The sequence below is a fragment of the Wolffia australiana genome, chromosome 3 (genome assembly GCF_029677425.1).
Source record: "Wolffia australiana isolate 7733 chromosome 3, ASM2967742v1".
Taxonomy (NCBI): Eukaryota; Viridiplantae; Streptophyta; class Magnoliopsida; order Alismatales; family Araceae; genus Wolffia; species Wolffia australiana.
This window is the reverse complement of record NC_135837.1, coordinates 18,812,628-18,956,042: the sequence shown is the minus strand read 5'-3', so window position 1 is coordinate 18,956,042 and position 143,415 is coordinate 18,812,628. Positions and strand designations below refer to the sequence as shown.

General features: G+C 43.6%; 6 protein-coding genes and 2 long non-coding RNA genes across 14 annotated transcripts; 3 read left to right on the top strand and 5 right to left on the bottom strand.

Annotated features, from left to right (window-relative positions):
• Positions 1-1,059: 1,059 nt before the first annotated feature.
• On the bottom strand, positions 1,060-4,637 carry LOC144701222 (auxin response factor 3-like). 3 transcript variants are annotated; one of them, XM_078572967.1, is made up of 12 exons: positions 4,389-4,637; positions 4,266-4,322; positions 4,044-4,208; positions 3,891-3,975; positions 3,710-3,800; positions 3,485-3,634; positions 3,298-3,417; positions 3,145-3,220; positions 2,943-3,075; positions 2,636-2,842; positions 1,655-2,557; positions 1,060-1,581 (listed from the first exon to the last, which is right to left on the bottom strand). In XM_078572967.1, exons 1-11 carry the CDS (start codon positions 4,635-4,637, stop codon positions 2,424-2,426), a joined length of 1,467 nt encoding a protein of 488 aa, XP_078429093.1. In that variant the 3' UTR covers positions 1,060-1,581; positions 1,655-2,423. The 3 variants fall into 3 exon arrangements, with proteins under 3 accessions (XP_078429093.1, XP_078429094.1, XP_078429095.1); XM_078572968.1 differs by having other exon boundaries at positions 3,145-3,214; XM_078572969.1 differs by lacking the exons at positions 1,060-1,581; positions 1,655-2,557 and having other exon boundaries at positions 2,642-2,853.
• Positions 2,088-6,576, top strand: LOC144701224 (uncharacterized). 3 transcript variants are annotated; one of them, XR_013580950.1, is made up of 3 exons: positions 2,088-2,225; positions 2,931-6,214; positions 6,459-6,576. It is a non-coding gene; the product is annotated as an uncharacterized LOC144701224 (long non-coding RNA). The 3 variants fall into 3 exon arrangements; XR_013580949.1 differs by lacking the exon at positions 6,459-6,576 and having other exon boundaries at positions 2,931-6,382; XR_013580951.1 differs by lacking the exons at positions 2,088-2,225; positions 6,459-6,576 and adding an exon at positions 2,457-2,596 and having other exon boundaries at positions 2,931-6,382.
• Positions 6,577-11,661: 5,085 nt separating this feature from the next.
• LOC144701220 (uncharacterized) lies at positions 11,662-15,826 on the bottom strand. Its single transcript, XM_078572965.1, has 2 exons — positions 13,258-15,826; positions 11,662-12,190 (listed from the first exon to the last, which is right to left on the bottom strand). The coding sequence occupies exons 1-2, from the start codon at positions 15,758-15,760 to the stop codon at positions 11,865-11,867; spliced, it is 2,829 nt and encodes a 942-aa protein (XP_078429091.1). The 5' UTR covers positions 15,761-15,826; the 3' UTR covers positions 11,662-11,864.
• Positions 15,827-16,042: 216 nt separating this feature from the next.
• Positions 16,043-17,832, bottom strand: LOC144701221 (uncharacterized). The gene is made up of 3 exons (XM_078572966.1): positions 17,550-17,832; positions 17,039-17,466; positions 16,043-16,606 (listed from the first exon to the last, which is right to left on the bottom strand). Exons 1-3 carry the CDS (start codon positions 17,712-17,714, stop codon positions 16,165-16,167), a joined length of 1,035 nt encoding a protein of 344 aa, XP_078429092.1. The 5' UTR covers positions 17,715-17,832; the 3' UTR covers positions 16,043-16,164.
• A 34,272-nt stretch (positions 17,833-52,104) lies between these two features.
• Positions 52,105-80,070, bottom strand: CNGC1 (cyclic nucleotide gated channel 1). The gene is made up of 8 exons (XM_078572960.1): positions 79,895-80,070; positions 78,908-78,985; positions 77,051-77,591; positions 76,182-76,394; positions 55,031-55,308; positions 54,454-54,565; positions 54,135-54,371; positions 52,105-52,891 (listed from the first exon to the last, which is right to left on the bottom strand). The coding sequence occupies exons 2-8, from the start codon at positions 78,934-78,936 to the stop codon at positions 52,196-52,198; spliced, it is 2,106 nt and encodes a 701-aa protein (XP_078429086.1). The 5' UTR covers positions 78,937-78,985; positions 79,895-80,070; the 3' UTR covers positions 52,105-52,195.
• Positions 80,071-80,385: 315 nt separating this feature from the next.
• On the top strand, positions 80,386-86,872 carry LOC144701217 (Protein phosphatase 2C family protein). Of its 3 annotated transcripts, none has more exons than XM_078572962.1 (8): positions 80,386-80,816; positions 80,891-81,008; positions 81,559-81,686; positions 81,769-81,867; positions 81,966-82,124; positions 86,093-86,385; positions 86,470-86,544; positions 86,639-86,872. In XM_078572962.1, exons 2-8 carry the CDS (start codon positions 80,911-80,913, stop codon positions 86,795-86,797), a joined length of 1,011 nt encoding a protein of 336 aa, XP_078429088.1. In that variant the 5' UTR covers positions 80,386-80,816; positions 80,891-80,910; the 3' UTR covers positions 86,798-86,872. The 3 variants fall into 3 exon arrangements, with proteins under 3 accessions (XP_078429088.1, XP_078429087.1, XP_078429089.1); XM_078572963.1 differs by having other exon boundaries at positions 80,391-81,008; positions 86,093-86,179; positions 86,294-86,385; XM_078572961.1 differs by having other exon boundaries at positions 80,387-81,008.
• Positions 86,144-86,747, bottom strand: LOC144701219 (uncharacterized). Its single transcript, XR_013580946.1, has 2 exons — positions 86,609-86,747; positions 86,144-86,451 (listed from the first exon to the last, which is right to left on the bottom strand). It is a non-coding gene; the product is annotated as an uncharacterized LOC144701219 (long non-coding RNA).
• Positions 86,873-86,967: 95 nt separating the features above from the next.
• On the top strand, positions 86,968-88,080 carry RCAR3 (regulatory components of ABA receptor 3). The gene is made up of 3 exons (XM_078572964.1): positions 86,968-87,262; positions 87,363-87,578; positions 87,655-88,080. Exons 1-3 carry the CDS (start codon positions 87,104-87,106, stop codon positions 87,883-87,885), a joined length of 606 nt encoding a protein of 201 aa, XP_078429090.1. The 5' UTR covers positions 86,968-87,103; the 3' UTR covers positions 87,886-88,080.
• The last annotated feature ends 55,335 nt before the right edge of the window (positions 88,081-143,415 follow it).

Here is a 143,415-nt window from a genome sequence, read left to right as displayed (position 1 = left end):
TCTCTTTACCTCTCTGTACCTCCGTCCCTCTCTACCTCTCTTTACCTCTCCCTATCTCTAAGTCTCTTTACCTCTCTTTACATCTCTCTCTCTAATTCTCTTTACCTCTCTCTACCTCTCTCCCTCTCTACCTCTCTTTACCTCTCTCTATCTCTATCTCTACCTCTGTTTACCTGTCTCTCTACGTATGTCTCTCTACCTCACTCTCTCTCACTACCTCTCTCTTCCTACTCTCTCTACCTCACTCTCTCTCTCTGCCTCTCTCTTTCTACTTCTCTCTCTTTACTTCACTCTCTCTCACTACCTCTCTCTTTCTACCTCTCTACCTCACTCTCTCTTTCTATCTCTCTCTACCGCACTCTCTCTCACCACCTCTCGTTAACTCTGTCTCTACCTCTCTTTACCTCTGTATCTACATCTATTTACTTCTGCCTCGACCTCTCTTTAAGTTTCTCTTTACCTCTCTCTCTCTATCTCTCTTTACTTCTCTCTCTACCTCTCACTACGTCTGTCTCTCTAACTCTCTTTACTTCTCTCTCTACCTCTCTTACCATTTCTCTCTCAAGTCTCTTTTCTTCTCTTTTTACCTCTCATTACGTCTCTCTCTTCAACTCTCTTTACTTCTCTCTCTACCTCTCTTACCATTTCTTTCTCTAAGTCTCTTTACTTATCTCTCTACCTCTCATTAGATTTCTCTATTTAACTCTCTTTACTTCTCTCTCTAACTCTCTTTACATCTCTCTCTAAGTCTCCTTACTTCTCTCTCCACATCTCTCACTAAGTCTCCTTCTCTCCTTACCTCTCTTCACATCTCTCTCTAAGTCTCCTTACTTGTCTCCCTACCTGTCTTTACATCTCTCTCTAAGTCTCTTTACCTCTCTTCACATCTCTCTCTCTAAGTCTCTTTACTTCTCTCTCTACCTCTCTTTGCTTCTCTCTTCACCTCTCTTTCTACCACTCTCTACCTCTCTCTCTCTCTCTACCTGTCTTTACCTCTCTCTCTCTCTACCTCCACCTTTCTTCCTCCCTAGCCCCTGACGGCTTTCACCCAAGACCTGGTGACATCAAAACAAAACACCCAAGGCCATGTACAGTCTCTGAAGTCCTGCAGACTCCCGCCAAAATACCCTTCTTGCCCCATGTCGGGTCTTCACCCGCCCGAAAACTCGGCCGATCCGGACACCATCCGATGGATCCGCGGGGAATATTCCAGCCGTCGGATCGGTGGACCCCTCTAAAAAAAAGTCAACATTCCTGCCGAAGACTGCAGGCGACGACCTGCGCCCATAGCCGGAGATGGAGCTTCCTGTCCGCAGGCGAGCTTCCCCCGAGCCAGTCCATCGATGGGAGCGACGACGCCCTTTCCTCTTCTCTCCCTCTTCTTCCTCCCTTCAATGGCGAGCACGCCCCCGAATTTCTAGGGTTTACGGCCTCCTTCTCGAACACGAAGCCCAGATCCCTAAATCCCTGCGTCTCCTTGGCTTCGATTTCGCTCGCGCTCGTCCACCCGAAATTCTCCGCCGTGATCGCCTCGTGGTGGCTCCTCACGTACTTGACGATGCTCTCCAGCACCCGATCGCTCTGCCACGGCAGGATTCCTCAGAACGGGGTGAAATTCTCGGCGAATTTGTTGGATTTGTGCGGGAAATTTCACCTGGGGGGAGATTGGAGTCGATCGGAGAACGCTTTCCAGGTTGCTGCGGGTGTGTCGGAGCGGCATCTTCGGCGGCTTCTGGCGTCTCACCACTGTCGACGGCAGCGATGGAGCTTTCCGTAGGCGCACGGCGGTCCGGCGACCTGTCTCCGCCGAGGATTCGATCTGGCGGATGGTAATCGGCGGGGGATTGAAGGGGTTGCGGAAGAACCAGAACTCGTCGAAGAGATCCATGGCCATGGAAGAAGAAGCTTCATCCTCGCTCGCCGCCATCTCTTTGCCAGCCAGCGCCGGAGTGGCGAAGAAGAAGAAGAAGGTCGATGGGCCCGGGGAAGCGCGATTTCGCCACCGGAAAGCGAAAGACATCATCAACGTAAAACCCAATTCTCGCCCTCATCTCTTTGATCTTCGGCAAGGGAGAAGAGACGAGAACGCGGGCCCGTCGACGGCGATCGAAGCAACTTGCTGACCAACTCACATGGGCAATGAGCTTGTCGCTTCTCCCAGGCGTGTTGTTCGCTGACGCTGACGACAGGCAGCGAGAGAAAAAGCCTCGATCGTCTCTTTCCAAGTAAGTAAAAGGCTAAAAACTTCCCTTTTCCGCTTTCCGGAGCCGTAGATTTTATTTGGCATGCGCGATTTCAACATCAGTTGTGGCCCAACGATAACGAGCATCAAAAAACGACGGTGCCCGAGTTGACACGCAGACGGATTGGAGGAAGCGATTAAGAAACTTGGTTTTTTTGCGGATAACAAGAGAAATTAGTCGTCACCAGTTTGATGGGTTTCGGTGGGTCTCGACGGAAGATCGATCGGGTAAGGCGCCGGCGCCGAGAATCAAGGAGCAGCCGAAGATCCGGCAGCCCGCGCCACCGCCAACCGGGCCCTTCTCTGCGCGGAGATCTGCAGCAAATTCCAATCAATGAACGTTTCCTCATCTGGGTAAGGATTAAACTGACAGGAAATCATTCAAGTTCTTACCAAGCTGAGAGGGAGTATCGGAAGACGACCGGCACGGTTGAAACATCAGCACAGAGGAAGGAGACTGAAGCTTTTCTTGACCTTGCAATACTTCATGGTCGCCGGAAAAGGAATATTCCGGCGGAGGAAGACGACCGTAGGCGCCTACGAAACGCGAGACTTCTTGACCTTGCAAGACCCCTTGGAAACCGGCCGAATCCTCGAAGCCTGAGCCTCCTCTTCCAAGATAGCGAAGGAACAATTCATGAGAAACGGAGAAGCTTAACGAAACTTTCATCATTGATCTGCAATGCAGGAGAAGACATACCGGCGGAGAAGGCGAGCTTACTACGCTTCGACGGAGGAACCGCGCCGCCTCCGGGAGATGGCACAGATAGCTCTATTTCCCAAGGCGAGACCCTGCTCCTTCCCCCGTCATCCGTTCCGTCATCCCATCGCACCTTCAAGGAGGAGGAAGAAGGAAGTGAGCAAGAAGCCCAGAGATTGAAATAGAAGCGGCGAAATTTCACCTGAAGGCACTTCCACTGCGAGGCAGGCCATCGAGCAGGGTCCAGACGGCTGATGCCGATGATCAGACCGCTGCGACTAAAAGATTTGATCAATCAGAGAAAGTAAAGCCTCTTTTCTGAATGATTGAATGCAAGTTGAGGCAGAAGTTACACCTCCTCTCGGAGGCCTCTCCGTTGCTCTTCTTCGTCCAGAACTTGGTTCCCACGGAGTAAGAACTACCCAAGCTCTTCAAGAACGCCTGATAAGGTACCACGAACTCCGACGCGATCGCCCTGCGACGAGGGTTCCCAGAAGGTGATTCCCGAAAAACCCATTAAAAAAAACTAAGTCTTTGCAGACCTCGGATTGTAGAGAATGCGGAACGCTCTTCTCGAGGACAAGGCGCTGACCACGTCGGAGAACCCGCCGGAGCTCGTGGCTTGACTGGCGGCGCCGCTCACCACCTGGGCCGCTCTCCTAATCCCCAGCCTGAGTTCCCCGTCTTCTCCTCTGGAGAAGAAAACAATCCAAGGCAGCAGCTCAGTCAGACAAACATCCAGAGAACAAGTACAACAAGAAGCGTGCCTGAGAAAGAGAACGGCGTCGCCGGAGACGAGCTTCTTGCTGTGGATGAACGCGCTCCAGCCCGTGGTCAGAAGATGCCTCCTCGGTTGGCCTGGCAGAAGAAGAGCAGTCCAAACAAAGAGAAACGATAAGAACAACGAGACGAAGAACAGCTGAACGGGTTTAAAGAAAGGAAGAATACCACGGTAGATATGGCGGAACCTCCACTCCGTGCCATGTAAATCCTTGGCCACGACCTCCTGAGAAGGCCTCTGCTGGCTGTAGTCCTGAAACGAAGAAGACGAAACTTGAAAATTGTCTAAGGAGCAGGGCAAACGCTTGATAAGAACCGGACCAGAGGGGGAAAGCAGTCCTCGGCGGCCCTCCGAGGGACGGAGAACCCGCCGTGGGTACTCGTATCGGAGGCGGTCAGCGTCTTGCAGAACATATGGGTCGCCGGCGGGGCCTTGGCGGCGCCGCCGTCTTCCACCTCGCTCTCCAGCGGCAGCCGCAGAGACTCCTGCAAAGGCCGAGATAAGCGAAAACCCTTCAGCTACAAAACAAGGACTGGCCGGACCTCTGTCTCCGAGACGAGAGATAGCTGCGCGTAAACGTCGTCCGTCGTCGCCTCAGCCTGGAAGGAGCGGGTGAGATCTCTGTGAAGCGCACTGTCAAGGAGAAGCGCAGGAAAGGAACGAACTTGGAGATCTACGTCGAGGACGCGGCAGAAGACGTGGGAGGGGAGGCCGAGGAGAGAGGAGCCGTCATCCGACGTCGACTCGAGGTGGCCCTGGGGGAAGTACACGACCAGGCTGCCCTTCTGGGGGAGGGATATGGGGGGGCCGGCGCAGGCCCGCCAGAGCTCGAGGCAGACGGACGACGAGGTAGGCGGCGCCGCAGGGGGCTCGCCGTCGTCGTCCTGGACGGTGTTCAGGTCGAAGCCCGTCATCGCCAAGAAGAAGAAGAAGGGGAGAAGGAGGAGAGAGAGAGTGTGGGTGTTTTGAAGAGGGATGGGCGAGTGATAACTGATAAGACGGAGGGGGGGGGGGGGGGGGGGGGTTCTCTGTGGAGAGGCCGGCGGCGGAGTGGGGGGGGTTTATCTTGCCTCGCTTTCTGCGTCTGGGTTTCATGGGCCTGCGGGCATGGCAGCGGTGGAGCAGGGGAGAAGATATAAGAGGAGGACTGCTGCCATCGCTGCTACGACAGGCTTTTTTTTTCTACTGCTGACCCTCGTCCTTTCCTCCAGCAGCACCTCCTTGTCAGCGCAAATCGCCCGCGCTATCCGCTATGCTCAGTCAGGGGAGAGAGAGAGAGAGAGAGACATGTCGCAGGGCCGAGAGAGGGAGAATCAAAAAGGACGCTAATTTGACGGGCGCTGAAGAATCATGTCCTTGTTTCTTTCTGCTGTGCGGTTCACATCACCGGCTGAGCTCTTTGGCTTCTCCGCTTTCCCGGGCGACCTTCCCGGACAACCTCTTTCTATCCCTCCTTATCTCTGTTTCTCTCTCTGGCTCTCTCTCTCTCACACAACCACAACCTCTCTCTCTCTCTCTCACTCTCACACACACACAACTTCTCTATCTCTCTCTCTCACACACACAACTTCTCTATCTCTCTCTCGCACACACTGACACACAAGACACAACTTCTCTCTCTCTCACACACACAGCCTGTCTCTCACACACAACCTTTCTTTCTCTCTGTCTCTCTCTCACACAACTTCTCTCTCTCTCTCACACACAACTCTCTATCTCTCTGTCTCTCTCTCTCACAACCTCTCTATCTCTCTGTCTCTCTCTCACACAACATCTCTATCTCTCTGTCTCTCTCTCACACAACCTCTCTGTCTCACCCCCCTCTTTCTCTGTCTCCCTCACACAACCCCTCTATCTCTCACACACAAACAAAACCTCTTTCTCTCTCTCTCTCTCTCTCACTCACACACAGTCTCTCTATCTCGCTCTCTCTCTCTCTCTCACTTTCACACAACCTCTCTCTCGCTCTCTCTCTCACACACACAAACAACCTCTCCCTCACACACACACACACCCTCTCTCTCGCTCTCCCACTCTCACATACAACCTCTCTCTCGCTCTCTCCCCCTCTCTCACACACACAACCTCTCTCTCTCTCTCTCTCTCTCTGTCTTTACCTCTCTTTACCTCTATCTCTCTCTCTCTCTTTGTAAAGCTTTCCCCTTGGTGCATGCAGCAGGGGAAGCTTTCCCCTCGCCCGCCGAGTCAGGCCAGGAAATTACAAAGCCCCTTTCCAAGGACGCCGATGACGCAGAAGACAACACGTGAGAAGACTAACCAGTCACCAGTCTCCAGCGCCTTTCATTAGCCGCCGAGTTAGCGCGCTGTGGCATTTACTGCACTCCGCAGCCTGGATCGGGAAAGACAGCCAGTATCGGTGGCCCCCTCGACAGTCCCCGCGCCTGGCCCATCCCCCCTCCCCGCACCGCCGCAAGCCACCGCCCCCTCTCTCCCGCGGCCGCGCCTCGTACCCGACAAGCCCCACTCCCTGGTAGGCCTCCACTGTTCATCGCTTCATCCCCTTCCCGTAAACCCACGATATTCACTGCTTCTCCTGCGACAAATACACCGAGTACGTGCGCCTTTGACTGCCCCCCCCCCCTTTCCCTCCTCTCCCGTACACTGCAGTATCGTAGTTTTTTCCTGTCTGATTACGTTATCGAGCTCTACTGTTACCCTCCTCACGTGGATTATCGTTTGTCCCGCAGTCTTTGAGATGTGTAATTCATTTGCAGGGGAATCTACGTGCAGTCAGCAGGAAACATGATGGTTTGATGATTATTATCCACGTAAATGTCGATCTTCCCTGTAAAATGGACAGTTTGAGTTTGGATTGAATATTATCGAGCTCTACTGATAGTCTCCTCACGTGGATTATCGTTTGTCCCAGAGTCTTTGAGATGTGTAATTCATTTGCAGGGGAATTACCATGCAGTCAGCTGGAAACATGATAGTTTGGTGATTAATATCCTTGTAATGTCGATCTTTCCAGTAAAATGGACAGTTTGGATTGAACATTATCGAGCTCCACTGTTAGTCTCCTCACGTGGATTATCGTTTGTCCCACAGTCTTTGAGATGTGTAATTCATTCGCAGTGGAATTAACGCGCAATCGGCTGGAAACATGATAGTTTGGTAATTAATATCCTTGTAATGTCGATCTTCCTCTAAAATGGATAGTTTGGATTGAACATTATCGAGCTCCACTGTTAGTCTCCTCACGTGGATTATCGTTTGTCCCACAGTCTTTGAGATGTGTAATTCATTCGCAGTGGAATTAACGCGCAATCGGCTGGAAACATGATAGTTTGGTAATTAATATCCTTGTAATGTCGATCTTCCCTATAAAATGGATAGTTTGGATTGAACATTATCGAGCTCCCCTGTTAGTCTCCTCACGTGGATTATCGTTTGTCCAAGAGTCTTTGAGATGTGTGGAACTGTGGTTAGTTACTCATTCGTTTAGCGTTGCAATTTAACAACCAGTCAGTTGGAAACATGATTAATATCCTTTTAATGTCGACCTTTCCTATAAAATGGACAGTTTGGATTGAATATTCTAGGCCGACTTTTCCCATGTATTAGTTGCCAGTATATAATCGCAGTCTGCCTTGGCGTTCGACCGAGATGTTGTTTCCTCGTGCAATATCGCGGAACGTCATGTCACCCGCGTCGGTTTTTATTTTATAGTTTTGTAAACAGTCGCAGTTTGGAAGCTTTTGAATTTATCATTTAGAATTATGGCCTGAAATTCGGCACGCAGATCTTCGGAACATATTTCCAGTAGTACGTTGCTCATGAGGACTACTTTAATTCCCCACTTGAACTTAGAATCGTGCGATATTTTATGCGATGAACTAAATAACGGATGTATTTTGATTAAAATTGTTACGCAATATGTGAATATATATATATATATATATAAATTTATCTTAACAATAATATATTTATAAATTGATGCCATTTTCAATATCTTGATTAAAAATTAGAATGCACCATTTGGTATTAACTCAGATATTATTTTATAGCACTATTAAGCAATATAAATCTAGCTCTACTACTATAATAGGAATATATGTACCCTTCTGGCCTCTGATTGGCTGACAAAAGAGTGAGAGAGCCCCCTCCCTGCCGCCCCGCCCTCCCCCCCCAGCCTCCCGCACCCCCTCCCTGCCGCCGCTCCATCCCTCACCCGGCCGCCCGCTTCCTCCCCGTCGCCCGCGCCCGCACCCCCCCCCCCCTCGCCCCATCCCCGCCGCCGCTTGAGCCGGGCGGAGGTCGAGCCACTTGAGCCGGCGGAGCCGCCCCAGGGAAGCGGGGAGGGGGCAGTCATCAGTGAGAGAGGGCGGCAGAGGGGGGGGCGGGCGGCGCGGGCGGCGGGGAGGAAGCAGGCGGCCGGGGGAGGGCCGGGCCGGCGGCGGGGAGGCACAAAAAATTATCTAAAGCGAGCATTGCAAGCGGGCCCACTAGTACTAGGTGTACCCTTATGGCCTCTAATTGGCTGATAAAATAGTGAGAGAGAAGAGAGAGAGTGAGAGAACCCCCTCCCCGCCGCCGGCCCGTCCCTGCCGCCTGCTTCCTCCCCGCCGCCCGCGCCCCCCACCACCCCCCCCCCCGCCGCCACCGCCCTGCCACCCTCTCTCTTTGACAACCGCCCCCCCTCCCCGCTTCCCTTGGGGCGGCTCCGCCGGCTCGAGCGCCGGCGGGAAGGAAGCGGACGACCGGGGGAGGGGGCAGGGCGGAGGCTGGGAGGGGGCACGGGTGGCCCGGGGAGGGGGCGCAGATGGCGGGAAGGGGGCGCGGGTGGCGGGGGGAGGGGCAGGGCGGCGGCTGGGAGGGGTTGCTGGTGTTCGAGGGAGGTGGCGGGCCGGCGGCTGGGAGGGGGCGCAGGCGGTGGGGGGAGGGGCAGGGCGACGGCGATGAGGGGGTGCGGGCGGCCCGAGGAGGGGCGGGGCTGGGGCATGCGCACATAACAGAACCGCACAGACCCGTGTGTGGTGTGCGGTGCGGTGCGGTGCGGTGCGGTGCGGTGCGGTGCAGTGTGTGTATATTCAGTGCAGTGCGATGTGTAAAATTGGTGTACCCTTCTGGACGGTGATTGGCTGACAACAGAGTGAGAGAGAAGAGAGAGAGTGAGGGATCCCCCTCCCTCCCGTCGCCCCGCCCTCCTCCCCCGGCCTCCCGCGCCTTGCACAAAGGCACGAAATTCGCACCGCACGGTGCACATAGGCATGAAAAATTATCTAAAATGAGCATTGCGAGCGGGCCCCACTAGTACTATTGAATAAAAGTTCATCAACAACACGAAACTAGATTGGTTGGAGAGGGGACGGCTGAACTGGGTAAATTATATGCCAGATCATCTAAGTTTAATACACAATTTGATAATGTCCGAAATATTCTTTGGATATATTATTATATTTTCCTCGTACTAAAAACCAAATCATATGCCTAGTATTTGGAAATTATTTAATAAATTATGGGTAAATTTTTAGAAAAATTTATTGATTTTTTTTAAGATTTTCAAAATTTATAGATTTTTCATAATATTCATTGTGAAGTGTGCATACTATAAGTTAAACACGAAACTAATTTAGAAATTAATGCCTATAGACGTCTTCTTTTGATGAATCTGATTCTTAAATTCCCATTCACATAAAAATATATTATTATATTTTAGGTTCACTGGGCAAGTGAACTTGTGCCAAGAATTCATTTTTTGAGATCAGTTGTAGTTTATTTTACATTATATACAAACGTTTTAGGCTTAGACCATAAAAAAACTTTTAATATGTTCAAAGTTTATGGTATATATAGACCGTTGTGAAGAAGCCTACGGAAGAGACTCTTTGATTCGGCAAACTTTATGTAATGACTTCATCTCCAGATTTTAACATGATAACATCAATGATTTTCTTTCTTTTGTAGCCTGTAAATTTTCATAACATCATGGCGACATGATATATTCGTGAATAATAACATAGTATCTCTCAATGAGATCTAAAAGTATGAAAATTTCATACATATGTGTGATTACTTTGGAAGTGACAATGATAAATTGTATGAAATAATTTATGTCATTACGTTATAATTAGATAGTGAAGTATCCAGCATAAATATGATGTGTCTAATAAAAATATATTTTTGGCCAATCATCTATTATTTACTTCATGGAAGTAAAATAAATTCTGATGAATATTTTCTAGTTTAATATATGCATGATTCAGGTGGGATTGAATATAGAATTATCTTGAAATAGAGATTAAGGCGCCACGAGGATTCACTTGTCAATGGGTTAAGGAGCAAGTGTACAAATAGTCCTCCATTAGAGGAAAGTTATAATTTTGTTGAGATTGCATCTCTCCACATTCGAGCCCTTCAACTTCCTTGAACAAAAACGTATACTTAGAATTCAGCCATTGGGAAAATAATAAGCTATCTCAAATATAGTAAGGAAAAATGATAGAAAAACTTAAGTAATCATGCCTCCGTTCTCTTTATCCACACTTTTAGAGGGTTCCCTATAATTACCTATATTCACAAAAAGGTTCACAAGAAATGTTCCTTCAATTTGAAGTGTTAAAATCACAAATAACATGTTAATATTTATTGTGATTCTACGCATCCTTTGTGTGTATTTTTATTGGAGTTATCGTGAATGAACATCACGAAGGTTTAAATTAATCTTAAGAATGAAATTCAGAATTATTTTTTGGTATTTACACAGTACAGACTAAATATAATGCACAAAGTTTTTTGTAGTTTCTGGAATTTCTGCCATTAATTTATAAAAGAAAATTTTTATAAGTCAGCAAATTTTTATTAGATTTAGTTAAACATTTTTAGGGGTTTTCAAGCAAAAATCTAGTTTCCCTGATTTCTATCATTTTCGTGGAATTTTATTAAATTAAAATATTAAATAAAATAATTTGGAAACAATTTTAATATTTTAAAGGAGTTTTTACCTTTTGCACTCTTCCTGAAATTCCGTGTTGAAATCCACCGCACGGATCGAGACGAGTGTTTGAAGCTAAAAGTTTGAGGGTAGTTCAGTTTTTACCTCCTCTATTCATTCACCATCTCGGACTTGTAAATAGACCCCTCCGAAAAAATACTTGAAAAAAGTCACCCATGGACCATGTTCCCAATTGTAATTGGGCAAGTGTTTTGCTCATTCAAAATCTAATTTTGGTCCATTTTCATGTTTTAAGGGGTGAAAGTGGGCATGTGAAGACGAGGTTAGTGCAATCTTTGTCTTTTTGAACTCACACCTTCTTCTGTTTCCCTAGGTTATCATCATCGATAGCCTGCGTTTTCAATGTCATGCATGCCACAACCCGCTTCCCTAAGTTACAGAAGTGTCCCACGAATTGAAGAACAAAATGAAACTTAATATTTACATAAGGCATGGAAAGGAAACAACTTTAGGAAATAGACAACTTAATTTAAAACATATATATGGGGACTACCCAACTTTTTTTATCATCTTCTTTGCACTCATTAATCTCCTTATTGCACACATCACTTGAAATTTTTTTTTCAGAGTGCCAGCGTGATCTTTGCTAATCATTGCTAAGACCAGTGTGGCCAAACTTTTATGCCACATCTATCAAGTTTTGGGCAATATATATGCAATCAACTAAATGTTTTTTTTTCTGAATTTAAGCGTGGCGTAATAGCAAAAATATTGTGATGAATACATATTTTGGAATAGTTTCTGCTTTAGATAGTTTACGATGATGGGATCTGGTCATACCAGCATTGATCATCCATGTGTTGTGGTCCGTCAATCAAGAAGTTGATCTGTACAGACATTTGGTATGGACCTTGATCATGCCGGTGGAATAATCCAGTATATCTATCTAATTGATTCGTTGGCGATTTGATGAATCAATTATATTTGCCGAGCATATCCTAGGAGAGAGAGATAGATAGATAGATAGATAGATTATCTAGGCCATTTAGAGAAACAAAATTTTACATCATTTATGCATATTATTGATGATGCCATCAACCAATAAGGAAAGGCAGTGTTAATTTTCAGCGGCTGATTGGGATGGATGATGCTGATGAGGTGGGGACTTCTACAATGGACGATGAATTGTCAACATCCATACTAAACTTTGCGTTGGAGTCTTCCTCTATTCAACATCTGGAACACCAAGACTGCCTCGGCATAGCACCTTTGCCACCCTGGTCATGGCAGGGCGGTTGATGGGCAGGTCACTAGTGCAGAGCAGGGCGAGCTCAAGCATCCTCTCTCTCTCCTCTACTAACCCATCATCCAGGTTCGCATCCATGGCTGCCGCTGTCCCCATCTCCTCCACCTTGCCTCGAACCCACTTCACCAAATCCTTCCCTTCCAGCTCCCCTGCCAGAGGCTCCTTCCCCGTCAACAGCTCCAGCAGCACCACCCCGAAGCTGTACACATCGCTCTTCTCATTCACCTTGAGAGTGTAGGCGTACTCTGCGAGCAGCCCTCAAAGAAATTAATAGTTCAGAAATAAATTTTTAAGTCAACATCCTACCTAATTTAAGAAGTAACACAATGCTACTTCTGCTCTATACTTATCATCCAAGGACCAACACAATTCTCAATAACAGTTGTTAGAGGGGAATGCTGAAGTCAACATCCAACCTGTGATAAGGAATGAAGTAGCACCCTTGCTATCACCTATAGCTTTTAATGCAGCAGTGCATGCTTGAATCTTAACAATTAGTGACACAGAGCTACTTCACCTTAATTCTTATCATCTAGAGTGAGATTAAAAATGAAGTAGCACCCTTGCTATCAGCTACAGCTTTTAGCATGGTGGTAGGCTCTTGAATCTTAACAATTAGTGACACAGCACTATTTCACCATAATTCCTAGGACCAATACACTGCTCAACAACAGGTGTTAGAGGGGAATGTTGAAGTCAACATCCATCCCAAGATAAGAAGTGAAGTAGCACCCTTGCTATCAGCTACAGCTTTTAGCGTGGTGGTAGGCTGTTGAATCTTAACAATTAGTGACACAGCACTATTTCACCATAATTCTTATCATCCTAGGACCAATGCACTGCTCAACAGCAGGCGTTGGAGATGAATGTTGAGATCAACATCCATCCCAAGATAAAAAGTGAAGTAGAATCCTTGCTGTCAGCTATAGCTTTCAAATCTTAACAATAAGAGACACAGTGTTACTTCACCTTAATTAGTATCTGTCCTATCATCATCCGAGATAATAAGTGAAGTAGCACCATTGCTATCAGCTATAGCTTTCAACCCAGCGGTTGGCCCTGGAATCTTATCATTAGTGACACTGTGATACTTCACCTTAATACTTATCTGTCTTATCATCATCATCCGAGATAAGAAGTGAAGTAGAACCCTTGCTGTCAGCTATAGATTTTAACGCAGCGGTTCACCCTCAAATCTTAACAATTATGGACCCAATGCTACTTCACCTCAATTATTATCTTTCTTATCATAGCTTTTATCGCACCCTTGCTATCGGCTATAGCTTTTATCGCAGCAGCGGTAGTGACTAACCAGGGGCGATGTATCCCGTCGAACCGGCGACGGCGGTCACGGAATTGGCGGTGTCCGGCGCGGCCTTGGCGGCGCCGAAGTCCCCGATCTTGGCCCGGAACTCGGCGTCCAAGAGGATGTTGCTTGACTTGAGGTCTCTGTGGACGACCGGCGGGGCGATTCCATGGTGGAGATAGGCGAGCCCCTCGGCGACGTCGCCGGCGATCCGCCTTCTCTCCGGCCAGCCCAGGCGGCTCCTCTTGCCCCCATGCAGCGCCTCCCGCAAACTCCCATTGGGTAGATACTCGTAGACGAGTAGCCTGCAGTCCTCCAACACGCAGCAGCACCACAGCCGAACGATGCTCTTGTGGCGGACCCTGCCCAGCGTCGCCACCTCCGCCTCAAAGAACCGGTTCGTCTTCTCCGCGCTGCCCCGCCGGAGCTTCTTCACGGCGACGGCGGTCCCGTCGCTGAGCTTGACCCTGTACACCTCCCCGGACGCCCCTTCGCCGACCAGGTTCTTCTCCTCGAGCCCCTCGGCGATCTCCCGCGCCGGGAACGACACCCTGTGGAACGAAGTCACCTTCCAGGGCGACCTTCTCCTCGCTCTCCTCCTCCTCCTCTCCAGGAACCCGGCGGCTAAGATCAGCAGCAGCAGACCCGCCGCGGCGAGGACGGAGGGTAGAAAGGAACGTCCTTTCCGGCGATCGCCGAGCCCTGGGTTGCCCGTCAAGCTATCTCTGTAGACCGCCGTCTCGAACAGCGCCGGGACCTCCCCGGAGAGACGATTGTAGGAGAGATTGAAGATGTTGAGCTTGAGGTTTTGCAGCTCCGGCGGGATCCCCCCCGAGAGGAGATTGTCCGAGAGATCGAGATAGTTGAGAACGGGGAGGAAGCCGAGCTCCGAAGGGATCGTTCCTGTGAGGAGATTGCTCCCTAGGTCGAGCTCCGTCAGGCGCCGCCATGAGAGCACGTCTCTGGGGAGCTCGCCGGAGATGGCGTTGCCGTGGAGGTTCAGGACTTGGAGCCCGGCCAGTCTACCGATCGCCGGCGGCAGCGGCCCGGCGAGGCGGTTCCCGGCGGCGGAGATCTCGAAGAGGTTCTTCAGAGCGGCTATCTCGCCGGGGACGACGCCGGAGAACTGGTTGCGCGATATGGCGAGGACGGAGAGGTTCCGAGCTCCGGCTATGGCGGGGGAGATCTCGCCGGAGAGAAGGTTCCCTTCGAGGTCCAGCAGGCTGACCCTCGGCAGCGCCCACATCCCCGGCGGGACCTCGCCGGAGAGGGAGTTTCCGCTGAGCCGGACCCGCCGGAGCGTTCTGCAGCTTCCCAGCCCCTCCGGCAGAGTCCCCGAAAGAGAATTGCCGATGAGCATGAGCTCCTCCAAGGAGCTCCCATGGCAGACCCCCCTCGGAATCTCCCCGGAGAACCGGTTCTGGGAGAGATCCACCACGACGAGCGCGGAGGTCTCGCCCAAGTCCGCGGGAAGCCTCCCGCTTAAGTCGTTCCCGTGGAGGCGGAGGTCGGCGAGCCGGCGGGCGCCGGCGAGGCTCGCCGGGAGCCCGCCGGCGAGCCTGTTCTGGTAAAGATGGAAGCTTTCGAGCAGCGGGAGGTGGAAGAAGCCGGGGGGGATCTCTCCTCGGAGGAGATTACCGGAGGCGTCGAAGAAACGAAGAGAGGAGAGGTTGCGGGCCAGTTGGTCGGGGATCGGCCCGGAGAGGCGGTTCCCGTAGAGCTCGATCGCGACGGCGGAGGAGAGCCCGGCGAGGGCGGCGGGGACCGGCCCGCGGAGGTCGTTCTGGGCGAGGTCGAGCCGCTCGAGCCGGCCGAGCCGGCCCAGGGACGCGGGGAGCTCGCCGCGGAGGTTGCAGGAGGTGAGCCAGAGGGTCCGGAGGTCCGAGAGATTCCCGATCTCGGGCGGGATCGGCCCGGGCGAGAACGGGTTGTAAGCCAGGAGGAGGTCTCGGAGCGTGGAGACGTTGCCGAGGGAAGCGGGGATCTCGCCGGAGAGGAGGTTCGCGGCGAGGCTGAGCGTTTGAAGCGCGGCGGCTCCGCCGAAGGCGGCGGGGATCTCGCCGGAGAAGTTGTTCGAGTCGAGAACGAGCCGCCGGAGGCGCGGCAGCGCGGCGAGCTCGGCCGGGATGGGCCCGACCAGCGCGTTCATCGAGAGGTCGAGCTCGGCGAGCGCGGCGCACCGCGAGACCGCCGCGGGCAGGCTGGAGTTAATGTAGTTGTCGGCCAGGGAGATGGAAGACAGAGAGCGGAGGCCGCAGAGAGACGGGCTGAACGGGCCTTGAAGGTCCAGGCTCGGGAGACGGACCGCCGTGACCGCGCCGCCCGCGCCGCAGGTCACGCCGGTCCAGTTGCATGGGCTCGCCGCGGCCCGCGCCCAGTCCGCCAGCGCGCCGCGCGGGTCGTCGAGGCCGTCTCTGAACTGCAAGAGTAAGCGCCCCTCCTCGTTCACGCCGGCGGCCGGCGGCGACAACAGCGCGAGGAAGAAGACGACGACGAGGACGACCATCATCTTCCTTCTCTTCTTCTTCTTCCTCCTCTGCGCTTGCACTCTTGGACTTGAGCAGTCTGACGTTTGACGTCAGGGTCAAGTCCGGACAAAGACTCTACCCCACCTCACGAACTCAATTATTTTGCTCCACCAAGCATAGGATAAGGATCAACTAATAAAAAATATCACACCCCTCACATGTCCTGGTGGCAGCAGATGTCTCCGCCATCAGCTGCCACGTAGCAGGATCTTCTTCTTTCTCTGTCTGGAACAGCGGAATTGAAAAGACGCCCGAAAACAACAAGAGGAAAACAGAAATGTAGATACCAAAAAGTCGCATTAAGGCCAACCCAACATAACATAAAAGAATGGTTAATAGATACTGTACATTAGATCGGACCGTCTCTGTTCTTCTTTGTTCTTCCTCAGGGGGAAGAGAGGAGCTTCTTGACGGAGGCCTTCTGGTCGGGGTTGAGCCGGGTTGGGAACTTGATGGTGAATTTCACGCGGAGATTTCCTCTCTTGGAAGGGTCCTTGGGCAGGGGCATGCCCTCTCTGGGGACGATTTCTTCATAGGCGGGGTGGATGATGTTGGTGATGGGGATGGAGAGCATCCGACCGTCCAAAGTTTTGATCTGGATGGTGCAGCCGGTGAGGGCCTGCGCCAGAGTGATCTTCTGGGTGGCGACCAGATCGTTGCCGTCGCGTTTGAATACTTCATGCGGTTTCTCATCGATGATGAAAACCAAGTCGGAGGGGATAATGTTGGGTTGCTCGTTCCCCTTCTCCGGGAAGGTGATCTTCGTCCCCTTCTTCCATCCGGGCTTCACTTCTATGGCCAATATCTCCTCCACCCGCGCCGTCTTCCTGTACAGAGATTTCTTCATCCATTCATAAGTTCCATCCTATATATATATATGAATAGAACATGATTAAGGTTGACGATGAAGAAGAGACCAGACATGGGCATTAAGAGATGGAAAGCAAGCTAAGACATTGCTCACACTCGTATGAAGATCAGTAATGACGAGATAGGAGACGGGAAATTCAAGGGGAAGAAACCCAGACTTGAAATCAGTACAAGATTAAGGTTGACGAGGATAAGGAAACCAGATTAAAGATAAGAGATGGGAAGCTAGAATTTTTCCATACTGGCGTGAAGATCGGTAAGAGCAGAATAAGGACTATCAGGAGATTGAATAAGATACCAAAATGATGATTTAATCATATGAGATTTGGAGACCAGGAAGAAGAGTAATGATGATTGAATTGAATCCGAAAGAGGGGGAAATTGCTTACCCGCTAGCATCCAAGATATCGCGGGAAATTTTCATCTTCTTCGTGGTGCCCTTGTAGAGATCTTCCAAGCTGCAGGGCAAATTTTTCTCGATAGGGGCGGCTTTTCTGGGTTGTTGACTGGGCATGGGACCTTCGCCGCCACGAAACATAGATCCAAAGACATCATCTCCAAACATGGAAGGCATGCCGCCGAATCTCGAGCCGCCTCTCATTCCAGCAGGACCTCCACCGCCTCCAAAAGGGTTCGAAAAACCGAAGAATTCGGCGAAAATATCCTCCGCGTTACGGGGATTGAAGTGGTACGCCGTCTGCCCATCACCAGAGGAATAGTATGAAGGGCCGCCAGCACCCGGAGGAGGTACCTGCCCTTTCAATCCTTCCTCTCCGTACTGGTCATACACCGCGCGCTTCTGGGGATCGCTTAGAACCTTTCGACCACATCAAAACAACGGATTTCAGATCAATAAATCAACTTCGGATGAAATTATAGCATGGTAAGAGTGTTTCCTACCTCGTATGCTTCAGAGATCTGTTTGAATTTGGCCTCCGCTTCCTTCTTGTTGCTAGGGTTCTTATCGGGATGCCACTTCATGGCGAGCTTCCGATAGGCCTTCTTAAGATCATCATCCTTGGCGCTCCTGTCAACCTGCAAGATCTGGTAGTAATCCAAACCCATTCTTGCTAAGCTTCGTGCTGTTTCGCTTCGAATTTCTCCTTCGCGAGAGAATTTTTCTGCCGCCGCTCAGGCTTCAAAAGGATGAAGCCGAAGAAGAATCTCGAAGGGGACGAAGATTAGAAGGTTCTAGATGGTCCTGCAAATCTCCATCAAGCTGTTCTAGATAATTCCAAAGTCCAGACCTAATCCATTATCTTGACGGCCCAAAATAAGGCCCAGACTCTTAAATTAACTTAACAGACCTTGTTCTTTCATCATAGATCATCGATAACTTACTCCAGGTATTGAGAAAGATGGGGCAGATTAGTAGTTTAGAATTTATTTATCATTATCCAATGCTAATCAGTTTGTTAACCTAACAATGTATATTTTTTATACATCAATGGTGATATGAACCCATAATAAGAAGATTGCCTTTTATAAAACCGGCTAGCTGCCCCCAATATAATATCTGGATATCATGTGTATTACAGTTGCATATTATGATACAAAATGGTTAAGATATGTAAAAATATGCATGGCAATGTTGCATATTATTTAAGTCCTTCAGGATAGGGCAATTGGAAACAATGTAATCAAGACCTGGGGGACACATTGGTGTGAGATGTCTAAATACCTGGCTGTATTTAACAGATTTGTGGATCAAGTCATTAATATTGTCCAGTTCACACTGGACGATGAGAGTTAATGATTAAAAATCTAGATTAAATTCCAAATGTGACATATAATTGATATCACCAAGTGTAAAACAAAATTTCTTAGTTATCCAGTCAATGTCATTTTGAACAAACCAATGAATGTAACCCTATTCATTTATTAGTGAATATTAAAACTCAAAGGACTACATTTTTGTATCAATATGCACATATTTTACATATCAATAAACCAAAAGTCAACATAGCCTATCTTCTATGCGCTTACAAGTTATTATACATTCATCTTGACTGAATCACACATCATTTCTAAAATATTATTTTTTTCGATCAGGAATGTATTTTTTGATGATCTTCAATTGTTATCAATGAGGGTGATCTACAAAGAGGGGGGGAGAGAGAGATACAGATTGTGCTTCTCGCCCTCCTAAAGGAACAATTCTCATTAATAATCATACTTGAAAAACATTTTCATGTAATACAGGTGTTGAGAATCATGGCCTTGATCTCTGCCATTCAAACTCGATAGCACATAAGAATATTCAATCAGAGGTGGATCTAAAAACCAAAAACATCACCCTTGTACAAATTAAATGTGTGATTTCTTGGTTCCTTGAGTGAAAATCTTTGAGATGTTGATACTATGTAGCCGTCAAGCCAATCACACAAACATGTTTTGATTATGTTCATTTAAGGACATATATATTCATTATTATTCGTGTGTGATGTTAATAATGATGTCCATGACTGTGTGCAATGACCTAGTGAAATATGATGAGATTAATACAACGATCACTTTAAACATGTATCACAAATATTCCTACTCAATGGATACTTGTGACGGACATTGAATTATTTGGATCAAATAACACCATATAATAAGTATGGCTGATTCTATGGGCATTAGTGTGGAGACACAAAAGACAAAAATGGGTTCTCTTTGAAGAAATAGTTCACAGAATTGATCCGTAGTGTGGAGACACAAAAGACAAAAATGGGTTCTCTTTGAAGAAATAGTTCACAGAATTGAATCGTATGAATTCCGGAACCGTACTATACTTAAATGTCAATCACATTGATTCATGTCTTTGTTGTTTAAGTGATCCGTTGACCTGAGACAACTTTGAAATATCAGGGATGGATGCTATGTTTTGACTTTGGCTTATGAGTGTCTAACCGTGGGATTCAAATAAGTCTTAACTTAAATATATTAAGAAGTGTATGGAGGTGATTCAATGGTCAAGAGGGGATCGTTTGTCCTCAATATAGGAGAGACTGACTAAAGGAAGATAATTCAGTCAAATCCCTAGCTAGGGCAGTGAGGATATTAGAGAAGTCATTCTCCATTATGCATTAGTAATAAATAAATGATGAATTAGGATATGGGGATAAACCATATCTAAAGTCATTCGGGAGTCTCAAGCGGATGAAAGATTATACATATATGGTAAATGTTACAGGACAGAGTTCATTAAATACTCTGTGTCTTCTATAACACGAGGTGTAGCTTAGTGATAAAATCAAATTAGATCAATAAAATTATACTTTTATACATCTTTTTTACCACATCTTTTTAGATTTGCACTATCATTATTCACCATTTGAGGATAAAATGAGAAATTTATAATTTATTTTACTAAGTTCTATTTTTTATATCTTTTATTGATTTCGAAGAATAACCCCACTTGACTCTGTAGAGTCAAGTGGATTTCTTACATCTTCTTGGAGTTTGATAAGAAAAACAGGACTTAGGTAAATACAATGGTGAATTTGAGGTACAAATGGGGGGACATTAGAAGCTTATGCCATCTATAGATAACAATAAGAGGCCAAATATACAAGAAGTCTGCTCTAGAACAGTGGAACTAACCCACAATTTGAATTTGAAAGGCCTGTTTTCACATCAATAAATCCTATTCCTTTGAATACTTGGAATAAAATCAAATGGTTGTGAGAGTTAGAGCACTTCTATTTATTCTCTTCTCCCCTCTCTTTGTATCTCATCTTGGATTTTTGCTCCTAACTCGTTGTTGGAGGCCTAGTGCATCAGATTACTTTGATCCATTCTTATTCTATGAGATTGTGGGAGAGAGAGTTCAATGATGATAAAGATCTTATTGCGTAAACGATCATGATTTTGTGTTCCTCACATGGTGACGAGAGGGTGATGTGCAACCAACTAGATGGAGCTTAGTGAGCATGAGTCGCGTGGACATCACGACTACACCTAGTGGGCCTTGGGGTTATGTTAAGCAAATTGTGAGGCAACATCGAGGTGGTGAAGTGCACAATGAAGCAATAAATCATGGTTAAACTACAACAAACACACAAACGTGGCGGGGGTGACCGCAATAGTGCAGTAGGATGTGGCAGCATGGTGAAGTGTTGGCAAAGAGATGATCGTGTCCCAGTAAGGAGGTGGGGATCAACGTTGACTGTGTGGCTGCCGCAACAATACACCCGATCATTATAGGCAACAACATGTGGCAATGAGTCTTCATGCAATTGCATTGACTAAAATAAGCAGCACCGTTGATTAAAACTCTCTAGGACGAAGTAGGAGCTTCTTATTTCTAAATTCATCTAATAAGGAAAGAGAAGCTCAATCAGTTCATGTAGAACCATAGAAAGAGTGGACAAAAGAGGGGGCAAAGAATATATTTTGTAAGGGCATATCTCATAAATAAATAAAATCAGTGGCTTTCCACACTGGGCACCATTGGTAGTGAGTTTGTCTTTTATCTGCCAATGAGGAGACTTGGTCCCGCTGAGTCACTTTTGGGGTACATGCTTCCTTGTTGGTCTACTTTTGGGCAATGAGATGGTCCACACAACATTCAATAAGAGTTATCATTCAAGGAGCTCTATTGTTAAATTTATACAAATGTTAGAGGCAAAAAGCTTCAATAAAATTGATTTGAAAATGTACTCTTATCTGATACAAGTGATGTCTTTGGGAAAACAATTATTCCAGAATTAGGGCACATTCCCGCTTCTTTTCATGGGACTAGAATTTGAAATATGCCTTTGCATAGCCACCTGGGATACAATTGTGTTTGTCTTCTAAAGCATATATTTATATGATTTGCAGCTTTTCAAAATGATGATTTATAACATGCGTGGTAGATAACTCTTTTTAACATATATATATGGCTTGCAGTAGGGGAGCTAACCTTTACGGGTTTGGTGCTTACTACCAAGACTCTTTATGCCCTCAAAATAACCTAGAGATGCGAATACGCGACGATAGGAGAAATGCGTTTTTTTATTTCGCGATTGTAAAGTATCGGCAGCTTTTTAAGACCATGATTTATAACATGCATGGTAGACAACTCTTGTTAACATATATTTGTCTGTTCTCGTGAGACTGAAGATCCTATTTCGCTGAAGATGCATTTATGAGATTTATTCTTTTAAATTTGCTTCCTACAGAATCTATGGCATGCACCTCTCTAGTATGAGAGGATCTTTCATAAATCATTTCATAAATTACACTAAAACCTTTTTATATTTCCAACGCCAACTAGTATTTCAAGTTTTATGACCTAAAATTTTAAGTTTTCTCTAACTCTCCACGGTTCATCACACTACTGCTACCTTTTTCACCTTTATTATTTTGATCATAAGATATTCAAATACATCAAAATGTTTAGCCGATAGATCAAAACTCTTCTCGTTATCTTTATATTTGATGCCTTGAAAAAATATAAAATAAAATTACTTTTTTTTGCTTTGTTCACTAGCAAATATTAACATCATCCATCTTGTCATTTGTCATGGTGGCGAAGGTGTGATGGGTGATGTGATGATGATGGATGATGTTTTATAAGTGTCTGATGGTGATGGATGACATGATGTGATGGCCATCACACGCAACGCTTGTGATGGATTTTAAATTATGAAAGAGAGAGATAGTGAGAAGTGAGAAGAGAGAGAATATGGGAGGAGAGAGATTGGAGGGAAGAGGGAGAGAGAGATAGTGAGAAGTGGGAAGAGAGAGAATAGGGGAGGAGAGAGAGAGCGGAGGGAAGGGGGAGAGAGAGATAGTGAGAAGTGGGAAGAGAGAGAACAGGGGAGGAGAGGGAGAGCGGAGGGAAGAGGGAGAGAGAGATAGTGACAAGTGGGAAGAGAGAGAACAGGGAAGCAGAGTGAGAACGGAGGGAAGAGGGAGAATAGGGGAGGAGAGAGAGAGAGAGCGGAGGGAAGAGGGAGAGAGAGATAGTGAGAAGTGCGTAGAGAGAGAACAGGGAAGGAGAGTGAGAGCAGAGGGAAGAGGGAGAATAGGGGAGGAGAGAGAGAGAGCAGAGGGAAGAGGGAGAGAGATAGTGAGAAGTGGGAAGAGAGAGAATAAGGGAGGAGAGAGAGGAGGGGAAGAGGGATAGAGAGATAGTGAGAAGTGTGATGAGAGAGAATAGGGGAGGAGAGAGAGGAGAGGAAGAGGGATAGAGAGATAATGAGAAATGTGATGAGAGAGAATAGGGGAGGAGAGAGAGGAGAGGAAGAGGGATAGAGAGATAGTGAGAAGTGTGATGAGAGAGAGTAGGGGAGGAGAGAGAGGAGGGGAACAGGGATAGAGAGATAGTGAGAAGTGTGATGAGAGAGAATAGGGGAGGAGAGAGAGGAGGGAAAGAGAAAAATACCGCATGCGAGAGAGAATGAGAGAGAGAGAGAATGAGAGACACCCGATTTAAAAAGTTAGAATGACAGGGATGCCTATCGGCGATGGTACAAGGATGAGATGTGTAGGCCTATGATGTGTGATGCAAGTATGACTAGGGAAGGACATGGTTCAGTCTCTGTCTGATTTTTCCAAAAACCTAAACCTAGACCTGAAGTTTCATCTAGTCACGATCTCAATCTGATTAGGTCAACAAGTCAATGTTAGGTTGACTTAATCATCTCATTGCATCTAACTGGACTTCATCTGAATGTCACCTTAGGTGCCAACTATTCATCAATAATGAGAGAATGAGAGAGAAAGAGTGAGAGAGATATCATTAGAGAGTGAAAGAGTGTGAGAATGAGAGAGGGAGAGAATGAAAGAGAGCGAATGAGAGAGCTGGATGGGGAGACAATTAGAGAGTAAGAGGGAGATAATGATTGAAGTGACAGATGGAGAGAATGTGAGTGTGAAAGGGAGAGAGGGAGAGAATGAGAGATTGAAAGAGTGTACGAATGAGACAGTGAGAGAGTATAAGAGGGAGGGAGAATGAGAGAGGGGAGCGAGATAATGAGAGGGGGAGAGTATGAGATGGACAGGGAGAGGTAGAGATGGAGCGAGTGAGAGAAAGGGAGAAGAGTGAGAGGTAGATAACAATGAGAGAGATAGAGTGAAATAGGGATAGAATGAGAGTAAGAAAAAAGAGAGAGTGGGGGAGAGAGAGGGACTGAGACTGAGATAGTGTAAAACAGAGAGAGTACAGGAGTATGTGAGGGAGAGAGAGAGACTGATATAGTGCAAGACAAAGAGAGTAAAAGAGTATGAGAGGGAGAACGGGTAAGTGAGTGAGAGGATGAGAGAGTAAGTGAGAGGGAGGGACTACAAGAGGGGGGAGAGAGAGAGAGGATGAGAGGATGAGTGAGAGGGAAAGAGTGCGAGAGGCGTGAGGGAGAGTGCAAGCATGTGAGAGAGAGAGAGAGTAGTGAGAGAAAGGGATGAAAGTGAGAGGTAGATTAGAGTGAGTGAGAAAGATAGGGTGAAATAGGGAGACAATGAGAGTAAGAAAAGGAGAGATTGGGGAAGAGAGAGACTGAGACTGCGATAGTGCAAGAAAGAGAGAGTACAGGAGTATGAGAGAGAGAGAGACTGAGATAGTGCAAGAAAAATAGTACAAGAGTATGAGAGGCAGAGAGAGTGAGTGAGTTGATGAGAGGGTGAGTGAGATGGGGAGAGTGTGAGAGGGAGGGACTGTGAGAGGAGAGAGGGAGAGAGTGCGCAAGGGAGAGAATGAGTAAAGGAGTGAGGGAGAGAGTGAGGTGAGACTGAGAGGGAGAGGGAGAAAGTGTGAGATGGAGAGGATGAGAGAGTGAGAGAGGAGGAGAGGATATGATGGGGGAGCATCCCGACGACACCGCCGAGGGACGCACTCAACCTCTCCGAGCCGCTCGTGCCGACGCACGCAACCCCAACTTTAAATACTCGTCATAAGTTTTTATCATTTTCTTGTTTTGCTTGTTCGTGATAAACATTCGGACCCGGCCATGTGTTAGGCCTCGTCCCCTCTCTTTTCATGTCCTGTCTCTCTGTTTCGTGTAAAGGGGAGGGCCACGTCTTGCGACGGACCCCCTCCTCTCTTATGACTCCTTGGCTCCATTCCCCCCCCCCCCCTATATAAGGGGAAGGCATGCCCCAAGGGTCAGTTAGTGACTTGTTTGAAAAATCCCTTGTTTGTTCGCTGAATAGTTCTTTTGGTCATTTAGAGTAAATTTAGAAGGGGGTCCTTCTTCCTCCTTCGGTCTACGGTCAGAGCCTGTTCGACTACCTCTGGTGAATCCAGAGCTTGAGTCTGATCCCCGATCATCCGCTTAGCTGGTGGCACCCACGACCTCCCTGCCCTCCGGTCCACCCAAAGAGGAATTTGCAGCTAGGATCTCCCCTCTCCGTTCGGTGGTCGTCGCTCTGTCTCCGCAGCAGAGATTCGTGAGCCCCTCGGGGTTTCCTCGCGGCATTCTGTGGCTCTGGTCCCCTCTCACCGCGCTGGACTGGGAGCCCTCCCACCAAACTCCGCCACCACGGGAGAAGCCGTTCGGGCACGGGTCCCTGTCTCCTGATCCCTCGGTGGGATCCCCGTCGATGCCGACCATTCCTGGTGAAGAACCGTCGGCCTCCCGCCCTTCCCGCTAAAGAAAAATCCGCCGTGGTTGGTGATTCCCACCGGATCCGCCTCACGGCATCAACCGGCTGCTTTGTCGTGTGCTCGTGCCGCTGCATCTCCTTTGCACGGTCGAACGTGCGATCACGGTTGCACTTCCTTCTTCGCGGGCTGTCTTCTCCATTTTCTCACCAGAATATTCCGCCGCGACCGTGCGCGTGTTTGACTGGCCGTGATCAGATCAAATTCCCCCATGCCTGTTGAATCCTCTCGTAGCTCACCGCTCTTGCCGGCTTCCTGCGCCCACGCACGCCTTGCTGCCGCTGTCATCTATAATTCAATTGTGGGTTGTGCCCTTAACGGGGAAACCACCTCAGCCTTTTGTCCGCGGGAAGATCATCCCAGCGACCAAGCCTGCCAGTCATCGTGCCCGCAGGCCCCTCGCCACTTACCCTCCTAACCATCCCTGTCTGCCCGACGCGCGCCCAGCCGAAACCGGGGTCGTAGCCTGACCGTTGGGTTGTGCCCCTGACGTGGATATCACCTCGGCTGCTCGTCTGTGAGAGGGCTTTACCAGGTTCTACTCCTCTCCTTCCCCTTTACTTATCAGTATCATTACTTCTTTCAGTACTGTCTTCCCCTATCGGTTCCGCTGTCGCCTTCCGTCGCCGCCGTCGATAGGATAGCCACTATCGTTGGGTGTTAGGAGCTTCCTTGTGATTGACGGCCAATTCATAGTCGCTGTTGGTGAACTCTCGTGGGTAGTAGCGTGCCCCTCACGTCGAGCTCGATCGTGAGATTCAGCGGGTCATTTGGAGTCGATCCAGAACTGTTCGTTCCCTTTTGGAATCTACTGATCCGCCGTCCCTGTGTCAGCCCGCCCTCGTCGTTCTACGAGGAGATTTGGACGTGCATTCATTTCATAATTAAGACGCATTGAGCATAACTGTGAAGTAACACGAACCGTCGATCCCGACGTTACCGTGTTACATCAGGATAAGATAGAGAGGGAGAGAACGAGAGGGAGAGTGAGAGGACAAGACTGATGGAGAGGGTGAGAGAGAGAATGAGAGAGTGAGAGGGAAAGAGAATGAGAGGGAGAGTGAGAGGACAAAACTGAGGGAGAGAGAATGAGAGGGATAGTGACAGGGCAAAGCTGAGGGAGAGAGTGCAAGAGGGAAGAACTGCAAAAGGGAGAGAGGGAGAGGGAGAGGGCGAGAGAGTGAGTGTTCAGGACGGAGAGAGGGCAATAAAGAGATGGAGAGTGTGTGCAAGGGAGAGTGTGCGAGGAAGAGATTGAGAGAGTGAGAGCAGGAGAGAGGGTGAGAGAGAATGAGAGGGAGAGTGCACGAGGAAGAGTTTGAGAAAGTGAGAGCAGGAGAGAGAGAGGGAGAGTAAGGGAGGAACTGTTAAAAAGAGAGGGAGCAGGTGAGAGGGTGAGAAAGAGATGGTGAGAGCGTGTGAATGAGAGTGCGCGAGCAAGAGATTGAGAGAGGGAGAGGGGAGAGTGAGAGAGGGATTTTAACAGGGAGAGAGTTTTACAAAGGAACGAGAGAGAGAGAAGTGTTGGAGCTTGGGAACGACTCTGATTTCTCACTTGGATATGCAACACATCATCACCACAGAAAATGGAATGTAAAAACCATTTTTTATATTCAAACTAGATACATATATAGGAACTTATGTTCCAACCGACATATAAGTCTTTAGAAAAGTCAATGTTACTAACATATCCTCCTTAATGTTGACTGTTTGACTTCTAGATGATCTCTAAATTTCTCGAATCCTCCTTGAGCCAAAGCCTTGGTAAATCCATCTGCAACTCGATCAAGAGATGAACAATATTTCATAATTAGGTCACCTATCAGTAGAGGTGTAGGACGCCTCCAGACACATCGTGTCCCCCACTTCGTAGACATATTGTTGATCCTATCAGGTCACACTATCCGTGGTATGGCCATGACGGTTCACTCTCGAATGTTTGAACGATCATCATACTAATCAGCTATTGTCGCCCATTTCTCATTGGGTTTTTCTCGACATGTTGCATCAATACATGTTTCTCATTCTGTTACCGTCCATCCTGTGTTGTAACACAAGCCGTCTGATCTCAACGCTTATCATGTTACATCAGATGTTCTGTTTTGAGGCCATAAATAACATGATTCAAAGATGATTCACACTTCAAAAGATGAGACATAATCCTATTGTACCTTTAATACTAATTAAAATACCCGGTGACTGAATCACATTTGTACAAATCAAATCTGTGATTTATTAGTTCATGACATGAATTGTGCTGAGGTGTTCAGGAGTCCAAACATGTCGTCATATTCACACTATCCGTGGTATGTTGAGTATCCTTTTTATCATCTCAAAGAATCCTATTATTTATCCTTTGTCATTGTCTCGCATTTCTAATCGCATCAAAAAGGGAGTCCACCTGTGAAGAGAATGGAGAAGAAGTATGGGTACCTAAAGAATCCCCTCCTAGGCAAATTTTTTTCAGAGATTTCTTTTATAGGAATTTCATTAAGTTGTCTCACCTCTCCTAAGTCTATATATTCATTTCATTAAGTTGTCTCACCTTAGAAGGATGGATTGTTCCACCTTAACCCCTCAATCATCTCCACGGTGATGTAACATGACATGCTGGGATAGACGGCTCATGTCACACTACAGGGAACAGACAAGAATGCACAAAGCTTGTTGACAAATGAGGCGTTCGTCTGAATGATGATGGAAAGCCAATTGATCCCTGAGGAAGGCATAGTTAACGACACGATGGGTCAGAGCACATTCAAGCTCCTAATGACCTGAGCGATCGGCTCGAAGGCTGACAGAATGAGGAACATTCACCGTCGGGGTATGTCCCTAACCATCTCCGTGAGAGATGTCGATCCGACACTAATGAAAGGCGGTACGAGTACGGGGCAAGTCCTGTGACACGTAGGCCTTTGCCCGAGCAGATGAAAAGATGGTACTGAGGGATGTAATAATACAGAAATAAGGGGAGAGGTGGAATAACCTATGGGCTACAGCCCGGGAGCTCAAGGTGGTGAGCCTGTTGTTAACAATGAGAATAGGTGGGCCTCGTTGTAGAAAGGTCGAGCGGCCGCAAGCCACCCACGCTTGTCATCAGCCATGAGCGCTCGTGCCGGAAGAGGGGGGGGGGGCAACCAAGACCAGGACACATTGGAGAAGCGATGACGGTATTGGTAATAACAGTAGTAGTCCACACCCAAGAAGCTATTCCTAGCCAAAGAAGACACCAGGTTCCCAGGGGTGGGGTCAAAATGATAGTGAAGTAGGGGGTAGATCAGCGGTGTAGGATGGTCAGCAGTGCAAGATAATACAGGATGGTTCAGGACGGTGCATGACACCGATTAGTGGTGCAGGACGGTGCCTTTAACCAGACGACGAATGTGAAGTAGGTGGCCCAATCAGACACTATCGAGCAAAGAAGTAACAAACACAGAGATGACCCAGCTACAGGGCATCTTGCGAAAGGTGGTCGAAGAACATCCGACCCAACGAGGAATGGTCGAGGGCAGAGATGCTGGCAGGCACCCTTAGATGGTCAAAGATCAGGAAATAAATGGCCCGATCAGGTGATTCCAGACGGAGAAATAACGGCCGCGACCGGGGAAGGGGCACGTCCAGCAAGATAAGCACTTGCGGCGGCAATTGGGGTTGGGCAGGTCGGAAAGGCATCTGCGGTTGTGTGGTGGCATTAGAGGGTGGTACTCGGTAGTTGGTGTAGAGGGACGACCACCGCACATCGGCGTCTCAATGCAGGGCAGGTGGCGTTGGACTACAGATCAGCGAGCAGTCAAAACGCGCACAAGCTTGGGTATTAACTGACGATGATCCACTGGCCGTAGTGGACGGGGGGTCACCTTCCACGACAAGTAACCTACAACAAGGAAAATAACCGCCACTCCTCTAGGGAGGAGCGGAAGGAAGATCCATGGTGCAACAAACACACAACAATACTTTTCTTTTTCAAAAAAGGTCTCTACTAAGAACGATAACCATACACCCCCATATATAAAGGAGGGGTATGGGTGCCCTAATGGGCTTCATTAGGGGAGATGTCTAACAATGGACTCTCCCCTAATAGTCTAAGCAAAACAACAACAAAACAAAACAGAAATAATCTGACACGGGAGGCCCGTACATGGAAGGGGGGGGCTCCCTAAAGTCAAGGGGAAATCAAACATAACCGGCAAAAAAAAAAGACAACACGAGGAGGCTGTCATCACACTTGATATCGGAAATTTGGGTCCTTCATGTCGGCTTGGGCTTTGCGACGCGGTTGTCGACGAATCTGAACTTGCTCTATCGGATGGTCCTCCATCACATGGGCTTCTTTCTGCATCCAAACAAGGATTGTTTCAAATGTCATGATTAGGGATCTGTACGTCGTAGTAAATACACAACCAGAAATCTTCAATATGTATTTGGGGTCTAAGGTTTAAGAACCACTTATACAACCTTAACATGAGCCAAACTTATTAGTCGTTAGGTATAATACCATTCAGGGGTTCATACATATCAATTCAGTGAACTCATTCCCCCAAGTGCACCCATTAGATCTGCTTAATGTCTCCACACTAATGACTACAATATGCACCATTTGTTGGTCTTGATATTGCTATTTGATTGGGATAGTTTGACACCTGTCTAGAGTATCCTTCAATTACAAATAATTGGAACATATATTTATCATTAATGATCTTTGTATCATAATATTATGATTTTTAATTTAGTTATAGAAAAATTCATGGAATTCATTATAAGTGGCACAAATGAGTTATATTGAAAGAGATGTGCAATGTGCCATTAGATTGTGGGGATATATTATTTTTATGAAGAAACAAGGTGCATTGGAGTTCACCCAAGAGGCATGTTGTGGAACACATTACCATTTCATTGGCAATCGCGTTGATGGATGATGGGGCATACATTGGAATGCAAGAAGGCGTATGAACACGCAACAGGTTTCATATGGGCATGCAATGGAAAATGGGAATTGGTTGGTGCAAAATGGACAATAGTGAATCCACAAATTTATGGACACACTGATAGTTGAATACACCACTTGGCACAGTAGCAGGCAGTCACAAGTAAGTGTGTGGGTGAGTATTGCAGAGAGCTCAAGAATTATATTGAAAAAGTATTTCAAACAAACTTTATGGGTTAGGTAGAATTATATTAAAAAATTACCTGAAAAAACTTTGTTGTGATGATGTAGTAGCATGCAACGATGTGGCATATCACAGTGGATTGATGTTGAATGTCGTGGGAGAAGATGACTTGGAACTTAAGGCATGAACTATGACGTGACAGATAACAAGGGGTACTCAGTGGTGATTTGGTGGATGACACATGGTAGAGGGAAATGATTCGATAGAAGACACAGGGTGGTGGATGATCCTGTGATAGACGACACATGGTGAGGGGTGGTTTTGTGGTAGTGATATGTAGCATTGGGATGTGGTCGCATGGATGACACATAGCATGAGTGACAATATTACTTGGATCTCATGGATGCAAAAAAATCAGATTACAGGTTGTAGGCGCTTGATCAACCTTGTTCGTGACAAGACGTTAGAAAACAAGTGCGCATCTTGTTCTGTGGTAACACAATTAGATGATTAGTTAGTTATATATGATAAGTATGCAGCATTCTAAATAAATTTATTGAGTTATATATGTCATCACTTCTTTTAATAATCCTCCATCCATGATCACTTTGTGATCTAAGTTGTTATTTTCCTATCCTCACAATTATTTAGTTTATTATTTCAAACCCGCATGGTTTCATAGAAGCCAAGTGTTTTATTTCTAATGATATTTGGAGTTCTACTGATGTGCATGGTTAAGGTGAAAATTTATTTTGAAATGTGCGATGAGAAGAGTGCCCATGGAGTTGTATTGATGTCCAGGTTAGAGCTAGTCCCTAGGCCTAATTGGTGTAGGAACAACAAGACCTAAAGAAAGTGAAGGTCCATAGAACCTGCTACCATGGGATCCACTTCTATCCCATACACCTATAATGTGGTTATGGTTCATCCTGGCCTTCATCTCAGATAAAAAAAAAGGGATCCACAAGGCCAAAAGCTGATTGAATGAACAGGAGAAAAAAGAAAAAAGAACTTCAGAGTGGGAAAACACAGTAACTTTGAATTATAAGGCGGAAAAATTGGGATACGAGATAAAGTAGGTGGATTAGAAGGCCAATAATTTTTATTATAATTTTAATAAATATACACACTAACCTTTATTGGTTTTAGCATGATATAATCCCATCTAGAAGTACTTATGATTAAATGACTCACATGAGGGCTTCAACATTCTATCCATGCCAACTGCTTTGGAGCAAGAATGTGATAATTAAAAGAAAAAAGTTTATAGTATTACTGGAGTTAGAGTATAAGATAAAGGTTTATATCTACTCGCTCTATTCTGCTTGCCAACCACTATTGGAAGCAAATATCTAAGACAACTTTACAATTTGTTACCACTCCTAATATGGGGATCAAGGTGAAAAAGGGAAAAGTAACAGATTATTGTATGCTATTTTTTTTGATTTGGGATAACAAAATATATTTTCTCTACTGCAGCAATGTTATATCCACCTTGAGTGACTCATCTCTTGTGGTTATGATTGATGTGTTCCAATCACATAAAAGAATTCCTCCTTCCATTTGGTCTTTACGTGCTATTACACCTGATCTGGTTGGCTTTTACTTGCACCTCCATACAATCATGGAATGTCAAATTTAGTAATGCACCAATCATTGGACTGAATCCAAATGATTTCAGATGTTTAAGACACGTGTTTCCTGTAAATAAATTCACGTCGGTGTGAGTTTGATGTAGGTCAGTTGTTGAAGACAGCAAAATTAAGTGAGCGTTTTAAATTAATCTACACATTAAGTTAACAACTACAATATACAATGGCATGCATATCTGGATGTATAATCTGCACATTTTAATGTATCAACATAATTGTTATTATAAACATAATTGATATTATAGACATTTTAATGATATTAAGTCATAAATTTTCTTGTTCAGAGATATTATAAACATAATTGATTAGCTCATGCTTAATCTATCAAAAATATGTCCTATGTCATCCTATAAGAAAAGATCCAAACCAGAGATGGATCTGGGGGCCAACTCAGATGGTGAGACATTCTTTTCTTTCATAAAAGAATTCCTGGATCAAGGATATCACACTTGGGGCTAGTTTTCATTTTCCTGGACCAAAAAATCCATGGGCCAAAATTTCCATCATACATAGTCATGTCCAGAAGAAAGCTCAAATGGGACTGGTGCAAAGGTTTTTACACGGGGATGTGGTGTAATTATTTTTCCTTATTGATCTGATAGAAAGTCCTGTTTTGACCACCTTGAACGTGACTTCCCAAAATTTTCATTTTTCTCACACACACTCCAATATGTCGAATAATGCAACATTTATTCCACCTCATGCAAGCAAGAGTGAAATTGAAATCTCAACTTCATGGTTTCTTGTTGTGCTTGTTAGGTGAGGCTTGGAGATCATCATGGATACTCCAAATTCCATTATAATAAGGATTCTACATGATCCCAGAGATAAACCAGAAATTGGGGTTGATATGTCCTTTAGGACTTCCACTTAATGCAACATTCTAATAATTTTTCTTATGGGCATATATTATGGGCCAAATACATAGAGAGAAGGTATCGTATTTTGAAAAAAATTTGATACAGTGAGTAATATTTTACTAAACATAATTTACCCCTAATTTGTAAAATAATCTTCCAGATTTTATGAAATTTTCCTATATTAACTATTAATTAGTTCAAATTAAAACAGTTTTTCCAGTGATTTGGAATGTTGGTGGTGGTTGATAAGTTCGGCATGAATTGAGTGCAGCAGGGTTGAGAAAATACCAGTGCTGATTGTGTCAAAAATGATACAGGATTTGTGTTGGCAAGCAATGGAGTGGAATGAGAGATGCAGGTTTAATGCCCTAGTATCAACAGATATGGAGGCAAATATACACTGGCACAAGGGAGAGTGGGTGGTGGGATGCAGACAGTTGATAACCTAGACTACCATCTAGAAAATCACCATAACATTATCATGTGGCCAATTGGTCGAGTAGTGCATTTTCTTTGCAACATTTGATAATCATTCACTCCTATAAGTCAACAATGGACCCAAACAATATTTTAAATGGGAAAATAACTCAAAAAAAACTTAATTATGTACAAAATCCAAGGGTGCCTAGGTTGGGTTTTATTTTCATATACAAACCACATATGGATATAGGATATCAAGACTGAGCTGCTCTCATAATTTGAACCTAAAAGTTCTTATGTATTTAATAATGTGAAAATAATTGGGAGAATTTTGAAGCTTTGATTATTTGAATTTCCTCCTCAATACTCATCATGGGTCACCAGCATGGATTGAAATCCTCAAATTCCTCAAATATCAGCATCAAAACTGTGAAAAAGTGTTTTTGACAAGTCCTCTAATTTGCTAAAAAGTTCCAATAGTTGGCATAAAAACCAGCACATGCAATCAGCTGTATGTTTTGTGTTGGGTTATCAGTCAATGATTTAGAGGTTGAAAATCAAAATTTCAATACAGAAGATGTTATAAATTCCTAATTGATCTAAGAAGAAACAATTATCAAATTAATTTATGGGAAACTTGTTCCACACTTGACTTGCTCTCGGGGAGAGTGCTTTCAAACTATTCACATGCCAAACCTCTAGACGCATATATGCTATCAAATAGTTCTTGGATTTCCTCTCCTTTTTCTCCAAATATTCTTGATGATTCGGTTTATATTATCACCACCAATAACTTCTAGTGACGTGTGTGAGGTATGACAGGAAAAAATGAGGGGCGTGCTCACATCTGGTTGGCATGGGCACCTAAAATGAGTGCCTCCTATTTATGCTTATTTAAGGAGTTCTCACAAAAGTTCCTATGAATGAAGTATATCCACTAATTTCCTTTTAATCTTTTGTGAGTAACTCTTTAGGCCCATTTATAAATCTAGTCAATAAATTTAATGGTCCAATAATAATTATTATTCAACCTTATTATTTAACTAAAACAGCATTTATAATATTGAACCAATGATCAATTAAATCCAATAGACGGGTCAAGTTTCCTGCCTAGGAGTTGCAAGCTAGAAGCAGTATTTGGACTCTCTAATATAACTTTTACCATCATTAATTATTACATATGTACAACACTCTTGAATGACTTAAGGCATGGTTAGTCATCAAATTTCAATATGTCCTTCAGTTAGTACTGATGTATAAGGGGATCATTGGAGGATGCCTTCTACAGTTTCCCTACTATCATGGCCAGGGATTTGATGCATCTTTTCCTCGAATCAATATTCTCTTATAGCAAGGGCAGAGGATCATATCTTGATCACACAATTACCTTTTTTGTATTTTTTCTATGTTTGAGTGGCACGTCTTAGTCGAAACATGCCCTTCCATATCCAAGATGTCATTGGTGTGTCATGCCAACGTATCAGTTGAACAACCATGAGATAAAATTAAAAATTTTAAAAATTTAAAAATTAAAAATTAAAAATTGTAAAAATTAAATAGTAAAATATTCAAACTTAAATAAAAAAATTAAAAAAATAAAAATGTAAAAATTCAATAATTAAAAAATGTAAAAATTCAAAAATTAAAAAATATAAAATTCAAAAATTAAAAAATTAAAAAATGTAAAAAATTCAAAAATTAAAAAATTAAAAATTAAAAAATTTAAAAATTCAAAATTAAAAAATTCAAAATTCAAAAATTCAAAAATTAAAAATTAAAAAATGTAAAAAATTCAAAAATTAAAAAATTAAAAATTAAAAAATTTAAAAATTCAAAATTCAAAAATTCAAAAATTAAAAATTAAAAAATGTAAAAATTAAAAAATTCAAAAATTAAAAATTAAAAAATTAAAAAATTCAAAAATTCAAAATTAAAAAATTAAAAAAATTGAAAAATTAAAAAATTGAACAATGAAAAAATAAAAAATAAAAAAGTAAAAAATGTAAAAATTTAAAAATTGAAAATTAAAAAATTAGAAAATTAAAAAAATTAGAAAATTAAAAAATATAAAAATTGAAAAATTTAAAAATGAAAAAATTAAAAAATTAAAAAAATTAAAATTTTATAAAATTTAAAATTAAAAAATGAAAAAATAAAAAATAGAAAATTAAAAAATTAAAAAATAAAAAATTAAAAAAATTAAAAAATGATAAAATTAAAAAATGATACAATTTTAAAATGAAAAAATCAGAAAATTAAAAAATTAAAAAATGAAAAAAATTAAAAATAAAATAAAATAAAATGAGCTATCAAATCTTTGGTGTGAGGCTTTGCCGATTGAGAACACCTTTGATAAAATACACACTAGTCCTTGGGTGTGGGGCTTCTCTGATTTAGAAATCCTCAATCCTAGGAGGCTTCGTCGATTGAGAACACCTCAGTCCGTACTTGGAGATTTCGCCAATTGAGAACTCCTCAGTCCTAGGAGGCTTCAGCGATTGAGAACACCTCAGTCCATACTTGGAGATTTCGCTAATTGAGAACTCCTCAATCCTTGGAGGCTTCGCCGATTGAGAACACCTCAGTCCTTGAAGGCACTCAATTTAATGGAATTCTAGGTACAATACCTTTAAGGGATTCATATGGATCACTTCAATGAACTCTTTCTTGGTCTCTCTCCACTAAAGGCCACATGATATAAGCCATACTTAACATATAAGTAGGATTGGATAGTGCTATTCTATCTAGATAGCTCAATCTCCATCTCAAGTATCCATCAGATAAGAACATTTAGAATACAAACTTAAAGAGTATTGATCATTATATGATTATCTCATCATAATTCATTAAGTTATTTCACATATCTAGGGACTTCATTATAAATATCACATAATAATAATAACCAATAAATATTTATTAATGAACATATATGAATCATGCAAGTGTGATCAGGTTGACAGTCCCATCATATCCATCAAGTTCTCATCTGGCCTAAAGTAGTCACTCTTATTCAATAATCTCATTGTTTTATAGTAATACATTAAATTATTGTGAGCCAAGGGGTTTTTTGTTGGTCTGTTATGATTTCGATCTATGAAACTCTATCCATCAGAATATTACGCCATGGAATGATCTCTCTAATCACGTGAAAATGCCTAAGAATGTGCTTTGACTTTCTATGAGATCATGGTTTTTTCCCTTGTGGTATCGTGTCATTCTTATCAGCTGAGGGACATTTTGTAGAGGATGAATATCTTCTACAAGGAGATAGTAGTCGCGTTAGATTCAAACTCAACTGGATCCAAGAATGAATCTTTATGTAGCTTAAGTAATTTTTTATTTCCAAAATGCCCAAGATGATAGTGACATAATTAGGTTGCTTTCACACATTGTTCTCTTACATAAATATCTACTTTGAAATTTTAACAAGAAACATCCATGATATACAAACAATTGAGCAATTGTGCTAAAGCAACTAATTTGTTTTTAAAATAAACAGAACAAGATATGTTCATTCTAGTCGTTATGTACTCGAGTCTATCATAACAACATATAAAAATTATATTCTTTATTATGATAGGAACACAATAAGCATCTTCTAAATATGTAAAATATTTGGGCAAAATATTCAGGTTCATTGTCCCCATAGCCATAGCACCAACTCATGTATCATTCCCCAACCTTGGCTCCTCCTCACCTTTGCTCAGCTTTCTGCCACTTTTCAGCACATGAAAGTAATTGCAAATGTGAGAAGCAGATCTAATATCTAATACCCATGGTGTAGAATTTCTAGAAGACAATATAAATCCCTTATACACCTAAAACATTAGCATACTTCTTTTGAGCTATCGTGTCAAGGTACTTCATGTTGTTCGTCTACAAGTGACACTTTGTCCCATAATGGAAGCGTATGCCCTTTTCAACATTATCATTTTTTTGTCACTTTATTCTTCCCCTTGTCCCTCCTTGAGATAGAAATCCCCTTTTCCTTCTTGTTCATCCTACTTGCAAAGAGTACTTAGGGTTTGTTCTTGTGAAGGTTTTCCTCAACAATGATAAGCCTGTTCAATAGTTCCACGATAGTGGTCTGAAGCTTGTTCCTTAAGATTGTGACAATGAATTGGTAGAATGAGTCACATAAGAGTTGAAGAATAAGATCCATGTTCATCTCAATGGGAATCGCTGCCAACCTCTTGATCCACTCACTCACTTCAGCACAAGGCTCTCTACTGATAAGATTTGGCCATGTAAGCTCTAAATAGACTCTTTGATATCACACATATCTGAGTTCTACTCTTAGCTAATAACTCCATCATATGAAGCATCATGGGCCTTGGCTCCATAGCTTCATGTTATCTCTAGAATCATTAGACATAGAAACTCTCATGTAGCGATGGAAGATGTTGGAATTATCTTTTTACCTTAGATATTCCTTTAGTCACATCAATTGTGAGCTAAGTAGAGCCATCACTCTCTAGGACAAAAGCTATGTGCTCAGACTTAAAAATAATATTTAAAATTATGAGACTTTTAGTAAAGTTTTGTCGAATGAAATGGTTGTAATCCATTATGACACATATTAGGTTGCTTGACGACATCTTTGCATGTATGAGATACTTCTAATAATCACTAATTATATAATATCCTAAGTTAATAAAAATAATTTTCTCTCACTAACATTTATCATTCCATATAACCGTCGTCTAAGCAGAAGCAGATAATTTATCTCTTATTGGGAATCCTAATCTCAGCATATGTACTGTGACCTGGAGTAAACACCCAGTAATCATTAAATATATTATTGAGACACTATCTAATGGAACTTGAGACTAATTGCAATATCCAGTTGTGCTTTGGTCTATGATACTCATGTACTAAGAGTATACCCCCCAACCATTGAGTTGAACCTGAGAAGTACCTTCATTACTTGATGAAAATAGATTTGTGTGTAATCCTAGAGTATACCCCCACCATACTACGTAGTTCCTCTATCTCATCCTTGTTGCACACACTACTCCTTACTTCCTCCTCCTGAATAAGTGAGCCTAGAGTGTACTCCACCAACCAACCTAAAGAAATTTGGATCCTAATATTATATCAAAGGAGGACCATGTTCAAGTTCATCACTTTTATCATACAGCTCGTATTTTAATTAGAGCGGTTTGCTATGGTCTCTTGGATGAAGTACAAGCCATGTAATACATCATGTCAACACATGCCTTCAATTATGTGTGGTATATGAGTGTGTGAATGAGTAGGTTGACTATTTTACACAGTCAACCCACAATTTAGGCTCATCGGTCAACTAAACTTGGAGACTAAATTATATCCTTCTAGATATTCCACATCTCACACTGTTGCATCATGACACATAATGATATCACAATTGAAAATCAAATTTTCTGGTATAACCATATGAAGAATTCAACTACTTTAAGGTTGAATAAATAATCATTTAGATAATATTTAGAATTTATAGAATATGAAAATAATTTAAATCTTAAATAATTTTATGCAATATATCATAAAAATATTATTCATAATTTTATTAACCTTCAATAATTTAAAATTTGATTAATTTTGATGAATATTTTTTTTATAGTTTCTCAAATTATGTGTAATTTATTTTGCAATAAAATATTATGTATAAGTTATTTAAGAAGTATTGAAATATGATATATATATATATCCATTTGTAAAAAGAAAGCATGACAGAGTGGTAATGCCATCCCTTTCGAATTATGGGATCTGGGTTTGAATCTAGCTCCCTCATACATAAAAAAATCAATGTTTTCTTAATGCATACGACCTGATTCAATTTAATTATACAAGGGCTATGTGAATAATTTGAATCAGTTTTTTTCTAGTCGTACAAATTATGCTTTACAAAAATAGAGTACAGTACAACATATGCAACTTCTATTAGAAAGATGGGGAGAAGTGAATGTTGATATAGTTTATTTTTCAGAATGGTTACTCCATCAGCATGAAAGTATGAAGACGGTAAATAATTTTACAGTATAAATATAAATAGTTTTAACAAAGTTTATTTTTAATAATTTCTATGTAATTTATTATCTAAATGTAACTTCTTTTGATTATTTGCTTCGTCAATAGACAATTTGGTTTTATCCCAATACTACACCAATATATAAAAATACTTATTGTAAAAAAGCAAAATAAATTACTAGATCAATGAAATATATACAAAAATAATGAGCCACATCATCACTGAAAACTCCACTGAAAACTCCACATAAGGGACCTGTTAATGCTGAATAAGAGATACTGTTTTAATTAACGCTTTGGAAAATAAATATCACATTTTCATATTTATATATTAAAAATAGATAAAAAATTAAATATATTATCCATAAGGTTTATTAATCTTGATTAGCTGATTTAGAAAATTATTTTTTTTTCGTACAATATTTGATAAACCACATTTTAATAATTTTACAATGATTTTAAAATTTTTGAACTTAAGGTATTTTTAAGGACTTTTGTGACATCATAATTGGGAGAAAATAATTTTCTAAGTCTGAATATGAATTTTCATGAAATTTTTTGCGCTAAATTCATAAAGATATAACCTTTTCATCTAGAAACACACACACATATTATGGCTTTTGGGGGAATCGTTTTCTATGCCACATGTTGCCATTCAATTTGTAAAATGGCAAGAAATCATCCTATTTTGGTGATGATTAGCATTGTCCAATGATTTATTGATACTCTTATTTATCTTTAATGCATAGGGATGATGTGGACCAATAAAACACATGATTTTATTTGCAATCCAAGCAATTGTGAGGATTGAGGGAGGCATAATTAAATATTATTTTTATTCATTAGACAGGTACAATATTACAATACAATCTCCACACGTCACGAAAAGCAAGGTGTCATGTGTATTCATGGCGCACAAATGTACACATGGACCTTATGTGTTAAAAAGGATTGGGTCAATTTAAAAGCATGGGGATGTGTCGTGCACGGATGCAATGCCATGTCAGACACATATATTTCAATTCTTTTCTTCTGCTGCTTCTGTCTTTTTGCAAACCGGAACACCTGGCTCGTAGTGAACCGTTGATTAAGTAAGAAATGACAAATCCTGGCCAATCATTGTGAGAATTTTGTGGATATTAAGAAGAAAACCTTGGCATAATGTGACGGTGCCAGCCACGACAAGGAGAAAGAATATGTGGAATAAATCAACAATTAAGAATCATCCAACTTTTGGGTGTGAAATATGATTGTCTACAAGGCAAGTCAAGCTGAAATTTTGAGGGCCTCTTCGCTAGGGATTGGCACATCCAGGACGTGACGCCCCAGACGTGACGGGATGGATGACGAGTTGTGACGAACGGTGACATGACGAAATGTTTGTCACGTCACCCTCACGTCACTTGACCGAGGTTTTTCCAAAAATTCATCACCGACCCGTCACTCATCCTCGTGTCCTCGTTGTGTCATGTCACCGTCACGGTGACGGTGTCACCGTCACTAGTGGCATGAATTAAAAAATTATCATATATGTTACATGATAATTTCTCCTTCTCAATCGCTCCCTCACCTTCTCAATCGCTCCCTCCTCCTCCTCACAATCTCACCTTACGATCTCTCTCTGAGTCTTTGTCTCTCTCAGTCTCTCTGGATCATCCTCACTCCTCTCTCTCTCTCTCTGTCTCTCTCTCGATCCCTCCCTCTCCTTCTCCCTCTCCCTTTCTGGATCTCTACCTCAGTCCCTCTTCCTCTCTCTATTTCAATCGTTCCCACTTCTTCTCCCTCTCTATCTGTGAAAGTAGTTTATTTTTCTTCTCTCGCATGGACAGCGATTTCCACGTAGGGCTGGATACCAGATTGGGGATTTCCTCAAAGACGTCGAATCTGCTGGGGCTTTTCATCCATCAGGCAAGTGAATTCTCGCCGATCATAATCTATAGCTTGCTTTAAGCGTAGACTTCTGTAAAAAAAATCCACTTGCGTCAATGCCTGAAAATATGCGGTCTCTACAGTTTTTTATCCCAGAGTGTTAAACTTTTGAATCGTTGAAACAAAGTCCTAGAAATTTATCAGTAATTATGTTGAATGTTAGTCGTCCAACAAGATCAAGCCTCATAATTAATAGAGACTGTTGCCTCCTAATCTTCGGCTAATGACCTGTTGTAGAATTTTTGTTTTATTTTCTTAGGTAATAAACAATTGGTATCTGAAACCTGCTAATCCTGTTCTTTTGTTCCACGACGTTCAATTGATATTAAAATATTATTCAATTTATTGAAATGTTGAATGTTTTATTTTCGCTGGTGCGTCACTAATTTATTCAATAAATTAATAAATTAATATATTAAAATGACTTCTTGACGACTGTGTCAACAGGTTAATTATTACATTAATTATTTCACATTCTTAAAACATACATCTCATTTAAAAAAAATTAATCATTACCACCTATTTAGTAATAAATTATAACTGTATTAAATTCCGTCACAGACTTCATCCATGACGGACTATTCGTCACGTCACCCGTCTGGACCACCCCATCACCATCATGGTAAATCCATCTCCGTCACGGCCGCTCTGATTTGTCACCGTCACCGTCACGTCATCTGTCACGTGACCGTCATGGTGACGGGTGACGTGACAGATGACGACTGCCGATCCCTACTCTTCGCTTCTCACTCCTCATATATTCATGTGGTTGGATCCATAAAATGAGCCTCTCTATCTTAATTAATAAAATATTTGAACTCGTTTCCTCCTAAAGAAGTTGCTTGAAAGAGTGAAAGACGAAAACCTATCAAGGTTATTGTGGTGTCTTGAGTGTTTGGAGAAGGTCAACAGAGAAGAGGTGAGGCTTGCCTACATGAGGAAATCAACTTGATCCCGATGTAACATAGGGATCTATGGTTAGTCTATTGGGTTACTTTAATTCCTCTCCCACATATATATTTAGATCCATACTATCTCTCATTTCCATATGTCTCTATCATCTTCTCTCTATCATATCCGGCTATCTACGTTCCATATCTCCATATCACCTTTACAAAAACATAAACCCTAAGTAACCCATTTCATCACCTTCTTCACCTATTGATAATCATAAATATCCTGATGTTTTTAATAAATTTGTACATTTTATGTGCCGATTTTTATTGAAATGATCATTAATGAGTAAAATGAATTATTGCACTTTTATAAAAAAATCCTGTTTTTTTGATTTTATGGTGTTTTAATATAGTTTTTTTACATTGATTTCATGAATAAATAAAATTTAAATTTCAGGAAATATGTATTTATAATAATTTGAATCTTTTAAGGGGTTAATTATATCTTTAGAATGATATTCTTATTTTTCTGGATTTTCTAGTCTTTTTATGGAATTTTCAAAATTTAAAGTCATAAATAAAATATTTTATACGTCATAAAATATAGTTATGAATTGATTTATTTATTTTCAGTGAATTACATGACTTTCTTCTCCTAGAAGTGTGTGCCATGCTGGGAATCGGTCATACAAATCAGAAGAGAGAGAAAATCAGATGGCTTATATTGCTCTAAAATATTAATTATTATTTTATAAAATTTATTGATTAATCTCAAAACCAAAAATTGTATAATTAAAACTATTTTGATTTTATCAATATTTTTTGTGAGAAGCCTAAAAATGATGCAATTAAATGTGAATTTAGTTGTGTCGTTGGCATTTCAGCTTATGCAATAAATTTTATAAATCTCCCTTAATGAAGTATAGAAATCTATGATAAAAAATGGTTCAATCCACCGGGAGACAGATATCTATAAAATTGGAATTCAACTTTTTTTTTATTAAAGATACTACAGAAAGGATACAAAGTAGAGAAATACTCAAATGATTCTTAAAAGGTTTTTTGGGTTATTATAATAATTTATGGGGTTTTAATTATTTTTCATAAAATTGAGGAGTGAATTTCGTGACCAAATTTTTGGCTAAAACTGAAATAAAACTACAGAATTGAATTATATTATATTGACAACATTTATAGTATTTGTACAAGATTTTAAAGAATAAAGGAATAAATTCAAATTTCGTTATCAAGATCACTGGTTTTTAAGGAAATTTTACGAACATATAGTCTAGATATTTCATTGTATTTTAGAAAAATAAATTCCAAATATAGAGAGATAATATGGTGCTCATACCTTGGCCTTCATGCAACAATAAGGAAATAATTTAAAGAATGAAGAAGTAACTTACAGATTGGATAAAGAATCAAGGAGTTTCAACTTCAGAAGCAACATTTGTGTCCTTCTAGGCTACCTCGGTTGGGATAGCTTCCTTTTATAATCAAACATACAAATGTATAGAGGATTAAAAGATGAAGTGGGCCTCAAATTTGAGCTTGATTGGACGATTGGATCTTAAGATATCAATGTTTCAATTTTTCTCAATATAAGTCATTGAATCATACTCTCTCCTCCATATAGACGGAATCCCATTTCTCGATGATGCTTTCCTTTGCTTGTTTCCTCTGGTGGCATCAAATGTTGATTCATTTCTTGCTTCATTGCCAGAAAATGATGTGGCACCAGCTTTCAGGCACTAAATAAAAAAATTCCTTTTCAATTCAAACAAAAGAAAAAAGATTACCTCATTAAAATCACAAAAATGTATGATGCCCTTTTGGCGTTGATTTCAGTGCTTAAGTAACCCCTTGGCCATTTCGAGCTTGCCATGTAGGCAGGCACTAAATAAAAAATTCTTTTTCAATTCAAATTACAACCCATTCTAGTGATATGCTCTGCATTTATTGCAAAAGATCTGTTTTTATTCTCACGTTGCATGCCATCATCACCATGTGTAAAAAATATATATTCTCCCATCACATGCACGTGAAATAAAAAAGTGAAAATGTGATTAAAAATATTTATGAAATTACAAATCTTGATGCCATAATTTTTTTCCCAAATGATTGGGTTTACCAAGCAATGGTGGGCGAGATTTGTTTCTTTAAAAACATTCCTTTTATAACTTCTGACTTCTAGTATTTATTTCCTTCTGATTTAATTGTCATAAATTCTGTAAAGATAAATAAAAAATTAGAAAAATAAATATTTAGTGATTTAAAAATATTTATTTTCTGACTTCTAAAATTAGTTTGAAAATTAATTTGATGTCATAAAAATCTCTCTCTGTTTGAATTCTCAATCTGTCTATTAGCTTGAGGTATAAGAATACCTAAACTACGGAAACTTTTAAAATCAAACTGAATGCTGTTTTTATCAATTTAGGTCACGATAACATGCAAATATGAACATTTTGATGCACAGTTCGATGTCATAAGTGTGATTTTTTTATTGGTAATTTGGATGTATTCGTCTTGCCATAAAATACTCTTATTAATATGCATTATTATTTACATTTAATCAAATTTTAGCTATTATAAAAAATACTCAAGCATTTGGCTAATAAGTTGAAAATTTTAATACTAACTCTTATTTCAAATGAATTAAGTCTTACTTTGAGTCCAATTATCTTAATCCAAAGTCGACTATATGAAAGAAACTATACAACCTTTAACATATGGATGGATGGACCACCATTTGGAAGGAGTTATATTTTATTCCATATTTTTGTGTTATGGTGCCTTGATTGAATGATAGAAAATCCTTTTTGATGCAAAGGAAGAATCGATTGGTTACAAATCGATCTCAAAAACATAATACATCACATATACCTTGTGAGGACATTATTCCACGTGATCAATTTGCTCTTGGATCTTTCCTTCTTCTCCCATTCTTTTAGAAATCCTTGTAGACCTCACCATGAAGACTCGCTTCTTGGATAGTGGAGAGACCTCAAAAGGAAGAATGAGCGGGCACCCAGATCTGGCTGGCCTTGGTATCAAAAATAGGTGCCCATTTCCCTATTTATACTTTACTTAGGATTTTTCATAAAAACCCATTAAATAAAATATATCCACCACTGCCCCTATGATCTCATGCGTGAGAGCTTATATGACCATATATCATTCTAGTTAAAAGCTTTAGTGGCTCAATAAAAATTATTAGCCGACCTAATTAATTAAATATATCCACATATAGATTAATTAACTACGGATTAATTTACCCCAATTGATAGGTTAAGTTTCAGGCCCATGGGGTGTCAAGCTAAACCTTGTGCTCTAGAAGATATTGAGTAGTATTCAAACTCTCTCATATAAAATTTAACATCATTGGTTACCATGTATGTATAATCCTTCATCCACGGGAGACCATTGCACAGCTTAGGGAATAGTTGTAATCGTCAAACCCTAATTCGTCATTCAATTAGTATTGATGAATAACATGGATCATTAGAGAATGCTTTCTCCAATATCCTCACAACCCTGGCCAGGGATTTAGCTTCCTCATCTTCCTTGAGTTAATATCCTTTTGTACTCGGGGCGGATGACCCCTTCTTCATCACTCGATCATCTCCATGAGCTTATTACTACATTTGGGCCATGATTTGTTTGAATCCCAGTTAGAGACTCATAAGTCATAGTCAAAACATAGTTGTCCATACACAAGGTGTCTTTAGTATCTTAGATCAATGGGTCACTTATAAAACCATGATTTGAATATTTATTATTATTATTGGCAGAAACACAGTGAAGAGTACGACCAACCCAAGAGTTGTGCTCATAGACCGATTCAGCCTTGCCCTAGACACCAACCAGGGGGGTTTTAGCTATGTAAGATTGAGTGTTTATAAGAGTTTTAAGGCATGGAGGGAGCATGAATGTCCCAATTACATGCGGACCCTACTCGTCCACTCTCATGATGCAAAGGCAAAAGATACAGTAGTGATATCGCTGTAGGTCGTGGAGGAGACCTTAGGTGTCGGCAGGTCGTTCCTATTCTTTGGAGTTGGTGATGCGTGGAGTAGATGCCCTTTGCGCCATCATCAGGTGTCATCGTAGAGTTCCGTAAAGGGTACAATGTCTAGTTGGGACATAGTACAACGTCACGGTACAACCACGACTTGAATCTCAATTCAACCTGATTAATGTTTAGGTATATTACCATTTAGGGATTCATACATACTAATTCAGTGAACTCTTTCTCCAAAGAGCACCCACCATTTTTCCTTAGTGTCTCCACATTAATGACTATAGGAGAAACCATACTTATCTTATAAGTAGGGTAATATAGTGATGTTCTATCTGGATAACTTGATGTCCATTTCGACTATCCATCCAATAGGAATATTTATAATGCATGTTTAAAGAGTAATGATCACTATATTATGATCTTATCATAATTTGCTAGGTCATTAGCTGTATTCATGGACATCATTATACTTATCAGACAAGAATAACAATGAAGAAATATTTCACTCAATGAACTGAAATAAAAACATGGTTGTATGATTGGCTTGACAGCCACGTAATATCCATCACAATTATCATGTCTTGAGAGAACTTGTATTCTAAGTGACCTTTTGTATTTCATTGTCATTTGATAAATTGGAAAAGCTAAATATGGGTTAAAACATTATCAATAAGACAATCAATACCTTTAAATAACCCTTTCATTAGATCTCACTCCTATACTTATTATCTGTCCTTTAATCACTACTAGTAGCTATAATTATAATCTCCACCCCTATAGATAAATCTGGACTCAACTTTAGTTAAATAGGAGTAGACCAAAAATTAAAGTTTCATTTTCTTTGGCATGATACTTAGCTATCAGAACCACTAGGTTAAACGAGTATCATCAATTCTCTAGATTACACCCAGATTCTATGTAATTGGATTAAACTTAAACATTTTTATATTTTTAGTCTATTTTTATTTATTAACTAATAAAAATTATTACATCATTGGTGAGCTTATAAATTCATGTGTGATTTGGATAATTAAGAGTTACACTTTGTGTTAAGTTAGCAAAGATTGCACAAAAAATAATAATAAATGGAGTATTATAGATGTATCCTAATTCCTTTGACAATTTTTGATAAATTCTAGAATTAGTTCAATTTTTACCATGAATCTATTTTAATTTAAGAATCTATGTACACAATTAAAAGAATATATTATTTTTTACAAAAGGAAAATATACCTGTTACTTTCTAATTTCTCTCTCCCATAAATTTCAATCAACTACTCATCATCCCAGTGAGGCATCATTAGTAAAAATTAATTGAAGCAGGATAGGATGGTGTTGGCATGAACACTTATTTCAGTGGAATGTTCAAATACTCGAATACTTTGAAGGTATAAAATCCACAGATACATGAAGGTTCCTTCTAGGAGTGGTCACGATGTAACTTGTGCACAATCCTTCTAAATATTTCAATCCAGTGGTTACATTGCACCACCTCATCATCTTCCAAAATGTATCCTCATAATCATCATTAGCACAATAACTATAAGATACCAATGAACTGAATCTATATGACAAACAACAATATGATGGTTTATCTAGTTCTAAACTTTGATGCTACACAACACACAACTAGAAAAGGGTACCAGGGTTTCACTTCTAATGGACACGTCAGGTTTTGTATAGTACGAACCTAATAGACCTACATCTAGTTTGTATCCTCATTCAACTTTAGCACACAGGTTTATATTGATATATAGACAAAAAGGGAGTTGCACCTATAGTTAGGGAAGGACACGGTCTGACCGAAATTCGGTCAGACCGGACCGAACCGGACCGTCCGTCAGCGTTTTTAGGGCTGACCGGACGTTCGGTCTTGGTTCCAGTTCGCATGCTCGAACCGGACCAAAGACCGCATCCACTGCCTCTCCCCCTCTCTCAATCTCTCCCCCTCTCTCAATCTCTCCCCCGCTCTCGTTATCGTTCTCTCTCCCTCTCTCGCTCGCCTTCTCTCCTTCTCTTCCTCGCTCCCTCTCTCTCTCCCGCCCTCTCTCCCGCTCTTCCTCTCTCCCTCTCTCGCTCTCACCGTCTCTCCTGCTCGCTCTCTCCCTATCTCCCCGTCACCCTCTCTCCTGCTCGCTGATAATCTCACTTTTAGGGTTAAAATTTGTCGTTGGTGATTGAGATTATTCAATAAATATATTTAACCGTACTTAAAAATATTTAGTTAGGGATGAGTACGGATCGTCTCCACAGGGAACGAAGATTAAGGAATTACTTTCTTAACTCGTGATGTTCTTATGAGAAGATCGACAAAAGCACGATTCAAGGATACGAGCTAGTGATATTGATTAAGAAGTACTAAATGTATATGTTATTTCAACTAAAATAAAGAGTAAATGATTGTGACGGACACGAAGATGAACGAAAGTATAAATGAGGATAATGGTTGGGTATGATGGCACGGATGGAGAGACGAGAAACACGAGTGAAATGAGAGTGCAAGTATGATGATAAATTCTAATTATGTTAAATATAGTGAAGGGAAAGAGACAACGTAAGGCGAGGACACTTACCTTAGATCCTTATGTTCCGCCAAGATCACGGCAATTTACGAGTGCCGGTAAGCCCCTCCTCTTCTCCAATGCTTCTTCCCACACACTCAGGACACCAAGAACACTCTTGATGGATCTCAAAACTCACTATCTTTCAATCAGCCTACACAAGTAGGAAGCAAGTTCAAGATGAATTTTACAATGATCCAGGCCTCTATTTATAGATCTGAGGGTTTGGATAGAAAGAGGAGGGGGAGACGAAGCAACGCTGAAAATTTCAGCTAAATCGGAGTTGTAGATCAAAGTTATGGCCGTTTCAATTTGAAGAAATCCTAGCCATTGCTATTTTCTCTCTCCTCGTCATCGGCGTCGTTTTCCGTGCCCGTTGAGAAGTCAAAGCGCTCCGCATTCCGTGCTTTTCATCTTCCGCACATGCGCTTTTCGAAGTCCACGTGTACCTGAAGAAAAGTCAAAGAAAACAAAACAAAGAAGAAGAAAAAAGAAGCAAAACACGTTTTGTTTTCGGAGGGAGACGTGGCGGCGCGACAGCGCGCCACGTCACCTTCTTCTTTCTTCTTTTTCTTTCTTTTAAACGAGTGGCTGTGAGTGTGCCACGTCATCCGGCGCCAAAAAAAACCAAAAACATTTAAAAATTCATATTAAATAAAATAAAAGCCCAAAAAATACGTATATATATATATTTTTGACTCAGAAAAATCATATCTTTCCAAATAAAATGTCAAAAAATTCCAGAAAAATCATTTTCTATCTCAAAAATAATATTCTTTTAGAATATATTGTTAGAAAATCCATAAAAATGCAGTAAAATCAACAAATCATTCTAAGAACAGATTTAATCATTTTAAGATTGATAACATGCAAATATAAGTAATTAAATGCAGATAAATAGGTAAATATGATCATATAAGGTACTTAAAATGCATGTTATCACTCGCTCTCTCCCTCTCTTCCCGTCACACTCTCTCCTGCTCTCTCTCTCTCTCTCCCCCCGTCACCCTCTCTCCCGCTCACTCTTTCCCCGTCACTCTCTCTCCCGCTCTCTCTCTCCCTCTCTTCCGTCACCCTCTCTCCCGCTCTCTCTCACTCTCCCTCTACCCCATCAACCTTTCTCCATATCGTTCTCTCTCACTTGTTGAGACGATCCATGTTCTCGGACGGACGAAAGAAGAAGAAGAAGAATTTGAAAGAAAGAAAGAGTGGGTGGAGAAGGAGAGACACAAGAACAAGAACAATCGTTGAGATCGTATTATTATCCGCAAATTATTACAATGATGTTGGTTCGTATTTATATTGCATATAGTTGTAACTATAGTAGTTAGTTTGTTATAATCGTAGCCGTTATAACAAGTCATAACGGTTAGTTTATAACAAATATCAACCATTGGATCTTGTCGTTTAAATATGTGACCTAACTATATTGAATCCTATCTATGTGTAATCCTATCTATATTTAATCCTAGACTATGTTTCAACTTACATTGAATCCTACATCTATTTCTCTAATGAGTATATGGGGTACGTGTTCAATTCTTACTATCTATTCTTTTATTTAAGTCCCTATTGGTCCACGTATTGCTGACTCCGTTCCTCTGGGCCCGCTTTGCTGACATGGCGTCCAAGTGTCGAGTAAAACTCCTCTTATCATCTCCACCTCTCGTTCTCACCCTCTACCCTGCTCTCCCTCTTGTTCTCTCTTTCTCTCTACCTCTCTTCTCAACCTGTATCCTGCTCTCCCCCTCCCTCTCCTTCTCTTTTACTCTCTCCATCTATCCTGCTCTCCCTCTTTTACTCTCTCCATTTCTCCCTCTATCTCTCTCACCCTCTATCCCGTTCTCACTCTCTCCATCTAGTTCTCTCCCTCTCTCTCACCCTCATCCATCTCGTTCTCTCCCTCTCTCGCGCTCTCTCTCTCTCTTTCCCTCTCCCCATCTCGTTCTCTCCCTCTCTCTCATCTGCTCCCTTTCTCTCTCTCTCTTCTCTCACTTGCTGCCTCTCTCCCTCTGAGTTCCCCCTCTCCCTCTTTAAATCTCTCACTTTCTATCCCTCTCTCCTCTTTCAATCTATCACACACTCTCTCTCCCTCTCTCCTCTTTCAATCTATCACGCACTCTCTCTCCTCTTTCAATCTATCACGCACTCTCTCTCCTCTTTCAATATCTCACACACACTCTCTCCCTCTCTCCTCTTTCAAAATCACACTCTCTCTCTTAGTCTCGCCATCTCGCTCACCCTCTCACTCTCGCCCTCTCGTATTATCTCCATCTTGCACGATCTCAGGCTTACTCTCCCTATCTCTTTCTCCCACTCTCTCCTTGTCTTGCTCCCATTCTCTCCTTGCTTCGCTCTCTCACTCTCACCCTCTATCACTCTCGCATTATCTCCCTCTCACCCTCCTCCCTCTCTCCCCTTCTCATTATTTCCCCTTTTACTGTCTTACACTCTCATTCTCTCCCTCTCTCCTGTCTCTCTCTCTCTCTATCATTACCAAACACTACTTCTGGACCTGAGCTGACATTCACATGGAGTCTAGTTTGATGCAATGAGTTTACCAAGTCAACCTGACATTGAATTTCACCTTGACTAGTCAACATGACCGACCGGGGACCGGACCGGACCGAGACCGAGACCGGACCGAACTTCAGGTCTAGGTTTAGGTTTTTGACAAAACCGGACCGTGACCGGACCGTGTCCTTCCCTACCTATAGTTCTGGATCGTCCCGGACATGGACGATGAACAGGATGGGATGATTTTCGTCCCGTCCGACGTCCAGAGTAAGTTCAGGGACGAGGACGGGACGGTTTTTCATCCAACGATAAAAAACCGTCCCCTCCAGTCATACCGGGATGGTTTTTCGTCCCGTCCAGTCCTCCCAGGACGAATTTTCGTCCTGAAATTTGTCCCGGACGAAAGAACCCATTTTATTTTTTTAATATATTAATATGGATTTTTTTCAAGTTTCTAAGGGAATTACTGAGGAGATAGAACACAAAGGGACATATGTACAATTATTTCTGAGTGGGTCTATTAGCACTCATGAAAAAATACAGGGACTTTGATGCAAATTGTTATTGCAAGGCCACGTGGCAATATCTCAACCGTCGGATGTGAATCTGGCGATTTTTCCGTCCAGATTCATCCGTCCATCGTCCAAGACCTCCGGACGGACGGTTTTTTCATCCCTCGGGACGAAAACCTTCCCGTCTGGTGGTCCATGGGATGAATTTATGTCCCAAAATTCGTCCGTATCCTCGGACAGGACGATTTTGCACCGAACCGTGGGGATGCATTAGGGTGTTCTGCGGGACAGTAGTTAGGTCGTTTGCCCCACAGCTGTCCATACTTTTTAGAACATACAAACCCAAAATTACCATCAAGTTATCTCCCGGATGCATCACCAGAGGAAAAAAGTAAATAAAAAAGAGGAAGAAGGAAGGTTTCCCCACTGGCATTCATGCAGCAACACCTACACTTGAATGGATACATACAAAAGAAACACAGCCTAGCGTTTCTCCTCGGCGGAGAAGTCAGGCTCGGCGGGCTTCTGCAGCAACAACACCGGCACCCTCCCCCCCTTCTTGGACTCGACCCGCCGAACGTTCCGCAGCGCGTGCGCCGCAAACCGCGACGCGTAAAGCGCAGCGCCGAAGCTCGGCGCGCCGCCGCCGCCGCCCGCGCGCAGCGCCGCGCGCAACTGATCCTCCTCCACGCGCAGTGCCTCCTCCATCTTCCGCCGCGTGAACCGCCGCCACGCCGCCTGTATAACGCACGCCGCCCACGCCCTCCACAGGTGAGAGCAGAACCGGAACGTGTGGCGCAGCTGCTTGCTGTGCAGCCGCCTGAACTGCGACGCCACCAGCTTCAAGTCCTCCGCCTTGAGCGCGAACGCCTCCACCTCCGTCAGCGCCTTCACCGTTCTCGTGGACGAGGGGAGGTTGGCGTTCGGGTGCGGGTCCAAGGCCCACGTTAGGAGCTCCTCCCCGCAGAAGTCCCCCCCTTTGAGGGACTCCGTGTTGAGGAAGCCGCTCCGACCGCCGTTGGTCGTGGCGCTCTCGAGCTTTCCCCGCATGATGAACAGCATCTCCTCCACCGGGTCGCCCTCCCGGACTATGTGGCTCGAGCCGGTATACAGCGCCGGCTTGAGCCGGTCCAGCATCGCGTCCATCAGCTGGTCGTCCATCTTCTCGAACATGGGCACCTGCTTTTACCTCCCTCAAGTTCTATGAGTGACCGTCTTCACCCGTAACCCGTCATCGTTCTCGGACGAGGTCCGGATCTTCATCCGTAACATTGACGTCCGGATGATGCGTGCGTCAACATTAACCACCGAGGAAATCTCGATGGCGTCGTCCGCTACAGGCTCTGATTAATATAGTGCAGGGACGCGTGTCGGGATGGTTTTTTCGTTCCAGGACGAAAAAATCGTGCCGTTTGCAAGGTTGGACGAAAATCGGGACGGAAATTCGTCCCCAGACTTCCCGACGGAATAGTTTTCGTCCACTCGGATGCAAAAAACCATCCCGTCCGCATCCCTGCACTGATTCCGGACATCGGACGTGACGATCTTCATCCCGTCCCACCCATTGTCCACGTCCCCGACTATCCAGAACTATACTAGTGCAGGGATGCAGACGGGAAGGTTCTTTCATCCCAGGATGAAAAATCGTCTGGTCCACGAGGTTGGACGAAAATCGGGACAGAAATTCGTCCCGAGAGCTCCGGATGGAACGGTTTACGTCTACTTGGACAAAAAAACCGTCCCATCCAGAGGTCTCGGACGAAAAAACCATTTCATCCGTCGTCCACGTCCTGGTCAATCCGGAACTATACAGGCTCAATGTTCACGCTCAACGTCGATGAGGTCAGCATTGTCGATAAGAGACGTCAAGGTCATTTGTTTGCGGAGCCCTAAGGTTTCGTCATTGTTCACGTTGACGTCAATGTCAGTGCCAATGTTGACGCAGTTGACAGTCGTTGGTGTCAACGTCGATAAGTCCGTCAATGTCAACGTTGTCGAGCAAAAACAAGAAGTGGCCACTCATCTCTTGGTTGATGATGGCCTGAGCTTCCGTGGCCTTGCTCAAATGCTCATAATTGGTCAAGGCCACCACCTCCTTGAGGTCATCATCGACGTTGTAGACCACGGTGTCTTCCGACGACGACAACAAAGATGGATTCAATGTCGCCCGCCCATGACCCTCCATCGTTGTCGACGTTAGAGTTCTCCACCGGCATCTTCCATCAACCAAGTAGATTGCCGTCATCGAGTTCTCCGTCGACGACGTCAATCTACCTCACACTAATCATTGACCGTCGTCGTCATCGTCGCCACTGTCGACGTTGACATGGCCGACAACGTTGACAGGGGACGGATGGACGACAACTACTATCCTTACAGAAGACGGATGACGGTGATGGATTCGTTATGACAGTTGACTCACCCGATTGAGGAGGTTCAAGCAGAGATGACGTTTGATGTCGCGGCGAAGGTCTTTGGGGAGATTCTGAAGAAGCAATTCTTCGTTGACGCCGCGAGTGACCTGCCACCGGTACTGCTCGTGCCGGCGAATCCGCTCACGAAGCTTGTCGGTAAGCATGCGATGAGACATCCATTGATCCGTGTCTCGCCGCTTCACCCTCATCTCTTCGATTCTTACGGTTGTCGATTGAAGGTAAGTCTGCAAAGGGAAGAAATTTCAGTACATTAAGCGAAAAATTCTTGCGTGTTGATTGGTTGATGGCTGGATCGAAATGTTTTACCTGCATGTTTCCGATCAAGAGAGCGAACAAGACCAAACCGGATATGGAAATGAACACCGCAAACGTATTCTCCCAGGCGAAAGTGCTCGTTTTCAGGTTTTGACCCAGAGAGCTGCAAGTTGACAAGAAATACGAATGGTGAACTTATAACGCTCTGCTTTCTCCATTGCAGGAATCCTCTGTCATCGGATTTTCGATCCATCATTGATCGACAATTCGATTGGATTCCTTCGGCAGATCATGATTGATCTAACCCCGTTATCATTGTCGACTAACGATTGAAATAATCCAGCCCCCTTTTTCCCTCCCGATCGGATTGGATAACTCGGTCCGATCTCAATCCGAACATCACCCCGGATCGGGGACGAACATTCGATTGATAATCTACAGAATTTTATTTATCAAAAGCTACTATTCGAACCGATCCAGCGTATTTGCATTCAGATGACTAAAATTTGACGACTCCCCCAGTACAACAATTATTTGGCCCAGAATCGAGATGCTCAGAATTCTAAACTGAAGTTTAGTGGGATAAATCGAGAGTAGAACGGATATAAAGCAGAGAAATCGCGAGTACCTCAGATTCCGTAGCCCCCACCACAAACAGTAAAACAATTTCTCAACAAAGCTGATGTCGACTACATTCTGAAGGGCGGGAAGGTAAATCCCAAAATCAAACAACGTCTCGTTGGCTGGATTTATGGGGCAAGTTGAATTGAGAAAAAAATTATTTGGGTTTGCTGTGTTCCCGCAAACAAAAGATTGCTTGCAGTTGCGGCCTGCATCTCTACACGCGTTTCTCCAGCAGGTTTCTTTTCGCTCTACGGAGAGCAAGTACCACACAGCTCCCAAAACCTTCATAGCAAAAGAATTAGCTACCGTCATCAGTAAAATATATTATTTGGTACCAATTAACAACAAAAATTGAACGCGTATCCCTGTGCGACCAAATTCACATCAGAAATGTACTGAATACCTAAGTTCTTTGTTACTTGATGCACATGAACACGGATCATCTTAATTTGGATGGAAACGAAGATTGATTGGAGGAGACACTAAAACGAGGAAAAGGACAGATAATTTTAAATTCATAATTTTTGGTTTGCACGGGATGCAAGGAGTTTTTATTTCAACACGAATCCTTTTGATAAAATGGAAGTCATTCCTTACATAGGGGGTTGCTATAAGAGGGAGGAAAAATGTAGAGAAACAAGAAAACGAAGGAACTTCCCCGGAACCAAATGACATAAAAGAAATAAGAAACTGGAAAGAAATGGGACAAGGCCCCAAAAACATCAAGAATTTAAGAAAAATAAAGGAAGTAGGGCAGGGAACTAATATATGGTCCGCCAGAACCGACTTTCGCCCTTTTGAAAACATCTTTCTTTATTGAGTAAACGAGGAGTTGCAGATGGAAAAAGTTGACCTCTTCAAAGCTAACCCTCAGTCTATCAGGTCGGTAAATGCAAAAATGATTGTTAGCTGTTCATGGCCCATGGACATCTGTAAACAGGCGGGACTTTCGACATCTTAAATCTTCAGATCGAGATGGTTAAAGCTAAATTTAATGACTAAAAATATCTAAGGTGGATCTTTTTTACAAAAAAAAGAATTGATTTTATTAAATACATTGGCAACTGATCTCCTGTAAAACATACCCAACCGTTTACTCTCTACTACCAACTAATCCATTTTTATAATAAAACATTTTTTATTTATCTATTAATAAAGCATATAGTTCTGGCTCATGAAAGTAATTGAATGAAAGTGAACTCCAGCCGTTACAAAGTTTTAATTTGCAGCCTCACAAGAAACCAGTCAAAAGGAGATCTCACAAGGGGATTTGCACTATTTCGGCTTCATTTCAGGAAATATGTGACTGCTTCAAAGGATCACAGTTAAGCTTGATTAATAAAGCAAAGCCAAGGTTGGAAATTCATCTCCAGCAAGTACTCCTCATATTCTACTAATACGATCCCCAGCTCTCCTTAGGACCACTAGTACAGTCTTGTCTTTTGGCCTGTAGTACAGTTTACTAATACAGTCTTGTCTTTTGGCCACTAAGAGCATTCATGTCTTTCCCCGTCCTTCATGTTCCTTTTAAATAGGATAGCCCTCCCATTAGGTGGTTTGTCAGGAAAATAATATTTTGAAGTCTAAGCTCCTTGTCTCTCCTCATTTCAATCCTTGTCCTTTATCATCGTCTCTGCTTCACCATGGTTCCAGATGCCTCATCCCTGGTTGATCCCAGCCTCCTCTGACGATTCCCATTCAAATCTTGACCCAGGAACCCTTCATCTCTCCTCTCGCTTCCTTTGATTCAGTCACTGTTCCTGATGAACGTGGAACAGTGACTGAATCAAAGCATTTCACAATCATTTGTTCTGGATACAAGATGATAGGACCTACTTGGGTCGTATCATCTACTGTGCCATGGGCGTGTTGAAGAAGGTGCTGAGACGTGTACAGGAAATAAAGTCTCATCTAGAATGCCGATGATCTCCTAAACTTCTATCATAAGAAACTGAGTTGATATGATATAACTCTTGGAGCTGAGAAGTTAAAAGGACTCATGCTAAAGCTGCACTTTGTCAAATGAAAAAATTCTTCTGTGGACGACTTGCAATTCCAACAAGGACTCTTTTGCCCAGGTTGATGGTTGGCCGGCGAGGTGGCTGGCGCTGCCACTAATAATGGTGAGGCGGTTGATGAGGCCGTGGCAGTGGCAGCAGAGGCTGCCAGCTACACCAATCCTTGGCACTACTGTATGGTTTGGATCCCACCCAAAAACATCACTGCACTCAGTGCAGGGGATCTGGTGCAGGAAAATTCCATCACCCCCGTCCCATGGGGAAACATAATGAGTTGCTTCTTGGTAATTGTATGAGTGTATAAGTATACAGGTTCCTTATAGAACTTAAAGATGCAACTTATGGTAATTGATCCAACCTACATTTTTGTTGAAGATGTAACTAATGGAAAATAAAAGATTAAAGATGAAAATAGCTAGATCTTATAACCATGCATGCCACCAATGGGATGGGGAAATTGAAATTGAAATCTATAGTATCCTGTTAGAAACTTAAGATGTGCACTTTCACCTTGCCCCTTTCGCATCCCACAAGAAGAGAAGAAAAGAGGTAACAAAAATTCCATTGAATATTTTATATTCAAACTGATAACCCTCCTTGCATGTCACTTACACCAACATAGTATTAAATAAATGGATTTTTGTGATTGGCATTGAAGATATGACATTCTATGGGAAATTATAGATTGACAATCTGAGCTCCATAAACAAAATATCAAATGAGATAGTGAAAGTCTCATTGAGCTTATTTTTTACGCTCATCAGCTTCTTCATTCTGAAACAATGCTATACCCCAAGGATATCTTCAGCACTTAAGCTCATTAGGTTCTGATGAATGGCACGCGACATTCTAGCCCTTAAATGGAAGTCAGCAATGGATGGCCCTCAACACTGAATTTCCCTCAGTGGTTTTGGATTGAAAGATGTCATGGGGTTCCCAGCAGCGTATGGAACATGCCATCCAAGCTGAATCGCTACATCAACAAGTCACAGATAGAGCCTACATCCAGCCCACAGTGTGCAACAACTGAATACCCAAGATTACCTCTATGTGGATTGTCTCCAAGGGCATAAAATCTTGCATGATAGCAAGGCTTTGAGCGACCATCCTCAAACCTTGACAGAGCTGATGTCCTTGTAAGTGATGTGCATCCCCCGATACAATATTGTATGTCGTGGAGTCCACAAGGCTTTTCCAAGTTCCCAAAGCAGATGTCAGTCAATGAAATTGTGGGTTGCCTCACTGTCAATCATGATCATCCCTGCTAGCCTCACTATGCCCTGAGACAAGACTCTCAGCATGACATTCATCAACCACATGCTACCATGGTTTGGGCCTCTAGTATGGGTAGCTGGGATGACTGTTCATCATCAGAAAAGAGATGGAAACCCTCCTCCCCTAGAACCAAGTAGAGACAAAATTTGCACTCACAGCAATGATCTAGCATGAACTGTTTGTCGCAATGGACACAAAGGCCTTTCTCCTTATGACTTAGCCACTCCTCTTCAATGAGGCCCATATAGGTCTTGCGACGCATTGCAAATTGTGGCTGCAGACTGAATGGTGCGCTCCCTCAGAGATTGATGTTGGCTGGGACCAACAAGTTCGGGCTGTATCTTCTTTTGAATGCTTTGGCTGTTATGAAGGTATCTTTATTTTGGATGCTCTTCATGACAGCCACAAGTTCCTGCTCTTCTTTGACTGCCATATCCAGCAGCTCATCCAGACTCTGTGGTTTGGCATGCTGCACCTACACTCGGATCTCGGGAAAGATAGCAGTTAGAAATGCTCCTTCGAGCATGTCGGAAGTGGGAGATCGACCCCTCACTATCCCATCTCTCGCCATCTCTCTTCTTTCTTTCTTCCTTTTTCCCTCTTTATCTTCTTTTCTTTTGTTTCTTTATGTTTAACTTGAAATGGGCCTTTACTTAAGTCCTTTCTCCTTCCTGGGCCCATATGCTGTAATTACTTATGACCCATTATCGGCCTAGGTTTTTTTCTCTCTCCTCGATTCTGGAACCTTCTGAAAACCCTAAATAGGGTCCTCGATGTAACTTTTCCATGTGAAATGAAATGGAAGTTCTTCTTCTCCTTCTCCACTGAGATTTTTAGCAGAGCATGTCTAGGGCAATGGAGTGATGATGAAGGGTGCTCTGGCAGGAGGTCACTCAGTGCTGGGGCAGCCCCAGGAGTATTCTCGACATGGTGGAAGATTTGCCAGGGTTTGTTTGAGGCGTGCCGGACAACATGGCAAAAGTTTGCGCCAAAGAGTTGTCCGTGGAGTACCACGAGCCAGCCTCTGAGTGGAGAGTGATTGTTGTAATTGCTTCGAAAGGCTCAGGAGTGGAGACAGTCAGCGTCTGATCTTGATCCTCCAAATCTTTGATTTGCGTCACTGTGAGACGTTTCATCATGGTAGGAGTGTGTGTCTGATACCAAAATGATACTGATCCTCATGGTACCAGTTATCCCAATTCAACCACTGTTACCATGTCCTGAGCAATGCGAGAAGGAGAAGGAAAATCTAGGAAGGCAATGGCTCCAAGCGCACTCGGAGAAGGGGAGTGTTCGTCCTCAAGCCAATAGACCACCGTGGGAAGATCCACTAAGGATTGAGAAGGGAAAGGCAAGGGAGAGAAAGGTTTGGGTTCAGGGGGAGGCAAATAGAGAGATACCAAGGAAAGGTTAGAGATTTGACCATTTTTCTGTGTTTTCTCTCATTGCCTTCCTTGTTAAGGGTGGATGTCACTCCCGCGAAAATCACCCAAATAAGCCTGCTAAGTTTTGCAGGTGTCGATGTACCTCAGTCCTTAAGGCGGGCTTGGTCCATCTTACAATAGACCTGAAGAGGGGTCCTATCAGAAACCCTAGTCGCAAAGGGTCACAATGCTGAAGAATGGGCTGAACTAGTTTGCCCAACTGCTGAATAAGTCAAATCAGTCATGACTCCTGAAGACACCTTCTACAGTTGGCAAATTTCCCAGCATAAGGGCAAACATGCATGCACACAGAACCCAATGCATGAGTTACGACTCAACCCTAAACATACGTGAGGAGGAAGCATAACCAGGCCGCACCCTGCAGATTCAAATCGCATGCGTGGGTGACGATGAAGTGGGAGGAATTGATCACTATAAAAAATAGGGAGAGGGTGAAACAGAACAGAAGAAAGAAGTTTCATAGCATGATTGTTGGTGGTTGGAGACGCAGCAGATCCTCCTGATCCAGCGGCAGGCTCTACTGGTCCACTTAGCCTGAGTTCTTATTTCTGATTCTTGCCCATTGTTCTTTCCCTACATCTGTTTTTCCCTGGTACAGACATTTAAGGCTTGGAGAATATTTCTACATTTGGCAATTCTTGAAGACCTTGACCTGATCCACTTCTTGTTATCTACCTCTTTTGAGAAGAGCGTATCAGCATGTCATGTCTAATGTAGCTACCTATAAAAATGTGTCTCGTGTTTTCAGGCTTTTATGTCATCACTAAATGCCATGAATATCCCTTGGACAACATAAGCTGCCTTCGGAAATCAGCACTGGAAACAGGCCATGCCCTTATAAAAACAAGACTTGTGATAGTGAAGACTTGGCCCCAGGAAAGAAAAAAGTCGGCTGAAGATGGGTTTGTGCACTGAAGTACACATCTGATGGAAGCCTCTGGAGTTATAAAACAAACAAGGTAGCAAAGGGTTATACCCAGACATATGACATAGACTATGGGGAGAGCTTTGCTCCCATTGCAAAACTGAGCATCAGATGCCTTCTAATTGCTATAGCAGCCACATGATGATGGAAACTTTCGACTGCGTGACGTGAAGAATTTTTTTCTCCATGGTGAACTGGCAGATGATATTCATATGCAACTTTCATAGAGTCCAAACAAGAATCTACCATAAAGATAAAATAAGGCACCAATCATATAATGCGTTGGATCCTGCACGTGCCTCAAAGTCTGCATATGTCTCTTCAAGATACGGAGAAGGGGTAAAACATCCATGCTATAAAGAAAGCAACAACGGCCATCGATTCATTCATTTCCAGGAAGATGGGAAATGACTCAGTGGGAGCAGGAAATTCTCTAGCTCCAGGAGTGTTACGAACTCCCCTTGTAACTTCAATCCAACTTGCAATTTCAATGATAGATCTTGTCCTTGAGTATGAAATGAGGGAATCGAGTTGTAAGGACACAGAAGGGAAAAGAGAGATAGATAGAAGGCTGTTGGAGTTGACGTGCTAGTGACGACGGGGTGATGCACGCCACTTGCTCGAGGAACGGCTCCTTGCTTGCAGGGGTGGTCTTCTGCGAAAGGAGAGATGAGCGTGGGACTAAAGACGAGAAGTCGTAGAGATTACTAACAATGGTCAAAAGTCCTTCTCTCGTCTTGGAAAAGCCTTAAGTAGGTTTCCGTATTCGGCCCATCTGGGCTGCTCTGCTGCCATGTTGGGTGGGTCGAGGGTGACGTTCGTAGATGCGGGTGCAGATCGTATCAAGGAGGAGGAATGACTGATTCGGCTAGATACTTTCTCCGACATTCGGCTAGGAATGACTGACGACGGGGTGATGCACGCCACTTGCTCGAGGAACGGCTCCTTGCTTGCAGGGGTGGTCTTCTGAAAGGAGAGATGAGCGTGGGACTAAAGACGAAGTCGAGAGATTACTAACAATGGTCAAAAGTCCTTCTCTCGTCTTGGAAAAGCCTTAAGTAGGTTTCCCTAGCCGGAGCAGCTGGGCTGCTCTACTGGGAGGCTGGGGTGCAGGCGGGTGACGTTCCGAGCTGCGGGTGCAGATCGTATCAAGGAGGAGGAATGACTGATTCGGCTAGATACTTTCTCCGACATTCGGCTAGGAATGACTGACGACGGGTGATGCACGCCACTTGCTCGAGGAACGGCTCCTTGCTTGCAGGGGTGGTCTTCACTTGCTCGAACGGCTCCTTGCTTGCAGGGGTGGTCTTCTGTAAAGGAGAGATGAGCGTGGGACTAAAGACGAGAAGTCGAGAGATTACTAACAATGGTCAAAAGTCCTTCTCGCCTTGGAAAAGCCTTAAGTAGGTTTCCGATTCGGCCCATCTGGGCTGCTCTGCTGCCATGTTGGGTGGGTCGAGGGTGACGTTCGTAGATGCGGGTGCAGATCGTATCAAGGAGGAGGAATGACTGATTCGGCTAGATACTTTCTCCGACATTCGCCAGGAATGACTGACGACGGTGATGCACGCCACTTGCTCGAGGAACGGCTCCTTGCTTGCAGGGGTGGTCTCCTGCGAAAGGAGAGATGAGCATGGGACTAAAGACGAAAAGTCGTAGAGATTACTAACAATGGTCAAAAGTCCTTCTCGTCTTGGAAAAGCCTTAAGTAGGTTTCGTATTCGGCCCATCTGGGCTGCTCTGCTGCCATGTTGGGTGGGTCGAGGGTGACGTTCGTAGATGCGGGTGCAGATCGTATCAAGGAGGAGGAATGACTGATTCGGCTAGATACTTTCTCCGACATTCGGCTAGGAATGACTGACGACGGGTGATGCACGCCACTTGCTCGAGGAACGGCTCCTTGCTTGCAGGGTGGTCTTCTGCGAAAGGAGAGATGAGCGTGGGACTAAAGACGAGAAGTCGAGAGATTACTAACAATGGTCAAAAGTCCTTCTCGTCTTGGAAAAGCCTTAAGTAGGTTTCCGTATTCGCCCATCTGGGCTGCTCTGCTGCCATGTTGGGTGGTCGAGGTGACGTTCGTAGATGCGGTGCAGATCGTATCAAGGAGGAGGAATGACTGATTCGGCTAGATACTTTCTCCGACATTCGCCAGGAATGACTGACGACGGGGTGATGCACGCCACTTGCTCGAGGAACGGCTCCTTGCTTGCAGGGGTGGTCTTCTGCGAAAGGAGAGATGAGCGTGGGACTAAAGACGAGAAGTCGTAGAGATTACTAACAATGGTCAAAAGTCCTTCTCTCGTCTTGGAAAAGCCTTAAGTAGGTTTCCGTATTCGGCCCATCTGGGCTGCTCTGCTGCCATGTTGGGTGGGTCGAGGGTGACGTTCGTAGATGCGGGTGCAGATCGTATCAAGGAGGAGGAATGACTGATTCGGCTAGATACTTTCTCCGACATTCGGCTAGGAATGACTGACGACGGGTGATGCACGCCACTTGCTCGAGGAACGGCTCCTTGCTTGCAGGGGTGGTCTTCTGCGAAAGGAGAGATGAGCGTGGGACTAAAGACGAGAAGTCGTAGAGATTACTAACAATGGTCAAAAGTCCTTCTCTCGTCTTGGAAAAGCCTTAAGTAGGTTTCCGTATTCGCCCATCTGGGCTGCTCTGCTGCCATGTTGGGTGGAGTCGAGGTGACGTCGTAGATGCGGTGCAGATCGTATCAAGGAGGAGGAATGACTGATTCGGCTAGATACTTTCTCCGACATTCGGCTAGGAATGACTGACGACGGGTGATGCACGCCACTTGCTCGAGGAACGGCTCCTTGCTTGCAGGGGTGGTCTTCTGCGAAAGGAGAGATGAGCGTGGGACTAAAGACGAGAAGTCGTAGAGATTACTAACAATGGTCAAAAGTCCTTCTCTCGTCTTGGAAAAGCCTTAAGTAGGTTTCCGTATTCGGCCCATCTGGGCTGCTCTGCTGCCATGTTGGGTGGGTCGAGGTGACGTCAGAGATGCGGTGCAGATCGTATCAAGGAGGAGGAATGACTGATTCGCTAGATACTTTCTCCGACATTCGGCTAGGAATGACTGACGACGGGTGATGCACGCCACTTGCTCGAGGAACGGCTCCTTGCTTGCAGGGGTGGTCTTCTGCGAAAGGAGAGATGAGCGTGGGACTAAAGACGAGAAGTCGTAGAGATTACTAACAATGGTCAAAAGTCCTTCTCTCGTCTTGGAAAAGCCTTAAGTAGGTTTCCGTATTCGCCCATCTGGGCTGCTCTGCTGCCATGTTGGGTGGGTCGAGGGTGACGTTCGCAGATGCGGGTGCAGATCGTATCAAGGAGGAGGAATGACTGATTCGGCTAGATACTTTCTCCGACATTCGGCTAGGAATGACTGACGACGGGGTGATGCACGCCACGTGCTCGAGTAACGGCCCCTGGCTTGCGGGGCAGGTCTTCTGCGAAAGGAGAGATGAGCGTGGGACTAAAGACGAGAAGTCGAGAGATTACTAACAATGGTCAAAAGTCCTTCTCGTCTTGGAAAAGCCTTAAGTAGGTTTCCGTATTCGGCCCATCTGGGCTGCTCTGCTGCCATGTTGGGTGGGTCGAGGGTGACGTTCGTAGATGCGGGTGCAGATCGTATCAAGGAGGAGGAATGACTGATTCGGCTAGATACTTTCTCCGACATTCGGCTAGGAATGACTGACGACGGGTGATGCACGCCACTTGCTCGAGGAACGGCTCCTTGCTTGCAGGGGTGGTCTTCTGCGAAAGGAGAGCTGAGCGTGGGACTAAAGACGAGAAGTCGTAGAGATTACGAACAATGGTCAAAAGTCCTTCTCTCGTCTTGGAAAAGCCTTAAGTAGGTTTCCGTATTCGCCCATCTGGGCTGCTCTGCTGCCATGTTGGGTGGGTCGAGGTGACGTTCGTAGATGCGGGTGCAGATCGTATCAAGGAGGAGGAATGACTGATTCGGCTAGATACTTTCTCCGACATTCGGCTAGGAATGACTGACGACGGGTGATGCACGCCACTTGCTCGAGGAACGGCTCCTTGCTTGCAGGGGTGGTCTTCGCGAAAGGAGAGATGAGCGTGGGACTAAAGACGAGAAGTCGAGAGATTACTAACAATGGTCAAAAGTCCTTCTCGTCTTGGAAAAGCCTTAAGTAGGTTTCCGTATTCGGCCCATCTGGGCTGCTCTGCTGCCATGTTGGGTGGGTCGAGGGTGACGTTCGTAGATGCGGGTGCAGATCGTATCAAGGAGGAGGAATGACTGATTCGGCTAGATACTTTCTCCGACATTCGGCTAGGAATGACTGACGACGGGGTGATGCACGCCACTTGCTCGAGGAACGGCTCCTTGCTTGCAGGGGTGGTCTTCTGCGAAAGGAGAGATGAGCGTGGGACTAAAGACGAGAAGTCGTAGAGATTACTAACAATGGTCAAAAGTCCTTCTCTCGTCTTGGAAAAGCCTTAAGTAGGTTTCCGTATTCGGCCCATCTGGGCTGCTCTGCTGCCATGTTGGGTGGGTCGAGGGTGACGTTCGTAGATGCGGGTGCAGATCGTATCAAGGAGGAGGAATGACTGATTCGGCTAGATACTTTCTCCGACATTCGGCTAGGAATGACTGACGACGGGGTGATGCACGCCACTTGCTCGAGGAACGGCTCCTTGCTTGCAGGGGTGGTCTTCTGCGAAAGGAGAGATGAGCGTGGGACTAAAGACGAGAAGTCGTAGAGATTACTAACAATGGTCAAAAGTCCTTCTCTCGTCTTGGAAAAGCCTTAAGTAGGTTTCCGTATTCGGGCCATCTGGGCTGCTCTGCTGCCATGTTGGGTGGGTCGAGGGTGACGTCAGAGATGCGGTGCAGATCGTATCAAGGAGGAGGAATGACTGATTCGGCTAGATACTTTCTCCGACATTCGGCTAGTAATGACTGACGACGGGTGATGCACGCCACTTGCTCGAGGAACGGCTCCTTGCTTGCAGGGGTGGTCTTCTGCGAAAGGAGAGATGAGCGTGGGACTAAAGACGAGAAGTCGTAGAGATTACTAACAATGGTCAAAAGTCCTTCTCTCGTCTTGGAAAAGCCTTAAGTAGGTTTCCGTATTCGGCCCATCTGGGCTGCTCTGCTGCCATGTTGGGTGGGTCGAGGTGACGTCGAGATGCGGTGCAGATCGTATCAAGGAGGAGGAATGACTGATTCGCTAGATACTTTCTCCGACATTCGGCTAGGAATGACTGACGACGGGGTGATGCACGCCACTTGCTCGAGGAACGGCTCCTTGCTTGCAGGGGTGGTCTTCTGCGAAAGGAGAGATGAGCGTGGGACTAAAGACGAGAAGTCGTAGAGATTACTAACAATGGTCAAAAGTCCTTCTCTCGTCTTGGAAAAGCCTTAAGTAGGTTTCCGTATTCGGCCCATCTGGGCTGCTCTGCTGCCATGTTGGGTGGGTCGAGGGTGACGTTCGTAGATGCGGGTGCAGATCGTATCAAGGAGGAGGAATGACTGATTCGGCTAGATACTTTCTCCGACATTCGGCTAGGAATGACTGACGACGGGGTGATGCACGCCACTTGCTCGAGGAACGGCTCCTTGCTTGCAGGGGTGGTCTTCTGCGAAAGGAGAGATGAGCGTGGGACTAAAGACGAAGTCGTAGAGATTACTAACAATGGTCAAAAGTCCTTCTCGTCTTGGAAAAGCCTTAAGTAGGTTTCCGATTCGCCCATCTGGGCTGCTCTGCTGCCATGTTGGGTGGGTCGAGGTGACGTCAGATGCGGGTGCAGATCGTATCAAGGAGGAGGAATGACTGATTCGGCTAGATACTTTCTCCGACATTCGGCTAGGAATGACTGACGACGGGGTGATGCACGCCACTTGCTCGAGGAACGGCTCCTTGCTTGCAGGGGTGGTCTTCTGCGAAAGGAGAGATGAGCGTGGGACTAAAGACGAGAAGTCGAGAGATTACTAACAATGGTCAAAAGTCCTTCTCGCCTTGGAAAAGCCTTAAGTAGGTTTCCGTATTCGCCCATCTGGGCTGCTCTGCTGCCATGTTGGGTGGGTCGAGGGTGACGTCAGAGATGCGGTGCAGATCGTATCAAGGAGGAGGAATGACTGATTCGGCTAGATACTTTCTCCGACATTCGCCAGGAATGACTGACGACGGGGTGATGCACGCCACTTGCTCGAGGAACGGCTCCTTGCTTGCAGGGGTGGGCTTCTGCGAAAGGAGAGGTGAGCGTGGGACTAAAGACGAGAAGTCGAGAGATTACTAACAATGGTCAAAAGTCCTTCTCGCCTTGGAAAAGCCTTAAGTAGGTTTCCGTATTCGCCCATCTGGGCTGCTCTGCTGCCATGTTGGGTGGGTCGAGGTGACGTTCAGAGATGCGGTGCAGATCGTATCAAGGAGGAGGAATGACTGATTCGGCTAGATACTTTCTCCGACATTCGGCTAGGAATGACTGACGACGGGGTGATGCACGCCACTTGCTCGAGGAACGGCTCCTTGCTTGCAGGGGTGGTCTTCTGCGAAAGGAGAGATGAGCGTGGGACTAAAGACGAGAAGTCGTAGAGATTACTAACAATGGTCAAAAGTCCTTCTCTCGTCTTGGAAAAGCCTTAAGTAGGTTTCCGTATTCGGCCCATCTGGGCTGCTCTGCTGCCATGTTGGGTGGGTCGAGGGTGACGTTCGTAGATGCGGGTGCAGATCGTATCAAGGAGGAGGAATGACTGATTCGGCTAGATACTTTCTTCGACAAGCGGCAAGGAGTGTACGAGGACGGGGGGATGCAGGACATTTGCTCGAGGAACGGCTGATTGCTTGCAGGGGTGGTCTTCTGCGAAAGGAGAGATGAGCGTGGGACTAAAGACGAAGTCGAGAGATTACTAACAATGGTCAAAAGTCCTTCTCGCCTTGGAAAAGCCTTAAGTAGGTTTCCGTATTCGGCCCATCTGGGCTGCTCTGCTGCCATGTTGGGTGGGTCGAGGGTGACGTTCGTAGATGCGGGTGCAGATCGTATCAAGGAGGAGGAATGACTGATTCGGCTAGATACTTTCTCCGACATTCGGCTAGGAATGACTGACGACGGGTGATGCACGCCACTTGCTCGAGGAACGGCTCCTTGCTTGCAGGGTGGTCTTCTGCGAAAGGAGAGATGAGCGTGGGACTAAAGACGAAGTCGTAGAGATTACTAACAATGGTCAAAAGTCCTTCTCTCGTCTTGGAAAAGCCTTAAGTAGGTTTCCGTATTCGGCCCATCTGGGCTGCTCTGCTGCCATGTTGGGTGGGTCGAGGGTGACGTTCGTAGATGCGGGTGCAGATCGTATCAAGGAGGAGGAATGACTGATTCGGCTAGATACTTTCTCCGACATTCGGCTAGGAATGACTGACGACGGGTGATGCACGCCACTTGCTCGAGGAACGGCTCCTTGCTTGCAGGGGTGGTCTTCTGCGAAAGGAGAGATGAGCGTGGGACTAAAGACGAGAAGTCGTAGAGATTACTAACAATGGTCAAAAGTCCTTCTCTCGTCTTGGAAAAGCCTTAAGTAGGTTTCCGTGTTCGCCCATCTGGGCTGCTCTGCTGCCATGTTGGGTGGGTCGAGGGTGACGTTCGTAGATGCGGGTGCAGATCGTATCAAGGAGGAGGAATGACTGATTCGGCTAGATACTTTCTCCGACATTCGGCTAGGAATGACTGACGACGGGGTGATGCACGCCACTTGCTCGAGGAACGGCTCCTTGCTTGCAGGGGTGGTCTTCTGCGAAAGGAGAGATGAGCGTGGGACTAAAGACGAGAAGTCGAGAGATTACTAACAATGGTCAAAAGTCCTTCTCGCGTCTTGGAAAAGCCTTAAGTAGGTTTCCGTATTCGGCCCATCTGGGCTGCTCTGCTGCCATGTTGGGTGGGTCGAGGGTGACGTTCGTAGATGCGGGTGCAGATCGTATCAAGGAGGAGGAATGACTGATTCGGCTAGATACTTTCTCCGACATTCGGCTAGGAATGACTGACGACGGGGTGATGCACGCCACTTGCTCGAGGAACGGCTCCTTGCTTGCAGGGGTGGTCTTCGCGAAAGGAGAGATGAGCGTGGGACTAAAGACGAAGTCGTAGAGATTACTAACAATGGTCAAAAGTCCTTCTCGCCTTGGAAAAGCCTTAAGTAGGTTTCCGTATTCGCCCATCTGGGCTGCTCTGCTGCCATGTTGGGTGGGTCGAGGGTGACGCTCAGAGATGCGGTGCAGATCGTATCAAGGAGGAGGAATGACTGATTCGGCTAGATACTTTCTCCGACATTCGCCAGGGAATGACTGACGACGGGTGATGCACGCCACTTGCTCGAGGAACGGCTCCTTGCTTGCAGGGTGGTCTTCTGCGAAAGGAGAGATGAGCGTGGGACTAAAGACGAGAAGTCGAGAGATTACTAACAATGGTCAAAAGTCCTTCTCGCCTTGGAAAAGCCTTAAGTAGGTTTCGTATTCGCCCATCTGGGCTGCTCTGCTGCCATGTTGGGTGGGTCGAGGGTGACGTCAGAGATGCGGTGCAGATCGTATCAAGGAGGAGGAATGACTGATTCGGCTAGATACTTTCTCCGACATTCGCCAGGAATGACTGACGACGGGTGATGCACGCCACTTGCTCGAGGAACGGCTCCTTGCTTGCAGGGGTGGTCTTCTGCGAAAGGAGAGATGAGCGTGGGACTAAAGACGAGAAGTCGTAGAGATTACTAACAATGGTCAAAAGTCCTTCTCGTCCTTGGAAAAGCCTTAAGTAGGTTTCCGTATTCGCCCATCTGGGCTGCTCTGCTGCCATGTTGGGTGGGTCGAGGTGACGTCAGAGATGCGGTGCAGATCGTATCAAGGAGGAGGAATGACTGATTCGGCTAGATACCTTCTCCGACATTCGGCTAGGAATGACTGACGACGGGTGATGCACGCCACTTGCTCGAGGAACGGCTCCTTGCTTGCAGGGGTGGTCTTCGCGAAAGGAGAGATGAGCGTGGGACTAAAGACGAGAAGTCGTAGAGATTACTAGCAATGGTCAAAAGTCCTTCTCTCGTCTTGGAAAAGCCTTAAGTAGGTTTCCGTATTCGCCCATCTGGGCTGCTCTGCTGCCATGTTGGGTGGGTCGAGGTGACGCTCAGAGATGCGGGTGCAGATCGTATCAAGGAGGAGGAATGACTGATTCGGCTAGATACTTTCTCCGACATTCGGCTAGGAATGACTGACGACGGGGTGATGCACGCCACTTGCTCGAGGAACGGCTCCTTGCTTGCAGGGGTGGTCTTCTGCGAAAGGAGAGATGAGCGTGGGACTAAAGACGAGAAGTCGAGAGATTACTAACAATGGTCAAAAGTCCTTCTCGTCTTGGAAAAGCCTTAAGTAGGTTTCCGTATTCGGCCCATCTGGGCTGCTCTGCTGCCATGTTGGGTGGGTCGAGGGTGACGTTCGTAGATGCGGGTGCAGATCGTATCAAGGAGGAGGAATGACTGATTCGGCTAGATACTTTCTCCGACATTCGGCTAGGAATGACTGACGACGGGGTGATGCACGCCACTTGCTCGAGGAACGGCTCCTTGCTTGCAGGGGTGGTCTTCTGCGAAAGGAGAGATGAGCGTGGGACTAAAGACGAGAAGTCGTAGAGATTACTAACAATGGTCAAAAGTCCTTCTCTCGTCTTGGAAAAGCCTTAAGTAGGTTTCCGTATTCGCCCATCTGGGCTGCTCTGCTGCCATGTTGGGTGGGTCGAGGGTGACGTTCAGAGATGCGGTGCAGATCGTATCAAGGAGGAGGAATGACTGATTCGCTAGATACTTTCTCCGACATTCGGCTAGGAATGACTGACGACGGGGTGATGCACGCCACTTGCTCGAGGAACGGCTCCTTGCTTGCAGGGGTGGTCTTCTGCGAAAGGAGAGATGAGCGTGGGACTAAAGACGAGAAGTCGTAGAGATTACTAACAATGGTCAAAAGTCCTTCTCTCGTCTTGGAAAAGCCTTAAGTAGGTTTCCGTATTCGCCCATCTGGGCTGCTCTGCTGCCATGTTGGGTGGGTCGAGGTGACGTTCGAGATGCGGTGCAGATCGTATCAAGGAGGAGGAATGACTGATTCGGCTAGATACTTTCTCCGACATTCGGCTAGGAATGACTGACGACGGGGTGATGCACGCCACTTGCTCGAGGAACGGCTCCTTGCTTGCAGGGGTGGTCTTCTGCGAAAGGAGAGATGAGCGTGGGACTAAAGACGAGAAGTCGAGAGATTACTAACAATGGTCAAAGTCCTTCTCGTCTTGGAAAAGCCTTAAGTAGGTTTCCGTATTCGCCCATCTGGGCTGCTCTGCTGCCATGTTGGGTGGGTCGAGGTGACGCTCAGAGATGCGGTGCAGATCGTATCAAGGAGGAGGAATGACTGATTCGGCTAGATACTTTCTCCGACATTCGGCTAGGAATGACTGACGACGGGTGATGCACGCCACTTGCTCGAGGAACGGCTCCTTGCTTGGGGTGGTCTTCGCGAAAGGAGAGATGAGCGTGGGACTAAAGACGAAGTCGAGAGATTACTAACAATGGTCAAAAGTCCTTCTCGCCTTGGAAAAGCCTTAAGTAGGTTTCCGTATTCGCCCATCTGGGCTGCTCTGCTGCCATGTTGGGTGGGTCGAGGTGACGTTCAGATGCGGTGCAGATCGTATCAAGGAGGAGGAATGACTGATTCGGCTAGATACTTTCTCCGACATTCGGCCAGGAATGACTGACGACGGGTGATGCACGCCACTTGCTCGAGGAACGGCTCCTTGCTTGCAGGGGTGGTCTTCTGCGAAAGGAGAGATGAGCGTGGGACTAAAGACGAGAAGTCGAGAGATTACTAACAATGGTCAAAAGTCCTTCTCGCCTTGGAAAAGCCTTAAGTAGGTTTCCGTATTCGGCCCATCTGGGCTGCTCTGCTGCCATGTTGGGTGGGTCGAGGGTGACGTTCGTAGATGCGGGTGCAGATCGTATCAAGGAGGAGGAATGACTGATTCGGCTAGATACTTTCTCCGACATTCGCCAGGAATGACTGACGACGGGTGATGCACGCCACTTGCTCGAGGAACGGCTCCTTGCTTGCAGGGGTGGTCTTCTGAGAAAGGAGAGATGAGCGTCGGACTAAAGACGAGAAGTCGTAGAGATTACTAACAATGGTCAAAAGTCCTTCTCTCGTCTTGGAAAAGCCTTAAGTAGGTTTCCGTATTCGCCCATCTGGGCTGCTCTGCTGCCATGTTGGGTGGGTCGAGGTGACGTTCGAGATGCGGTGCAGATCGTATCAAGGAGGAGGAATGACTGATTCGGCTAGATACTTTCGCCGACATTCGGCTAGGAATGACTGACGACGGGTGATGCACGCCACTTGCTCGAGGAACGGCTCCTTGCTTGCAGGGGTGGTCTTCGCGAAAGGAGAGATGAGCGTGGGACTAAAGACGAAGTCGAGAGATTACTAACAATGGTCAAAAGTCCTTCTCGCCTTGGAAAAGCCTTAAGTAGGTTTCCGATTCGCCCATCTGGGCTGCTCTGCTGCCATGTTGGGTGGGTCGAGGTGACGTTCGTAGATGCGGTGCAGATCGTATCAAGGAGGAGGAATGACTGATTCGCTAGATACTTTCTCCGACATTCGGCTAGGAATGACTGACGACGGGTGATGCACGCCACTTGCTCGAGGAACGGCTCCTTGCTTGCAGGGGTGGTCTTCTGCGAAAAGGAGAGATGAGCGTGGGACTAAAGACGAGAAGTCGAGAGATTACTAACAATGGTCAAAAGTCCTTCTCGCCTTGGAAAAGCCTTAAGTAGGTTTCCGATTCGCCCATCTGGGCTGCTCTGCTGCCATGTTGGGTGGGTCGAGGTGACGTCAGAGATGCGGTGCAGATCGTATCAAGGAGGAGGAATGACTGATTCGGCTAGATACTTTCTCCGACATTCGGCTAGGAATGACTGACGACGGGTGATGCACGCCACTTGCTCGAGGAACGGCTCCTTGCTTGCAGGGGTGGTCTTCTGCGAAAGGAGAGATGAGCGTGGGACTAAAGACGAAGTCGAGAGATTACTAACAATGGTCAAAAGTCCTTCTCTCGTCTTGGAAAAGCCTTAAGTAGGTTTCCGATTCGCCCATCTGGGCTGCTCTGCTGCCATGTTGGGTGGGTCGAGGTGACGTCAGATGCGGGTGCAGATCGTATCAAGGAGGAGGAATGACTGATTCGCTAGATACTTTCTCCGACATTCGGCTAGGAATGACTGACGACGGGGTGATGCACGCCACTTGCTCGAGGAACGGCTCCTTGCTTGCAGGGGTGGTCTTCTGCGAAAGGAGAGATGAGCGTGGGACTAAAGACGAAGTCGAGAGAGATTACTAACAATGGTCAAAAGTCCTTCTCGCCTTGGAAAAGCCTTAAGTAGGTTTCCGTATTCGCCCATCTGGGCTGCTCTGCTGCCATGTTGGGTGGGTCGAGGTGACGCTCAGAGATGCGGGTGCAGATCGTATCAAGGAGGAGGAATGACTGATTCGGCTAGATACTTTCTCCGACATTCGCCAGGAATGACTGACGACGGGGTGATGCACGCCACTTGCTCGAGGAACGGCTCCTTGCTTGCAGGGGTGGTCTTCGCGAAAGGAGAGATGAGCGTGGGACTAAAGACGAGAAGTCGAGAGATTACTAACAATGGTCAAAAGTCCTTCTCGCCTCTTGGAAAAGCCTTAAGTAGGTTTCGTATTCGCCCATCTGGGCTGCTCTGCTGCCATGTTGGGTGGGTCGAGGGTGACGTTCGTAGATGCGGGTGCAGATCGTATCAAGGAGGAGGAATGACTGATTCGGCTCGGTAGTTTGTCCGGCATTCGGAGAGGGTTGACTTCGGAGGGGGCCGTGCCCGCAACTTGCTCGAGGAACGGCTCCTTGCTTGCAGGGGTGGTCTTCTGCGGAAGGCGTGTTGAGCGCGGTACCAAAGACGAGAAGTCGGAGAGATTACTCACAATGGTCAAAAGTCCTTCTCTCGTCTTGGAAAAGCCTTAAGTAGGTTTCCGTATTCGGCCCATCTGGGCTGCTCTGCTGCCATGTTGGGTGGGTCGAGGGTGACGTTCGTAGATGCGGGTGCAGATCGTATCAAGGAGGAGGAATGACTGATTCGGCTAGATACTTTCTCCGACATTCGCCAGGAATGACTGACGACGGGTGATGCACGCCACTTGCTCGAGGAACGGCTCCTTGCTTGCAGGGGTGGTCTTCGCGAAAGGAGAGATGAGCGTGGGACTAAAGACGAAGTCGAGAGATTACTAACAATGGTCAAAAGTCCTTCTCGCCTTGGAAAAGCCTTAAGTAGGTTTCCGATTCGCCCATCTGGGCTGCTCTGCTGCCATGTTGGGTGGGTCGAGGGTGACGCTCAGAGATGCGGGTGCAGATCGTATCAAGGAGGAGGAATGACTGATTCGGCTAGATACTTTCTCCGACATTCGCCAGGGAATGACTGACGACGGGTGATGCACGCCACTTGCTCGAGGAACGGCTCCTGCTTGCAGGGTGGTCTTCTGCGAAAGGAGAGATGAGCGTGGGACTAAAGACGAAGCCGTAGCGATTACTAACAATGGTCAAAAGTCCTTCTCGCCTTGGAAAAGCCTTAAGTAGGTTTCCGTATTCGCCCATCTGGGCTGCTCTGCTGCCATGTTGGGTGGGTCGAGGTGACGCTCAGATGCGGGTGCAGATCGTATCAAGGAGGAGGAATGACTGATTCGGCTAGATACTTTCTCCGACATTCGCCAGGGAATGACTGACGACGGGTGATGCACGCCACTTGCTCGAGGAACGGCTCCTTGCTTGCAGGGGTGGTCTTCGCGAAAGGAGAGATGAGCGTGGGACTAAAGACGAGAAGTCGAGAGATTACTAACAATGGTCAAAAGTCCTTCTCGCCTTGGAAAAGCCTTAAGTAGGTTTCCGATTCGCCCATCTGGGCTGCTCTGCTGCCATGTTGGGTGGGTCGAGGTGACGTCAGATGCGGTGCAGATCGTATCAAGGAGGAGGAATGACTGATTCGGCTAGATACTTTCTCCGACATTCGGCTAGGAATGACTGACGACGGGTGATGCACGCCACTTGCTCGAGGAACTCCTTGCTTGCAGGGGTGGTCTTCGCGAAAGGAGAGATGAGCGTGGGACTAAAGACGAAGTCGTAGAGATTACTAACAATGGTCAAAAGTCCTTCTCGCCTTGGAAAAGCCTTAAGTAGGTTTCCGATTCGCCCATCTGGGCTGCTCTGCTGCCATGTTGGGTGGGTCGAGGTGACGTTCAGAGATGCGGTGCAGATCGTATCAAGGAGGAGGAATGACTGATTCGGCTAGATACTTTCTCCGACATTCGGCTAGGAATGACTGACGACGGGGTGATGCACGCCACTTGCTCGAGGAACGGCTCCTTGCTTGCAGGGGTGGTCTTCTGCGAAAGGAGAGATGAGCGTGGGACTAAAGACGAGAAGTCGTAGAGATTACTAACAATGGTCAAAAGTCCTTCTCTCGTCTTGGAAAAGCCTTAAGTAGGTTTCCGTATTCGGCCCATCTGGGCTGCTCTGCTGCCATGTTGGGTGGGTCGAGGGTGACGTTCGTAGATGCGGGTGCAGATCGTATCAAGGAGGAGGAATGACTGATTCGGCTAGATACTTTCTCCGACATCCTCTATCTTCTTCAACTTCTTCTCAAATTATCCCGAGCTTGAACAAGAATTTCTATTCAAATTCTGGCATGGATTTCTACTGTTCTTCATTTGAGAAAAAAGGAGAGATTTGTAGTTCTGTGAAGCAATTTTTTGTAAGATCCAGGATCCTATCAAACTTCTATCAGTTTTCTCAATTGGGGTCATGGGTGGAAAGTATGCAAGTTGTAGAAGACAAGCCATGGGCTAAAGTAATCTCCATGTGCATGGTTAAGGAAATTCTGTCAAACCATGGGACATTGGCAGAGTAATGGGAATCAGACTATGTTCCTCAAATGTGCAACACTTGATAAGTGATCAATATTGAAGGTCTTTGCAGACGATATATTTTTTTGGGAAAAAACCTGATGATGTTATTATAACTTGAGATGATGAGGCAGCAAACCAAGAGCAAAGTATCCAACTATCAAATGAATTTGAACTAACATCTATTGGGCAGTTGAAGCATTTACAGGGCATTGAAGTCGCCAATGGAAGGGGATGCAGTTTTATATCCAGCATAATTATATCTTGGATTTACTGTAAGAGGCTGGAATCATAGACAGTTTGAAATCTGTCATTCAATTCTTTGTCTGTTTAAAATGGAGATCTTTTTTTCCAACACTTTCGGCTATTAATGGGGTTGCTCCAGGGTCTTCAAAGATCTCTCAGCAACTGGGTGCCACTATAAATATTGCCGTCAAGGTGCAGACTAAACAAATATAAATATATCAAGCTACACAGTACAAGTTATGGGATGGAAACATAAATGAAAAGTAAGAAACGAGTTGGGACTTACATGACTTGCTAGAATGTATAGTACGAGGTTGAAAGCAGCCCCTGCCCATGCAGTTTGAGTAATTATGCCAGAGGTTCTGGTCACTTCTCGGTATAATGGTATAATTCGAACAAGCCTTGGAATGTATTGGAATATGACAACAAATATTAGCAAATTTTTAGCATTCCATGTGGCTTCTCCCCTTGCAGTTCGTATGAGAAGTAAAATAATAACCTGGATCAATCAAATAGTCATCTTTAAATTTCTCTCTCACCAAGAAAAACAAATTGTGGAAAACAATAGCATTTTTCAAAGAAAATCAGGATAAGGAATATCCACTTTACAAGAAATAAAACTCTATCAAACACTGCACCAGCAGTGTGATACCCTTTCTTCGTCCACTAGGGGTCTAACTATCCCAATATGTGAAAAAATAAAGCACTGTCTCATCTTACGAGTTGCAGTTCCATCTGGCAATCAACTTGCCTTGGTGTTAAATAAAGAGAGGCCTTCTTCGTCTTTCAGGGAGTTAAATAAAGAGAGGCCTGAGTTCACTCTCTCTCACTTGCTCTTGTTCTCCCCCCCCCTCTCTCTCTCTCTATCTATCTATCTCTTGCTCTCTCTCTCTCTCTGTTTTCATTTTTCTACCTTTCTCTTTCTCACTCTTTACCACTCGTTCTCTTTCTATCTCAGACCCAATTTACCTCACTAGCTTTCTGTCTCTTACTCTCTCCCTTTTTATATATCTTTTTCTCTACCCAATTATTTCCCTCCTATCTCACATATTCTGTATTCTGTCTTTCATGTTGAATGAATGCAGGAAGGAATTTTCTCAGCAAACAACAGACATTCTAGAATTTGTAAAAAGAACGAAAGAAACATGTTTATACCTGTGGTATAGGAAGGACAGCAAGAATATCCACAATAAAGTATGATGATAAATACCGTTGTGCGATTTTATAAGAATCTTCAACCAAGACGCCTCTTCCAAATACTCGGGATGAGGGAGCAATATAGCCAGTGCGAAACTGAAACAATATATGAATAATATAGAATATATCTGTAAAGGAACGTAAGACACTTGCTGTGATTGCCAATTTCTTTTCCAAGCCAAGGCATTTCTCATCATCATTAATGATTGGAATGTAAAAGAACAACGGATCCACTGCTACTGCAAGTACGCATGACAGAACAAATATCTTATTCCACCTTTGAAGAAAATAACCCTGAGGATCAAGTATTTTCTTCTCTGAATGTGATTGGTCTTCAGGAGAATGCCACGGATTTACACACGAGCCCACAAAGTTTAGGATCTGTAACACCCAGCCAGATATCCTTAGGAAGATCTCTGAGGTTAAACCAACTTTCCTACTTCTTGCAGGCAACGTGCTATTGAAGCTGGGTGATCTCTCTGAATTCCAGTCCTCAAACCTGCATCAAAAGAATTAAGAAATTGGGCAACCTATTTGTAATGAAAGATTTATTTAAAGAGCAGAATTAAATATTTAAAATTCCCTACATGTGAAATAAGATATTTATTTGGCGAGAGATATCTCCAGATTAAAACATTGTTTAATAGCCTTCTTCGTCTATTTTCCATATCTATGGTATCTCTCTTTGTAATGATCCGTTAAGAAGGGCCCATTTCTTCTTCTCTCTCCTCCTCTATATAACTATCATGCAATGAATTTCTTCAAATAAAAAATTCAAGTAATGAATCGTAATACAGAGTGTGAGGGTTAAGCCTCTTCCTATTCATTTGGAGCCACTGTCTCTCACTCAATGATTTGATTTTTTTCGAGAAGAGTTCCCACTAGTCACAAACAAAACATTAATTGATATGGAGACTGCAAGCTTCATAAATGAGGGGTTACGAGTACCATTTAATTGTGAGCAATGGTCCCATCTAGAAAAACATACAACAAATTCTTAATTCTTAAAGACTTATGCACAATCGTTTTCTCTGTCATTTGCCTCTCTGATTAAAAATAAATTTCTTGATGCATAACCTAAGCCAACTCTTTGCCTTCCATGAAATTAATTTTAAAAGTGGATCCCCCTATAGCTTGTTTGGTGATTTAAAGAAAACTCCGCATAAGTCATGAAATACGCAGCCGTCTATTAGTAATACGTTCCGAAAAATTCATGGAAAAAATTCATGTCTTTTTAGGAAACTAACATGGGCATACATGCCAAAGCCAGGCCCACATCTAGTGCTACTGGCCCAACACAGGATGACCACACCCAAGCAGGCCTTACAGTCCCAGATGGGAAGTTGATAGGATTCCCAGCCCGCGTGGGGGCATTATCGTCATTTTAATATGTTGTCCTTCTTTCTATGTTGCCTTTAAATAGCACAGCCCTCCTCCAAGGAAGGCAGACTGGCATTTGGTTATTAAGAAGTAGTGGTTTCTCTCCTCTTCTCGTCTCTTCTACGTCCACGCGCCTTCTCCCTCCACGGTCCCTATCAGAAGTTTTGCTCATTTTGTTTTCCTGGGTCCATGTCCGACCAAATTTTAATAGTAAATAACTTTTGTATGGCAGACTGCGCCCGTATTCGTCCACAGCAAGAAAATATGAAAAGGTCAAAAATTCCAATTTTGAACCTCCACATGAATATTGAATCAAATTTGAACTTGGATCATTCAAATTTTTAAAACTGATAATCTTTTCAGAACCATACAATTTATCCAAGTGTCATCTCAAATGAAAAAACACTGGGAAACATTGTGAGAGATAAAACTAACCTCACAAATTTACGTCCACCGAAGCTCATGCCTGTGATTTGGGGTAATGATGCAATGCGATAAAGTCAGTCGTTCGATCTGGCACATCCAAGATAATGCGACATCATTTATCTACTTAATGAAATGTTTTTGATCAAAATGCATAAAATATCCTGCGTTCTTATCATGGAAACTTCCCTGCCTAAAATAAATAAATAAATATAGAAATAATTAAAAATAAAAAGCATGCCCAGGATACTTTTCAGGACTCAACATAAAATTGAAACCAAATAACTGGAAGCCTATTATTCAAAGTTCAAAGCTGTTTTTTGTACGAGAAAACAAAAACGACATCAGGTGAGATCATTCCATACTGTAATTCATCAAACAACGCTAAGCATCAATAAATAGTTAACTAACTTTTCGTCAATTTTAGCTTGCCTAGGCCTTAACTTTACGTTTTGAACCTTGATTATGGCATGCTACACCAACAAGTCGCTAGCGCTGCGATAAGGCGTGCATTTTTGAATCAAGAAACATCGGATTTGAAATCAAGTGCTTAGGATAAGTTAACTTAAAAACCAAATGGAAGTCTTCTATCACAGGTACGCCGACTAATGTCAGCTTCTCGGTTCTCGATCCTCTTCAACACGAAATGCACATAATTAACAGTTTTCCCGAAACTCAGATAGAAGGCGGTTCATCTCTCATGGGGTCGAATAAACAACAAAAGATTCTAGAAAATTTCATATCTTCCGCCACGGGCACTAAACTAGCGAGCAGGAAACCTGTCTTTCCCCACACTCCAAAAGTGTTGATCAAATTTACCGTCACTCAAGTTTTTCACAAACATCAAACAAGCATCAACAAGGTCTGAATAGCTAAAATTATAGATCAATAATCAGAACATCAATGAATTGCCATGAAGAAATTTCACAATGATTCGTAAAACTATGGCGTGTAATTAGAACATCGCGGGATCCAACCGATAAGAAACACTTGACCTACCAGAATTCCCCCGCCGAGGAAGCCAATCGGTTCGAACGAGAAGAACGAACGAAAACCATCATCTCTCCAATAACTCGGCGGGATTGAATCATCGCATAGCGCTGCTGCTGTACGACGAGAAGCTTCTTGCCGGCTTCTCTTTCAGACCTCGTCAGCATTGACCAGAACAAGATAATCCCGCCAAAGAGGCGAAAGTCCAGTCTTCGAGTAATCCTTTTACGATCTCTACTCCGCGACGCAGCAGACCGCATTTTGACTTTCCGATGGTGAAAAAGCAGTGGGACCCACGGTATATTATTAATAAATTAAACATTCGTCCGGTGAAAATATCTACTAGGTTTGGCCCGGGGTATCGGGTCACGGCCCATCGGCTTAGGATCCGGGATCGGATTCGATTTGATCGGACGGCTAGGATCGAATGAGAGAGGAGGAAGGCGGTACAATGCCACGTCGACCCCCACCCATCTCGTGCCAGCCAGAAAGAGGCCGACGAAGCGGTTCACTCAACCCGCCCCTTTCTTTTCTAACTTCTTCAACAAACCTTCCCTTATAAGCCTCGCTCTCTCTCTCTCTGAAGAAGAAGAAGAAGAACGGCTGTTCTAGCGCTCGCCGTATGCTCTTGGTTCTTGGCGCTGTGTAAAGTTCTCTGGTGTTCTTAATCTAGTCTGTCATCTAGGGGTTCTATGCCCGTTCGGTATTGCAGAGAGCGGTAGAACGGATCTGGAATTATCGGCTTTTTTTTTTTCGTCCTGACGTTGATACAATTCCACTGGATTTTTTCACATCTTTTCGGAAGAGATCCGGTTCTTTATCTCGGTGAACCGAGGAGATTGTTTCTCGTGACGTTCCTGGGAACCAGTCATTCGGGGATCAAATCGTGGGGGAATACCTTCTCGAACGTTTGTTAGATCGCTGAAATTTGGTAATCGTAAATCTAGCTCTGTGACCTGCTCCATTGTTCCGTTGGAGAGGATATTGATTTCGAGCATTATTCAGTGCTGCTCCCTCGTCGGCCCATGATGGTCGATTCAGCAGAGAAGAGTTCTGTGATTAAAATGTTGCCTCTGAAGGATCGCCTGGAAGACGGTGAATATACGACCGGATCTTGGAATAGGTGAAGACTTCGAAACTTTCGCTCATTACTGATTTGGTTGTCTAATGATTGGTTGATCCCCCTATCATTTGTTCGACACTGCTTTTTAATTTTCCTTTCATCTCCGTGACCATGTACTTTGGGTTGTTGTGCTACTTGTAATTGCAGTAAATCTGATATCTATGAGTACTTTAATGACATCTTTGACGGAAATCAATAATGAGTATTTTATATTATTATTATGATGGTTATATAAATAGATGTCAGATTTAAGGTTATTTAGTGTTCTTATTCCCACGTTCATTTAGGGTTATTTTCCGCGCAGATATGCAAAAATAACAGTATTATTCATTTCCCGTTAAAAAATAACTGTATTTCCTATGAACATGGAAATTTCTAATTGTAAAACGATCGTTGCTGAGGCATAATTTGTATTGCTTGGTTTTCCGCCAAATCTTTATCGAAATTGCCGTTTCTTCCGAAATCATGTTCAGTGTCTTTGGGAACTTAGCAGTGTGAAGTTGGCTGAAAATATCAATTTCTTACGACTAATAATTTATGAGAATGGCAGTGAGGACGGAAAACTGTGTTGCGGATACTCAAGCTTCAGAGGAAAGAGAGCCAGTATGGAGGACTTCTTTGATGTAAAGATTCTTGAGGTTAATGGACAGACAGTTTCTCTGTTTGGAGTATATGATGGTCTGTTTTTCAAGTCAAGAATCACCTTTTCTGATCATTAAATTATTCGTTACTCGTCTTAATTAATGATTTTTTGCTGCAGGCCACGGTGGTGCACACGCTGCCAAATACTTAAAGGAACACTTGTTTGAGAATCTTATCGGGCATCCACAGTTCATTTCAGACACAAAATTGGCCATAAGTATGGACCATTATCTTCAATATACTTTGTATACCCATTTAACCCTGGTTGATCTTTAAAACACTACCATCTCGAATTTTTTCTCTGTTTGAAACTAGGTGAAACATACAAAAAGACTGATTCGGACTTCTTGGAATCGGAAAGGAATACCCTCAGAGATGATGGTTCTACAGCTTCAACTGCAGTTCTAGTGGGCAGTTGTTTATACGTTGCTAATGTTGGGGATTCACGTGCTGTGATTTCGAAAGCAGGCAAAGGTATTGTCTCTTTTTTTTGTCTGTCTCATCGTACAAATGACTTTCTAGAATAGTAGTGTCGTTTTCAGCAATTCTTAGAGTACCATATCTCAGATATTTCTGTGATTGCGGAGATAGAGTTACTTCTCAATAAAAACTATATCTCAGCTGTTCCAGAAATTGAAATTTCGCCATTGGAATACTTTGATCTCTTTAATGCCCTTTTCGTACTAAGATTAATCTGAAACACAAGTAGCTCCTCAATTACAGGGGATATGCTTCAATTGATCCGTCTAGTTGGGTATAGGAATACTTTGGTCATCACACACCCTCTGGTTTTTTGACCCAACTAGTTAAGCGAAATAGTAAATTAGAATAATATTAGGCATGCCATCTGTCTATCAACCATCAACATCATTGTTACATTTCGCACTGGTGATGCCTTTTGCGATGTCATTTCCTGACATCGGCCTTGATGATGATGACGGGTCACAGACAAGTGACAATGATGCTGTTGAGGGATCTGGAAACCATTATTGAGGACTTTTAATTTGCATTCATCAAATGATCTCTCTATGCTTCTTTCTCTCTGTGGCCTGCACGGATGGAAAGTCACGGATGACAGAGTTCTACGTCCAGGAATCTAGAGTCAACTGTCAAGCAACTGAATCAATTCGGAGCCCTCAGCTTCTTTAGGAATTCAATAAAAAACAACTCTATTTTTCTAATTCAAAATGTGCTGGTAACTATGGACAATGAAGACCAATAACAATGAGTATCGTCTGGGGGGAAAAGATGATGGCTACAGCAATGTGCCTAACGACTGTTTTATGATACCAAAAATGGGAAGTACAGCATCATGCTTGAAGAGGAAAAGTATTGCCCTTGCTATCAGCTATAGCTTTTAGCACAATCGTTTAGTGCTAGAATCTAACACGGTATCTTATAAAGGCATTGCATCTTACCAGTACCAATGCACTGGATCTGTTGATGTTGGTGTTTTTGGTGTAGTTGCCCTTTGATATGAACCATGATGTAGGCTCATATCAGGAATTGGGCTTGACGAGGAGAGGTTCCCGGGGTAGAGAGGAGAAAAAGGAAAGGTCCAACGGGTGAGTCAGGGATCAACCGGGGTTGAGCTGCTGGTAGACGTGGTGAGGGTACTTGGACATGGAGAGGAGAAATTAGTGATTTATTCCTTCTTGGCTACCCTCTTATAGGGAAGAAAATACAAAATGACCTCACCATCCATATATTAAGGGATAGGTATGGTAGGGGACTAAACTGGGATACAAAAATGGCCTCAGTCAAAGGGGCGCCGGCATTCTGGCAGGGCCTAAGACAGATTTCCCCAGAGTGTGAAACTTTTTTTCAGCCAGGCTAGGTGAGGGTTTGATATTTCAGTATTGGTTGAATGCTTGGTCGCCATGTGGCCCATTACAAGAGGCATTCCCAAGGCTATTTATGATGGCCTGGTGTCCAAATGCTACGATGGGGGACTGCTGGGTCTGCACATGGTGCCGGCGGATCACTGTTGGACCAGAGGGTGGCAGAACTTTTGACCATGCAGCAAGCCTTGAGTCAATGGACTCCAAGATCTGGGGAACAAGACATCTGGGAATGGGCTAGTGCTCCGTTTTCCTTCAGAAAGGCATATGAGAGCATCTGAGAGGGATCAGAGGAGCAAACGACTACACAGGCATGCTGACCTACATGGCATCAAAAAATTTCGTTGAAAGTAAAGATCTGTGGGTGGCTCTTATTGCGCAGAAGTTCGGTAACACAGGCCTTTCATCAGAGGATGTACCCAGATACATCAGCAGAGTGCACACTATGCTGAAGAGGAGAGGACTACAACCATCTATTCTTCGAGTGCCCCTTCGCCTGCCTGATCTGGCCCACCCAAGCGCCTCGGCTGGAAGGTGTGACATTGGCAGAGACAATTTGGGAGTCTTATGCAGAGGAAGGGTCTAGGAGGGAGGAGGGCCGTGCATTTGCAGTGCTGTGGGCAATATGGCTCTATCAAAATGAGGTGGTGTTCAAGGGGAGGCAGGCTTACCCATGAAGCAGCGACTTGGTTTCCCTGAGTTATATTTGGAGAGGGGAGAGACTGACCTTGTGCAGGTAGTGTTTTAGGGATCTACAGGTGTAAGCTTGGTGATCACTGCTTTGCCAGGTGATTACCTTTTTAATTAATCTTTCAAAAAAATGTAATGACCAAATTACTAAAATGCCCTTGTGGACTAACATGACGAGACCATCCCTAGATAGGTTGAGGATCCACGAGCAGCTTCTGATGGGTCTGCAGGCAGCTCGTGGTCTGGTGCATCAGGGGCGTGCAGTAAATATGCGGGTGACTCGCCACAGGTCCTTGGGCGACTGTTGGGCTGGTATGCAGATGGCTCGCAGACATATGCGGGCATCTCGATGTGTACTGGGGGGTCTATGGGCCAGCCGACCCGCACTTATCCTGCTGGCCATTCATCTCCAGACATATTGGTTGCAGTGACCTAGAGGACCCCTGGCTCCCTTGCAGGGCTGTGGCGCCCACTATGATGGCATCCCCATCATCAGCTGGATCGGTGGGGGGATGTGCCTGAGGGAGTGGCAAGGAATCGAACGGCGGAGGAGGCAGCACTGGAGGAGGTTCTTGAGGGAGTGGCATGACTCACAGTAGAGGAGGCACCAAAGGAGGTTCTTGAGGGAGTGAAGGGATGCAAGGTGGAGGAGGCAGCACCGGAGGAGGTTCTTGAGAGAGTGGCGGTAAGAAAGGTGGATGCTCCCGAGGGGTTGGCTGGTGCAAGGGCACCAGAAGGAGGCAGTGCATTTCTTTGTTGGAGAATGAAACAAGCATGGTCAGGTCAAGGAAAGGTGTGACCTGCGCAGAGCAGGAAGGAGGCGCCCTGTTGAGGGACGGCATCAGCCGGGCAGCATGCTGCTGCTGGTGAAGGAGGGTGTCATGGCTTTGGTGATTGGATAGAGGATGCACTCCTTCTCCAATGTAGTGTTCATAGCAGCGGCGATGGAAGGCATGGTGGTGGCTCTGATACCATTGATAAGAACCATGATGTAGGCTCGTATTAGGGAAGAGGGCTAGACGAGGAGGAGAAGTTCACAGCGTAGAGAGGAGAGAAGGCAATGATCCAAGGAGAAGTTGAACGGATGAAGCAGTTATCAATCAGGGACAAGCCACCTGAAGATGCGATGAGGTGGGGACGATCACGAGGGATGGGGATCAAAAAGAGTGAGAGAGGGGACTTTGACATGAAGAGGAGAGACAAATGACTTACTTCATCCTTCTTGGCTGGCTTCTAAAGGAAGGTCATCCCTATTTAAAGAAAATATGTAACGACCAAATGACTAAAATGCCCTTGTGGGATAGAGACTAACCCTAAATAGGTTGAGGATCGTATCACCCTTCTTTTCTTCCCCTTGACAGTAATTACCTATCTTATTCTTTTCTGTTGATTATTTGACAAAAATTGCCTCTGTTGAAATAATTATGTCTACTATTTTCTTGAAGTCAGTAATTTCTCATCCCGTTAGATACCTAGGTTGAACCCATTGTTACGAAGGTACCTGCTGAAGGAAAGTACATTTTAAGACTGTCACGTATTTTTTGAAGGGCCTTGGCCCATCAAGCTTCATTTCCTGAAACTTTATAAAAGCTGAATTTCGTTATGTATGGTACACAACCTTCATTTGTTTGTCCCTTGCCTTGTTCTTTCTCTGTGTATCCTACTACTCCAAATGATTTCACCCGTCTGTCAGATGGTTTCTCATCTGCCTGTCGACGATAACTTGTTAATGTCCGACCCACTCATTAACTTGATGAACTTTGTGTAACCACTTTAACAAGATTCATTCGCTAAAAACTAGCTCAATTGAGACAAACTTTTATCGTTTCCGACTCTTTATTTACAGCAGTAACCTAAGCATCCGACATTATATTTTTTTCTGACCCATTTCCCCGCTTTACGAATGTCTAGCCATAGCACTCTCAGACGACCACAAACCAAACAGAAGCGACGAACGCAAGAGAATCGAAGATGCCGGCGGAATTGTCATGTGGGCCGGTAAACTCGCCATTCTCTCCACTTCATGTCCTGAAATAAACCTCAAAACGCCAAGAGAACTTCTGATCTTGTCGAAGCGGTTCCTCCATCCAACGATCATTCATAACCGTGTAGGTACGTGGAGGGTGGGCGGTGTCCTGGCGATGTCCCGTGCGTTCGGCAACCGCTTGCTGAAACAATTCGTAGTGGCCGAGCCCGAGATACAGGTCTCAACTTTCTTCTTTTCTTCTTTTCTTCTCCCCGGAATTCATTCATTTCCGTTTGTTCTATTCCTGAAAAATCATATTCAGGAGCAAGAGATCAGCGACGACCTGGAGTTTCTGGTTCTCGCCAGCGATGGCTTGTGGGACGTGGTGGCCAACGAGGTAACTCGTCGGAATTTAAAGAGAAAGAGGGATTGATTGATAAATCGAAGAGTTTGATAGAGACGGCGGATCTTTCGACTTTGTTTCTGGCCAGGATGCGATTCTGTTGGCGCGCGGAGAGGAGAATCCGGAAGCGGCGGCGCGTAGGCTAACGGAGACGGCCTTCGCGCGCGGCAGCGCCGACAACATCACCTGCATCGTCGTCAGATTCCACCACCGCGCCGCCGCCGACCCGCCGCCGCCTCTCGACTAGCCAGGCACTCGCTTATTTCATCCTCTCCCCGTATTTCTCCGGATATTTGATTTTATCACTCCATTTTTAACTCTCCGGCTCCCGTGTTCTTATTAATTAATTAATTGCCGCGCGAGGCCCCCACTTGGCCCCCCCCCTCCCCGGCGTCGTTGACCGTTGACTTTCGTGGGGCGGTTGCGGGTGGCAGTTTCGTGAATTCTTGCACGCCGGCGGCGGGTCGTGAAAATAAATGGGCTGATTGGTCGCGGGACGCGGAGGGGGAGAAGGAAGGAAGTCGAGAGATTATTCAAGGGGAAGGGCGATCTGATGTGGTGGGCGAGAGAGGATTCGGATGGTGTCGGGCTGCGAGGCGAGGATCGAGGAGCGCTTAATTCGGATCGTATAAAAAGGCACCATTCCCACCGGCCCCGCGAGAACCAGTGCAGTTCCTCCGTCTTCAAGCGCATCAAAGCCCCCGTCAATCTGGTATCTGTTTCGATCTTTCTCCTTTTTTTTTTGTTCTTGTTCTTCAAAGAGGAATGGAATTTTTGTCTGATGTTTGGCCGCAATGTTCTTCCCGGAATAGGTGTGGTCGGTGGTGCGGCGATTCGACCAGCCGCAGCGGTACAAGCCCTTCATTAGCCGCTGCGTTATCAAAGGCGATGTCGGGATCGGAACCGTTCGAGAAGTCGACATGAAATCCGGCCTTCCCGCGACGACCAGCACCGAGCGATTGGAGTGCCTCGACGAAGACGAACACGTCCTCGGAATCGAGATCCTCGGCGGCGACCACCGCTTGACGGTACGTTTTTTTTTTTTTTTTCGAGAATTTTTCGCCCTTGATTGGTCGATTTTGATCGGGGTTGTTCCTTCTTCAGAACTACAAGTCGGTGATTTCGCTTCATCCTGAAGTGATCGACGGCAGCCCGGGAACTTTAGTGGTGGAATCGTTCGTGGTGGACGTTCCTGAAGGGAATACCAAGGACGAGACTTGTTTCTTCGTGGAGGCGTTCATCAAGTGCAACCACAAGTCTCTGGCGGAACTCTGCGAGCGTCCCTCTTCTCAGGGCCTCCACGACAACTCCATCCTCACCCAGGCCAGAGTCTAAATCTCTCTTTTTCTTTCTTTCTTTGTATGTTTTTCGTTCTCTGTCTCTGTTCATCCGTCGTCTTCGGTCTCCGGAGGGGCCTGTAAATTACCCGGCAAGGGAAGTGTGATTTCGCCTGGATTTTCAACCTCTTTTGATCCTTGTAATGGGCGTTGGATCCGATGCTACATGAAAGATGTGATCTTTGGCCTGAAATGGACGTGCCCATGTTTTTTTTTTGGATGGGGCAAGTGCGTAAGTGCTTCCGTCAGTCTGAGGATGAGAGACGGAGATGGGGTGGCGACTTACCGAGAGGAGGAAGAATAAGTGCACCCCATTTGACAAGGGGATAATGATTTGCTATCAGAGTGTGCGATTGGAGCGAGGGATAACGATAAAGACAAGGCGCAGAAGGCAATGAAATCGCGCCACTAGAGTTTGTACAGATGGAGAAGATGACATGACAGCTCATCCAAATGCCTCAATTTCGTTGGTAGAATCCTTTTTTTCTGACATTTTCTGAAACCCTGACCAGACGATAAAGAATTTTGTTGAGAATTTCATTTTACTAAAACCGACTTTTCCTTCAATAAGTTGCATTTTAAATGGCTGATGAGTTGCCGATGTTTAAATGTTCTCTCGTCCAGAAAGCATACTGTGATATCATAGAAATATATGAATTGCCCACTCTTAAAAAACTCTAGTCTTTGCGGCAACTCTATATTTTAATATCTTCGGACTAGATCTCCCTTGGCACTCGGAGTCTGTCGGCAATGTTATTATGCAAAGGTTTTTTTCTCCTTGAAGCGTCTTTAGAGACAGACTTGAAGCTAAGCGTGAAATGATTCTTGTTCATTTAATGCTTTTTATGGTAACCTAATCCGGCCTTTAATCTCAGCATTCACGGAGAGATTCTTCATATTTACGTCACGATTCTGACCTGACCACGCCAAATGTTTATCACATGGTAAAGTTATTTATTAGTTCCCTGACATTGACTTTATCAATTTATTCGTATGAATGTGAATCTTTAAGATTTAATTACACGTCAAACGACAGAAATCCACATGATCAAATTTATAAAAGATTAGTGGATATTCCTACAGCTAACTTTGAGATAAAATATGTTACAATGCGGAGTCATCGGCTTAAAATTATGATCTCAGAGCTGTCGTGGGAAAAAGCAGGCATAATAGTATGCCAACCAGACAATCGATCAAGGACGACTCCTAAATATCACTTAAATGGAGCTTCTAGAAGTTATCTCTGCCCACACTCTCCATATTTTAATTCCATGAATATAAAATCATTGCTTTTTAATAATAAACAGCATCCTTATTCAATGTTTATTTCAAGCTCAAAAAAGGAAAAATCAAGGTGTTTTAGACAGGCTTTGCTTCCCTAATGTTTTGATCTTAAAATTATAGATATAATATGGAAATTATCTAGAAGACCATGTATATGGAGAACATTTTGGTTTTTTTTTGGGAATTAAAAGAGGGAAGACCACCTGGAATTCGGTGGTCAACTCAGAAATACTATTAACATATATGATCGTGACATAGTACATGTCTGGCCCACTGGGTCCCTTTTTCTCTGTTATGTCCTACTGAACCACTATGAGATACATTTCCCTACATCGTGTAGCACCGATTCCAGCGACACCGTCTTCCCATTGAATTCCACCTCATTGCGGTGAAGCCACAATGTCCAAAGCACCATATATGGAGAACATTTTGGTGCACCGAGTGAACTACCTTGAAAATGTATCCCTTCTGTCGTTAGAACTCTAGGGAACTACCTTGAAAATGGTTGAACTACATATTAAAGTAATATCCAAAATAACATATTAAATATTACACTAATACCTAGAAAATATTATTTTTGGGTTGCAATAGGCTTTGACAACGGTTTAGATTATTCAGTGATTACATGTAATTATTAAATGAGATTAGACTTTATTTTTGGGATTCAATGGGATGTTCCAACGGTTTAGAATTTGGGTTTCATGGTTGTGATCTCTATGATCCTAAGATAATTCCCCCAACTGAAAGTAAAATGAATCATATCAGACCTTTAAACCAAATAAAAAATACGATGATCAAATCACTTTGTGCAAAATCAAATAATCCAATCCTTTTCTTCGAATAATATGTTGTAAGCCGCAAAAGTCTCCTGCATATATATATCCATGTAGTCCACGACTTGTCAAATCTCCTCATCTTTTACTCGATAAGCACCTCAATCGCTCCCAGATGATACTCTCACCATTGTGGTCACATCAGGTCGTAATGTGCCCAAGGAGAGAATGGTAAGGAGGGGCAACCAAGGAAATGTAAGCTTGGACACTTCGTATGTGGCTTCCATCCTGTAATACTTAATTTGAATTTTTATTAACCCCTACACTTCCAACATCTTCCGACATCCAATAAAACTTAAGTGTGTGACCTAGTGTTTGCCCATTTTATTCTGTCCGATATCCAGATGAATTGAGATGAATTCGAATACCAATTATTGAATATCCACCGGTTACCAACTATCAGGACATATATTGTAGGTACCAGGATGTGGAAGATGCCAGTACCAGGATGTGGAAGATGCTAGTACCAGATGTCAGATCCAATATCTGGATATTGGGTTTCCAATGTCTAGATATTGGATATCAAAATTTGGCCAAAAATTTGCATTGGGTTATCGGTAACCAGTATCTCAATATCAGTTCAAAATCTGACCCGTCATCCCACATGGAAAAAATAAAATAATAACAGTATAAACTATTTCAAATCATTTCAAATGATAATCAGATGGTTATAAGGAAACAGTCATCCCATATCAAATGATAGCTCACTGAAAATTACTGCACTCTAGTAATAACATGATGAATTGAATTGAAGTAGTCAAACTAGACTTGGAGATTGTGTGACGGAACACATTTTGGTCTTCCCTTGCTAATAAATATAGAATCAGATTTATGGTATAGCACCTATGCACTCAACCTGTTTAGTTTCATTAAAAGTTACTCAAACAAAGAAGAATTATAACTCCTGAAGCTTAATTACTTATTTAGAGGTTTCATACTAAAATCATGTCATCATTCAATATTCAGATATTGGTAAAAACACATTTATTTCCCATTTTCAATACCTGGTACAGCATCCATCATGATATTTTCATCTGATATCAGGCTCAGCACAAGCAAACACTTATGTGTCCCACTAAGCCTACTTACCAGTCTATCATTTAATCTAATTAATCAGATATCTCAACATGGCATCACAATTTGTGATACTCTAACTTGTAAATCATTTCATAAATATTTTATCTTTAATGTCTCTGAACACATGGCATCAAGGTAAAAACTAATGATTTGGTTTTTAACAAATTTGATGCAAAGCAGGGACGGGTGGCAACACCACAGAATTATAAAAAATGTCAACATAAGGTTGACAATTGCATGCCCTCACGACAAAGGGTGATTCAAAGGAAGGAGAAAAGGTATTATATGCTAAAATGATGACTGATTTTTTTTTCTTTTCTTGGAGGTGACACATGTTGGTTGGTATTTGAATCAACTGAAAATATTTCAGAAAAAGGAGAGTGCAATGGGACACATATCAAAGCATATGTGGAAGACCAAGGAATGCATATCACCATTGGCTCAAATTTCAAAAAATTCAAGAACATATTTTCGTAAACAGCACATGTGTAAGAAACCAATTAAATACATAAATTGATGCAGACTCTTTAGCTACCTAAAGGATTATGTTAACATGTTGGCGATCCAGCACCTAGATTGATTGAAGAGAGAGAAAATTAATGGTTCAGGATCATCAAAACTTCAGAGTTTGATGTCAAACAATGCAAGAGTTTTGGACTGAAGTTTGAGTATTGCTTCATTTCTCTCTCCATGTTCGTTCATATACTTGGCTCTAGAAACAAAACCAGGTATATGCATAAAATAATAATGGAATTTTTCCTATTTTAATACACTGAGTGAAGGAATTGATTTCATTCTCCCTCAAGAGTTCTTGTTGATATAATTTTAATACGCTGAGTGAAGTTTGATGATAAATTAGAAGTAGAGGATCTTTCCTAAAACAGAAAATCACCTGGGTCCTCTAAGAATATAAGTATTCAACGTGAGTTCCTAGCACTTACATTGTCATGTTCCTTACAACACACTTAGTTTTCAGTAATACATTTTTTCCTTCTCATCCATCTAAATCCACTTTATCCATCTCATCCTCCTCATATCCATTTTATCCTAGTATCTATTCCCATCCACTTTCCCCCATATTCCATCGATCATTTAATATTGCATATACATGTATACATTTATCGGCATTTCCCTTTTCATCTTTTCATCTCTCTATCATTCATATTTTTCATTCATATTTTATAAATATAAATTATCATATCATAATCACATTTTAAAGAGATTAAATATCTAATATTTTCCACATTTGGACCAAATCCTTGATCATCTATATGTAGAATTATCTTTAATATTCAAAGTCATATAAAATTATTATTCATTAACGTGATTATCAATAATAAATTAAAGGCCCTAAAATTGAGTCCATCAATTGTAAAACCTTTATTTTTAATCATAATTAGGACTCTTTTATATTATTTTTGAACTTTCTCGGCCAAGTATTTAATCTCATCTTCTTTCTTTAGTCCACTTCCGATTTTATCAAGGGCGGACAATCCTTTGCTTAGTTTTTTTTCCAGCATACAATCCAAGCTTATTTGAAAACCCCTGATTAGGAATTTTTAAGTCTTACTAAAACACAACCCCCTACCTAAAAGATGGCATTGATATCTCAGCTTTAAGGACCACTTACACAACTGTGACATGAATCAACCTATTAAAAATAAATATAAATCAATTTTATATTTGCGTAGATTCATATAAATCAATTATATGGCAACCATTGTCTCTTTTTTACATTTCATCTAGTTATGAGATCAACCATTCTCATCATATGAGGGGGAATATGTAGTGTTTTCTATCTGAATAACACTATATATTCCGTCATATATGCTAGAGAGATAATGTATACAACGTATGTTTAGTGATAATTGAACACCAGATTATAATATCCTCATAATTCACTTACCATTGCATAGATTTGCGGACTTGATTATAAGAATCATTCATCCATAATTATATATATTTATACAGTAAATATTAGAAAAGATGTGGAATGTGAAATAGGGTTGAGGACATGTGATTCCGTCATAAAAGAGGAACAGAATGGTATTATTTCTTTGTGTTTATATTTTTCTTGCACGGGGCATTATGTAACAAATATGCTTGTGAAAAAAATCCATCAGTAAAATTAATGTTGATCATCCATCATGAATGGTTCTCTTTACTTTTACAAAACATGTGTAAAATATTTTATGTATAGATACCTTTGTGGCACATTCCCAAGGTAAAAGAATTGGACATATGAGAAATTGAATTTAAAATTTCTCCAATCATTAAGGATTTGAATGTATAACACCAATTACAACGGAATAAGTCTCAGATTAGATAGAAGATGCACTCGTACAACACATCACCGTATAGTAGTCAAGCTCATTGCCTAATAATATATTTTATGAATAGATGTCATAAAAACTGAAGTCCCAGATAAATAATCACTCTTAATCATCCAAACCAAAAATGGTATCATTAACTCATCAATAGACATATAATTATATTATGAAACAAACTATAAATTTTTAAGTCAAGGATAAGATAATAATCTCCAATATGCATTATACGTCAATGTAATTCCTATAAAACACAAATTGGTATATGTTTAAATGATCATGAATGAAATTTTATGACACTTTACCTTCGATCTATAGCTTTAAACATTGTGTTACCATTAGGAGCTCAAATTTTATTGTGGACAAAGTTTTACTTCTTTGGCTTATGAACTCTAGGAAGAAACGAGTCAGGCATTCTATGTTCTGGTAAATTTTTAGCATGGGCATTGAGCTTACATGTATTCTGCCTTTCAATGCTGCCCTCTCTTCTTCATTGTCTGTTTCCATGGATTCGGCTAGTTCATCATCCTCTCTCCATCATATGAATATGTCTCTCCTTATTCAGTTGAGGTACCCCCTTTTTAAGATATCCATGCAATACACAATCCTATTACTACCCGGCTCACTCAACTGACATTTGTCTTCATGGGTCCTAACTACTGCTTGTCGCTACAAGAATTCCTCACTGCACATACCATACTACATTACTTGAGAGATGCCCTTCTTCACTGATTTATCACAAGTACCCTACATAGCTGAAACTCTACTTGGAAATTATTACATTGATGCTTAAAAACATCAAGAAATGTATTATTGAAGCCCTCACTTGCTGCAAGCCAGCTTAGTTATTCTAGCTTAAACTAGAGATAATGTGTGTCGACACGGCTAACATCTATTGTACAGTGGAGCTCATCAAATCTCTTCACACCTGCCATCAAGGTGACCTCTCTCTACAAGTTCACTTTGAGTCACTCCGAGTAATCATCCAATACTTATGTCTCTATCAGCTCCATCCCTGAACTTCAGACTCTTGAGCACTGTTGCTAAGGATTAAACGCTTGCACATATTGTAGTGGTCTACTTTTGACGATACCCTTTAAATTCATGTTAATGTTCTCTTTTGTAATAGAGTTCCAAACATCCCATCCATTTTATTGGCACCCCCCTGCGTAAGCACTGGCACCTCTAATGCTCCTACACCTAACCCTTGAACGATGGGCTTGACTACTGATAACCTCAAAAATAGGTTAAAATTTATGTTGGTTTGAATTTGGGTTTAATCAATAATGTTATCTATCTTTGCTCATAAACTAATTGGAGCAGTTAGTGATGAGTAAAATTCATCTCCACTTGGAACAGATTCATCATTATGATAATTAATGATAAGAGGTATCCAATTAGGGTTTCATAATCTAGGTTTTAATAAAATATAAGAGGGTATGAAGGCGAGACAGGGTAGAAGAGATGTGATGAAACGTGATAATGAAGGTAGTATACTAGGAGTAGAGTGAGGATTGAAATGAGGAAGATAGAGATTTAGGTTTTCCTAAACGAGAGGAGAGGGGCAAGTGACAAGATCATGACAGTGAAGGTGGTACATGAGGTGGATTGTAGGTGATAATAGATAGTAATAATGATTGATGCTGATGGATGTTGATGATGGATCGGAGTGATAGATGATATACCTAAATGTGTTAAAGATTAATCAATCTAAGGCAAGATGGTATCCTTAGATCCCTATGTTTCACTGGGATTAAGGCATCTTCCTGACACAAGTCATCCTCCCCACTTCTTTTTTGATCCTCTCCAAGAACTCTGAACACCAAGAATACACTTGATGGACCTTCAAATTTTCACTTTCTTTCAATCTACCTGACGTAGGACGACTATGGAATAGGGCGACTGAGGAGATGGATGGGTTGATGATGGGTAAAGGGTGATAGACGGGTTTGTAGGGAGGGATAAAACAATCCACAGAAATTCACACGATCGATTTCGGACTTTAAAACCGATGAAAATCTGGTGGTGCAGCTCCGACCCTCATCGAGGGCGGGAGTACTGTCTTCCCCCACCGCGACGATGCCTAAGCACCGAAATCAATACCCGATTCACATCGCGAGGAAACACTCGAGAAAGAGGGAGAAGAAGTAGAAAATCCCAATCCAAATCTAATTCTGACGGTGGTGGAAACTTCTCGAGAAAACACTGAACGGAGAACACTTCGACACCAAAGAGTTCAGGCGTACCTCGGCACCGTAGTGCATGAAGAGGATGCGGGAAATTCCGATCGTGATGAGGCTGGGCGAATCCGGGCGTTGAGCGGCCAACTGGACGGGACGATCCTGGGCGCTCCGGGCGTTGAATGGCCCTGGTTGAGACTAGATGGTGTTGTCGCAGAGTCAGGCGTGCGCGAATACCCGCGCGCGCGAAGCGCGCATAGGGTGCGCGGAGCGCACGGAGCAGCACGGAGCAGCGCGCTCGGGCGCTGAGCTTGCGGAGTGCCGGCGCACGCGCGTGGCTCGAAGCATCGACGACGTCGACAATGAACCGTTGGACGGCCTCGACGACGTTGGTGGCCGGCGTGTGACGTGGCGGGCGACCGCGTGCGCGGCGCAGACAAGCGGTCGACGCGCGGCGTGCGCGGGCGACCAGGGGCGGCCCTGGGCGACCCTGGATGGACGGTCGGGGCGGCCCTGGGGCGGTCTTTGCTGGGGTTGGCCTGGGCGGCCCTGGCGGGGCTGCTTGGGCGGCCTTGGCTGGGGCGGCCTGGGCGGCCCTGGCGGGGCTGCTTGGGCGGCCTTGGCTGGGGCGGCCTGGGCAGCCCTGGCAGGGCTGCCTGGGTGGCCTTGGCCGGCCTTGGCTAGGGCGGGTTGGGTGGCCCTAGAAGGGCTACCTGGGCTGGGCGGCCTTGGGCGAGAGAGAGGGTGAGAGGGAGAGGGAGAAAGAGAAAGAGAGAGAGAAAGGAGAGAGGGTGGAAGGCCGACGTCGCTAGCGGCGGCGGCGGCGGCGGTGGCAGCAACGACGGCGGCGGTGGCAGCGACGGCTAGGGTTAGGAGGGGTAGGGGAGGCTGGGCAGTCCTCCAAGAAGAGTTAAACTGAAACTCAATTCTTGAAATTATGATTGCCTAAAAGTTTCTTGAAAACAATGGCCTTTATATAGGCCTTGGAGGAAAGAGAAATTAACGAGAAAGTAAAGACGAGAAAATAAAGACGTGCGCCGTGTCACGCCAAAGGGCAGTTGTGAATCTGCCTTTGGCATCGTGTCATGACGCGCGTAGAGGCGTGCGCGGGTGGAGACGTGCAAGTTGGCGGTTGTGGCGTGTCGGCTTTAGGGTTGACGTCGGTTGATCGTGCCAGGTTGACTCTGGTTGACCGTGGTCCATAGCATTTGTGTTGACTCCGGTTGACCGTGGTGACGCGTTTGTCGATGAGATGTTGGCGTCCTCGCCATCACTACCTCTCTAGGAGGAAGTGAGCTTAAAGATGTTTTTCACAAAGATCAGAAGCTCAATTTATAAATCCAACCATATGGATGGATAGAGGACCCAAAGATGAATCTACCCTGAAAATTTCAGCTCAATCAAAGTTCAGAATCCTCAGATATCAAGCCTGAAGGTTGGACAATTCTCTAATGTTGATTTCATCTAAATAGTCTCTCTACTCATCACCAATGTCGTCGTCGCGCCGCGTCTAGGGTTGTTGTCATTCAATGCTTGTGATTGAAGGAGACGAATGGCCCAGATAATTACACACCATTCTCCATCAATGGCTATCATTAGGCCACGTGTCCTTCAAAGAAAAAGACAATAGAAAATAATATAAATAAATAACTGAAAACACATGTGACGTGGCACTGTGTAAGCACGCCACATTGCTCACTTTATCTTTCCATAAAAAAGAAGGTATCTACACGGCATCACGTGGATACGGTATTTTTTTACGCTGACATGTGGGTGGCGCCGTCATTGTTGACCAGCCAAGTGAATTAATATTTTATTCCAACTTCTTAGAATTTCAAATTCACATTTACTACAAAAAAAGTCAGATCTTTTTTTTTGGTTGGGCCACATCATCACCTGCATGAAAATTTTTTAATGATGTCAGTAATCATTGGTCAATATGGCACTGTGAGTTGTGATGCAATAATGGCATTTTCCACAATGATTAGTTGATTAATCATTCCAGAAAACAAGGATTCGTCGCCATTTGATCAAATGGAATGGTGACAAGTTGCACAAGTAAAAATTTAAAATCTCAAAACTTAATTACTTTATATAAAAAGGTATATCTCAAAAAAATATGAATAATATGCTTTTTGACATAGAAAAAAATTATCTTCATGAATTCGATGTCAAAAATTCAGGAAGGATCATATTTTGACTCAAAATTATTTTGTTTCAGAATATTTGTCATAAAAATCCTGAAAATATGTGAACAGGCATAAAATTCAAAATATTATTATTAAATGAAATTTAATAATTGTAAGACTGAAAACATTCATGTATAATCAATTTAATGCAAATAAACATGTAAATATGTTTAGATTAACCTACTAAAAATGTGTGTTATTACCTACTACTTCTGCTCTAGGCACCAATGTCCCCCATCTTCAAAAGGTCAGATGTGTCATAAATTCTAATGGAAACTCGAGCAAGAAGATAGTAACACGTTTCCCTCCTTGTCCCTATTATAGCAAACCCATCCGCCCACTTATATGACAAGTTTAACAAATAGGAGTCGGCTTGAGTAGTTGTATTAGGTGTCTGTGTTGAGGCATCTTTCAGGTGAATCATATTCCAGGTAGTATGAAGCTTGTAAGTAGACTACAGTGTCTCCTTCCTCCTTTACAGGATATGATTCTCTCTCGGACACTTCCATGTCAGGTACACACCCTTTCTTTCATCTTCATCGTTTTGGATCATTGACTTGGCGGCCTCCACTTAAATGACCAGTGCTCTTTAATACGCTAAAAAATTGGGTTTAAATTCACTCTTTTGTGTTTTTGAGTTACATTGACTCACATTAATAAACATATCTAGTGCTGAATCATATCTAAAATGAACACTAACTAGGTAATCCATGTTCTTTAAATAGTGATAAATGAAATGAGGGGATATACATATAAAATATGGGACAGTGATACTAGAAAAATCAATGCAGTGAGGTGATAATTATTATTAAATTAATATGATTAATATAAGTTCTAGTAGTCAAGACACAATGATATGAGAGAGAAAATAAGAATGAGTAAGATGGAGGATGAAGTGATGATAATGAGATAGGAATTTAGATGGATAAATAGGGAGTATGTGATATTAGAAATTTTACTTAAGTGAGATGATGGCAAGATTATAAAGGCACATTGACATGAAAGGTGTAAGATGTCACATAAACATGAACTGACATGATGAAGATATGCTTGACTTTTTTGACCTAATAGTGATGATGAAAATAAACAACGTAATACAAAGACACTAGCATAGATCCTTCATTCAACCAGGAACATGAGAATTTTGAGATTTTAGATAATTTCCTACTCTCCTCCATTACCTCTCTTTCAAAAAACAGGACAGAATGAGCTTGTTGGATATCATAAACTCACAATCCTTCAATCAGCCCACAAATGTAGGCTGGAAGTTTAAGTATAATTTTTCTAAACATCAACGTCATCGGCACGTGCTTGTTCGTCATTTTATCATGTTCGTTTTTATTGAGTCCATGTTTTCCGTGTTGTGTTTGTGTTTGTCATGTGTCGTGTCATTCAGGTCGTCAAGTTGAGGTCATATATGTTGTTTTGTTTTCAAAACATAGGAGGGTCCCTATGTATAAGAACCAAACACCCCACCCCACCCCCCCCTCCCCGTGTAAGGGCACTTAGGCCCTTACCAAGGGATCATGGGCCCTTAGTAAGGACGATTGTGTCCCTATATAAGGGGGCACGATGGTGCCTTAGTTTTGCAGACCAGGAATTATCGTTTGAAGATTTTTTTTCACCCTCTTGGTCTCATGAAGGTTGAAGAACGGAGAAGGAGAAGGGGATAGAGGAGGGAATAAGAGAAGGATGAGAAAAGAGAGGGGAAGGAAACCACTTTGCTTCGCCCTGCCACCGTTGAGCCCCATACCGGGTCACCGCCGCTTACGCACAACCCCCTTGCGCACCTGGTCAACTACAGTAGTTGTTGGTTTGTGGTGATCGTCACTCGTATATGTCATCGTGGATGCTCGTCGTGATGGCTGATACTCTATCAAACCACCGTGCGATGACATCCTCCTTGTCCCATGTCGACTGCAGGCTACCACGCGATGGTCTTCCACCGGGCGCTGACTCACAGTGTGGCCTTCTGGTCGTGCCGCGATCTTTGCCGATGGCAATAGTGCACCCCACCATTTGTCGAATTGGGGAACGCATGTGACGCTTGCGCACTGACTGCACCCAGCCGCTTGGACGTCATAAGCATTTCTCGTACACCCTGATGTGCTGCAAAGTGACCATGCCACCATGCCATTTCTAGGGACTTCTGCCTGCGACCGAGATGACTAGTGTTTGCTCCAAGCCACCATGTGTGTGTGACAACTCGCACACTATCCATGTGATGCCGTCGGTAGTACCCTGCACTGATCCTAGGGCTGTCATTCCTCTACGAGACCACGCAGTCGTACATGCGCCTTATGAGCTAGATTTTGGGACAGCGTTATCTGTCGCGTTGTCTGCCACTGCACTGATTCACGCTCTGACTTTGTGCCACCTGCCACCGCTCGCTTTCACCGCCCAACCCGCTCGCGCCAATCTATCTTGAGATCGTGCCCGATGAGCTCAATTGAAAGCTCGAGTCACTCATCAATGCACAAAACCCTCTCGTCGTCCTTGATTTCCTCCTACATCACACTCCAGCATCGTGCCTCCGTCGCCTGTCGAGTGACGTCGTGCTCGTCTTTGGCATGCCTTTACCATCTCTGCCCACACCAGCCATTGCACCGACGACTTTAACAAAGACGGACGACTTTGTCGATGAGGAACGTTGTTCCCCTTGGTTTTTTCTTATATTACCTTTTTCAGTATATTTTCGGCTGCACTCCACCGCACTCGAGTTAGATTAGGTGAGAGTTTAAACATCAAGAACTACACATTGAGTGAATTCCCGGGTACCAGTCATGCCTGTCTGTTGCATGCAAGTGCCAAAGGAATTCTTGTGCTTGACGTCGTAGACATTGTTGTCACTTCGACGAGGGTCAAAAGGTCATGATCACTGTCATCGGTTGCCCACCCGGAGCTCGGAGCTCAAAAAACCCCTCGAGTCAGGGCTTGCACGTACATCCGCCTAGGTTCACCACATTCACATAGTTACATTTCCCTAAGGGAATTCATCCATCAGATGACGTTACTAACGACGTCCGACATCATCTTGGTATCATCACATCTTCTCGATACCCCATCGAACGATGCCACTGAAAACGTCTTGCATCATCTTGGTATCAGAGTATCATCTCGATACCTCATTGAAAAAAGTCCCTGATGACGTCTGGCATCATCTTGGTATCAGAGCATTGTCTCGATACCTCATCGGAAAAAGTCCCCGATGACATATGGCATCATCGTGGTATCAGAGCTTCATCTCATTACCTGTCAAACGACATCATCGACGACGTCTGACATCATCTTGGTATCAGAGCCTCGTCTCATTATCCGTCGGACGGCATCATCGACGGCGACTGACATCAGGGGAGTCCCTGATCACAAAAATCACCATTTACTTAAAAACAATCATACCCTTCTCATCGCCAATTTCATTGCAAAAAATCCTACATTTCATAGGCAAACCAATTATACTGAGATTGATTGTCACAACATCAGGGACAAAGTTCTTCAGGCTACTGTCAATGCCATACGACAAGTTGCCTCCTCAAACCAACTAGAGGACATATTAAGTAAGAAACTTGCTGGGATTTCTTATGATTTTCTGTGCATCATCTAGGTGTGTTCAGCCTCTACGATCCAGCTTAAGGGGAGTATTTGGCCATATCCACTTGGACCATTAGTGTCCACTATTCTCTCCATAAATTCTTCATATATCTACACTGGCACTCATCTTATTTAGTTGGGTTTCATGGCTCGCTAAGCTCAACTAAGGTCAACATCATGTAATCACATAAATACAATTTGTTATAAATTGGGACTGTATGTTTAAAAATTATGTTTACATAATGTTCCTAATAGATTTACTCCAAAATGGGATATATCTCTAATAAAATTTTAATAATATGAAATTATATCTTTTTAATTTGAAATACAAAGAGACATGAACTTGAAACTCAATTTTGATTGATTTTACCCAAATTTTGGATTATAACTACTATAAGTTGAATAAAAATAGATTATTATATAAATTCTTAGAGGATCTTTTAAAGCATAAAAAATAAGATATAAAAAATAGTTTTGGGAACTCTCTGGAGAACATCTTAATATTATTTTATTTCACCACATTTTTTATTTTATTTATGGAAACTTTGGATATTTTTGATAAGCAAATGGCCAAATATACTCTCTTAATCATGGATCGTGAATTAATCAACTGATTTCAAAATTTTATACCACCCAAATATTAGGTCTTTTTTTACGTATTCAGATTCATTGGTTACATTCATCAATAAGATAAGGTTTAGTTAAGATCAAAAATATTTTCTAGATATTTTTTTAATAATAATCCAACTCCTTGGAACATAACAAAACCCAACTCAATATCCCCATCTACAAGTTCCTTGTTGTCAATTCATAAGACAATATAAAGTTATGGAATAAGAGTTTACTACGGCACATTTTATTCACCTTTCATATTAAATCCTAACTTGTAGCATGTGCATTTAGTGAAAGATCATGATAGAACTCTCCACATATATTCATTTTTTCAGTAGTGTTAAAGTATACTTTTTTGTACTCAATGTAACCCACTTGGCCAATCAGCCTTGTCGACTGAATTTAACCTCTTCATTGGACCACCTGCCCTGTGAGAATTGGGTGTTCTTGGCCCAAGAACACACCCAATTCCATTCAGAACACTTGGCAGATCCCACAAGTGTGGGGTGAAACAACAACTTCCAAATCTTGGTCGAAATTACATTTTTGAACAAGATTTGATTAAGAAGAACAATCCAATCACTCTCGATTGGGTCAATCAAGATTTGATCAAGAAAAAATATACTAAAACTTATTTCAATCATATCATGATCAGGTTTTGATCGTGATTTTGATCAAATTGGATCAGGAATCAGAATCGATAGTTGAGTCCGACTCGGCCAGTATCAATTCTGGTATTTCTCTCTAGCTCTAGCCAAACACTGGGTGCCACTTCAGCCCGGTAATTTTCAGCACCATTCGATCACAGTCGAGACCAACAGTCGCAATCCACCATGATCGAATAGGGATTGTCATAATATTTTATTCTGAATTTGTTCCTAATTTAATTCTGACAAATTAAATTGGACACAAAAATCTAGAAAAATACCTAAAAATCACTAAATTGTGTCCTGAACTTACGTCATTTTTGTTACACATTAAAAATCATTTAGATGGGGTAATTCATAATTCACTATCGTTTACACTCCATTTAATCAAAATAAAATTGAATATAATTCCTAAAATTCATACACACCAGTTTTTAGCTTAAATCCACTCAAATTTGGTCCAGTTGCTCTCTGTGGTTTGACCCTCACTCCCTTGCCAGTGAGGAATATAAATTCATGGATAACTCTAGGGAATTATTCACTCAACCTAGGTTAAGGATACTCAGTATCAATAATCTAGAACCGTAGTTCACAGATTATCATCAATGTCAAGTTTTGTTTTGTTTTAGGAATAAAGTGTGAAAAAGATAGCATAAAATATTGATCTCAATGGTCTGAGGCTTGTGAGTAAATGAATGGACCCAAATTGTTTTCAGTCTCAAAAAGTTTCTAAAATCTAATTTCATAGATTATTTCATGTTGAATTCCTTATCTTGTGATACAATGAAATTATAGACTGTTTAAGGCTCTCACTTGTGATACATCTAATTATGTTAAATAAGATCTTACAAAGTTGAGAACTATAGCTGAACTAATAAAATTTAAGATGGCCCTCCAGTGACTAGCCAGTGTAAGGGTGCAGTTATTGAAGGAGATTATAGGAATTTAATAGATATTATGGGATCAGATTTAAGGAGTAATATGAGAAAATATCAAGCTTGGCAAAATGCTAATTAGCTCATAATATCCGGAGAGAAAGTATATCCCATAGCCCAACTTAATCGTATAGTCCATTGATGAGGCGATTTTGAGTATTTGAAATGTACACATCTTAGAGTGATTATATGCATCATTTTACTAATCTTAGCAATGTTATTTTACTATAACATTGATGACTGGTGGTGGCCAGCAATTTTTTTTTTTTTTTTGGGACCATTAAGTGATCCAATGGCATGGAGAATCTGTTGTATAAGGAACCATTGAATGAGGGGTCAAGAAATCTTCTCTCTTGACCCTATAAAGTCAATTGTTTAGGCTTCCTGATCGCTGGTAGAGATCCCTTTCAGATCTTGAAGTGTTCGCCGGGGGTCGTGACAGTTCCGCCATTGCACAGAAACTCAGGAAGGCTTCAGAAAAGACCTAGGAAGAGAGAAACCTGCTCCAGCAAGGAAGAGAGGAAAGGGGGAAACAGTAAAACAATATTATTTGATTCAGGGTGGATTTGGTAACTTTCTTTGCTAGATCTTTTCTTTCAGCCTCATTGACGCATTCTGTCAAACACTTGCAAGGTGTCAACAAAAATGCCCGATTCTCTCGTGATATTCTTCTAAAAAAATATTTAAAAATATTTCATAAATATATTTACGTGTAAAATCATATTAATATCCATTAAAGGTAATCATAAAAATAAAAAAACCTAAAAATACTAACTAAAATTAATCTACTAATCCTCCTAATTCTTCTACTTCTTCTTAATTTTTCTCTATGTATATATTCTTCCTATATATCTACTTGAGTCACATATAAGTTAGATAATCCCAATATTCTACCTATCTTTATTATTCATAAAATCTGAGCATATATATATATATGCTCTCCTCTGATCCAATGCATAACTCCACTAGTAATTCCCTCTCTCCTATCATAAGTAATACTCCCCCTCTTCTTCATTCTTCTTCTTACCTTTAACTAAAATAAACATTTCTATCAATTAACTTCTTACACCTTATTACCGTAAAATCTTATTCACTATCTAGCTAAACCTTAACATCCATCATCATTATCTCCCTCTCGTAACTTACACATAACTTAATTAAATAAATAACCTCCTATCTCATACTAATAGTATTTTATTATTCTATCTATATGACTAGTCTTCTATTATTCTTCATTACCAGCCTTGACATCACTCTTAGTTATAGTACCATTAACTCGTTTCAAATATCCTACTTATTTATTATCATTAATACCTTAAAATATATATAAATAATATCTTATATTCTCTCAATTTCTCTAGTTCTCTCCCACATCTTTTCATTACTATCACATTATATATTAGTTCTCTCATCCATTTAACACTTCCTTCACCTACTTATTACTTAACAATGACTATATTCACCATTTTTCTTATTTTTATTACTTCTCTTTTACTATTACTCAATTATTAAGTTCCCCTTTAAAGGCCCGTCCCTGTGGAGACGACCTCACTCCTACTATGCATTTGAGTAATAAATTTTAACAAATTTATTTAATTTAGGAAAATTAAAATTACAATGAAATTTTGATGCAGGATGACTAGGACTGACACGGGTAGGATAGGCTAACTCAACTAGGGATGGATAAAACAGAACACAAATCAACACGATTGATTTCAAACATTTAAATCCAGAGAAAATGTTGATGGTGCAGCCCCTTTCCTCGGTTGAGGGTGGGAGGACTGTCTTACAACCACCGCGGCAAAAACAAAGCTCCAAATCCAATATCTCGAACAGTCGATAACGAGAAGATTCAAACCTATTCAACTAAGGCCGACGGCGGAGGAAAAACATACGAAAAACACTGGATGAAAAACACCAACACCAAAAAGGGAAGAATGTACCTTTGCCACAAGAGTAGTGCGAAGAGGCAATGCAGAAAATTCTTGATGCATTGTTGGCCAGGGCGAGTGACGTGCACTTTGACAGGGTTTCACAAATCCGACAATGGCAGCAGAGCAAGCAAAAGACGGAGCTCAATGCGCGGGCAGGCAATCGTGCACGCGACCGCGGGCGGGTGGTTGTGCAAGCGCAGGCACGGGTGGGCAGCCATGCGCGCGTCGAGCGTAGGTGCACTATCGGATATGTGACACCTGCATGTGCCCGTTCGTGCCCAACGGACGCGTGCATCAGGCGCGGGCAGCCGTGCATGCGGCGGGCGAGGGTGGGCTGTCGTGCGCGCGGTGGGCGCGGGCAGGCGGCGTGTGTGCGACGTGTGCGGGCAGGCAGTTGTGCATGCGGCAGGCATGGGCAGGCGTAGACTGGCAGCCCTACACGCGGCTGGCGTGGGCGGACGTGCGCGCTGTGAGGGGGGGGGACAGTTATGGGCAGAAAAACTCCTCTCTCAACGGCAGCTGCGGTAGCAAAAGGCGGCGGTAGCAGCAGAGAGGGGACTAGGGCAACTTCTCTTAGAAGAATAAAAACTTTAATTCCATAATAAAAATCACCAAGTAGTCCATTACAGCATTTGCCTGTGTATAGAACTTGGAGGAAAGAGAAAACATAAGATAACTCTAAAATTCAAATCTAATTTAAAATGACGCTTGGATCTCAGTTCTGAAGTTGACATTAGCGACGTGTCATGATACGGGATGTCTAGGGAGGTAGTGGTGTCACGTCCGGTGATCGTGTGTGGTCGTATGCGCCATTAAAGTTCAATTAGCATACGTAATTTGCCTTCATCATCCATCTTATGGTAGTATGTTTTAGCTTTGAATTTAGCCTTAGCACCAGCTTAATCCAATTTTCTGGTATTTTTTTAGTTTCCCCTGGCTTCTCTCATGCTAGCCTAAGGCTTTAGGTGGGTGATAAGCCAAAAATAGGGGTGAATTATCCAATTAAAATCCATTATCATTGTTAATTTTGGATTATACAATAAAATTTCTAAAACCCTAACTTAAGATGTATAGTGATAAGTACCGTATCAAACAGTATACCCGATACTCTCGAGGATGCCTCCCTTTCGATTATCTCGGATGCCCTATCTTTCTCAGACAGGCTCGCCATCATTATTTTGATGCCTTATTGGCCAAACTGAGAAAGAAACTTAAGGGATGGAAACTTCATTTTCTATCCTCTGGAGGAGGCATCCAACTTATCGGACACACCCTCATGAGTATTCCGCTACATACCCTTGCGGGCCATTCACTATCCCTTATAGTCCTCCGCTCTATGGAGTGACTGTGCGCCCGATTCTTATGGTCTGGTCACCTTGATTGAGAGAGTCGCCACCACTGGGTTCCTTGGGAGAAAGCCTATCGACTGACGGATGACATCCGTCTTGGGATCAGATGCCTTCAAGACATCCAAGACATGCTTCACAAGAAGCTCGTGTTGCGAATGCGTACCACGCAGTCCCCACTGGGGAGTTTCATCTCAGCGAAACATGGCGAGTGGGCCTGTAGAGAGTTGGATATCCGGGGCCATCACAGATGGTGGACTTGGTAGTGACTTTGGCTAGAGATTGCCATGGTCACACGCTGGCATGTTGGTAGAGGCACGATTAGCGCTTGGTATGATGCATGGCTTGCTAACGCACCCTTAGCCCGCCATCCCCACTTCGAACCACAGCCTTCGATTGACAATAGCGCAGCTACTCATGGGAAACACACACCGCCTTTGGGAGCAGCATGGCCTCCCCTTAGACACTTTATCCTAGGCCCGGAGTATTACCATTGGGACTACTCACAACTGTGCTATTTGGATGCTTACCCTTGACGGATCCTACTCCTTTAGATCTTCTTGGGAGCTTTCTTGTGCGAAAACTTCCATCCAACATTGGGGTCATCGCATATGGCATCCGACGATCACTACTCAGGTCTCCTTCTTCCTTTGGAAACTCCTACATCGTGGTCTCCCAAGTGAAGATCGAGTGATCCGTATCGGTCACTCCCTCAGTTCACGTTGCCATTGTTCCCCCACATCTCCAGAGACTGAGACTATGGAGCACCTCTTCTTCCGTAGTGAGACAGCTGTAGACTATTGGCACCAAATTACACATCATTGGCGTCCACTCCTTGATACCTCTCCTATTCTTACACCGTTAGAGTGTTTTGGCAAGATGTATCTCTAGCCAATACGCTCTAAACGGAGCCCCTTCCTCGACATCACCATAGCCTACTTACTATGGGAGATATGGAAAGGGAGAAATTCCTCTCATTTTGTAGGTACTCCCATGCGCACCATGGATATCATGCGACGAGTCAAGCTATGAATACGGCGCATCCACCATCTTATACCTCCTCGCGCCCACAGCTCAGCATGTGACCTCCTTCGCTCTTGGGGCATCCGGGTGACCCTTGCCCCTACCCGCATTCGGCTACAGATTGTTCATTGGCATCCACTGCCAATCATCACCCTCAAGCTGAATGTGGATGGTGTGGCCAAAGGGAATCCTAGTCCAACTAGAAGGGGTTGTATCCTCCGTGACCATACAGGGAGTATTATCTTTGTTTTTTTGTCCTTCTATGGCATTTAGACTAATACAGTAGTCGAGGCTAAGGCGATACGTGATGGTTCACTCCTCTACGAAGAACAAAACCTTCAAAATATCATCGTAGAATTGGACTCACAGGTATTAGTTGACATGCTTCGTGCAGGTAAATGCTCCCAGTGGCAGCTTCAACGGGTCTGGCAGGACATCATGCGGTGCTGCCCTCGCACAACTAGTGTTCGTCACCAGCTACGCGAGGGAATCAGGCAACAGATGCTCTTGCCAACCACGCGGTATATACAGGTAACCCTACCTCCTTTTTATTTTCTTGGTAGGAACTCTCGCTGGCAGCTCGTGGATGCTACCTCATGGAATGCCTTGGCTTGCTGACTCTTTGCATGTGTCGCACACTATCGAAGGAGAGGCCGCGAGAGTGGCGGATTGCATGGAGGGATGACGGTGGGAGAACTCACCCTCTCGCCTGATCGTCCAATTTTCCGAGCACCTCAACACTGGCATCTGCGGATCGCGGGTTGGACTGCACTCCACGCATTGACTCTGCTACGTTGGCTCCCCATACTCCTGCTGGCACATTTACATCTTCTGGAGACTTTCCTCGCAGTTGGCGTCTTGCATGAAGCGCGGGAGGCGGAGCGCTCGCTCTCCCGCTTTATTGATGTCCCCGCCACGCACCTCATCGATGACACTTCTCGATGGCGGGGAGAGCTCCACACACTCCATGCATCATCACCACCATGGGGGGATCTGGAGACACGCCAGCACGAGAGACCTTCTCAGAGTACCTGCTAGGTATCACTTATGTATCTTTTCCCTTTCCTACACATGGGTGTGGATTAGTGGGATCCGAGTGTAATTGGGATATTTATGCTCGGTCCACAGCGAAAAATAATCCACGCTAATAAAAAATCTACTTTATATATAAAACCCCCATGGGTGGCATCCAGGGCACGGTTGGACATATCTGGCACCATGTTTTTGCCAATAAAAAAATAGTGATAAGTACTGGTATCGTCCAACCAAAGCTAGTAAGGCAATTCAATTAGTGATCTACTTTAATAATTTAACCCTAATTAGAGTTCATTTCATAATCAATAAAGATCAATTCACTGTAGTTAGATAAATAATTAAGAAAGGAGGGTAGAAGATATGGGAAGTATAGAAGAAGTAAAGCTCAAAGGAGTTAAGTAAAGGGATTAAGAGAAAATTTTGGTTTTAGTTTTTTTTGGTGACACTAGAATCTAAACTAACTACAGTCTCATAAATATTATTCAATCTTTCCTAGAAATTAAGCCCATTTTATTGAATGTTTTTGTTCTTAATTTTGCAAATGGAATAGTTAGATCAATTCAATACTCAATTCTATTAATCCTATTATGGGTTTGTACATGCCGCTAGAGCCAAGCGATTTAGAATCTCAAACCAAGGCCAAGAAGAATAAACAAAAATTTCACTAACGAATAATCCCAATTACACTAAAATTCAAATACAAATACAATGCAGTAAAAAATACCAAATGCAGTTAATTCAGGCTTGTTCTCCTCTCTATCTTAAAGCTTTGAAAGAGCCCCATCCAGAATGACCTCAAGTCAATTTCTGATTTTATACTTAGGTTAAATGGTAAAAATTACCATTTTACCCCCAATAAGTAATTAATTTTTATCCATCAATGTAGGCTTTATCTGAATGATCCAAATGTAAAGATAGAATAGGAGGATGAGATGAGCCAGCCCATAAATTTTGAGCTCAATCTGACTTCAGAATTAAGACTTATTAATAAATCAATATTGACCAATAGAGCCATTGGATCAATATTTATTTTTTATTCAAATTTTGCATTACGCGCAGTCATGTGTCGATTCCTGATTGTCTGGAAAAATTAGAGATATTTTAGCACCTCCTCTCTTTCTGTGCCTCGTAACGCTCTCCTGAAATGAAGAGAAAGTAAAAAATGAACTAAATATGTATCGATTTTCACTTACCACGTGCGCTTTTGCCCGTGGCAACCAATCTGGTAGCGCCATGTCTTCTCTGGATTCTTTTCTGACGCACACACAGATTCCTTTTCAACAGCCAAGATTTCGCCACATTTTGCGCAAAAGTCAATTTCTCGACATTTTGCGTAAAAGTCCCTACTTTAACTTGCGGGGCTAATCAGACGCCGCCCAAAAATAATTGGAGATATGCCCTCTGATTCTGTCTCCTCCATATTTCCCTAAGAAAAACCACAGAAAATCCAGATTAATTATATAAGACCCTGAAAATATTTTTAATGGATTTTTACGCCTGAAACGCACGATCCAGAGCTGTTTTAAGGGCATATTTGAAACCAAAATTTAGAAATACACACTTGGACTTTAGAAATTACTTTAAACTCCTCTTTTCCTTATAACTATATCTTTTTTCTATTTAAAAATTCATTTCTTCCTTGAATAAATCCCAAAAAATTCAATAAAATTCCAGAAAATTCTAGAAAATTCAGTAATTCATCTCCACATTAATTATAATTAAAAACTAATTTTTAAACATGTCATTTCCATTTAAATAGAGTTATTCAAAGCTTAAATAAATTACTTAAAATTCATAAATTAACAGAAAGTTAGGGTAAAAATCAGAATTCACTTGGAATATTACTTAACATTTAAATATATGATAACAAGCCTATTTTAAATGGATAAAATTGAGCTAATTACTTGAATTTAGCACATAATATAGGGTGTTATCAGTGGATTTGAGTATTTTATTTAAATCCATAGATTTTTCATCATCATTCTGACCTTATCAATTTAAAATTAAGATATGAGTGTACTCACCTAGGTTATCACTACTTGCATTGGCTACCATTGGCATTGGAAAGCTTCTCCTCTAAGATACCTATCTGAAATGTTGAAATTTACCAAAAGGTGAGAAAAATTCAATCAAAATATTAGGAATCACACAAACCCCTCAGAGTCATTATTTTCTTTTAATTAAAGAATCTTAATCAAACTTGAACTCGCTTCAACACTCTTGCAGAGCAAGAATGTTATGTGATGAACTTAACCTCCCAAAATATATTGGGCCCAGAAATTCAAGATGAGATATAAAGGAATTGTAAAATAAATTTAAAAAATGTGTCATCTCTCCCTTGGCACCATGTATTAAGCTCTTGGTGATTTGATTTACAGATGACTAGAGATATAGTGTTCATCCATTATCGTTATTGCCCAAATATAGAAAAGGAATATTTATTCCATAAATTCTCCTTAAAAGTTATGTATCCCCTGATCCAAACAAATTCAAGTTAATATGAGAACATAACCATTTGACTTCAATGGAATCAACTGAATCAAATTTTACAAAAAAAAATTGAAATTAATATTGGAATGGTTTTTTTCCTATATATTCATATTTCACTAAAATATTGCATAATATGTGTTATTTGTATAAATTAATGAATGAATAAATAATAAAATTTTATTAATATGTGCATCTACTTGATGTTATCACTTACTACCTTCAACCATCCACCCATATCCTTCCACCTCATCCACCTGTAGCTTCCCTTACACATACGACCATAAGCTTTGACCTTTCCGTCTTTTCCTTAGTTGATGCATCGTGGACCTACATCTATGTTCAAGAAATCCCTTAATATCTTCCTCATGTCAGGGATCACCAGCGTTTCCTATACCAAGAAATATACATATACCCATCCATCACGATCATCTCTATCCCACCTATCATCTCTTCGCCTCATCCCTTGCCTTAGAGACAATTCTCATTTCGTACCATGAAGTTATTATAGTACGCTCGTGAAAGGATTACATGGATTTTGAGTAAGAACCCTGTATAGATGTACAATCTGAGCTGGTCCCTCATTCATTTTTTGCTAATTTTATTACTTTTAGATGTATATTCAATTTAACATAAAATCTTTATGGTCTAAGAAGCAGTCAAAATCTCAACTAGTGTCAGGAGTCTTCGAAAAGGCTTATGCTGTAGGCTGCTCCAAGACATTATCTTTGTCTCAACTACATAAGTCATTTTCTATCATGGTCATTAACTTTCATCAAAAACATCATCCTTTGGAAATGTCAATTATATTTGCTAATGTAAACCTGGCTAATCATGTTCTTATGTAACAGCCTCCTTGTGATGCTACTCAAAATAAGACTTCAAACGTAACTCACTTGGAATGAACTATTTATGGCTATAGCAAAGTCTTTCGGCATGGTTAGGGAAATTCAGCCATATATGATGGCACAAAGTTTTTTGAAATGCATTATAGATCCCACTATGTGTTTATAAATAAAAACTACAGGTAATTATTTTATCAGATATCTAAATTTTTTCGTCAAGTGGCTAGCTTTTTCTTTGATGTATTTTTCTATTATTCAGACCACTTTATTATTTTATAAAATCTAGGATAAATTCTAAGAGGTTTGGAGTATATATGTTTTAAATATTATATCAACCATTAAATTTATAAAAAATTATTATCTCATAATAATATATAAAATTGTATTACAATCAATAAATTACATGATAAGGAATGGAACAATGATATTTTTTTGACCTATTTACTAATCATGATATTTGTATTTTCTCTTGCATATATCATACATTGTAATGCACTATTACTTTTCTATGTCACCATGAATTGAGTCATATCATTAATTGAAAACTATAAATCACAAAATTAAAACATATTTCCTTTAACTATTGGATTTTTAACCCCCTTTCCTTTTTCACCTTGGCTTCTGTAGCTTTTAGCAAACTCCTAATATGTTCTTAAACAATATGAGCCCTGAATGTTTTTCCTACAACATGAATATTCTGTGTTAATTCTTCCTACACATATTTTTATAAATTGGTTACTGTTTTTGGAGTTCCAGTGCAGTTCTCTTAAGTTAAACTCCAATATGAAAATTTCATCTATTCACATTGACGTAGGACGACTATGGGATGGACGATTTAGGGCGGATGACGAGGCTATGGGTAGGAATGGGTTAAGGGATAAAACAATCCACAGAAATCACGGTCGATTCTCGGACTTAAAACCGATGAAATCTGGTGGTGCAGCTCCGACCCTTATCGAGGGCGGGAGTACTGTCTTCCCCCACCGCGACGATGCCTAAGCACCGAAATCAATACCTCGAATTCACGTCGCGAAGAAACACTCGAGAAAAGGAGAGAAGAAGAGGAAATCCAAGTCTAATTCTGACGGCGGTGGAAACTTCCCGAGAAAATACTGAGCGGAGAACACGTCGACACCACAGGGTTCAGGTATACCTCAGCACCGTGGTGCGTGTAGAGGCTGCAGGTAATTCTGCTCGTGGCGACGGCGGCGTGATATCGAACGGGCGCCCGGCGTTGTCCGCCCTGGTGGACGCGGAAGCGGGACGCTGGTCGGGCGCGACGAACTCCCGCGGCTGGCGACCGCTGGCGCACGGAGGCGCACGGCGCGCGGGGATGGCACGCGGTGGCGTGCGGTCGCGGCGTGTGACCGCGCTGCGCGCGGCGGTGATGACGACGGCGGCGGCAGCGGCGGCGGTGGTGGCGGCGGCGACGACGGTGATGACGACGACGACGGCGACGACGGGGAAGGTTAGGGCAAGATGAGGGGTAGGGCAATCCTCCAAGAAGAGTTAGAAAGAAAACTCAATTCTTGAATTATGATTGCCTAATGAGTTCTTGAAACAAATGACCTTATATAGGCCTTGGAGGAAAGAGAAAATAACTAGAAAATAAGACGCAAGGGAAAACGCAGATCACGTCACGCCAAAGGGCAGTTGTGGATCTGCCTTTGGCGTCGTGTCATGACGCCGCGTGGAGACGCGCGCGGTGGTGACGTGGCGGACGACGGTTGTGGCGTGTTGACTTCTTCGCTGACTCGTTGACCGAGGTGGGTTGACTTCTGTTGACTTCATCTTTGGATCCGTAACGTCTGTGTTGACCCCGACCTCCCGCGGCGACGTGTCCCGGGCTGATGCATTGGCGCCCTCGCCATCAATTCCCGGTGCGAAGAACTCGACTCTGCCGAGTAAGCAGCCGAGAGCCCAGGGGCCTGACCAAGTCTGGGCGCAGCGAGCCAAGTCGCCCTCCGTGATCCACGTGTCCTCCATCGACGCTTTGCCCCGCCAACGAACAAGAAACTTCCGCACCATTCCACCTTTGGTGACGGTGATTACTGGCCCAGTATTTCTCGATGATTTCATGCCGTCAGAAGGTAGAGACGGGGAGTGGACAAGTCAAACTCGCCACCAGAAAGTCCGCGGGTAGAACATGGCTATCAGACGAAGGAGGTGGGGCTTTAAAGGCAACTAAATCTGAGATATTGAAAGTAGTGCTTATTCCCCACGAAGAGGGTATGTCAACGGCATAGGCATTTTCCCCAACTCGCTTGAGGATCGGAAACGCCCGCACTACGAGCATGAAGCTTAGTAGCCCGCTTGGAAGAAAATCTCTCCGCCTAATCCGCACCATCACCATATCACCTTCTTTAAATTCACGAAACGACGGTGCAAATCTGCGGATTGTTTATATGAGGCATTACTATGGGTGATGCGTACGGATTTCCTCATGCAGACTTCTAATATGATGCGCAAATTCATGACCGCTATCTGAGACTCTAGCATGCGGTAACATTGGTATGAGGTCGTAGGGGTACGTGGAAGGTGACCATGCACTATTTCAAATGGACTCATACCGGTAGTACGGTTGACTGATGCGTTATAAGCAAATTCGCACGCGAATGACAGAATCCCAAGACTTGAGGTTGTCTCCTACCAATGATCGTAATAGGTTGCCGAGGCTCCTATTAACGACCTCGGTCTGTCCATCAGTTTGGGGTGGAAAGCTGTAGAGAATTTAAGCTTTGTTCCCAAAAGATGCCAAAGAGTCTTCCAAAAGTAGCTAGTGAATCGGACATCTCTCTGACACTATGCTCTTTGGAAGTCCATGGAGACGAACTACTTCATTGAAAAACAATTGAGCAACATGAGAAGCATCAGACGCTTTTAAAACAAGGAATAAAATGAGCCATTTTTGAGAACGATCCACAACCACCATGATGGAATCATGGCGCTTGTTCGCCCTGGAAGCCCTAGCACAAAGTCGATGCTCACATCCTCCCACGGTTTTTGAGGAACTGGTAATGGAGTGTAGAGCCCAGTATTCTGCTTGACCTGTTTGGCGAGAGCACACACACGACATCGGGACACTATATTAGCTACGCCTCGCTAAGGGAGGGCCAGTAGAATCGATGCTAAACCATTGCGATGGTTGTGTCTCGCCCAAAATGACCACTAAGGCCTCCAGCATGTGTTTGCCGTACGAGAAAGGCCCTAAGAGAGGGGCGTGGGGTGCAAAGGCGTCGATCATAAAATAAGAACTGCTTTCTAAGAGATAGTCTTGGTTAGCAGAATTCGGATTCTTGCCTAAAGTCAGCAAAGTGGGAGCGAAATCAGGGCAATCAGGGTACAGGTCTTTCATGTGATCAAATCCAATAACCTCAACCTTCATAACATTCAGCAAATGGACCCTTCGACTCAAAGCATCCGCGACTCAGTTCTCTACACCCCTCTTGTGTTTGAGGACAAAGGTATATGATTGAATAAACTCAACCCATTTAATGTGCCGCGAATTTAACTTCTGCTGGGAATGGAGATACTTAAGGGCTTCGTGATCAGAGTAGAGGACAAATTCTTTGGAGAGTAGGTAATGACGCCAATGACGTAAAGATTGGACGATCGCATAAAATTCTTTGTCATAGGTAGAATATTTGAGCTTAGCATCATTTAACTTTTCACTAAAGAAGGCGATGGGATGATTCTCCTGACTCAGGACCCCACCAATTCCTAATCCCGATGCATCACAAGCAACCTCAAATACTTTATCAAAATCAGGTAGTCAAGAATTGGGGCTTGAGTCATTCTACGCTTGATCTCCTCAAAGGATCTTTGAGCTTCTATAATCCATTCAAAATGAGTTCCCTTAAGACATTCAGTCAGGGTGCCATGATGGTGCTAAAGTTGGATATGAAGCGGCGATAGAACGTTGCTAGACCATGAAAACTACGAACATCATGCACACTTCTAGGTGTTGGCCACTGGGTGATGGCATCAATTTTGGCCGGATCGACGGATACACCTTGACCAGAGAGGATGAAATCTAAGAAAGAAACATGACTAACAAGGAAAGAACATTTTTTGGGTGAGCGCATAAACTGCTCGGTTTTTAAGACTTCACAAACTAAACGAATGTGTTGGAGATGATCTGGTGTAGATCTGCTATAGCTAAGGATCTCATCAAAATAAACAACCACAAAATTTCCTATGAACGGTCTGAGTATGTGGTTCATCAATCGCTGAAAAGTGCTAGGCGCATTGGACAACCCAAAGGGCATAACCTTCCACTCATAAAGTCCATCTTTGATCTTAAAGGCTGTTTTCCATTCCCCTCCCGTTCGGATACGAACCTGGTCATAACCGCTCTTAAAATCAATTTTGGAGAAAACTGTCGAACCTGCCATCATAACAAACAAATCGTCAATGCGAGGAATGCGAAATCTATACATAACAACAATCTTGTTGATGGCTCTACTATCGATGCACATGCGCCACCTCCCGCCCTTTTTGGGAGCTAGTAGTGCAGGGACGGCACAAGGACTGAGGCTCTCTTGAATGAATCCCTTGTCCAAGAGGTCTTGGACTTGACGTTGGAGTTCCTTGTACTGTGTGGGATCCATACGGTAGTGGGGAAGGTTGGGTAACGATGACCCCGGAACAAAGTCAATAGCGTGCTGAATATCGCGCATTGGAGGTAAGTCATTGGGTAAATCATTGGGGAAAACACTAGCAAACGCCTCAAGAAGCTGAGAGACCTCATGGGGTGGAGTAGAGGAGTCCTCGGGGGAGTGATCAGGAATCATGGCTAAACACATAGTCATTTCACTATCAAGCTCTTTTTGAAATTGGGATCCACTAATAACACACAAGCCTATGGAAGTAGATTTCGAGACGGCCCTTATGGATTATGAGTGTAGGGATGCCATGTGAATTTCTTGCCCTGATGGATGAAAGAACAAGTATTACTCCGACCATAGAGGTGTACATCGTTATCATACAGCCAAGGCGGCCGAGGATAATGCTGCCCACCTTCATGGGTAGAACATCGCATAAAATCTCATCTTCATAGGATTGGACCTTCAAGGGGAGGCGGCATTGGTTTTTCACAGGGATAGAGGTAGCATCAATCCACGAAACATAGTAGGGGTGAGGGTGATCAATCAACGGTAGTCCCAAACGCTGAAGTCATAACGTCGGAGACGACGTTAATACAGCTACCACTATCTACAATCGCCTTACACATCTTATCACCAATTTTGAAATACGTAAAATATGGACGCCTCAATGCAGGGTTGTCAGTAGTAGGTTGAGTAAGATTGCAACGGACAATTCCTCTAACTGATGTAGATGGGTCATGACGAGGAAGAGATGGGGGGCAATCTGTGATGCCAATAAAGCTCACTAATCCATCATCAAGCACAAAATCATCAACAACATGGTTCTCTACTCTATATTCCTCTTCCTCTAGGGATGGCTCATCTAAGGTAGGCTCGCTGGCAAGGGTTCCTGTCCAATGTGCAAGGCTCGAGGGGCATTGGGAAGCTCTATGACCTCGACCTTGGCATTTAAAACAAGTCAAGCCAGAAGGACCGAGTTGTGAAGAGTTGGATTGAGGAGGGGCCCTGCGGTGGACTCGAGGACGGTGAGCTACGAGTTGTCGGGGTAGGAAATGATTGAGTCGGAGCGGCGGGACGGTGTTCGGATGGAGTGCGGGTAGGGGTAGGAGCCCGAGGAGCTGGAAGTGGCAGAGCTGAGAGAGGTGGTAGTGGTGGTGCTGGAAGAGCTAAGGGAGGTTGACGCTGGATTGCACGGTTGGCATAAGGAGTAGATAAAGGGGGCCGATCGGTGAGAGCAGGGCGATGATACACAGGAGAATGATGTAAGTTCTGACACAGCTCTAGGTCTTCTACGATCTGGTAGGCCTGCTCTAACGAGTGGCTTTACGGACTAGAAGTTCCGCCTCAAGGTACAGGTTGAGACCTGTCCAAAGCGAGAAATAACAACGCTGGGTTCTCCTCAACACGACACCTCATGTAAAACTCCTCAAATTGGGTGATGTACTGAAACCGGACGTCTACCCTGTTGTAGTTTATGCCATTGGTCTAAGAGGTTGTCTAAGTAAGCTAGTGGTACATATTTTTCTCTGAGTTTGTCCTTCATTTGAGGCCAAGTATCGATGGGCGGCTCACGGCGGTTATAAATCGAAAATTCAAGGTTTTCCCAAAAGATTTTGGCTTGTCCTCCTAATCTCATCTCAGCGTACTGGACTTTCTGCCACTCTAACATATTGTACCACTTGAAATAGCTATTCAATTTTGACTCCCAATCGAGATAGTCTTTAGGGTCTCTAGATCCCTCGTAGTATGGGACATCGACTTTGACGCTACGTTGAATCTGCTGCCAGTGGTTGTCGTGATCCGCACGACGGTGATCGCGAGGAGGAACCACCACTTCGGGTGGAAAAGGATCGTTCCTGTCCGGACGACTCCCGTTCCACCCGCGATGTCTATCATCAGGCGGATAAGGATCATTCCGAGGGGATGATTCCTATCTCGCCATGGGATCCTCCTCCGTGGATGGTAATCATCTCGTAGTGGACGCATTTCCATCGCACCGGGCTCTCCAAGGGAGGGTAGGGATCGTTCCGCAGCGATGATTCTTCTCCGGCTTGGGGTCCTAGGCTCGTGGATAGTAATCGTCGCGACGATTCCTATCACGAACTGGAGTACGGGTATCCGGAGGAATCATATCGTCATGTTCGAGACGGTTCTGGTTTCGACTTTCGGATCTATCATCGGACGTATAGGATCATCAACGAACGATGATTCCTATCACGATCTCGAGCTCTAGGATCAGGTGGGTAGTGGTTCTCACGATCACGGCGAAAACGATCCGGGCCTCTATTTTCGAGTTGTTGAGTTCGGTCGCCACGCATCGATCGAACTACTTAGACGGTTGTCCATGTTGGTCATTCGTGTATTCATATCACGAAACCATCATGGAAAGCGTCTAGTATACGATCAACGCCCAGGCGAGAAGAGGACGGTGGAGTGGGTGACGCCAACTCATGGATAGGGCTGACACCTCACGACCGCCTTGGGGTTGGTCTGTCATCGAGCGGGAACTCGCTTGCCTGAACGCAAATGCATGCAAGGGACTGAAAAATGATGAATGAAGACGCTCACGTTGGCGGAAATGGCTGGGCGACAGGTTAGGCTCGATACCAATTTGACGAGGACGACTATGGGATGGACGATTTAGGCGGATGACGAGGCTATGGGTAGGAATGGGTTAAGGGATAAAACAATCCACAGAAATCACGGTCGATTCTCGGACTTAAAACCGATGAAATCTGGTGGTGCAGCTCCGACTTATCGAGGGCGGGAGTACTGTCTTCCCCACCGCGACGATGCCTAAGCACCAAATCAATACCTCGAATTCACGCCGAAGAAACACTCGAGAAAAGGAGAGAAGAAGAGGAAATCCAAGTCTAATTCGACGGGCGTGGAAACTTCCCGAGAAAATACTGAGCGGAGAACACGCCGACACCACAGTGGTTCAGGTATACCTCAGCACCGTGGTGCGGTAGAGGCTGCAGGTAATTCTGCTCGTGGCGACGGCGGCGCGTGATATCGAACGGGCGCCCGGCGTTGTCCGCCCTGGTGGACGCAGGAAGCGGACGCCGGTCGGGCGCGACGAACTCTCGCGCTGGCGACCGCGGGCGCACGGAGGCACGCGGCGCGCTGGGATGGTACGCGTGGCGCGGTCGCGGCGCGGCGCAGACCGCGCGCGCTGGCGGTGATGACGACGGCGCGGCAGCGCGGCGGTGGCGGCGGCGACGACGGTGATGACGACGACGACGGCGACGACGGGGAAGGTTAGGGCAAGATGAGGGGTAGGGCAATCCTCCAAGAAGAGTTAGAAAGAAAACTCAATTCTTGAATTATGATTGCCTAATGAGTTCTTGAAACAAATGACCTTATATAGGCCTTGGAGGAAAGAGAAAATAACTAGAAAATAAGACGGCGGGAAAACGCAGATCACGTCACGCCAAAGGGCAGTTGTGGATCTGCCTTTGGCGCCGTGGTCATGACGCCGCTGGAGACGCGGCGCTGGTGGTGACGTGGCGACGCACGGTTGTGGCGTGTTGACTTCTTCGTTGACTCCTGTTGACCGAGGTGGGTTGACTTCTGACTTCATCTTTGGATCCGTAACGCCTGTGTTGACTCGATCGCTGCGGTGACGTGTCCCAGTGCTGATGCATTGGCGCCCCGCCATCAATTCCCGGGTGCGAAGAACTCGACTCTGCCGAGTAAGCAGCCGAGAGCTCCGTGGGCCCGACCAAGTCTGGGCGCAGGCGAGCCAAGTCGTCCTCCGAGCTCCACGTGACCTCCATCGACGCTTTGCCCTGCCAACGAACAAGAACCTTCCGCACCATTCCACCTTTGGTGACGGTGATTACTTCGTCCAGTATTTCCTCGATGATTTCATGCCAGTCGAAGGTAGAGACGGGGAGTGGACAAGTCAAACTCGCCACCAGAAAGTCCGCGGGTAGAACATGGCTATCGACGAAGGAGGTGGGGCTTTAAAGGCAACTAAATCTGAGATATTGAAAGTAGTGCTTATTCCCCACGAAGAGGGTATGTCAACGGCATAGGCATTTTCCCCAACTCGCTTTGAGGATCGGAAACGCCCGGCACTACGAGCATGAAGCTTAGTAGCCCGCTTGGAAGAAAATCTCTCCGCCTAATCCGCACCATCACCATATCACCTTCTTTAAATTCACGAAACGACGGTGCAAATCTGGATTGTTTATATGAGGCATTACTATGGGTGATGCGTACGGATTTCCTCATGCAGACTTCTAATATGATGCGCAAATTCATGACCGCTATCTGAGACTCTAGCATGCGGTAACATTGGTATGAGGTCGGTAGGGGTACGTGGAAGGTGACCATGCACTATTTCAAATGGACTCATACCGTAGTACGGTTGACTGATGCGTTATAAGCAAATTCGGCACGCGGAATGACAGAATCCCAAGACTTGAGGTTGTCTCCTACCAATGATCGTAATAGGTTGCCGAGGCTCCTATTAACGACCTCGGTCTGTCCATCAGTTTGGGGGTGGAAAGCTGTAGAGAATTTAAGCTTTGTTCCCAAAAGATGCCAAAGAGTCTTCCAAAAGTAGCTAGTGAATCGGACATCTCTGTCTGACACTATGCTCTTTGGAAGTCCATGGAGACGAACTACTTCATTGAAAAACAATTGAGCAACATGAGAAGCATCAGACGTTTTAAAACAAGGAATAAAATGAGCCATTTTTGAGAAACGATCCACAACCACCATGATGGAATCATGGCGCTTGTTCGTCCTTGGAAGCCCTAGCACAAAGTCGATGCTCACATCCTCCCACGGTTTTTGAGGAACTGGTAATGGAGTGTAGAGCCCAGTATTCTGCTTGACCTGTTTGGCGAGAGCACACACACGACACTGGGACACTATATTAGCTACGTCTCGCTTAAGGGAGGGCCAGGAGAATCGATGCTCAACCATTGCGATGGTTTTGTCTCTCCCAAAATGACCACTAAGGCCTCCAGCATGTGTTTCCCATACGAGAAAGTCCCTAAGAGAGGAGCGTGGGATGCAAAGGCGTCGATCATAAAATAAGAATCCGTTTTCTAAGAGATAGTCTTGGTTAGCAGAATTCGGATTCTTGCCTAAAGTCAGCAAAATGGGAGCGAAATCAGGGCAATCAGGGTACAGGTCTTTCATGTGATCAAATCCAATAACCTCAACCTTCATAACATTCAGCAAATGGACCCTTCGACTCAAAGCATCCGCGACTCAGTTCTCTACACCCCTCTTGTGTTTGAGGACAAAGGTATATGATTGAATAAACTCAACCCATTTAATGTGCCGCGAATTTAACTTCTGCTGGGAATGGAGATACTTAAGGGCTTCGTGATCAGAGTAGAGGACAAATTCTTTGGAGAGTAGGTAATGACGCCAATGACGTAAAGATTGGACGATCGCATAAAATTCTTTGTCATAGGTAGAATATTTGAGCTTAGCATCATTTAACTTTTCACTAAAGAAGGCGATGGGATGATTCTCCTGACTCAGGACCCCACCAATTCCTAATCCCGATGCATCACAAGCAACCTCAAATACTTTATCAAAATCAGGTAGTCGAAGAATTGGGGCTTGAGTCATTCTACGTTTGATCTCCTCAAAGGATCTTTGAGCTTCTATAATCCATTCAAAATGAGTTCCCTTAAGACATTCAGTCAGGGTGCCATGATGGTGCTAAAGTTGGATATGAAGCCGATAGAACGTTGCTAGACCATGAAAACTACGAACATCATGCACACTTCTAGGTGTTGGCCACTGGGTGATGGCATCAATTTTGGCCGGATCGACGGATACACCTTGACCAGAGAGGATGAAACCTAAGAAAGAAACATGACTAACAAGGAAAGAACATTTTTTGGGTGAGCGTACAACTGCTCGGTTTTTAAGACTTCACAAACTAAATGAATGTGTTGAGATGATCTGGTGTGGATCTGCTATAGATAAGGATATCATCAAAATAAACAACCACAAAATTTCCTATGAACGGTCTGAGTATGTGGTTCATCAATCGCTGAAAAGTGCTAGGTGCATTGGACAACCCAAAGGGCATAACCTTCCACTCATAAAGTCCATCTTTGATCTTAAAGGCTGTTTTCCATTCGTCTCCCGGTCGGATACGAACTTGGTGATAACCGCTCTTAAGATCAATTTTGGAGAAAACTGTCGAACCTGCCATCATATCAAACATATCGTCGATGCGAGGAATGGGAAATCTATACTTGACAGTAATCTTGTTGATGGCTCTACTATCGATGCACATGCGCCAACTCCCGTCCTTTTTGGGAGCTAGTAGTGCAGGGACGGCACAAGGACTGAGGCTCTCTTGAATGAATCCCTTGTCCAAGAGGTCTTGGACTTGACGTTGGAGTTCCTTGTACTGTGTGGGATCCATACGGTAGTGGGGAAGGTTGGGTAACGATGACCCCGGAACAAAGTCAATAGCGTGCTGAATATCGCGCATTGGAGGTAAGTCATTGGGTAAATCATTGGGGAAAACACTAGCAAACTCCTCAAGAAGCTGAGAGACCTCATGGGGTGGAGTAGAGGAGTCCTCGGGGGAGTGATCAGGAATCATGGCTAAACACATAGTCATTTCACTATCAAGCTCTTTTTGAAATTGGGATCCACTAATAACACACAAGCCTATGGAAGTAGATTTCGAGACGGCCCTTTGCGGATTATGAGTGTAGGGATGCCATGTGAATTTCTTGCCCTGATGGATGAAAGAACAAGTATTACTCCGACCATAGAGGTGTACATCGTTATCATACAGCCAAGGGCGGCCGAGGATAATGCTGCCCACCTTCATGGGTAGAACATCGCATAAAATCTCATCTTCATAGGATTGGACCTTCAAGGGGAGACGGCATTGGTTTTTCACAGGGATAGAGGTAGCATCAATCCACGAAACATAGTAGGGGTGAGGGTGATCAATCAACGGTAGTCCCAAACGCGAAGTCATAACGTCGGAGACGTTAATACAGCTACCACTATCTACAATCGTCTTACACATCTTATCACCAATTTTGAAATACGTAAAATATGGACGCCCTCAATGCAGGGTTGTCAGTAGTAGGTTGAGTAAGATTGCAACGACAATTCCTCTAACTGATGTAGATGGGTCATGACGAGGAAGAGATGGGGCAATCTGTGATGCCAATAAAGCTCACTAATCCATCATCAAGCACAAAATCATCAACAACATGGCTCTCTACTCTATATTCCTCTTCCTCTAGGGATGGCTCATCTAAGGTAGGCTCGCTTTCGAAGGGTTCCTGTCCAATGTGCAAGGCTCGAGAGGGGCATTGGGAAGTTTATGACCTCGACCTTGGCATTTAAAACAAGTCAAGCCAGAAGGACCGAGTTGTGAAGAGTTGGATTGAGGAGGGGCCCTTGCGGTGGACTCGAGGGACGGTGAGCTACGAGTTGTCGGGTAGGAAATGATTGAGTCGGAGCGGGACGGTGTTCGGATGGAGTGCGGGTAGGGGTAGGAGCCCGGGGAGCTGGAAGTGGCGGAGCTGAGAGAGGTGGTAGTGGTGGTGCTGGAAGAGCTAAGGGAGGTTGACGCTGGATTGCACGGTTGGCATAAGGAGTAGATAAAGGGGGCCGATCGGTGAGAGCAGGGCGATGATACACAGGAGAATGATGTAAGTTCTGACACAGCTCTAGGTCTTCTACGATCTGGTAGGCCTGCTCTAACGTAGTGGCTTTACGGACTAGAAGTTCCGTCTCAAGGTACGGGTTGAGACCTGTCCGAAAGCGAGAAATAACAACGCGGGGGTTCTCCTCAACACGACACCTCATGTAAAACTCCTCAAATTGGGTGATGTACTCGGAAACCGGACGTCTACCCTGTTGTAGTTTATGCCATTGGTCTAAGAGGTTGTCTAAGTAAGCTAGTGGTACATATTTTTCTCTGAGTTTGTCCTTCATTTGAGGCCAAGTATCGATGGGCGGCTCACGGCGGTTATAAATCGAAAATTCAAGGTTTTCCCAAAAGATTTTGGCTTGTCCTCCTAATCTCATCTCGGCGTACTGGACTTTCTGCCACTCTAACATATTGTACCACTTGAAATAGCTATTCAATTTTGACTCCCAATCGAGATAGTCTTTAGGGTCTCTAGATCCCTCGTAGTATGGGACATCGACTTTGACGCTACGTTGAATCTGCTGCCAGTGGTTGTCGTGATCCGCACGACGGTGATCGCGAGGAGGAACCACCACTTCGGGTGGAAAAGGATCGTTCCTGTCCGGACGACTCCCGTTCCACCCGCGATGTCTATCATCAGGCGGATAAGGATCATTCCGAGGGGGATGATTCCTATCTCGCTATGGGATCCTCCCCTCCGGTGGATGGTAATCATCTCGTAGTGGACGATTTCCATCGTGCACCGGGGCTCTCTCCAAGGGAGGGTAGGGATCGTTCCGCAAAGGATGATTCTTCTCCTGGCTTGGGGTCCTAGGCTCCGGTGGATAGTAATCGTCGCGACGATTCCTATCACGAACTGGAGTACGGGTATCCGGAGGAATCATATCGTCATGTTCGAGACGGTTCTGGTTTCGACTTTCGGATCTATCATCGGGACGTATAGGATCATCAACGTAACGATGATTCCTATCACGATCTCGAGCTCTAGGATCAGGTGGGTAGTGGTTCTCACGATCACGGCGAAAACGATCCGGGCCTCTATTTTCGAGTTGTTGAGTTCGGTCGCTCACCGCATCGATCGAACTACTTAGACGGTTGTCCATGTTGGTCATTCGTGTATTCATATCACGAAAACCATCATGGAAAGCGTCTAGTATACGATCAACGTCCAGGCGAGAAGAGGACGGTGGAGTGGGTGACGCCAACTCATGGATAGGGGCTGACACCTCACGACCGTCTTGGGGTTGGTCTGTCATCGGAGCGGGAACTCGTTTGCCTGAACGCAAATGCATGCAAGGGGACTGAAAAATGATGAATGAAGACGTCTACGTTGGCGGAAATGGCTGGGCGACAGGTTAGGCTCTGATACCAATTTGACGTAGGACGACTATGGGATGGACGATTTAGGGCGGATGACGAGGCTATGGGTAGGAATGGGTTAAGGGATAAAACAATCCACAGAAATCACGGTCGATTCTCGGACTTAAAACCGATGAAATCTGGTGGTGCAGCTCCGACCCTTATCGAGGGCGGGAGTACTGTCTTCCCCCACCGCGACGATGCCTAAGCACCGAAATCAATACCTCAATTCACGCCAAGAAACACTCGAGAAAAGGAGAGAAGAAGAGGAAATCCAAGTCTAATTCTGACGCGTGGAAACTTCCCGAGAAAATACTGAGCGGAGAACACGCCGACACCAGGGTTCAGGTATACCTCAGCACCGTGGTGCGGTAGAGGCTGCAGGTAATTCTGCTCGTGGCGACGGCGCGTGATACGAACGGGCGCCCGGCGTTGTCCGCCCTGGTGGACGTTATGAAGCGGGACGCCGGGTCGGGCGCGACGAACTCCCGCTGCTGCGGCGACCGCGGCGCACGGAGGCGCACGGGCGGCGCTGGGGATGGCACGCGGTGGCGGCGGTCGCGGCAGACCGCGCTGCTGCGCGCGGTGATGACGACGGCGGCGGCAGCGCGGCGGTGGTGGCGGCGGCGGCGGCGACGTGATGACGACGCATTTACGGCGACGACGGGAAGGTTAGGGCAAGATGAGGGTAGGGCAATCCTCCAAGAAGAGTTAGAAAGAAAACTCAATTCTTGAATTATGATTGCCTAATGAGTTCTTGAAACAAATGACCTTATATAGGCCTTGGAGGAAAGAGAAAATAACTAGAAAATAAGACGCAAGGGAAAACGTGCATCACGTCACGCCAAAGGGCAGTTGTGGATCTGCCTTTGGCGTCGCGGTCATGACGCGCGTGGAGACGCGGCGCGGTGGTGACGTGGCGGACAACGGTTGTGGCGTGTTGACTTCTTCGTTGACTCCTGTTGACCGAGGTGGGTTGACTTCTGTTGACTTCATCTTTGGATCCGTAACGTCTGTGTTGACCCCGACTGCCTGCGGTGACGTGTCCCAGGCTGATGCATTGGCGTCCTCGCCATCACACATTCAGTCTCAGTACGCTCGAAATTTTATCTACCTTTTTAAACAATTGCATGATTATTACATATAAGTTACAAACATACATATTAAATCATTCTCATAATGATGTCAATTACCTATTCTAAATTCATTCTCCATTCAACAAATTTAGAGTAGTATATAAAAATCTTCAAATATGTTTATCCAGTAGTCTAATTTAGTTAGATTCTATAATATTCAATATTTTTATAACTGAAATGAGATACACTCAAGAATCAACCCATCATAAATTTCAGTTTCAAGTCAAGGTTCTTCTCCATTGTCTAAAATATTGGTTATTCATTCTTTGACACATAAAAAATCTTTTTTATCAACTTTTCTTATCTATATACATAAGTGATGGAGGACCATCCACTCGATCGCGTCCCGATTCGTCACCAGCCACTTCGAGGAGCTCAAGCCGATGTGAAGAACCTACGTTTCCATTTTCAGGTTTGAGAAGTGTTCGCTTCATCTTGGTATGTCTCGTGATCATTTGTGTTCTTTCCTTTTGATGGCTTAATCCTCGTGTACAGGCCCATCTTTTTGTTGTCTTCGTCTTGTCTCGTCGACTTCGAATTGTAGGGTGCTCCCTCCTGCGTGAGTACAGGTCCCCTCGTGATGTCAGACGTCGTCCGGGACGTCGTCCGGTCGACACCGAGTATGATGGTTCGGTGTCGATAAGAGATGATGGTATCGAACGTCGACGGTGTCGTGGTCCGACGGGTGAACCCTAATGGGTCAATAAAACTACGATGAAACAAATGGGTGCCCTATGTGTCGTACATGCAGGCTCCGACTCGATGGAGGTGCCAAGCTCCTAGCTTGGACGAGTCGCCAAGTGGCAGCGATGGTGGCCTCTTGAACCTCGTCAGAGCGACGAAGTCATCTATGGCCGAACGGATTCAATCCATGGGGCTCGCACGTAACGGACGATTTTGTCCGTACCGGTAGACACTCAAAATCGTTCATAGTTTTCTCTTGAAACCTCTCTCACCTACCTAGCCCGAGCGCAGTGGAGTCAAAACAAAATTATATTGCAAGAGATAAGTAAACGAGCGACGGGAGAGGACGGCATACCTCGTCGGTGGGCTCGTGGTGTAGGATTCGTCGACAGTCAGCGGCGGTCGAAGGGGGTGGGGCGGAGAGGCGTCGGAGAGCAGTCGCCGACTCAAATGGCGGTTGGCTCAGGAGCGGTGGAAAGGGAAGAGAGTGAGGACGAGCCATGGTGACGAGCTCAAGCTACTAAACAAGCGAGGCGGGCATGACCGTGGGTGGAGGTCGATGCGTCTAGGTCGATCGGCGTCTGATACGCTGACAACAGTCTTTCGCAAGGCGGTCAGCGAGGCTGTCAGCGTGTCGCACGGAGATACGCTAACAACGCTCGTTCGCGGCGGCATCGACCGGGTGTTGTACGACGATACTAGGGATCAGGCCCGGAGGCACGATGAGCCAGGACCCGATCAAAGGCGCGCGGCCAACAGACTGCCAGCAAGGAGCGGAGCAAATCGTCAAACAGGAGGGGGGGTATCGGCCACCTCAGTTGGTTCCAACCTCCAAGGAATGGGAACGGTCAATAGGGACCACCGTCAGGGTGGATGGATTGCCAAAATGCGAAATCACCCAAGCCTGGACCTCAATGTGACCAGCCTTCCCTTGATGCGTGAAGGTCGCTTGGAAATTTCCTCGATTGAATTCTCCCTCAACCTAGAAGGATACGGGGCTCACCAACATGACATCGCAATTGGTAAGGCTCGAGAATTCCCAGGACGCTTCTAGGGAGGCAAAGAGGGTCTTTGGGTCCTCCCGTTCGCAGAGGGGGGGGCGAGTGTGTCGTGAGCAGCCAGCGTCGGCGTAGACCGGAACCGGTTTGTCTTTCTCCCAGTGCACGGTGCGGGAATTCCGTCCACACCGATTCGGCAACCACGAAGATGGGCTTTCTCATGGCATCAGCTAGGCATGAAAATCCCTCAATCGGAGGACATCCGGCAGAGAAAGGGAGGAGAAATGTCGGTGGTGCTCCCCATATTCTCTGGCGTTCCTTCCGATTCTTCTCCCTCGTCTGTCACTCTTTCCCCTTCAATTTTCCTTCTTTCAATAAAGGGGGAGACCAGAAAGGGAAACAAACAACTCACGATTTTTCCTTCTAGTCTAAGCGATTAGGGTGCCCCCTCTTCCCTTATAAAGGGGGAGGTCAAAATAGACACCTAATTTGGGTCAACAAAAGGGAAAGAAAGGGGTCCATTAAGGGGGGCCCTTATAAATTGGGCCCCCTCATTACAAAACAAAGGGGAAATTAAAAATAAAAGAAAGAAGAGAAACAAGGGAAAAGGGGGCAAAGGAAGGCCCCTCTCCCTTGACGATAAAACGATGGACGGACGAGACACGTCATGAACGCGACGAAAACACAACGACGAGAACGAGAAAATGAAACACCAAACACGAGAAAGGACGATGAAAACAGAACGCGATAATCGAGCAATTTCATCCGACCTTCGACGACGGTATTGGGTGGCGCAGATGACATCATTGGTAATCCTTGATGGCGTGCGCCGTCACCTCATATGTGTTTTATTTGCTTGATTAAAGTAGCTTCCATCTTTAGGGGGGGGGGGGGGAAATTCATGTTGGGTTTCTTCTTCCCCTAAAGAACCCTTTTAAGGGGAAGCCCAATAAGCTTCCCCCTTAAAAGGGGCCTATTCGGGCATCCCACAACTGCCTTCTTCTCTCCATAAAGAAGAGGGAGGGGTGGATGTGGTAGAGGAAGGCATGATGTTTTGAGAAGTCAGACCTGAGAATCAGAAGTTGCAGTTATTTTTTTCTGAAGGACAGAGGGCCTCGCTTTGCCATCACTGGGTTTTCTTCCCCTCTCTTCCGTTCGGTTCATCAACACCAAGTTGCACTAGTTGAAGAATATCGACATACCAGAACTAGTGTTCGCCGTCCCGATATCCGTCTGATATCCGGTATCGGACAACCGATATACGATAGCTGGGAAAAAGTGGGAGTTCCGGATATCGGCTATCGGATATTGGGCGATATCCGTCTATCAGTGGTTTGACAGATACCAGTATCGGATATCGGAGGGGGAGGGACGAGGCGGATCTCGGATGCTGGATATCGGTTTCCGATATCCGGATATCGAAAACCGATATCCAGCAATTTTTGTTCAGTTGTCTGCAATCCCATATCGGAAAATTCCAATTTTCGTGAGACTATATATTCTCCCCAGCCATTTTTCAGTTAAATCTCATCTTCGCCAGCCCGCGGCCCATAATTATGTAAATAAAAAAATTTAAATTATCATGATAACGAGGGTAGGGTTGCCTAATATAGCTAATAAAAATAACAATAAATTTAATGTTATTTGAAGAAAATATATTGCGTTTTATAGTTAGTGAAGTAAATAGTAATGTTAATATGACCTAACAACTAATGCTACTAGGTAATTAATATATAGTCATTTTGAGTAAATAAAGTTTCAAATATAGTAAAGAAAAATAACAATAGATTTAATCTTACATAACAACCAGTGGTATTAAGAAATAAATATATAGTAATTGTTATTTTAGGAAAACAAAATTGTGTTTTATAGTTAGTGAATTAAATAGTAATGTTAATATGTCCTAACAACTAATGCTACTAGGTAATTAATATGTAGTCATTTTGAGTAAATAAAGTTGCTAATATAGTGAATAAAAATAACAATAGATTTAATCTTACATAACAACCAGTGGTATTAAGAAATAAATATATTGTTATTTTAGGACAACAAAATTGCGTTTTATAGTTAGTGAATTAAATAGTAATGTTAATATGTCCTAACAACTAATGCTACTAGGTAATTAATATGTAGTCATTTTGAGTAAATAAAGTTGCTAATATAGTGAATAAAAATAACAATAGATTTAATCTTACATAACAACCAGTGGTATTAAGAAAATACGTAGAACCATAAGTAGATTGTTGTAGAATTGTTATTTTTAACTAAAAACTATTGTTATTTAGAAATTAATATAATGTTATTTTAAGAGAATATAAATGTGTAATGTAGTGAATAAATATACTAGACAAGTAAGTATATTTCTTGGCAGTATATTTAATTACAGGGATTAATTTTTTTGATTGATACTAAGATTATTAATTGGACAGTTGCAGGAATATAGTGATGCCGGATATAACCTTGTAACAAGAACTGAAAGTGTCTATTCAAGTTGATATAAAATTTAATATTATGCATTCATCGAAATCGTCGTAGTAATCTAGGGATATTCAATTACATATTTGTAAAATGTATCAAAATTTGAATAAATTCAAAAGAATCCATACACGTCGTTAATCCGAGACTTCTAGAAAAATTCACACGTATGCTATGACTGTGGCCCTGTCAAAAAAGCGTAGTCCTAACGGCTCTGTCAGATATTTGTGCTCAATTGATCATCACCAGCGTTGCATAAGATAAGTGATAAGTAACGATAATTACGTAGAAATAAGGAGATCTAGTTCAGTTATGGGATGTGTACCTCGAGCACATGCGACCACACCATCTTCTTCGTCGTCAGCATCCTCATCTAGCTCGACGTCATTGTACCAACGTTTGTTGTCCGCACGGAGCCAACACTTCACAGTGATTAGTGTTTCAATGCTTATTGGCGATAGACGCGATCGCTTGTACGTGACAATAGCATTGCCAACCGAGAACATGCGCTCGGCAGGGGCGCTCGTCGCACATACTGATAATAGGTCCCTCGCAACGGTCGCAAGCAAGGGGAAACGCTTCGCCCCCGTCGTGGCCCACCAAGATAATGGAGTGAACACACCCTCATTTGGCATAGTCTGCGCAAGGAACTGGTTGAACTCATCCCAGGACGACCGCGTTGTCACCGGTGCCGGTTGCACGTGCTGCATAGTGGTGCTAAGCCACTCGTCCAACTCTTCACCTCCTCGTTGCCCCTCCTCAATGGCCCCTCTCGGTCCACGGCTCGACCAGTCACCGGGAAACAATGACCGTACGTATGCGATGGAGGGAGAAATCAAGTGAGAGAGAGGGAGAAATGGAAAGAATGAGAGGGAGGGAGAAATCGAGTGAGAGAGAGAGGGAGAAATGGAAAGAATGAGAGGGAGGGAGAAATGGAAAGAATGAGAGGGAGGGAGAAATGGAGAGGGAGGTAGAAATGGAGAGAGAGGGAGAAATTGAGTGAGAGAGAGAAGATAAATGGAAAGAGAGGGAGGGAGGGAGAAATGGAGAGAGAGGGAGGGAGGGAGAAATGGAGAGAGAGGGAGAAAGTGAGTAAGAGAGAGAGAGGGAGAAATGGAGAGGGAGAGAGGGAGGAAGAAATGGATAGAGAAATGGAGAGGGAGGGAGAAATCGAGTGAGAGAGAGTGGGAGAAATGGAAAGAATGAGAGGGGGGGAGAAATGGAGAGGGAGGGAGAAATGGACAGATAGAGAGAGAGGGAGAAATGGAGTGAGAGAGAGAAGAGAAATGGAAAGAGAGGGAGGGAGGGAGAAATGAAGGGAGAGGGAGAAATGGAGAGGGAGGGAGAAATGGACAGAGAGAGAGAGAGGGAGAAATGGAGGGAGAAGGAGAAATTGAGTAAGAGAGAGAGGGAGAAATGGAAAGAGAGGGGGAGAAATGGAAAGAACAAATGAGAGGGAGGGAGAAATGGAGAGGGAGAGAGGGAGGAAGAAATGGATAGAGAGAGGCAGAAAAGAGAGAGAGGGAGAAATGGAGAGGGATGGAGAAATCGAGTGAGAGAGAGAGGGAGAAATGGAAAGAATGAGAGGGAGGGAGAAATGGACAGATAGAGAGAGAGGGAGAAATGGAGAGAGAAGGAGAAATTGAGTGACAGAGAGAGGGGGAGAAATGGAAAGAAAGAGTGATAGAGGGAGGGAGAAATGGAGTGAGAGAGAGAGGGAGAAAGGGAAAGAAAGAGGGGGAGGGAGAGAGGGAGAAGGAGGGAGAAAGGGAGAGAGGGGGAGAAAGGGAGAGGGAGAGGGAGAAATGGAATGAGAGAGAAAGAGAGGGAGGGAGAAATGGAAAGAGAGAGGGAGAAATGGAATGAGAGAGAAAGAGAGGAAGGGAGAAATGTAGAGGGAGAGAGAGAGGGAGGGAGAAATTGAGTGAGAGAGAGAGAGGGAGAAATGGAAAGAGAGAGGGAGAAATGGAATGAGAGAGAAAGAGGGGGAGGGAGAAATGGAGAGGGAGAGAGAGAGGGAGAAATGGAGAGAGAGGGAGAAATGGAGAGGGAGGGAGAAATGGAGAGAGAGAGAGAGAGATAAATGGAAATTGAAAGAGAGAGAGGGTGGGAGAAATGGAGAGAGAGGGAGAAATTGAGTGATAGAGAGAGAGAGAGAGAAATGGAAAGAGAGGGGGAGAAATGAAAAGAGAGAGGGAGAGAGGGAGGGAGAAAAATAAGTGAGAGAGAGAATTGGAAAGAGAGGGGGAGAAATAGAAAGTGAGAGGGAGAGAGGGAGGGAGATATTGAGTGAGAGAGAGGGAGAAATGGAAAGAGATGGATGGAGGGAGAAATGGAGAGGGAGAGAGAAATGGAGAGAGAGAGATAGAGAGGGAGAAATTGAAAGAGAGAGAGGGAGGGAGAAATCGAGAGAGAATGAGAAATGGAGAGAGAGAGAGAGGGAAAAATGGAAACAGATAGAGGGAGGGAGAAATGGAGAGAGAGGGAGGGAGAAATTGAGTGCGAGAGAGAGAGGGAGGGAGAAATGGAGAGAGGGAGACGTTGAAATTCGCATTTGCAAACAAGATGAACAATAATGAAAAATAAACATGTTTTCAGACCTTGAAATTCAACAAAATTCATGAGGATTTCTTAGAAATTCAACACTAAATGAAGAAATTTTACCTCCACGCTGTTAATTCTGGGAACAGGGCTGATTGGTCGATCGTTCTTATCTGTTTCAACTTCACCGATTCGCAGAAGGTTGAAAATGAACTCTTCAGTGACCTTCGAATGGGGAAATCATAGGAATCAGATTGAAATGCTAGCCATTCACAGAGCGATCAAGAAACCTATACCTCTCTAGGGTCGACTCCACCGCTGCCTTCGTCCGCCGACCCCGCCGTCCACTCCCCGCCGCTCGCCGTTGCCCGCTCGCCGTTGCCCGCTCGCCGTTGCCCGCTCGCCGTTGCTCGCCATTGTCCGCCTTTGAAAAAAGAGGAGGGAGATGGAGGAAATTTCATAACTTATGAAATTCGATGCGGATATCGAAAACCGATATCCGCATCTGAGATCCGATACCGTCTTCTGTCCCACTGAGACGGAGACGGATGCCAGTACCGGACGGAAATCAATATCGGATATCGACACTGTAGCAACCGATACCCGATACCGATATCCAGCATCCGGATATCGGAAAAAACGGATACCGGAAAATCAAGTTCCGGTATCCGGTTCAGCATCCGTCCCGATACCGGCATCCGGTACCGGCATCGGGACGGGCAAACACTAACCAGAACGAAGGTTATCGTCGAACTCGTGTTTGTCGGTCAGCCATCTGTGTTGACTGCCCTCTGTAAGTGTAAAAATAGTACTCTAGGGTGTTACGCCCTTGAAGACCAAAGCGGGAGTTTTGGTCTTGCATCTCAACATCCTCTTCGAGGGGGTCTTCTGCTGTGTGGATTAGGAGCCGTGGGGCCCGCGAATTGGTCCGCTCACACAGCCATTGCCGAAGGACAATCGAACGATCTGAATATCTTCATTCTGATCCGATATCGTTTTTTTGACTGCATTGGCGACGTTGTTCTTCTGACCTGAACGTCTTCTGTGACCCAACGAGTTCTCCAGCTTATTTGATGATCCGCCGCAATTTCGTGATGACATCAGTTCACATTTTATTTGACTGACTCCAGACCATGGCGCATACTTCTATGTCACTCTCGGATTCCTTTCATTGAACGTTGTTGCTCACCCTCTTGTACTCGTAACGACTACGGCCTAGAGTTCTCCAGCTTGACTATCTTGGCGCGATACAGTTCGCTTTGTTCTCGACCCTCAGCCATGGGGGAGTTCCCTCCTCTGCCTCACGATCTCCTCCTTCCCCCGACAGTCGATTCTTGCCAGCATCCTCAATACTGCACCAAAAGTCATATTCCTTCTTCCCACCCTCCCATGCTTAAGCAGTTTTAATTAGTTTTCCCAATAACATCTTGAATGTTTCTTTGCCCGAGTGAAGTTAATGCCTGATAGGATTAGCTACCCACTTGTGTTAGAAAAAATTTCTTTGACGGTTTGGATCTTCTCGATATCGTCAACAGTTTAGACGCTCGTGGACAGAGATCGTCCCTCACTCCGTTTGCTCTCGAACTGATCAAGCGGATCATTGGAGTGTGATTGTGTCATAACCCATCCGGTGTCTTCCACTTGAATACGAATTGGATCATCTGATGACTGGCATACTTCTCGTTAATTCTCTTAACATACACATCATTACATCGCATCGTGTCCTGGTTCTGTTCTCCTATGATGTAATATGTTCTGTCCATTTCCGGACATCGCGTTACATCAATAAGATTCTCTGATTCTACAAACATAATTATTTACATCTCTATGTAGATGTCAATTTAAACATGAATAAAAACCCTCAATCAGCCTTATATGCCTTTGTTAGTTATCTCAATATATTTGGTAGAATATAGATTACCTGAATCAATTTCACCCAAGATCTGTTATGAGAATATTTCATATATATTTAGTCCTCTTCAATTTTTCCAAATAGTTTGACTCAGATATGATTAAAATAATCTGAATTAGCAACCGCATGATATTGAGTATAAGAAAACATAGTTAAAAGTCAACAGAAAACTTATTTGTAGTTTTTTCCCCTTGATCTTTTTGTAAAGTCATCCTCTTCTATTGTATTGAGACACTTTTTGGACATGAAGATCTTGATGATATTAAAAATGGGTTATAAAAATACTTAAACCTATACAGAATGGTATGTAGTTGGCCAGTAAGCTTTTCCTTATCCAATTTTTGATTGTGTGTTTCTTTTACCTACACATTTGAGTAACTTCCTACTGGATGGTGAAATAACTCAGAGTAGGGTGAATTAGTTCTTTCTTCCTAGCTGTATGGTTTGATTAATTTTTATGAAGACAATTGATAATCTCAAATTTAAGGTTTTAACTCGTTGTCAGTAATTGAGATTATTCAATAAAAAATATTTAACCATACTTAGGGATATTTAGCTAGTGATGAGTACGAATCCTCCCCATAGGGAACGAAGATTAAGGATTTAATTTTCTTATGATATTGATTAATTATACGAGAAAATATAAAGACGATAATATCATAAGTGAGACAGTGAAATCAGGAAAAAGGTTGCAAAACTTATAATTCAAACTTAAAATTAGCAAAGAAAAGAGGAAAAAAAGCAGAATTACGAGATGTGTTACAAGGATAAGGTGGAGGATGTGATGGATACAATAGTGATCGAGTTCACGAACAGTGTGATGGTAGAGCGAGAGACGATATGATGGGTACAAAAGGGAGTGAAACACAAATAAAAATATGATAATAAACCCTAATCGGACATCTAGATTGTCAAATATCACAGTTTTATGTTGAACAAATCCTAACCCTTGATTTCTCTCTCCCTCCCCCATGTCAACATCGATGAGTATTCCTCTTTGTCCGTTTCCATTTAACTGTCACGTTGTTAGGATTCCGTGCTGCATCGTCGTCCATGCTCACATCTCTTAAAGCGGCCACGTGTACTGGTAGTTTGAAAAAGACAAAAAATGATAATCAATATACTATTTAAAAGGACATTGTTTATAATATTCTGGCAGCTGATGTAATGTTGTATCAGCGTGCACCACATCAGCAGAATCCCTTTTTTTACTGAATAGGAGAGTGATAGCTGAGCATCCCATGTACACGTGGCCTCATCTGTCTCGAAACACATAACGTAGTCTCTTATGTTGACCAATACAGAGAGAGAGAGAAAGAAAGAAAGAAAGAAGACAAAATATGATTTTTTTCTTTGTGTTCCTCGGTCCACGCAAGATTTATTGTAAAAATGGCATTTTTCTGATTCATCCACGTCTCCCCAAAGGCTAAAAAAAACAATGATTGGTTAGTGTTGGGCTCTAGATTCCTTGACATGGATGAATATATCAAAATATTCCGCAACAGAAGACGAACGGAATCGAATGGCATCATTCAAACCATTAAATGAAGTACCTTTGCACGTGATTTCTTAGATTCCGGAGTGAGCCGAGTCGAGCTACACAAATATGCAGCCTCGAGATGTATCCACGCGATCCTTAGCACGTCGGATCTCCTCCTCTTTGACGAGCCTGTCATACCTCCATCGTCGTCGTTACGCCATTTTGATTACATCAGGCATGGAGAGGGTGTGTGGGGAGAAGGTAGAAGAAGGGGAAGGGCCTCTAAACAATTCTGGCCTGGGTGAATTTCTTTCAGGGCCTTCCCCTATTTATATTAAGTGGGTATGTTTCATAGAAACCCCCAAGTTTTAAGTATATCTTCCAACGTCCAAAAGACCATTTGCGTGTGACCCTCTAGGTCTATGTATCAGTCTAGTTAACGACTCAAGTGGCCCAATAACCTTTATTGGCCTTCCAAATTAATTAACTATATGAACATATAGGTTAGTTAATGCCAAATCAATTTAACCCAATCAATAGGTTGAGTCTCCAACACGTGGGGTGCCAAGCTACACCTTGTATTCTAGAAGATACAAAGGATTGTGTATCGACTCACTCGTGGAACATGTTTGTCATCATTCACCATGTACGTATAATCCTTCATCCACTTGACTCTCCTTGGATGACTTAGGGTATGGTCCACTGTCAAACCTTAATCGATCATCTGAGTTAGTACTAATGCATTCGGAAATCATTGGAGAACTCTTCTCCGATATTTCACTGCCTTGGCCAAGGACTTCATTGCATCGTCTTCCTTGAGTTGTCACCTCTTATACCGAGGGCTAACAATCTTATCTTGACCACTCAATTATCCTCGTGAACTTCTTGATGTACCCGAACAAAAACCGTACAGAATCCCACTATTAGAGACTCATTGGCCATAGACAAAGTACAACCGTTCATCCACAAGACCTCTTTGGTGTCTCAGGTCAAAGGACCACTTACACAACTGTGATGTGAATCAACCTGATTGATAGTTCGGTATATTACCATTCAGGGATTCATACGGATCAATTCAGTGAAATCTTTCCACTAAAGAGCACCCACTATCTATCCTTAGTGTCTCCACACTAATGGCTAAGGGACCGACCATACTCATCATATGAGTGAGGCTAGATAGTGATATTCTGTCCGGATACTTTGATGTTCGTCTCGCATTTCTTTCGAATATGAGTGTTCAGATAACATGCTTAAAGACTAGTGATCTCCGTATTACGGTCCCATCTTAATTCACTAAGTCTCACCATGTATTCATGGACTTCATTATAAGCATCACACATGCACTATAATGAATATGTTGTATTAATGAACATGGAACGAGATGTGTAAAGTGTGATTGGCTTGCTGGTCACATATATTTCCATCAGTTAGTTGAATGCTATTATGGCATTGCTTTTCACGAGGCCATAATGGTAGCAAAATGATAGTTGACGTCAATCATTATTTTTAGTTCTAATTCATCGCAGTTCAACGAATCAAACGGCGACACATGGCTATGTGAAATTAAAGGTTTAAAATAAATTCAAATTTTCATATTTAATAAGATAATATCACAAAAAATATAAATAAATTTATATTTTGACTTAGAAAATTCATATATTTATCAATTTAATGTCGCAAAATTCCAAAAAAAATCATATTCTGACATATAAAATTATATTCTTTTAGATTTGGTTGTCATAAAAATCTCTAAAAATATAGAAAATTTCAGAAAATTCAAAATACCATTTTAAAATAGATTTAATCATTTTAAACTTAATAACGTGCATCTATAATCAATTTAATTCAAATAAACATTTAAATATGATCAAGTTAAGGTACTAAAAATGCATGTTATCAAAAATCACCCTAAAGTCCCTCTTCACCTTGTTAAAGGCTAGTGGCAATTTCTATCTAGCCAGCCACAGTTCAACATGAACTTCTGCTGATCCACTCACACTCTCAGTTAGCAACCTCACTTTGTTGGTGTCCTTCAGTGCATCTTTACTTGTCGCATCTCCCACAATTGACTTTGAGAGCTGTGCTCACTGATCCCTACACCCTTTGGGCTAATTTGTTTTTTTACAGACCTTTACCTATGTCACCAATCCTCACACACTCCAAGTAGGTCAGTTAACCCAATCTTGTGTGATCCTACAAGTTTAGAAATGAATGCACCAACAAATTGACTATGAATTCAACCCCTTATACTCGCCTCTAGTCTAGCCTAGAATCACTAAGGCTCTAGTCTTTGCCCTCACTGGTAAAGAGGAGTCTTCGACACTAAAACAAACTAAGACTCCTCTTTAACTGGTAAGCACGGCTCGCCTAAATTCAATCAAGACTAAAACAAGCTTATTTTTTTTATTCATAAACTCAACACATCATAAAATATCAATGGTGATCAAAATACAAAGCAATGGTGCTGAAAAAAATACAAAACAATCGATATTAAAATATCCCTAATTAGTTGACTCTGAAATTCCAAATCTTTCTTTAACTTTCTAATTTTGACTTTTTCATCAATTTGAATCTCCTGCTGATTGTTTTGATCTCTGGATTATCTATCTTTTAACATATAGAATATAGAGTATGATCGTATATGGGTATATGTGACTCTATATGTGAATCAGTAAGATCACACCATATGTCTATATGTTAAAGGAATGAAATATGAAATCAATTACCATAATATTTCTTTATAATTCATAAATTTTAAGACAAACCTGAGGTGTTAGTTCTTGAAAAAATTATCCTCACAACAAAATTTTATATCTTTCCCTTAATAATTCATAAATTGTCTCAAATGCAGTTTGATATCTAATTGACTCCATCAAATTGGGATTCAAAAACTTTGAGATACCTATTACTTATAATTCAATGAGATTCAGAATATAACTCTTTTGAAATCAGAAATAAAATATTCGTAAGATCAATTAAGTAGATATCAGGCAAGAATGCATTCAGGATTGAAATTCAAATGGACATAGATTTTTCAATTATTTGGATATTATTAACAGCCCCGCTTCATATTTAAAAAATCTAAAATGAAAGGATCAAAATAAGATTTCAGAAATTTAACAAGTAAGAAATCAAATACTTGTCGTGTTTTGAGTCAAAAAATAGAAAATGAAATGTAGTGTTTTGAATTTTAGAAATATAAATTCAGGTTTGTAAATTGGTAAAGGAATTGTTGTGTATTTAACTTCAGATATCATATTTTTAAAAATAATTGAGATTTTGGGTCACAGAATTGAAATACAGTGTTTAAAATCTGAAAGGTGTATTCTAAAATGAATGAAGAAAATGGGATTAAATAAAGTACACTTTTTAATTCATTGATGAACATCAGATTAAGGAAAGTGGCTTTCGAAATATGGTATAACAATTGGTTTCAAGAAAGAACTCAACCATCAATATTAAATCCCTGAAAGTTTAGATGAAACCTGATTAGATGTTGGAGCAGATAAAGTCAATAACCTCATTTTTTGTGCATGTGATTTGAAGGAGCACATGAGGCATTTATGAAGTTATGATCACACACAAAAGCTTGAGTTTGAATGAGGCATTTCCTTGATCCCAGGAAGGAAAATTCTGAGCGTTTGTTGATCCCCCAGGAGAGCTTTTTCAGATCCGCAAAAAAAGTGTACATTTTGTTCTGGTAAGGTCACAGGAGAAAGAGAGAGAGTGATTGAGAGGAAAATTTTCTTCCACCAATCTTGAGAGAGTGATTGAGAGACGGAGAGATCGTTTTTTTTTATTTTGGAGAATGAGAAAGATTTATTTTAGAGAGAGGCAATGGAGAGAGCAACAGGAAATGAAAATTTACTATAATACATTTTGTAAATTCCAATCTCTTCTATATTGAACCAAATATTAAAATAAAAAATGCAATTTCTGAATTGCATTAAATTTTATTTTGTAGAATCATCGCATAGCTGCTCAAGTTTTTGGTACCTACATTCACGACAGAAAACATACCTCTATCTAACAGTTTTGGCTAAATAAAATGATTATTTATTAAGTAAATTACTGATATTTTCTTTTATGAACATCAATTGAGCTTATAAATTTGTTAAACACAGTTTTACTTCAAGTTAGATGTAATGCATTTGAAATATATAATGTTTATGGAATCAATGAATGTTCAAGAAGTGGAATGTTTCAAAAGGTTCCATATTGTGAGTCTCTCTCTCTCTCTCTCTCTCTCTCTCTCTCTCTCTCTCTCTCTCTCTCTCTCTCTCTCTCTCTCTCTCTCTCTCTCTCTCTCTCTCTCTCTCTCTCTCTCTCTCTCTCTCTCTCTCTCTCTCTCTCTCTCTCTCTCTCTCTCTCTCTCTCCCCCTCTCTCTCGCTCTCCCTCCTCCTCTCTCTCTCTCTCCCTCTCCCTCTCTCTCTCTCTCTCTCTCTCTCTCTCTCTCTCTCTCTCTCTCTCTCTCTCTCTCTCTCTCTCTCTCTCTCTCTCTCTCTCTCTCTCTCTCTCTCTCTCTCTCTCTCTCTCTCTCTCTCTCTCTCTCTCTCTCTCTCTCTCTCTCGCTCTCTCTCTCTCTCTCTCTCTCTCTCTCTCTCTCTCTCTCTCTCTCTCTCTCTCTCTCTCTCTCTCTCTCTCTCTCTCTCTCTCTCTCTCTCTCTCTCTCTCTCTCTCTATATATATATATATATATATATATATATCTCTATCTATCGCTCTATTTATCTCTCTATCTATTTCTCTATCTATCTCTCTATCTATCTATCTCTCTCTATCTATCTATCTCTCTATCTATCTATCCATCTATCTATCTCTCTATCTATTTCTCTATCTATCTATCTATTTATCTCTCTATCTATCTCTCTATCTCTCTATCTATCTCTCTCTATCTATCTATCTATCTATCTATCTATCTATCTATATCTCTCTATCTATATCTCTCTATCTATCTATCTATCTATCTCTCTCTCTATCTATATATATATGCTTACTTACATCGGTAGGATCATTTTTCGGACTTTTAGCTCTTGAGATTAACATTTTTTTAAATCTCGTGTTCATTTTATCTTCAGAATATTTCTCCCTGGGTGAGAGTCAAGTTAAATATTTTTCACCATCGCCATTTTTATTTCTATCTCAAGCCTTAATCTTTTAAGGAGGATCAAGCTCTAAGTTCCCCTCATTGTTCTCCCTCTCCCCTCAAGTGGCCTAAATCTTCAAGAGGAAGTTAGAGTCTCTGTCTCATTTTAAAATTTCACACTCATTCTCAAGCATTATCCGTCCTTTCTAAACTTTGCTTTATCACAATCTTTAAATTATATTTCATATTTTACACCTACTCCGCCCTGTGGATCGATCCCTTCTATCTAATTGAAGAGCTTATGTTAATCAAACACCAAATTTAGGCCGATCATATTATAAGGATAGAAAATGAAAGTCACAAAGATTAACCCTTAGTCCTTGAACTTTTCAAGTACTTGGAATATTTATAGCTATATCTAAGCTTCTCCAGTTCTCTTCTCTACCTCTTAGATCACCCAGTACATGAAGAACAGCTCGATGGATCTCTAAAACTCACTCTCTTTCAAAATGCCTAAAAATATAGGAAGAAGTTTTAATAATTATTTTATATTGGTTGGTTCTCAATTTATAGATCTGAGTGCTTGGATGGAAAGAGGGAAGAAAGAAATGGCTGCCCTCACAATTTGAGCCTAATATACCATCTAGATAATTACATATCAATGTTTAAAGTCAAAAAATGGAAAGTTGATTTGATAATTAATATCTCTCATATTCAGTGTTTCTATTGCTTCAAATTTAAATATTTAATGGTTTCACATCTTTAAATTTTCCAAAAAAAATATTTGCAATGTTTCCACGATTTTCCTCATTATCATCGATCTATGGCTACCACAACAGCATTTGTCCCTACAGTGGACATGACAAAAAGGAGCAAAAATACAATTAAATGTGAAACTTGATGATGCCACATTGTGCACCACGTCTACATAGTTTTTTTCTATAAAATGGCATGCAGTCATGTGTTGTGGCGCTAAAAAGGTAAGCATGTAATGACTTGGAGTATAAAGGAGTGATGTGGGGACACAGTTTGCACACACCAACTAACACTATTTCCCCCTTTTTACCAATAATACTATGACACATAAGCATGACATTAATTCTCATAGCACTTGATACAGATTATAAATGTTTTCAAAATCTTTAAATATGTAATTTTTGTAATAGCATGTATTATAATTGAACCCATCATTTTTATTTTATTGATCCACATCACCTCTGTGCATTCAAAAATAATAA

What these genes read in the sequence shown, in the direction of transcription:
- RCAR3 (XM_078572964.1), top strand. Translation starts at nt 87,104, where the DNA reads ATGTGGTGGGCGAGAGAGGATTCGGATGGTGTCGGGCTGCGAGGCGAG. An exon ending in TCAAAGCCCCCGTCAATCTG is followed by an intron (nt 87,263 to 87,362) that starts GTATCTGTTTCG and finishes TTCCCGGAATAG; the next exon opens with GTGTGGTCGGTGGTGCGGCG. An exon ending in GCGGCGACCACCGCTTGACG is followed by an intron (nt 87,579 to 87,654) that starts GTACGTTTTTTT and finishes TTCCTTCTTCAG; the next exon opens with AACTACAAGTCGGTGATTTC.
- LOC144701217 (XM_078572962.1), top strand. Translation starts at nt 80,911, where the DNA reads ATGATGGTCGATTCAGCAGAGAAGAGTTCTGTGATTAAAATGTTGCCT. An exon ending in ACGACCGGATCTTGGAATAG is followed by an intron (nt 81,009 to 81,558) that starts GTGAAGACTTCG and finishes TGAGAATGGCAG; the next exon opens with TGAGGACGGAAAACTGTGTT. An exon ending in AGACACAAAATTGGCCATAA is followed by an intron (nt 81,868 to 81,965) that starts GTATGGACCATT and finishes GTTTGAAACTAG; the next exon opens with GTGAAACATACAAAAAGACT.
- CNGC1 (XM_078572960.1), bottom strand. Translation starts at nt 78,936, where the DNA reads ATGAGCTTCGGTGGACGTAAATTTGTGAG. An exon ending in TCTTGATCGGAAACATGCAG is followed by an intron (nt 54,372 to 54,453) that starts GTAAAACATTTC and finishes TTCCCTTTGCAG; the next exon opens with ACTTACCTTCAATCGACAAC. An exon ending in GCTTGAACCTCCTCAATCGG is followed by an intron (nt 52,892 to 54,134) that starts GTGAGTCAACTG and finishes AGGTAAAAGCAG; the next exon opens with GTGCCCATGTTCGAGAAGAT.
- LOC144701222 (XM_078572967.1), bottom strand. Translation starts at nt 4,637, where the DNA reads ATGACGGGCTTCGACCTGAACACCGTCCAGGACGACGACGGCGAGCCC. An exon ending in CGCATTCTCTACAATCCGAG is followed by an intron (nt 3,418 to 3,484) that starts GTCTGCAAAGAC and finishes CCCTCGTCGCAG; the next exon opens with GGCGATCGCGTCGGAGTTCG. An exon ending in GGAGAGGCCTCCGAGAGGAG is followed by an intron (nt 3,221 to 3,297) that starts GTGTAACTTCTG and finishes CAAATCTTTTAG; the next exon opens with TCGCAGCGGTCTGATCATCG.
- LOC144701220 (XM_078572965.1), bottom strand. Translation starts at nt 15,760, where the DNA reads ATGATGGTCGTCCTCGTCGTCGTCTTCTTCCTCGCGCTGTTGTCGCCG. An exon ending in GACGGGATACATCGCCCCTG is followed by an intron (nt 12,191 to 13,257) that starts GTTAGTCACTAC and finishes GGCTGCTCGCAG; the next exon opens with AGTACGCCTACACTCTCAAG.
- LOC144701221 (XM_078572966.1), bottom strand. Translation starts at nt 17,714, where the DNA reads ATGGGTTTGGATTACTACCAGATCTTGCAGGTTGACAGGAGCGCCAAG. An exon ending in AGATCTCTGAAGCATACGAG is followed by an intron (nt 17,467 to 17,549) that starts GTAGGAAACACT and finishes TGTGGTCGAAAG; the next exon opens with GTTCTAAGCGATCCCCAGAA. An exon ending in GATATCTTGGATGCTAGCGG is followed by an intron (nt 16,607 to 17,038) that starts GTAAGCAATTTC and finishes ATCTCTGTACAG; the next exon opens with GAAGACGGCGCGGGTGGAGG.